Source organism: Hordeum vulgare, chromosome 3H (assembly GCF_904849725.1).
Source record: "Hordeum vulgare subsp. vulgare chromosome 3H, MorexV3_pseudomolecules_assembly, whole genome shotgun sequence".
Classification (NCBI taxonomy): Eukaryota; Viridiplantae; Streptophyta; class Magnoliopsida; order Poales; family Poaceae; genus Hordeum; species Hordeum vulgare.
Genome location: NC_058520.1, coordinates 136,932,894 through 137,077,072, shown reverse-complemented (window position 1 = coordinate 137,077,072; position 144,179 = coordinate 136,932,894). Strand labels below are relative to the sequence as shown.

At 45.0% G+C, this 144,179-nt stretch overlaps 2 protein-coding genes across 2 annotated transcripts; both read right to left on the bottom strand.

Moving 5' to 3' along the window:
• Positions 1 to 20,050: 20,050 nt before the first annotated feature.
• On the bottom strand, positions 20,051 to 21,070 carry LOC123439682 (protein SPEAR1-like). The gene is made up of 2 exons (XM_045116370.1): positions 20,725 to 21,070; positions 20,051 to 20,626 (listed from the first exon to the last, which is right to left on the bottom strand). The coding sequence occupies exons 1-2, from the start codon at positions 21,010 to 21,012 to the stop codon at positions 20,372 to 20,374; spliced, it is 543 nt and encodes a 180-aa protein (XP_044972305.1). The 5' UTR covers positions 21,013 to 21,070; the 3' UTR covers positions 20,051 to 20,371.
• A 10,553-nt stretch (positions 21,071 to 31,623) lies between these two features.
• Positions 31,624 to 79,898, bottom strand: LOC123441575 (the record flags this gene model as incomplete). Its single annotated transcript, XM_045117947.1, has 2 exons — positions 31,624 to 32,169; positions 79,140 to 79,898. Coding segments are annotated over 2 exons (1,305 nt in total), but the record flags the coding sequence as incomplete, so codon positions are not given.
• Positions 79,899 to 144,179: the final 64,281 nt, after the last annotated feature.

The window sequence follows — 144,179 nt, the reverse complement described above, 5'->3', positions numbered from 1 at the left end:
GCTGCCAGGGCCTCGCGGGGCAATAGTCCCGGTTCGTGCCAAAAACCGGGAATAAAGATCCAGCGACTTAGAGTGGCGTGCCGCGATGGTGGCAACCGTTCGTATCCCCATTTAGTCCCGGTTGGTGGCTCCACCCGGGACTAAACGTCTGACACGTGGTGTGCCGCGGTGGTGGCAACCGTTTGTATCCCCCTTTAGTCCCGGTTGGTGGCTCAACTCGGGACTAGAGGTCCGAACGGTTTCCCTCCCGCGTCGTTTCGAGTGATGAAAAGTACGAACCAAAGCAGAGTTGCCATTTCTCTGTTTCTTCTTCTCTCTCGCTCTCCTCTCTTCTTGCCCTCTCTTCTTCCCATGTCTTCTTCCCCTCTCTTCTTCCCTTCTCTTCTTCCACCATGTCAACCACTCGCTACAAACAGGTGCTCGCACATGGCACGACCGAACTCAATGTCGTGTACACGAACAACATTGCCATGGTGCTGGGTTTTCTTTCCTATTTCGAGGAACGGCTTCAAGAGGCGGAGGAGAATGAGAATTTCATGGGGCTTGATCTGGAGTACACGGCCAATCAACAAGGTGTTGCCGTCATCCAACTATGTTTCAAGAGACATGTCATGGTCTTCCAATGGGCGGGGTAACTTTTGAGGCTTTCTTTGATCCAAGGTTATGAAAATTGCATATAGTGATCTAGGTTCCATTGGATAGCAATATGCAGTTTCTATGTTCCATTGGATAGCAAATGCATATAGAGATCTAGGTTCCATTGGATAATAGTATATATGTGTCATAGTTAATTTATGCAGTTTCTATAATATATGCAGTTTCTATGTCCCATTGGATAGAAATGTCATAGTTGATTTAGGGTTTCTTGATCAATTCATATGATATGAAAATTGCATAGGATAGCAATATGTTCCATTTGAATCCTAAAGATCGATTTCTCTTTAGTTGTAGTGAAACAATTTTCCTTGTTGCAGGAGTATGTAAATTTTTTTCCATTTTAATTTGTTGTTGTTGCATTAGTGACAAGCATTGTCCAGAACACATGGACTTCCTTCGCAGCGGCATACATTTTGCTAGTGTTGATATAAGGAACGACAAGCTCAGGATGAGGCACAGCTTCGATATTGAGATACCAGCTGACTGCCACATTGATATCCAAGAAAAATTCAAGCTTGAACATGAGAGGACTTCGATGGCTCATATGGCAGTCGCCTTGATCGAAGAGGAGTACGCTGATATGAAGACCAAATTCCCAAGGTATTAACACAAAAAGTGGGACATGACCCCACGTGACGGTATCAACATTGAGTATGCAGCACAAGATGCATACGTTTCATACGAGTTGTACGACAAGATTCGAATCATGAACTATGGTCAGCGTCACCTGGCACCAGCACCAACACCACGAGTTTGGGGACTTTCTGATTTAGAAGAGTAGTGTTCACAATGGCGAACACTTGTATATATATCTGTGCTAGCTATTATTATGTACTGCTTGGACGAGTATTTTTATGTACCCTTTGGACCAATTTATGCCTAGTTTCTGTTTGTGTCATTAGTTTCCAAATTCGAATGGTTTAACCCTTTCTAACTTCATTTGCTACTTTTCATGGTATCATGCATTTCGACCACACATATAGCACGCTTCATTTGCTCGTACAAACTAATGACCCTGAAATTGAAATATTCTGTTAAAATATTTTGTTATGATCAATTAAAAATTATGTTAATAGCAAAAAGAATGAACTAAAAATAATCAATTAAAATATTCTGTTATGATCAACTAAAACAAAACTATAATATTCTTCAATAGCAAAAAGAATCAACAAAAAAGCTTTTATAAAACTCAAATAGCAAAAAGATTCAACTAAAAAGATTTTATAAACCTCTAGTATTTTTTACACTAAATTTATATAAAATTTATGCAAATAAAATTATCAAAGTATTTTTTGTTCAAAACATTAATAGGAAAAACAATTTTCAAAAAGTATTTTATGTTAGAAACTTTAATAGCAAACTAAAATAAAAAATATATGTTTTTGATTAAAACACCCATTTAAAATTACCTAAAAATTAAAAAAATAACCCTCTCAACTGTTTAGCACATGCTATGTGGGTGAAATAATGATACCATGCCAACTTTCAACCTTTTCACATTTCATTTGTAGTGCTTTTCAATTTCAGGGTCAATTAGCTCAAAGAATCAGTAAATGCATGAAAAATACCAAATGAAGTCAGAAAGGGTTGAAAATTAGTGATGTGGCTTTGAATAGTTCATTTTGAACACACAAAAAGTCTGGAGTTCAAATAAGTTGAAGAAATGAAATCCCTTTGTAGCAGATGAGTTTTCGTATGAAACCCTGATACTTCGAAAGAGATTGTCCGATTTATACACGAAGCGCATCCAGTTTTTGCCGTAACCCTCTCAACTTTTTAGCACATCCTATGTGGGTGAAATGATGATACCATGCCAACTTTCAACCTTTTCAGATTTCATTTGTAGTGCTTTTCCATTTCAGGGCCATTTAGCTCAAAGAATCAGTAAATGCATGAAAAATACCAAAGGAAGACAGAAAGGGTTGGAAATTGATGATGTGGCTTTGAATGGCTCATTTTGAACACACAAAAAGTGTGGAGTTCAAATAAGTTGAAGAAATGAAATCCCTTTGTAAGAGATGAGTTTTCGTATGAAACCGTGATACTTCAAAAGAGATTGTCCGATTTGTACACGAAGTGCATCCAGTTTTTGCCGTAATCCTCTCAATTGTTTAGCACATGCTATGTGGGTGAAATTATGATACCATGCTAACTTTCAACCTTTTCAGAGTTCATTTGTAGTGCTTTTCAATTTCAGGGTCATTTAGCTCAAAGAATAAGTAAATGCATAAAAAATACCAAACAAAGTCAGAAAGGGTTACAAATTAATGATGTGTCTTCAAATGGTGCATTTTGAACACACAAAAAGTCTGGAGTACAAATAAGTTGAAGAAATGAAATCCCTTTGTAACAGAAGAGTTTTCGTATGAAACCATGATACTTCGAAAGAGATTGTCCGATTTGTACATGAAGTGCATCCAGTTTTTGCCGCAACCCTCTCAACTTTTTAGCACATGCCATGTGGGTGAAATGATGATACCATGCCAACTTTCAACCTTTTAAGAGTTCATTTGCAGTGATTTTCAATTTTAGGGTCAGTTAGCTCACAGAATAAACTAATAGCAAAAAGAATGAAGTAAAAAAGAATCAACTAAAACAGAAAATGGTTTTGAATTATTTATTCAAATTGAAACACTTTTCATGTTGAAATGTTTTTCAAATTCAAAAATATGCAATAAATATTTCTTAATGCATATTTAATTGAAAATAGAAAAATGGTTATTAGTTTGTATAGTTGGAATAATTATTTTTGAAAACAGAAAATGGTTATGGATTAGTTATGCAAATTGACACACTTTTCGTGTTGGAAGGTTTTTGAAATTCAAAATAAATTACCTTTAAAAACCATTTTAAATTCATATGTAATGCACCTAATTAAATAAGAAAAAAATGACAGGAACAACACAACCTAACCTGAAAGATCATTTTTTCTAAACGGCTCATTAGCGCCGGTTCGGCCCAAGAACCGACGCTAATAGCCCACGGTTTGCGCCAGATCAAAAAGGGGCCCGAAAATGCAGGCCATTAGCCCCAGGTCTTCCCCCTAACCAGGACTAATGAGGAAATAGCCCCGGTTCTTCCCCCGAGTCGGGATTATAGCGATGTCTATAACCATTTTCGGCTCGCCTTCCTCCCCATTCACGCGCGCGAGGAGGAACATACCACGCCGTTAGGCTGCTTCGCTCCATGCACCGTCCTTCGCTCCTTACCGCGCCCCCGTTCCCGGCCTCCGGCGCCGGCCTCACCACGCGCCCCAACCTATGAGAGGAGCCCCGCAGCCGCCCGTTCCCACCGAGGAGCGCCCCACAGGAGGAGCCCCGGCCCGCCTGCGGCGCCGCCCATGGAGATCGAGGAGCCCCATCACCGTCGCCCGTTCCCGGCCCCGACGCCGCGTCGACATCCCCCGTTCCCGGCCGCCGACGCCGCACGCCGGCTAGTGTTGGAAATAGGCCCTAAGGCAATGATAAAATAGTTATTATTATATTTCCTGTTTCAAGATAATCATTTATTATCCATGCTATAATTGTATTGAATGAAAGCATAGATACATGTGTGGATATATAGAGAAAACAATGTCCCTAGCAAGCCTCTAGTTGGCTAGCCAGTTGATCAAGGAAGTTAAGGTTTTCTGACTATATACAAGTGTTGTCACGTGATAAATGGATCACATCATTAGGAAAAACCATGTGGTGGACAAGACCCAAATTATAAACGTAGCATGTGATCGTGTCATTTTGTTGCTACTGTTTCCTGCGTGTCAAGTATTCATTCCTATGACCATGAGATCATGTAACTCACTTACACGAGAGGAATACCTTGTATCTATCAAACGTCACAACGTTACTGGGTGACTATAAAGGTGCTCTACAGGTATCTTGAAAGGTATCCGTTGAGTTAGCATGGATCAAGACTGGGATTTGTCACTCCGTGTGATGGAGAGGTATCTCGGGGCACACTCAGTAATACAACATCACAAACAAGCCTTGCAAGCAATGTCACTCAAGTGTAAGTCACGGGATCTTGTATTATAGAACGATTAAAGAGACTTGCTGGTAACGAGATTGAAATATGTATACGGATAATGACATTCAAATCTCGGGCAAGTAACATACCGAAGGACAAAAGGAATGTTATACGGGATTATATGAATCCTTGGCACAGAGGTTCAACTGATAAGATCTTTGTACAATATGTAGGATCCAATATGGACATCCAGGTCCCGCTATTGGATATTGACCATGGAGTGTCTCGGGTCATGTTTGCATAGTTTTCGAACCCGCAGGGTCTGCACACTTAAGGTTCGATGTCGTTTTAGTATAGTTGAGTTATATGTGTTGGTGAACGAAGATTGTTCGGAGTCTCGGATGATATCACGGACGTCACGAGGGTTTTTGTAATGTTCCAGAAATGAGGATTGATATATAGGATGGTTTCATTTGTTCACCGAAAAGTTTTCGGGCATTGCCGGCAGTGTACCGGGAGTCACGAATGGGTTCCGGGTATTCACCGGGAGGGGTCCACCCACACGAGAGTGAGCCTAGTGACCCTAGGGTGGTGCACCAGCCCTTAGTGGGCTGGTGAGGCCATCCCAAGAGGTCTATGGCGCCACAAGGGAAAAATACCAAAGGAAAGAAAAAAAAGGAAAGAGGGAGGTGGGAAGGAAGGAGTGGACTCCTTCCCACAAACCGAATTGGGGTGGGAGTCCACCGCCTCCCATCGGCCGGTGCCTTGGGGCTCCCTTGAGCCCCAAGGCTAGTCCCCCCTCCTCCTATATATATTGGTGGTTTTAGGGCTTTTGAGACACAACTTTGCCACGCGCACCTCAAACCTATACCACGTAGTTCTTCCTCTAGATCAGATTTCTGCGGAGCTCGGGCGGAGCCCTGGAGGATTTGATCATCACCACCACCAGCGCGCTGTGACGTTGTCGGAGAACTCATCTACTTCTCCGTCTCTCTTGCCGGATCAAGAAGGCCGAGATCGTCATCGAGTTGTACGTGTGCTGAACGCGGATGTATCGTCCGTTCGACGCTAGATCGGAACGGATCGTGGGATGACAATGATTTGAATCATGAAGTTGTACCACTACATCAACCGCGTTTCTTAACGCTTCCCACTTAGCGATCTGCATGGGTATGTGGATCTAATCTCCTCTCGTAGATGAACATCACCATGATAGGTCTTCATGTGCGTAGGGAATTTTTTGGTTCCCATGCAACGTTCCCCAACAGTGGCATCATGAGCTAGGTTCATGAGTAGATGTTATCTCGAGTAGAACACAAAAGGTTTTGTGGGCGTTGATGTTTGATTTTCTGCCCACCTTAGTCTTTCCTCGATTCGGCGGTATTGTTGGATTGAAGCGGCCCGGACCGACATTACTCGTACGCTTACGAGAGACTGGTTTCATCAACCAACATGAACCCATTGCATAAAGATGACTGGTGGGTGCGTGTTTCTCCAACTTTAGTTGAATTGGATTTGACTGAGGCGGTCCTTGCGATCATACTAGATACCCATAGCAGCCCTGTAAAACATGCAACAACAAATTAGAGGACGTATAACTTGTTTTTGCAGGGTTTGCTTGTGATGCGATATGGCCAAAGACATGATGTGATATATTGGATGTATGAGGTGATCATGTTGTAATAGTTAATATCGACTTGCACGTCGATGCTACGGCAACCCGCAGGAGCCATAGGGTTGTATTTAAACTAATGTTTGTGTTTGCAGATGCGTTTACTATATTGCTAGGTTGTAGCTTTTGTAGTAATAGCATAGATAGCACGACAACCCCGATGGCGGCATGATGATGGAGATCATGGTGTGGTGTCAGTGACAAGAAGATCAAGCTAGTGCTTTGGTGATGGAGATCAAGAAGCACAAGATCATGGCCATATCATGTCACTTATGAATTACATGTGATGTTAATCCTTTTATGCCACTTATCTTGCTTAGAATGACGGTAGCATTATAAGGTGACCCCTCACTAAAATTTCAAGATGAAATTATGTTCTCCCCGACTGTGCACCGTTGCGACAGTTCGTCATTTCGAGACACCACGTTCACATACAATGGGTGCAACAGATTTGCACATGTGGAACACTCGGGTTAAACTTGGCGAGCCTAGCATGTGCAGACATGGCCTCGGAACACAAGAGACCAAAAGGTCAAGCATGAATCGTATAGTTGATATGATTAGCATAGAGATGTTTACCACTGAAACTTTACTCAACTCACGTGATGATCGGACTTGAGTTAGTGAATTTGGAGCATGCACCACTCAAATGACACGAGGGATGTATTTTTTGAGTGGGAGTTTATTAGTAATTTGATTAGTTAAACTCTAATTTTCTTGAACATAGTCTAAGTCCACTTTGCAATATTTTATGTTGTAGATCAATGGCCTAACGTAGTAGCAACCCTGAATTTCAATACGTTCCTAGAGAAAGCTAAGTTGAAAGATGATGGAAGCAACTTTGTAGACTGGGCACGTAATCTTAGGCTCATCCTACAAGCTGGGAAAAAGAATTATGTCCTTGATGCTGCGGTAGGAGATGAATTACCCGCTACATCTCACCAAGATGTTTTGAACGCTTGGCAATCACGTAAGGAGGACTACTCAGTAGTTCAATGTGCAGTCTTGTATGGCTTAGAACCGGGACTTCAACGTCTCTTTGAGCGTCATGGAGTATATGAGATGTTCGAGGAGTTGAAGTTTATCTTTCAGAAGAACGCCCGGATCGAGAGGTATGAGACCTCCGATAAATTCTATGCTTGCAAGATGGAGGAGAATTCGTCTGTCAGTGAACATGTGCTCAAATTATCTGGGTACTAAAACCGTCTAGCTGAGCTGGGGATTGAACTCCCGCAAGAGGCTATCACTGACAGAATTCTTCAATCACCGCCACCTAGCTACAAGACCTTTGTGTTTAACTATAACATGCATGGGATGCACAAGTCACCCGGCGAGTTATTCGTGATGCTGAAATCGCAGAGTCAGAACTCCGAAAAGAGCATCAAGTTTTGATGGTCAATAAGACCACTGGTTTCAAGAGAAACGCCAAAGGCAAGAAGGGTAACTCCAAGAAGAGCGGCAAACCTGTTGCCAATACGACGAAGAAACCCAAGGCTGGACCTAAGCTGGAAACAGAGTGTTATTATTGCAAGGGGATGGGTCACTGGAAGCGCAACTGCCCCAAGTATTTGGCTGATAAGAAGGCGGCCAAAGAAAAATCAGGTATATGTGATATACATGTTATTTATGTGTATGTAACCAACTCTCGTAGTAGTGCATGGGTATTTGATACCGGTTATGTTGCTCATATTTGCAACTCAAAGTAGGAACCGCGGAATAAACAAAGGTTGGCGAAGGATGAAGTGACGATGCGCGTGGGATATGGTTCCAAGGTTGATGCAATCGACGTCGGCACAGTCTCACTTCAGTTACCATCAGGATTAGTTATGAGCTTAAATAATTGTTATTTAGTGTCTGCGTTAAGCATGAACATTATATCTGGATCTTGTTTATTGCGAGACGGTTACTCGTTTAAGTCAGAGAATAATGCTTGTTCTATTTCTATGAGTAATATCTTTTATGGTCATGCACCCAATGTGAGGGGTTTGTTCATATTGAATCTTGATTGTGATGATACACATATACATAACATTGAGACCAAAAGATGTAGAGTTAACAATGATAGCGCCACCTTTTTGTGGCACTGACGCTTAGGTCATATTGGTGTAAAGCGCGTGAAGAAACTCCATTCCGATGGACTTTTGGAGTCACTTGATTTTGAATCACTTGACACGTGCGAACCATGCCTCATGGGCAAGATGACTAAGACTCCGTTCTCCGGTACAATGGAGCGTGCAAGTGACTTGTTGGAGATCATACATACCGATGTTTGCGGTCCGATGAGTGTGGAGGCGCACGGTGGATATCGTTATTTTCTCACCTTCACTGACGATTTGAGTAGGTATGGATATATCTACTTGATGAAGACAAGTCTGAAATGTTTGAGAAGTTCAAGCAATTTCAGAGTGAAGTTGAAAATCATCGTAACAAGAAGATCAAGTTCGTACGTTCTGATCGTGGGGGTGAATATCTAAGATTCGAGTTTGGTGCTCACTTAAGACAATGTGGAATAGTTTCACAGTTTACAGCGCCTGGAACACCATAGTGTAATGGTGTCTCCGAACGTCTTAACTGTACTTTGTTAGATATGGTGTGATCTATGATGTCTCTTACCGATTTGCCGTTATCGTTTTGGGGTTATGCGTTAGAGACAACTGCATTCACTTTAAATAGGGCACCATCAAAATCCGTTGAGACGACACCATACGAGCTGTGGTATAGCAATAGGACAAAGTTGTCATTTCTTAAAGTTTGGCGATGTGATGCTTATGTCAAAAAGCTTCAGCCTGAAAAGCTAGAACCCAAAGCGGAAAAGTGTGTCTTCAGATCCGAGGGCAAAATGTTTGTTGCTAAGAATGGAGCTTTTCATGACGAGTTTCTCTCGGAAGAATTGAGTGGGAGGAAGATAGAACTTGATGAGGTTGTAGAACCTCTACTCCCTCTAGATGGTGGCGCGGGACAGGGGGAAACTCTATCGAAGCGATGCCGGTTCAGGAGGAAGTTAATGATGATGATCATGAAACTTCGTATCAAGTTCCTATCGGACCGCGCAGGTCGACAAGATTACGTACTGCTCCTGAGTGGTACGGTAATCTCGTCTTATCTATCATGTTGTTAGACAACAATGAACATGTGAATTATGCAGAAGCAATGGTGGGCCCGGATTCAAACAAATGGCTGGAGGCCATGAAGTCCGAGATAGGATCTATGTATGAAAACAAAGTGTGGACTTTCGAAGTATTACCTGAAGGTCGCAAGGCTATTCAGAACAAATGGATCTTTAAGAAGAAGACTTACGCGGACGGTAATGTGACCGTTTATAAAGCTCGACTTGCGGCAAAGGGGTTTTCACAAGTTTAAGGAGTTGACTACGATGAGAAGTTCTCACCGGTAGCGATGCTTAAGTCCGTCTGAATCATGTTAGCAATAGCTGCATTTTTTGATTATGAAATCTGGCAGATGGATGTCAAAACGGCGTTCCTTAACGGTTTTCTTAAGGAAGAGTTGTATATGATGCAACCCGAAGGTTTTGTCGATCCAAAGAATGCTAACATAGTTTGCAAGCTCCAGCTATCCATTTAAGGACTGGTGCAAGCATCTCGGAGTTGGAATAAGCGCTTTGATGAAGTGATCAAAGCATTTAGGTTTATACAAGTTGTTGGAGAATCTTGTATTTACAAGAAAGTGAGTGGGAGCTCTGTGGCATTTCTAATATTATATGTGGATGATATATTGCTGATTGGAAACAATGTGGAGTTTTTGGAGAGCGTAAAAGATTACTTAAACAAGTGTTTCTCTATGAAGGACCTAGGAGAAGCTGCTTACATTCTAGGCATTAAGATCTATAGGGATAGATCGAGGCGCCTGATAGGACTTTCACAAAGCACATACCTTGATAAAGTTTTGAAGAAGTTCAAAATGGAACAGTCCAAGAAGGGGTTCTTGTCAGTATTACAAGGTATAAAGTTGAGTAAGACTCAGTGTCCAGTAACTGCGGAAGATAGAGAAAAGATGAGTACCGTCCCTTATGCTTCAGCCATAGGGTCTATCATGTATGCAATGTTGTGCACTAGACCGGACGTCAGCCCGGCCATAAGTATGGCAGGTAGGTTTCAAAGTAATCCAGGAGTGGATCACTGGACGGCGGTCAAGAATATTCTGAAGTATCTGAAAAGTTCTAAGGAAATGTTTCGCGTTTATGGAGGTGATGAAGAGCTCGTCGTAAAGTGTTACGTTGACGCAAGCTTTGACGCTGATCCGGATGACTCTAAGTCTCAAACCGGATACATATTTATTCTTAATGGGGGTGCGGTAAGCTGGTGCAGTTGCAAGCAAAGCGTCGTAGCAAATTCTACATGTGAAGAGGAGTACATGGCTGCCTCGGAAGCAGCTAAGGAGGGTGTCTGGATGAAGCAGTTCATGACGGATCTTGGAGTTGTGCCGAGCGCACTAAATCCAATAACTCGATTCTGTGACAACACTAGTGCCATTGCTTTCGCAAAGGAACCAAGGTTTCAGAAGAAGACCAGACACATCAAACAATGCTTCAACCTCATCCGAGACTACGTCGAAGGAGAGGACGTAAATATTTGCAAAGTGCACATGGATCTGAATGTAGCAGATCCGCCGACTAAACATCTTCCACGAGCGAAGCATGATCAACACCAAAACTGTATGTAAATCGCATAGCGATATGAGACTAGATTATTGACTCTAGTACAAGTGGGAGACTGTTGGAAATATGCCCTAGAGGCAATGATAAAATAGTTATTATTATATTTCCTGTTTCAAGCTAATCGTTTATTATCCATGCTATAATTGTATTGAATGAAAGCATAGATACATGTGTGGATATATAGACAAAACAATGTCCCTAGCAAGCCTCTAGTTGGCTAGCCATTTGATCAAGTATGGTTAAGGTTTTCTGACTATATGCAAGTGTTGTCACTTGATAACTCGATCACATCATTAGGAGAATCATGTGATGGACAAGACCCAAATTATAAACGTAGCATTTGATCGTGTCATTTTGTTGCTACTGTTTTCTGCGTGTCAAGTATTCATTGCTATGACCATGAGATCATGTAACTCACTGACACCGGAGGAATACTTTGTATGTATCAAACGTCACAACGTTACTGGGTGACTATAAAGGTGCTCTACAGGTATCTCCGAAGGTGTCCGTTGAGTTAGCATGGATCAAGACTGGGATATGTCACTCCATGTGACGGAGAGGTATCTCAGGGCCCACTCGGTACTACAACATCACAAACAAGCCTTGCAAGCAATGTGACTCAAGTGTAAGTCATGGGATCTTGTATTACAGAACGAGTAAATAGACTTGCCGGTAACGAGATTGAAATAGGTATATGGATACCGACGATCAAATCTTGGGAAAGTAACATACCGAAGGACAAAGGGAATGTTATACGGGATTATATGAATCCTTGGCACAGGTGTTCAACCGATAAGATCTTCGTAGAATATGTAGGATCCAATATGGACATCCAGGTCCCGCTATTGGATATTTACTGAGGAGTGTCTCAGGTCATGTCTGCATAGTTCTCAAACCCGCAGGGTCTGCACACTTAAGGTTCGATGTCATTTTTGTATAGTTGAGTTATATGTGTTGGTGGCCGAAGGTTGTTCAGAGTCCCGGATGAGATCACGGACGTCACGAGGGTTTCCGGAATGGTCCGGAAACGAGGATTGATATATAGGATGGTTTCATTTGGTCACTGGAAAGTTTTCGGGCATTGCCGGCAGTGTACGGGGAGTGACGAATGGGTTCTGGGTATTCACCGGGAGGGGCCCACTCACCCGAGAGTGAGCCCAGTGACCCTAGGGTGGTGCACCAGCCCTTAGTGGGCTAGTGAGGCCAACCCAAGAGGGCTATGGCGCCACAAGGGAAAAATACAAGAGGAAAGAAAAAAAAAGGAAAGAGGGAGGTGGGAAGGAAGGAGTCGACTCCTTCCTACAAACCGAATTGGGGTGGGAGTCCACCTCCTCCCATCGGCCAGCGCCCTTGGGGCTCCCTTGAGCCCCAAGGCTAGCCCCTCACCTCCTCCTATATATATTCGTGGTTTTAGGTCTTTTGAGACACAACTCTACCACGTGCAACTCAAACCTATACCACGTAGTTCTTCCTCTAGATCGGATTTCTACGGAGCTTGAGTGGAGCCCTACAGGAGTAGATCATCACCACCACTAGCGCGTCGTCATGCTGCTGGAGAACTCATCTAGTTCTCCATCTCTCTTGCTTGATCAAGAAGGCCGAGATTGTCATCGAGTTGTACGTGTGCTGAACGCGGAGGTGTTGTCCGTTCGGCGCTAGATCGAAGCGGATCGTGGGACGATGGTGATTTGAATCATGAAATTGTACCACTACATCAACCGCGTTTCTTAACGCTTCTTGCTTAGTGATCTACAAGGGTATGTGGATCTAATCTCCTCTCGTAAATGAACATCACCATGATAGGTCTTCGTGTGCGTAGGAAATTTTTTGTTTCCCATGCAACGTTCTCGAACAGCTAGTTCCCGGCCCCGCCGCCGCCGCCCGTTCCCGGCCACGCGCGGTGAGCCACCCCACCGCAAAGTTTTATGTTTTAGTTGTTTTAGTTGTTTAGTTAATTTAGTTTTCTATTTGTTAGTGTTAGTTTAGGTCAAAGTTTGTGTTAAATAGGTTATTGTTAGTTTAGGTTAAGTAGGTTATTAGTGCAAAAAAAGAAGATTTTGTTTAGGTTTTATTTGACATATAATTGATTTAGGTTTTAGAGTAGATTTTCTTTTCTGTTTTGTTGCAATTTTGTGCATGCAAGTATGTTAGTGTGATATATGGATTTGGGGTAGAAAAACCCAAGGAATCCAATGGTGGCATTAATTTTTATCACCCTTGGTAAATTTTCTTTTTTGGTAAGTTTGCTACTAGTATTTCTCTATTAATATTTTAGGACTATTTTATCAATATTAAATTGTTGTAAAAATTTAGAAAAGTTTAGAAAATAGTAGAAATTTAAATAGTCGTAAAAATTTAGAAAATAGTAGGAATTTAAATAGTTGTAGAATTGGTTCTCGGCGTCGACGTACGATGCCTGGCCCACACTTCATCGTCGACTTGGTGGCGACCACCTACTTGAGATGTGCTAGCATGTGCGGGACTGGGCTCCGTCGGGTTGGCACTGGGATGAGCTACCTTCTGGGATGCGCAACCTGGTGAGGAACAAGGCTCCCGTCGTCGACCAGAAGCTTCTTTGGTCACAGTCTCGTGGGACACTTTCGGTGCCGGGGGTGACGGCCCCAGAGGAGGAGGTACGTCGTCGTGTCAGGGAGGAGGACGATCACGTCCGTCGCTACATGGAGGCGTTGGATGCCAGGTTCTCCAATACCTGGCAGGTTCTTCACGGATCTCACCCAAGCTATGATCAGGTGATGGTTCCTGCTCTTTGGGTGTCCACCGTCCGCACCTCAGTACAGCGGCAGCTCTTTGTTGGTTGATCAGTTAGATATTATTCGAGAGAAGTATTGTATTGGAGAGATGTATTAGTGATGTATTCGAGATTATATGTTCGGTAATATTAAGTGGATTATCCAATGATGCATTAATTAAGTGGATTATTCGATGTATATTAATTTAGTTTTTTATGTTTTTTTAATTTACTTGTTAATTTAGTTTTTTATGTTTAATTAATTTGCACATACTATGGATCTAATACACGACACAGACGAATATCAGGAAGACGGGATGATTTTATTGTTGGCGATGTCACCAATCAGTTTCTGAATCAGTCCCGCGAGGGAGATGAGTCTCTCAACATAGGAGGTAGAAGCTCCGGTGAGGTAGACACCCACGCCTCGGGCGAGTGAGGACTCAACGGCTTTGATGAGGGAGAAGCTGATGCCTCCGGCGATGTGCATATATATATTAATAAATTAATCCTCTATTGTCGATATACATATATTAGCGCTCTTTCTTATTTTAGCCCTCCGGATCTAGCAAAACTTCAGTACGGACGAAACGAGGCCCAACGAAGAAAATGAATGACGGTGAGAGGTACATGATCGAAAGAGTCTCAAAAGGCAGGCAACCGATTGCTCCCACAGATGTAAAGAAGAAATTTGTGAAGGCATGCGAAGTTGTTGTTAGGGACCACATCCTTATCACCACTCGAGAATGGCTTAAGCCAAGGGCGGAAGGAGTCTCATATGTCGGCACAGTAGCCAAAGAAAACCTTTGGAGAAAGTCATGTTTCATTTCACCCTGTCGGCGCTAGAGGTGGATCTAGATGAGGAGGAAATGAAGAGGCGAAAATGGGCCCTAGAGAAAAAAGTCAAGGAGTGGACTCTTAAGAAGATGATCGATCTATTCAGGGGCTGGAAGAAAAGATTGCACCTTGAATTTATCTTGCAAGATAAGACTCCAGATTTCGATAACGGCTATGAGAAGATAAAAGACTACTGGACCGAATTTGTGGCGTACAAGAAATCGGAGGACGCCTTGAAAAAGTCTGCAAAAAATAAGATGAATGCACATATGAAGAAGTAACACCATATTATGGGGCATGCTGGCTACGCCGGTAACATGGCTAAGTGGGACGCACTTGAGGCACCATTTCTGGATAACAATGTCACTCCAGAGCCCTTAACATGGATCGAACGGTCAAGAAACTGGTTTTACGGGCATGGGGGCATGTTGGACGCAGAAGGGAAGGCAATATATAACCAAAGGCACAAAGATAATCCCCTACTACCCATCGAGAACATTAGATGTGCAGTAAAGGATGTTGAAGAGGGACGGTTCGTTCCCGATAGAGAGAACGACGAGCTCTCGCGCGTCCTTGGGAATGATGAACACGAAGGACGAGCATGAGGCTTACGAGGCTCCCCGCCGTGGATGCTTGTGTTTTCCGAGGAAAGGAAGAAATTTCCCAATAGAAGCCATCAGAGGAGAAAGGAAAAGGAGGCAGCTGAGAAAGCGGCTGCAGACCGGCTGCATAATGTACAAGAAGCAGTAAAGCGGCTGCAGCAGGATCAAATCAACAGACTTAGCAAGCAACAAGGTAGCGGCCAATCTCAGCTGCTCATGATAGAAGCTGCATTGAATCGGAAAAGCAGTGTCGCTTCGACGCAGCTCCAGGATGATGGTGATGATGATGCACTAACAACGGCTCCTCCTCGCCGCTACCCAGTGGATGATATCACAAAGAGCACACCTTGTGAGCTAAACATGAAAGTTGCTAACTTAAGGTTGACGGTGGCGGTTGGCATGGTCGTACCAATTGGACATAATCCAACTTGGCATTGCTCTCCGGTTCCAAAAGGGTACGATGTCGTCGCGGTGGATGAAGTGATGAAAGATTATGAGGAGCTGAAGCTGGACTACCCTGCAGGTGAAGATACGGATTTGACTAAACTTGGAGAAGTCAAGAAACAGACCGTTGTATGGCCAAAGGAGAACATCTTGCTTCCAAATTGGCTGCCAAGGCCACCGACTCCTCAGAGCAGCAATCCTTCTTCGCCTCCACCTCACCCGTCTCCAGCGCAACCATCGTCTTCGCCGCCTCACCAGTCTCCAACGCAATCGTCGTCTTCGCCGCCTCACCAGCCTCCAGCGCAGCCGTCTCCACCGCCCCGTCAGCCATCTCCACCTCCGCCTCAGCCGTCTCCACCGCCCCGTTAGCCATCTCCACCGCCGCATCAGCCATCTCCACCGCCCCGTCAGTCGCCTTCGTCCACTGAGGATCAGAGCCAAAGGCGAAAACGTACCACTGCTAATAGTGGCAACAGAAAGGGGTTCCGATCGCCGAAATGTAAGTCGTCGCCCCTCCCAAAGGTACCTCATCTGAATATGGAGATGAGACCTTGAGACTATAGTGAAGAGGAAAAAAATAAGAGGGCATACGCCTAGTATCAAAAGTGGAAGGCTAGCATGGCTAACAAGAAGAAGCCGAAATAGCTAGAGTTCTTGGTCACCACACAAGATCACGCTGCGTGCGTGCAAATGCTGAATACCCTAGCACAACCCTCGCCAACGTTGCCAGCAGACTATGAACGCTCTATTCTTAAGTCGGTTGAGGCAAAAAAGCAACGGTTGAAGAGTAGTAGGTCTAGCGGGAAGTCAGTTGCCCAGCTCGGACAGTAGAAAAAACAATCGTGCCCCCGCTCAAAGTGTATTCCGATACATAGGTGTGCTCGAGCGAAGCTGTGGTCGAGCGGAGGTATGATGAAACAGCTGATACCTATCCAGAGTTTGTTGCACTGTACGGAGAAGCGGCCAAGGCTCGTGGCATGTGTATTGATCGGTACTTAAACCATATACAGGATTTCGCTGACGTAACATACGTGTACCCGCACGGGTCTCCTCTCGTCAAACCTGAGTTAGTCAACAAGCTACCAACAAAAATGCAAAGATTGCATAACTGGTACATGCGAGCATCTGCTGAACAACAAAACTGCATCTATTGTGCATATAAAAACGAGCATTACAGGCATGGAAAAGGCGTGCTAATGATTGAATTCGACGAATTATTTCAGTTATACAAACAAGACGCCCTCGACAAATCTATCATCAGTGCCTATTGTTTGTAAGTATTATTCATTTATGTCATTAAGTCTTACTCAGTTCGTTCATTGCATGTATAATCTTACTCGTCACTATATTAATTTTACAGAATAAAGATTCTTGAATGCAAAAGAGGACGAATCTATAACATTGGATTCATTGACCCATATTTCATTCATGAAAAAAGTCTCGCACCGGATCCCAACGAGGCAGAGAATAACTTGATACAAGGGTTAAGGTTTTCCGCTATCAAAAAGGAAATACTATTTCCTTACAACTTCAAGTGAGTGTTACTGTCTTGTACACACATTCTATTTTCGCTTACTCGATGTTAAGTGTATAATTGACTCGTTATGCATGCGCAGCTTCCACTTTATTCTGTTAATCATTGTACCTGACGATGGACTAGTAGAAGTCATGGACTCGCTACGCAAACCCCTCGCTGATTGGGCGAACATGCAGGAATGCATTCGGAGGTAATTTCAATCATTATGGCACTATATCGGCAATTTTTCATTCATTTCCTGATAGCAAGTAATTAATATAGAACTCCTTTATTCATTTCCTTTTCTTGGCAGGGCCTAGAAACGGTTCACCACCAAGTGTCGGGGTTCTTGGAAGCCAGAGCTTACATCTAGACAAATGGATGTAAGTACTACTAGCTAGATCCGCACATCTCTTTATTCTAGTTTCAATACCATTATCATGCTTGATTATGTTTTTGATTAAACTCTATTCTCGTAAAGTGCTTGAGGCAAGAAAAGGGGAACAACTTATGTGGATACTATATTTGCGAGTTCATTCGCCAGACGACTCATGAGACGGGCAAAAACCGGGACTTAAAAAATTGAAGTACGATAAACAATACTCAGAACTTTATTTTATTACCATCAATTGTGTTTGGTTTCATTAATATATATTGACCCCTTCTTTAAATTAGATCGAACGGTTGCGGGACGGCCTTCTACCACAGGAACGCGTACTAGCAATTCAAGAGGAAATTGTCGGATTCTTAGATGCAGAGGTCCTAGATCTGAAGGGATAATACTATTGCCCGCCGGATGCAGTGAAATTTTAAGTGTAAAAGAGATGCATATGTGCATGTAACTCGTGTCTACATTTGATAATACGTTCGACAAAGCACGAGGATGAGATGGTGTAATATATTCGTGACGATGATGTGCAATATAGTTGTTCCTTTATTGTTGTGTATGTACCATCCAATTTAGTGCAAAACAAGAATTAAAAAGTGACCAAAACAAATAAATGAGAAAATAGCAAACAAAAAAGGGGCAGCAAAATAGCCCCCATCCAATTTAGTGCAAAACCCTAAACCCTAAAAAGTGCACAAAAAAGGCAGTGAAGCAATAGCCCCGCTTCGTAATAAGAACCGGGACGAATACCCCTCCCCCCTCGCTCCCAACCCCGCCACGTGGAGGAGCATTAGCCCCCTGTTCGTGGCCGAACCGGGGCTAGCATTAGTCCGTCTTTTCTAGTCCCGGTTCCTAAACCGGGGCTAATGGCCCAAATGAACCGGGTTTGAAGCCTTATTTTCTACTAGTGCCTATTACGTGTTATGATCCGCATCCCCCAAGGTGACAATAATTGAGATTCTTCCGGTGATTACCGTAGTACGAGGATTTCATGTATTCACCATGTGTTAATGCTTTGTTCCGGTTCTTTATTAAAAGGATGTCTCAATATCCCTTAGTTTCCATTAAGACCCGCTGCCACTTGAGGGTAGGACAAAAGATGTTATACAAGTTCTTACCGCAAGCATGCATGACTATATACAGAATACATGCCTACATTATAATGATTAATTGAAGCTAGTTCTATGTTGGTCTAGTGTGTAACTCTTACATGACTGAGGTCATCTAAATCATTATCCATCATAAATCCATATGCCTACGCTTTACATACAATGAATCTCGTTAAAGTTACTTTTGCTATTGCTACTGTCAAAACTGCTACTAAATTGTTGCCATCACTGCTACTGTTACTACTGTTACTCGCCGTGTTACTAAATCTTTGCTGTAGAGAGATATCCCAGGCGTGGTTGAATTGACAACTCAACTGCTAAGGCTGATTAATATTCTTTAGCTCTCATTGTGTCGAATCAATAAATCAGGGTGAAATACTAACTGCGGAGACTGTAGCAATCCTCTACACTTGTGGGTTATCAAGCTCCATTGACATCAAGATGGATTTGGCTCTCCAGATTAAAATATTAGCTTCGGTTTTTCGATGAGGGTGACGACGGCATCTATGTCATGACCTCCTTAGAGGCGTCAATTGGGAGTGGTTTTTGCAAGGGATCTCTTCACTATCGAGGTTACTCGATGTCGGGGTAGCGGCCTTAGATTTGTGAGCCAAGACGGCAGTCTCGGAAACCGGTGCGGTGACGACTTCATGCGGTAGGGTTGCAACTCTGCATGGCTTGGGTGGCGATCTTGAGCTGTGAGGGTGAATTGGTCAACGGCTCGGTCGACGCGTTCAAGTGTGGACAGTTCGACGATATGCTGGGGCAGCGGTCCCGGAAGTGGCGTGACGGCCGTGGTCTGCGGGCCCTCACTCGATGCAGCATGGGTTGCGGGTGGTTGGGTCGTGCGGCGTTGTAGCTCGTGGGCGAGCGGTGGTATGTCGGGGCAGCGGCCACGGAAGGTGGTGCCGATTGACCACGTAGGGTGCAACTGAGCGGTGGATGTCGGGGTGGCGGCTCCGAGAATTTGCAGCTTCGAGGGATTCAGCCTTGTGTCGTGTGGGCGACGAGATTGCCTTTGATGTTGATCGTTGGCATTTCAGGGACACGGTCCATGTGGATTGTATGTCGTTCATTTCTGCAAGAGGGTCCGTCTCATTTCATAATAGTCATGGATTATTCTTTCCTATACCGGTGAAATTTGTGTGTTCGACATGTTGTCGGCAAGAGTGTGCTTATAGCGGTATGTGTGCTTGAGTGTGTGGGAGTAGGCTTGATCCTTGATGTATCGGTTTTCATTTGGATTTTCACTAATTAATCGGGTAATTCTATTCTGCTTAATTAATAGACGAGGCAAAGTATTTGACCTCCTTTTTGGAAAAAAAAAAAAGAGGGAAAACAGTCTTGGAAGCGACGAAGTACAGGCACAGCACAGCCATACATGATGCTCAAATTCTCCTCCCTGAAATAAATCTGAAAGTACTGCGACACATGTACGTTTCCTCTACAAACTAGTAACCTTTTCAATTAATAAGGTGTTAAACAAGATTTACATGCATATATCGGTCGTGCATACCAGCATACGTTTATCAGTGATGATCCCACAGTTCCAGCACGAAAGTATCAGCCATTCCGGCCGTCAGCAAATTAAGCAGCAGCTAACTCTGGTAGCCCCAGTTCGATAGCTAATCGATCAATCTAATTCTAAGGCCCTCCTCTGATCCTCCCTCCCTCGCATGGCGCTTCGCCCATGCATGCACGGACACATGATTAATTAGTAGACACTTCGATCTATCGAGCTCAATGTGGCGCGCGTCACCTACAGCCTCAGCTCCAGATCTAGCTCTTCGGTGCTCCCTGCGCCGCTGCGTCCGCTGGACTCGTGGCTGGGGCGCATCCAGTAGTCATACTCATGAGGCGTATGCTGCCTCTGGCCCGACGACGACGAGTCATGGACGACGAAGAGCGGCGACGTCGCCGGCGGACGGCTGGAGCTGTTGGGCAGCAGGTTCTCCGCGTAGTACTGGCTGTACTGCACGTCGGCGATCCTCCGGTCCATCGCCTCAAAGCAGCCCTGAGAAACCACACGCGCGCACAAAGGTAAGCTTAAGCTACACATACGTACATATCATCTGATGTATCCAGCATTTCGATTTTCAAGTAGATACTTACAGCTAGATAGGGCTGGAAGGACGATGCGGCGCCGGCCGTCGGGACACCGGGCACGGCAGCGGCGTACGGCAGCTGCTGCTGCTGCGGCGGCGGGGGCAGGCCGGAGCGGTAGGCGGCGATCATCTGGTTCTGCATCCGGATCTTCTCCAGCTGCGCGACGCCGAGCCCGCGCTGCGGCTGCTTGGCGGCCTTCATCTCCGCCGCCTTCTTCCCGCCGCGCCTCCCCGCCCTGCCGCCGCCAGCTTCCAAGCACATCTCGCCGGCTCCGTCGACGCTGCTGCTCCCCATATAGTATCTTCACCGCGTGTTATGCAACAACACGTTTATATACACACCAGCTAGCGATGGCGACTCACCAACAGCGACAGCCAGCAGGGCGCGCATATATATACAAGTACATGAGGATTGAGGGCGCCATTGATTATTGGCGATCCATCGTCGGCGGGGCGCTAGCTGTAGGAGATCCTTGGAAAGATTCAGGCCGATCTGCCGCAGCAATTTTCTATGCCCGGCCTCCAGCTTCCAAGAACGATCGCGCTCGCCAAGTAGGACGTGACTTTCCCCCCTCGATCGCGCGATCGTGTCCATTAAAATACCGTGCGTGGATGTCTTTCCCTCGGCGGAAAATTTTAAATTGGATCCACCCGGCTCACATGTCAGTGGCTCCTTGGGACGATCTGGCGGGAGATGGCCGCTCGTGGAGCTCCTGGCCAACAGCAACAGGGGGCGTGGGCAATATGATAGTGCCCACGCGTTGGGTGAGGGTGTTTTAAAGGGGATCCACGCTTTGTCGCGAGCCCTGCAATTTGCGTCGGCATCACTGTCACAGCTAGACTCCCAGCATGCATATGGATGGATGGACGCATACATGATTCGATCCCGTCATGCGCCCGAGTACGCCTAGCCATCTTGGGCTGCTGCTAATCATTAACAAAATCGCCAACTCGTGTAGTTGACGTACTCCGTGACAGCGGAGGCTCCCGGGATATTGCATATACAAAACGGGAGGCAGCTGGAAAGGGGAGAAATCGTATCAGGATCCTAGCCTGATTTGCACGTAGATTACGCAAGGACTTAAGGATACGCGGATCAATATATATGTGCAGATGAGTAAGTACTCCTAGATCGATCGATCCGAGTTTAGTTGCCTCCGCCTCGTGAATCGTTCTCCGTCGTCATCGGGGTAATCGCAGCCTCGCAGGTTGTATTGCGTGCGATGCAAGTGTGATGTGATCCATCGATATCCGGGGGTGCTTAATGCGTTGAAATATGAGATCGGGAGGTGCTTAAGCCTAGATCAGTGCAGATTTGCGAGATCTCACCTGATCTGGCCCGGAGTTTCTTAACGGATTGTTGTGTCGTAGTATCGTGGGCTTGTGGTTGGTAACTACGCATGGGGATGTGATCTTCCTAGGACATGGGAGATGCGCGCGCGATTCACGCTAGTCTTTAGCGTGCTGTGCAAATTACTGACGTTAGGAGCTTTTGCATTGGATGTACTAGTATCTTGGAAGATCCAGTGATCAAACTCGCAGATCACATGCAACAATACGCGTGGATATATATATATATACATAATTATTATTATTTTAAAACCGAGGCAAAAGCTTTGCATCATCTCATTAATTAAGAAAAAGAAAATTACCCGATTGATTAAAAAAGCGGATGAAAACCGTTACAACACGTTCAAACAGGACACATAGGGCCACCTGGCAACCCATATAAAAACACACACACGTCGTCGAGGAAACAACATCGTCGAGGCTGCAACCCGGTGTCATCGCCATCACATCTACACAAGAGCGATTCCGACTCCACCATCGATGACCATCAAAATAGCCCTCACCGCAAGCAAATGCCGAGGCCCACGCCGACTACTGCCAAACAGTCAACCGCACGCGTCAACTACCAGGCAGTTCCGACTATGTCGACGAGCATTGTAGGAGAAAAGCACTGAGCCTGAGCCGAGCCAGCGCCACAACCAATCATCCGTCTTGCGTCATCGTCGCCGCAAGGCCCCGCCTCAGCCGCTCCTACTTCAGGAAGACAATGTGAGGCAAGGCAACCCCTCAAACACGCATGGATATATATGCATGTGCCTTCACTTGCTACCTTTTCATTCTTCTTGTTTCGCTCGGCTTATAGCCCCAGATAGCGATGTGGTTTCCTTGATAAAATACACATGGATATATATTGTGTGGACTGTCCTTCAAAAAATTCATATCTCGGAAATGAGCTTTAGAAATGGTCGGTGTGGGGAGGGGGGTGGCTTCCCGGCTCGAATTTTTCAACGGAATTGTGATGCGCTAAACGAGGAAGTAGTTCAGCCCTACTCCCTTCGTCCCGGTGTATAAGTCATTCGCGTAGTTCTAGGTCACCGATTTGAGGAATTAAATATGTGTTATATGTCATGAAAAATATATTACTAGATTTCTACACAGATGTAGTTTCTAAATATATATTTTTTGTCATATATAATACATACTTAGATAGTTAAATTGTTGACTTAGAACTACGCGAATGACTTGTACACCGGGATGAAGGTAGTACAGTTTTTTCAAGAATGTGTGATGCCAGAGCGAGTCGATGATACAATTATCGCCTTGATCCCTAAAGGTAATAATATGCGATGTTTGAAAGATTACCACCCAATCAGCCTCAGCAACGTTATTACAAGGTGGTCTGCAGTGCAAGATTAACTAACTACGTCTTCTGCTTGGTGAAATTATTTCTAAAAACTCAACGCGCCTTCATTCTAGGAAGGATGGTCATTTTCGGAAATGGTCTCTTTTTTGCATGAGAAACTTTCAGTCTATTCATCTTCAATCATGACGGTACAAAGAACACAAAAGGTAATAAAAACTACAATCAGATCCATGCATGGACCACCTAGCGACGACTACAAGCACTAGATTGAGCCGAATGAGCGTCATCGTCATTGCCCCTCTCTTGCTGGAGCCGGACAAACCTTGTTATAGTAGACAGTCGAAAAATCATCGTGCTAAGGTCCTATAAGACTATCGCACTAGAGCAGCAACTATCGCCGACAAAGAAAGTCGTAGATCAAAATGATAAAACATGTAAACACTCAAACTAAGATGAACCTAGACCGGGTCCAAATAAATCTACCGAAGACGAGCATCGACCGAATCCCGCAAGATCTGACGGAAACACACCTTCACACACCCTCCAACGATGCTAGACGCATCATCGGGGCAAGATAGGATGTGAGAGACATTATTTCTAGAGAGGGACAAAAGATGTTTTTTATTGACTCATAGTGTAGAGTACACATGTGGGGTCCCCATAAATAGGATACACACAAGCAATACAACATCAAAACACACACACACACAAACACACACTGTTGGAAATATGTCATAGAGGCAACAATAAGCTGGTTATTACTATATTTCCTTGTTCATGATAATTGTTTATTATGCATGTTATAATTGTACTCACTCTAAACTTAAATACATGTCTGGATATATAAAAACACCGTGTCCTTAATGAGCCTCTACTACACTAGCTTGTGGATAAAAAATGGTTAAGTTTTTCTAACCATAGACATGAGTTGTCTCTTGATAACGGGTTCACATCAATAGGAGAATGATGTGATGGACAAGACCCAACTGTAAGCATAACATTTGATTGTATCACATAGTTTATTACTACTTCTTTCTTCATGTCAAGTTTCTGCTCCTAACACCATCATATCATGCAACTACCTGACACCGAAGGAATGCCTTGTGTGTATCAAACGTCACTTCGTAACTTGGTGATCATAAAGGTATTGTAAAGGTATCTTCAGGAGAGTCTGTTGGGTTGGCATGGATCGAGACTGGGATTTGTCACCCCGTATGACGGAGAGGTATCTGTGGGCTCTCTCGGTAATACAACATCATAAGAAGCTTGCAAGCAATGCGACTAAGGAGTTAGTCACGGGATCTTGTATTACAGAACGAGTAAAGAGACTTGCTGATAATGAGATTGAACAAGGTATGAGATACCGATGATCGAATCTTGGGCAAGTAACATACGGGTGGTCAAAGGGAATAGCATACGGAATTGATTGAATCATTGACATCATGGTTCGACCAATAATGATCTTTATGGAATATGTAGGAACCAATATGGGCATCCAGGTCCCTCTATTTTTTACTGACTCGAGAGGTCTGTCGGTCATGTGTACATGATTCTCTAACCCGTAGGGTCCGCACGCTCAATGTTTGATGACGATATAGTATTATTGGGATATGTATGTTGATGACCGAATGTTGTTCATAGTCATGGATGAGATCCCGTACATGACGAGGAGCTCCATAATGGTCCGCAACAAAATATTCATATATGGGAAGTTGGTATTCGGGTTCCGAAATAGTTCTGGGTTTTACCGGTTTCGGTCGAGAATGTGAAAAGGGGTTCGAGGGGTCCACCTGCCCCAGAGGGCCTCATGGGCTGAGAGAGGGGCGCACCAACCCCTGGTGGGTTGGGCGCCACCCCTCCCAAGGCCCATGCGGCTAGGGTTTGGGGAAACCCTAGGGGTGGCCTCCACCCCTTGCCTTGGGGGCCAAGGCAACCACTAGGGGAGCTGCCCCAACCCCATGGGGGAACCCTAGGGTGGACGGCCACCTCCCCTTGCCCATATATATATGTGGGGAGAGGGAGGGCAACCGCACCCAAGACCTTGACGCAGCCTGCCCTCTCTCCCAACTATGTTTTCTCCGTCGTATGTGTTCCTAGTTGTGCCCGGCGAAGCCCTATCGAGATAGCACCACCATCGTCGCCGCCACGCCGTTGTGTTGCCGGAGATCCCACCCACTACTCCGCCATCGCTCACTGGATCTAGGAGGGGGAGATGTCATCGAGCTGCACGTGTGTTGAGCGCGGAGGTCTCATCCGGCACTTGATCGGGACAGATCGTGATTGGATCATGATGGGTATGACTACATCAACCTCGTTTTTAACGCTTCCTCTTAATGGTCTACAAGGGTACGTAGACATACTCTCCCTCTTGTAGCTATGTATCTACATGGACAGATCTTGCATGTGTGTACGTAAATAAATATGTTCCCATGCAACGTTCCCCAATAGTGGCATCATGAGCTAGGTCTATGCGTAGATAATATGCACGAGTAGAATACAAAGAAGTTGTGGGCATTGATGTACAAAGTTGTTACCTCATATGTATTATCTTGATTCGTCGTTACTGTGGGATGAAGTGTCTTGGACCAACCTTACTTGTCCTCGCTCAAGAGACCGGTTCCACCGTTTGACATGCAACTAGTTTTGAATAAAGGTGGTTGTCGGGTGTCTGTCTCTCCCACTTTACTTGAATCGGGCTTGACAAAAGGGGTCCTTGTAGAAGTTTAAATAGCAACTTGATTATCACCATTGTGGCTATGTGTAGGTAAGAACGGTTCTTGGTAGTTTCCCATAGAAGCCATGTAAAACTTGCAACAATAAAGTAGAGGATGTCTAACTTATTTTGCATGGTATGTTGTGATGTGATATGGCCAAGACGTGATATGACATATGTGATGTATGAGATGATCATGTTTTGTAGTAGTTATCATGACTTACGTCTCGATGAGTACGACAACAGGCAGGAGCCATAGAGTTGTCTTTAATTTATTTTATGCCATTTGCTTTACTTTATCGATATGAGTCAGCAGTAGTTGTAGAAGAAATAGTTGACGAGACAACCACATGATGACAAGATGATGGAGATCATGATGATGCAGATCATGGTGTCATGTGAGCGACGATGGAGATCATGCGAGTGCTTTGAAGATGCAGATGGAAAGCACAAGACGATGATGGCCATATCATGTCACTTATTTGATTTGCATGTGATGTTTATCTTTTATGCATATTGTTTTGCGTAGGACGGCGGTAGCATTATAACATGATCCATCACTTTATTTCAAGATAAAATCGTGTTCTAACCAAGTATGCATTGTTGTGAAAGTTTGTTGTTTGGAAGCGCCTCGTGATGATCGGGCGTGATAGACTCTTTGTTCAGATACATCGGGTGTAAGACAGTTTTGCACATGCACGATACTTGGGTTAAACTTGAATATCCTAGCATGTATAGACATGCCTCAGAACATAGGAGACCGAAAGGTCCAACATGAGTCATATAGTATATATGATTAACATGGATATGTTCACCATTGAAATCACCTCATCTCACATTATGATCGGACTTGGGTTGGTGGATTTGGATCGTGTTACACTCGGAAAACCTGAGGGGTGTTGATTTGAGTGGGAGTTATTAAGTAATATGATTAATTGAACTCATTTATCATGAATAATAGTCTAAGTTGTCTTTGCAAATTATGTTGTAGATCAATGGCTCGCGCAATAGCTCCGTGAATTTTAATGTGTTCCTAGCATGATGGAAGGTTTATGTCCTTGATGCACCAGTAGTGCGCCACACCCCCCAACCCCCCCCCCCCCCACGTGCGTCATTTGTGGACATTGTGAACATCTGGCACACACGCGCTGATGACTACTCTATAATTTAGTACGCCATGTTGTACGACTTAGAATCGGGGCTCCAAAGAAGTTTTGAGCACCATGTAGCATATAAGATGTTCCATGAGCTGAAACTGGTTTTCTAGGCTCATGCCCGGGTCGAGAGGTATGAATACTCCAAAAAGTCTTTAGCTCCAAGATGGAGGATAACAACTCTATCAGTGATCATGTGCTTAGAATATCTGGGGTACTATAACTGCTTAAACCAATTGGGAGTTAATATTTCGAATGAGGTAGTGGTTGACAGAGTTCTCCACTCACTGCCACCTAGCTACAAGAGCTTTGTGATGAACTATAACATGCAAGGGATGGAGAAGATGATCCCTAAATTCTTCGCGGTGCTTAAGGCTGCGGAAATGGAAATCAAGAAGGAGCATCAACTGTTGATATTGAATAAAACCACTAGTTTCAAGAGGGAAAACTTCAAGAAGAATGGCAAGACAGTCGCCGCTCATGTGAAGAAAACTAAGGCTAGACCCAAGCCTAAGACTGAGTGCTTCAACTGCAAGGGGGTTGTCTACTCGAAGAGGAACTACCCCAAGTACCTGGCTGATAAGAAGGCTGGCAACGTCAACAAAGGTATATTTAATATACATGTTCTTGATGTGTACCTAACTAGCTGTCATAGTAGTGCCTGGGTATTTGATACTGGTTCAGTTGCTAAAATTTTAACTCGGAACAGGAACTATGGAATAAATGGAGGCTGGCAAAGGACAAGGCGACGATGCATGTCGGAAATGGTTCCAAGGTTGATGTGATTGCCGTCGTCATGCTCGCTCTTTGATTACCATTGGGATTGGTTTGAAACCTAAATAATTGTTATTTGGCGCCTGCGTTGAGCATGAACATTATATCTCGATCTCGTTTATTGTGAGACGGTTATTCATTTAAATCAAATAATAATGGTTGTTCTATTTATACGAATAATGTATTTTATGGTCATGCACCCAATATGAATGGTTTATTCTTGTTGAATGTCGATCGTAGTGATAAACATGTTCATAACATTGATTCCAAAAGATGCAAAGTTAATGATGATAGTACCACTTACTTGTGGCACTGTTGCTTAGGTCATATTTGTGTAAAATGCGTGAAGAAACTCCATGCTGATTAACTTTTGGTTTCACTTGATTTGAGTTGCTTGATATCTGGTAACCATGCCTCACGGGCAAGATAATTAAATCCCTCTTTTCTGGCACAATGGAGCGGGCAAGTGACTTATTGAAAATAATACATACTAATGTATGCGGTCCAATGAGTGTTGAGACGCGCGATGGATATCGTTATTTTCTTACCTTCACTCATGACTTAAGTAGATATGGATATATTTACTTAATGAAACACTAGTCTCAAACTTTTGAAAAGTACAAACAATTTCACAGTGAAGTTGAAAATCATCATAACAAGAAGATAAAATTTCTGCGATCTCGTTGTGGTGGTGAATATCTGAGTTATGAGTTTGGCACACACTTAAGACAGTGTGGAATATTTCACAACTCACGCCACCTACAACATTATAGCATAATGGTGTGTCCGAATGTTGCAATCATACTCTATTGGATATGGTGTGATCTATGATGTCTCTTACCTATTTGCCATTATTTTTGGGGGTTATGCATTAGAGACAACTTCATTAACTTTAAATAGGGTAGCATCTAAGTCCGTTGGGACAATGTTGTATGAATTATGGTTTGCAAAGAAACTTAATTTGTCGTTTCTCAAAGTTTGGGGATGGGACACTTATGTCAGAGCCTTCAGCCTGATAAACTCGAACGCAAAGCGGAGATGTGACGCCCTCGACTTGATCGTACACTAATCATACATGCAAATGCGTATGACCAAGATCAAGCATTCATGGGAATATATCACAACACAACTCTAGACACAAATAAAAACATACAAGCTTCATATTACAAGCCAAGGGCCTTGAGGGCTAGAATACACAAGCTCGATAAACACATGAGTCAGCGGAAGCAACAAATATCTGAGTACACACATGAAACAAAGGATAATGCCTTAGAGAAGGCTATCACAAAAGATACAACGATGCAACGAGGCGAGGCCTCCTGCCTGGGAACCTCCTAAACTACTCCTGGTCGTCAGCAGCCTCCACGTAGTAGTAGGCACCGTCGGGGTAGCAGATGTCATCGGCGGTATACACCATCTCCTGGGCTCCATCATCTCGTCGCACCAATGTATCAAGGGGAAAAGGGGGAGAAAAGAAACGATGAGTACTAATTCAAAGTACTCGCAAGACTGACATTAGATCTATGCTAAGTATGCATTAGCATCAAAGGAAGGGGTTATATGTGGACTGACTGCAGCAATGCGAGAATAGAGAGAGAAGGCCTAGTCCAATCGAAGACTAGCATCTTCACGGGGTCTTGCATCAATAGAAGAGAGTAGAGCAAGAACACAATGATAGTCATATTGTTGCAGCAATTATAATATGAGGTCACGCCCAAAGATTCTTCCTCGACTGTGTACGAGGAAGCAATCCCGGAGCAAACATTCCACTTAAGTAACAGTTCAAGTTGTATCAGATCGGGGCACAACTCCAAATCGTCCTGTAACCGTGGACACGACTATTCGAATAGTTAAATTCATCCCTCTAGGGGTGCACCAAAGTACCCAACACGCTTGATAAACTCTGGCCGGACACACGTTCCTGGGTCGTGCCCGGCCTCGGAAAATCAACACGTCGCAGCCCTACCTAGGCTCAACAGAGAGGCCAGCCCGCCGGTCTAACTCCTAAGCATGCAGGGTTCATGGGCCCATCACCCATTGCGCTCCTTCACGTTGTGAGGGCGGCCGATGTCAGTCATGGCACCTCTTATACAAGAACGATGCTTATCCAGACCACTCCGGCGCGCGCCGCTCCATTGCTGACGTCTGAAGAGCTTCGGCTGATACCATGACGTCGAGTGCCCATAACTTCTCCCATGTGAAGGTTAGTGCGAGAAAGGTCTCCCGACCAACTCAGATCAAATACCCAAATCCATTAGCATTTTAATTAACTCATTGTCACATCCACGCGGGAATCCACCCATAACACACCATTCATCAAGTTCCCAGTAACAAGGTCAAGTAGCGGTGCGTCTGTAACATCAAAGGGATCCGAGGTATCACCCTCGATGGATTCCGATCGATGTAAACGTCAAGGTGGCCAGGGAGGAATCACCCTCGATGGACCAGGCTTGATTGGTTGTATGACAGAGTGGTTATCAGATGTGGTGAATTAGGAATCACCCTCCGAGAATCACCGCCAGTCAACTACACTACAACACTAACATCGGAATACGTAACGAGGTATCACCCTCGGTACTCGATAATAGCTCTGCAGCGTCGTAAAACTAAGGGGTTGTGAGTGCTGTGACGGGTTATGGCTCGTCGATCAGATGATCGGGACTTGATGAAAAAACAGGAGCAACTCGATTAAGGGTCAAAGGGGATGACTTCTCCACCTATACTAAACAATTTTAAGGTGCAATAGAATAAAGTAGAAGTTTATCAAAAATAGGCTATGCATCAGATATAAGGGCTAACTACAATAGTAGCAAAGTTCTAATGCAAGCATGAGATAGAATAGGCGATATACGAATGATCAAGGAGGGTTTGCTTGCCTTATTGTTGTGTGGCAAAGGGATGGAGAGAAGAGGGGGGAGAAACAATAAATATAAGCACAGATGCAACACGATGCATGACATGGCAATATCCAGGGCTAGGTATGGGCTAACGCAGTATTACCCATCATAGACGGTTCGGGAAAATATCTGACGACGTTTCCTCGGTCTATGGCTACTACCGGACACGGGAAACGGATGGAAAAGTTACATGTTCTCTATACTAGGGACGCGTGACAAATGAATGGACAACGTATCCGGGTTCGTCTCGTTTTCTCATCAACTTAAATTATTTTCATCCGGATTACATATTATTTTATATTAATTTTTTAAAGTTTTATTAATTAAATAAGAACTAACATATTTTTAAAATTCAACAATTATAAATGACATCAACATGATGTCAGTTTGACATCAACAGTCCACAGTCATGTTGACTGGTGAACTCTCACGAGTGGGTCCCATACGTCATAGATGCATTTTTAATTAGGGTTAATTAACATTAATCAGATTTAAATAGGCGGGGTTGGACCTACCTGTCACGCTCACATTAATCTTAACTCATTGTTAATATCATATAATTACTCTAATTAAATACTTTAATTAAATTAGATAAAATAATTACCTAATTATTTGCTTAATTAATTACGAGTGAATTAAGTCAACTAATTAATTAATTATCTAATTGAATATTTTATTTATTAATTGTTATTCTAAATTTTTTGTTTTACAAATATCATGAGTTTGGGCCCGTCCTCATACACATGTAAGGTGGGTTAGTGGGGTGGTGTTTAGCCCCACTAACCAAAACGGGACCGGCCAAAGACATGGCCAGCGGGGCTGGGGCCAGCCGAGGTAGGAATTTGCGAGGCAATGGTGGTGTGGAGGCCCAGCAACGACCGACGGTGGCGCGCACGGGGGTGCGGGTGAGGTGCGCGTGGCGGATGGCGTAGGCAGGGGTGAGAGGGGCGCCGAAGCACGCGCGACGGTCTGAGGGATGATGTGGACGTGACCGAACGGGGGGCACAACGAGCGTGGGCGTAGAGCGCAGGGGGCGGTTGCGAGGCAGCACGGCGTCGCCGAGCCGGTGAGGGGAAGAGAGGTGAGGGGGATGGGGTGGTTGCTCTCCCGCGTTGGTGAGAAGAGGGGCGGCGTGGTGAGGTGGTAGGCCGGTGGCGGGGTCCAGTAAGGTGAAGGCAAGGGCTGGCGTCTCACTGGAATGGCCCATGGCGGGGTCGAGGCGAGGCAGCCGCCATTGGGGGATGATACGTCTCCAACGTATCTATAATTTTTTATGGTTCCATGCTATTATCTTGTCAACTTTGGATGTTTTGTATGCATGAATATGCTATTTTATATCTTTTTTTGGACTAACCTATTAACTCAGTGCCAAGTGTTAGTTTCTGTTTTTCCATGTTTTTGACCTTTTCAGAGGAGAATATTAAGCGGAGTCCAAACGGAATAAAACCTACGGAATGATTTTTTCCATAACAGAAGATACGTCGGGGACTTGAGAACCAAGGAAAAGGACCTCGGGGGAGGTCACAAGCCCCCTAGCCGCGGCCTGGGGGGGCCACGACTAGCAGGCTTGTGGGCCCCCCATGGCTCCTTTGCCTTACCTCTTCCGCCTATAAATTCTCTAAAAATCCAAAACAAACAGAGAGAGCCACGAAAATACTTTTCCGCCGCCGCAAGCTTCTGTGTCCGCAAGCACCCATCTGGGGACCGTTCTGCTGCCGTGTCGGAGGGGGGATGCAGACACGGAGGACCTCTTCATCAACACCATTGCCTCTCCTATGATGCGTGAGTAGTTCACTACAGACCTTTGGGTCCATAGCTAGTAGATAGATGGCTTCTTCTCTCTCTTGGGTATTCAATACAAAGTTCTCCATCATCTTCATGGAGATCTATCCGATGTAATCTTCTCTTGTGCTGTGTTTGTCGAGATCCGATGAATTGTGGATTTATGATCAGATTATCTATGAATATTATTTGAGCCTCTTCTGACCTCTTATATGCATGATTTTGTATCCTTGTAATTCTTTTCGAGTTGTGGGTTTCGTTTGGCCAACTTGATCTATATTTCTTGCAATGGGAGAAGTGCTTGGTTTGGGGTTCATACCGTGCGGTGTCCTCACCTAGTGACAAAAGGGGTAGCGAGGCACGCATCGTGTTGTTTCCATCAAGGGTAAAAAGATGGTGTTTATATCATATTGCATGAATTTATCCCTCTACAACATGTCATCTTGCTTAAGGCGTTACTCTATTTGTTATGAACTCAATACACTAGATGCATGCTGGATAGCGGTCGATGTGTGGAGTAATAGTAGTAGATGCGGAAAGTATCGGTCTACTTATCTCGGATGTGATGCCTATATGTATGATCATTGCCTTAGATATCATCATGACTTTGTGTGATTCTATCAATTGCTCGACAGTAACTCATTCACCCACCGTAATACTTGCTATGATGAGAGAAGCCTCTGGTGAACACTATGGCCCCCAGGTCTACTTCACATCATATTTTCAGATCTACACTTTTACCTTGTTGCAATTTCCACCTTCAGATCTCACCTTGGAAATAATCATGAAGAGATTGACAACCCCTTTATAGCATTGGGTGCAAGTTTGTTTGTTTTTGCGCAGGTACATTGGTGCCTCATCTTGATACTCCTACTGGATTGATACCTTGGTTCTCAAACTGAGGGAAATACTTACCGCTACTATGCTGCATCACCCTTTCCTCTTCAAGGGAAAAACCAACGCAAGCTCAAGAGGTAGCAAGAAGAATTTCTGGCGCCGTTGCCGGGGAGGATCAAGTCAAGAATAGTCTCCCGTCGACGTGCCAATTTCTAGCGCTGTTGCCGGGGAGGATCAAGTCAAGATAGTCTCCCGTCAACGTGCCAATTTCTCGCGCCGTTGCCGGGGAGTATTCAAAGTGAATCATATCCAAGTAATTGTGGCAAACTCATCTCTTGCATTTCCTTTTTTGCCTTTTGCCTCTCGTTTTCCTCTCCCCCACTTCTGAAAAACAAAATTTACAAAAATATTTGCCTTTTTCGTTCGGCCCTTTTTTCACTTGCTTTCTATTCACTTGTGTGCTTGTCTGCTTGCTGAGTCACCATGACTGAAAACACCAAATTGTGTGACTTCTCGAATACTAATAATAATGATTTTATTAGTACTCCGATTGCTCCCACCACTAGTGCGGAATCATAGGAAATCAATGTTGCCTTGCTGAATCTTGTTATGAAAGAGCAATTTTCCGGCCTTCGTAGTGAAGATGTCGCATCCCATCTTAATACATTCATTGAGTTATGCGATATGCAAAAGAAGAAACATGTGGATAATGATGTGATTAAATTGAAGCTATTTCCGTTCTCATTATGAGATCGAGCAAAAACTTGGTTTTCATCTCTACCTAAAAATAGTATTGATTCTTGGAACAAGTGTAAAGATGCTTATATATCCAAATATTTTCCACCGGCTAAGATTATCTCTCTCCGTAATGATATCAAGAATTTTAAGCAACTAGATCATGAACATGTTGCACAATCTTGGGAGAGAATGACATTGATGATTAGAAATTGTCCCGCTCATGGCTTGAGTCTTTGGATGATTATACAAATCTTCTATCCTGGTTTGAATTTTGCTTCTAGAAATATCTTGGATTCCGCCTCCGGTGGAACTTTCATAGAAATCACACTAGGAGAAGCCACAAAACTCCTAGATAATATCATGTCAAACTATTCTCTATGGCACACTGAAAGGTCACCTACTAGTAAAAAGTGTATGTTATAGAAGAAATTAACTCTTTGAGTGCTAAGATGGACGAGTTAATGAAATTATTTGATAGTAAAGGTGCTCCTCTAGATCCAAATGATATGCCTTTGTCTTCCTTGATTGAGAATAGCAATGAAAGCTTGGATGTTAATTTTGTTGGTAGGAATAATTTTGGCAACAACAATGCTTATAGAGGTAACTTTATTCCTAGGCCTTTTCCTAGTAATACCTCTAATAATTTTGGCAATTCCTACAACAACGCTCATGGAAATTACAATAAATTACCCTATGATCTTGAGAGTAATATTAAAGAGTTTATCAACTCGCAAAAGATTTTCAATGCGTCCATAGAAGAAAAACTGCTCAAAATTGATGACTTGGCCAGGACCATTGATAGAATGTCTCTTGATATTGATGCTTTGAAATTGATATGTGCTCCTCCCAATATTAATATGGATGAAACTTTGAAATCTATGTGTGTTTCCATGAACAAGAGTAAAGAAAGAACCACCCAAATTCGTGCTAGAAATGAATGGCTTAAAAAGGCGTGTTCTCGTGATGAGAATCACGAAGATCTTAAAGTGCTTGGTGTGACTCCTATTGAATCCTTGTTTTCCAATGTCAATCCTAATGATGATGGGGCTGTATATGAATCCACTTTGGTTGAGAAACTCCCCAATGATTCGGACTCTATTTATCTTGATGATAAAAGCACTGAAAGTGGAGTAGAGGATATCAAAACTTTGAGTAGTAATGAAATTACTACTTTGGATTTCAAGGAATTCAATTATGATAGTTGCTCTTTGATTGAATGTATTTCCTTGATGCAATCCATGCTAAACTCTCCACATGCTTATAGCCAAAATAAGGCCTTTACCGATCATATCGTTGATGCTATGATGAAATCTCTTGAAGAGAAACTTGAGTTGGAGATATCTATTCCTATAAAACTTCATGATGAGTGGGAACCTACTATCAAAATAAAGATTAAAAACTATGAATGCAATGATTTGTGTGATTTGGGTGCTAGTGTTTTTTCTATTCCAAAGTCTTTATGTGATGTTCTAGGCTTCAATGAGATTGATGTGTGCTCTCTTAATTTGCATCTTGCGGATTCTGCTGTTAAGAGACCTATGGGAAGGATCAATGATGTTATTATTATTGCAAATAGGAACTATGTACCTGTAGATTTCATTGTGCTTGATATTGATTGCAATCTGACATGCCCCATCATTCTTGGTAGACCTTTCCTTAGGACTATTGGTGTTGTCATCGATATGAAGGAAGGGAATATTAGATTTCAATTTCCATTAAAGAAGGGCATGGAACAATTTCCTAGAAATAAAATATTGCATTATGAATCCATGATGAGGGCTACTTATGGTTTGAGCACCAAAGACGACGATACTTGATTTTATCGCCTTATGCCTAGCTAAGGGCATTAAACAATAGCGCTTGTTGGGAGGCAACCCAATGAATTTATCTTTGATTTTTGATTTATGTTTTGTTGTGTCCACACCATCATAATTCTGTTATGATTGTGATTTTTATGTTCTTTTTCTGTTTGTGCCAAGTAAAACCTTTATGATCCGTTTTGGTGATGGTTGTTTGATCATGTTGAAAAAGACAGAAACTTTGTGCTCACGAAATTATTTTTAATTCCTATCCAGAAAGAGATTTTGAGTTGATTCTTTTTTGCTTCTGGTTGATATGCAAATTTCCCTAATTTTCTTAATTCTTCAGAATTTTTGGGATACCAGAAGTATACGAAGTATACAGATTGCTACAGAATGGTCTGTTTTTGACAGATTCTGTTTTTGTTGTGTTGATTGCTTATTTTGATGAAACTATGGATAGTATCGGGGGGGGGGGGTACTAGCCATGGAAAAGTGAGAATACAGTAATATAACACCAATCTAAATAGAAATCAAGTTTGCTATAGTACCTAAAGAGTGGTGGTTTGTTTTCTTATGCTAATGTTATCACGAGTTTCTGTTTAAGTTTTGTGTTGTGAAGTTTTCAAGTTTTTGGTGATGTTCTCATGGACAATGGGATAAAGAGTGGAAAGAGCTTAAGCTTGTGGATGCCCAAGGCATCCCAAGCCAAATTCAAGGACACCAAAAAGCCTAAGCTTGGGGATGCCCCAGGAAGGCATCCCCTCTTTCGTCTTCAATCCATTAGTAACGTTACTTGGAGCTATATTTTTATTCACCACATGATATGTGTTTTGCTTGGAGCGTCGTGTATTATAGGAGTCTTTTCTTTTTGTTTTGTCACAATCGTCCTTGCTGCACACCTTTTTGAGAGAGGCATGCACTCATCGTGAATTTGCTAGAATACTCATTGAGCTTCACTCATATCTTTTGAGTTAGGCAATTTAGCTCGCATGTGCTTCACTTATATCTTTTGAGTTAGGTAAGTTTGCTCCAGTGCTTCACTTAGATATTTTTCGAGCACGGCGGTGTCATATTTTTTAGAAATAAAAACTCTCGATCGTCACTTATATATTTTTTAGAGTTCTCTCTCTAAGTAACTTGGTAATTGGCGTGTGCTATGAAAGTAGTCCTAAAGATGATAGACATCCAAAGAGGATATAATAAAAACTTCCATATTCTTGTGCATTGATTAGTAAGAGAAGTTTGATTCCTCACAATTAGTTTTGATATATGGATATGGTAATATTAGAGTTATGTTAGTAGGGTGTTGTGAATCTAGAAATACTTGTGTTGAAGTTAGTGATTCCCGTAGCATGCACGTATGGTGAACCGCTATGTTAGGAAGTGAGAGCATAATTGATTTATTGATTGTCATCCTTTGTGTGGCGGTCCGGATCGCGCGATGGTTAACAGCTACCAACCCTTCCCCTAGGAGTATGCGTTTAGCACCTTGTTTTGATTACTAATAAAACTTCTGCAATAAGTATATGAGTTATTCATGACTAATGTGAGTCCATGGTATAGATGCACTGTCACCTTCCACCATTGCTAGCTTCACTAGTGCCGCACAACTTTCGCCGGTGCACAAACCCACCATATACCTTCCTCAAAACAGCCACCATACCTACCTATTATGGCATTTTCATAGCCATTCTGAGATATATTGCCATGTAACTCCCACCGTTCCGTATCATGACATGTGCCGTCTCTTTCATATTGCCATTGCATGATCGTAAGATAGCTAGCGAGATGTTTCAACGTCATACGCTAAGCTTGATCGTTGCACATCCCGGTACACTGCCGGAAGCATTTCCTATAGATTCATCATTGTTCTAAGTATTGAGTTGTAAGTAAATAAAAGTGTGATGATCATCATTATTAGAGCATTGTCCCATGTGTGGAAATAAAAAAAGAGGCCAAAGATGCCCACCAAAAAAATATGAGAGAAAAAGAGAGAAGGCACAATGCTACAATCTTTTTCCACACTTGTGCTTCAAAATAGCACCATGTTCTTCATGATAGAGAGTCTCTTGTTTTGATACTTCCATATACTAGTGGGAATCTTCATTATATAACTTGGCTTGTATATTCCAATGATGGGCTTCCTCAAAATTGCCCTAGGTCTTCGTGAGCAAGCAAGTTGGGTGCACACCCACTAGTTTTCCTTTTGAGCTTTCACACACTTATAGCTCTTGTGTATCCGTTGCATGGCAATCCCTACTCATTCACATTGATATCTATTGATGGGCATCTCCATAGCCCATTAATATGCCAAGTCAATGTGACCATCTCCTCCTTTTTGCCTCACAACCTCCACCACACTCTATTCCACCTATAGTACTATATCCATGGCTCACGCTCATGTATTGCGTGAGAGTTGAAAAGGTTTGAGAAAGTAAGAGTGCGAAAACAATTACTTGGCCAATACCGGGGTTGTGCATGATTTAAATTCGTTGTGTGGGGATGATGGAGCATAGCCAGACTATATGATTTTGTAGGGATAACTTTCTTTGGCCTTGTTATTTCAAAAGTTCATGATTACTTTGCTAGTATGCTTGAAGTATTATTGTTTTCATGTAAATAGTAAACTATTGTATTGAATCTTACGGATCTGAACATTCATGCCACAAGAAAGAAGTTACAAAGGACAAATATGTTAGGTAGCATTCCACATCAAAAATTCAGTCTTTATCACTTCCCTACTCGAGGACGAGCAAGAGTTAAGCTTGGGGATGTTTGATACGTCTCCAACGTATCTATAATTTTTTATGGTTCCATGCTATTATCTTGTCAACTTTGGATGTTTTGTATGCATGAATATGCTATTTTATATCTTTTTTGGGACTAACCTATTAACTCAGTGCCAAGTGTTAGTTTCTATTTTTCTGTGTTTTTGACCTTTTTCAGAGGACAATATTAAACGGAGTTCAAACGGCATAAAACCTGCGGAATGATTTTTTCCATAATAGAAGATACGCACAGGACTTGAGAACCAAGGCAAAGGACCTCGGGGGAGGTCACAAGCCCCCTAGCCGCGGCCTGGGGGGCGCGCCTAGCAGGCTTGTGGGCCCCCGTGGCTCCTTTGCCCTACCTCTTCCGCCTATAAATTCTCTAAAAATCCAAAACCACCAGAGAGATCCACGAAAATACTTCTCCGCCGCCGCAATCTTCTATCTCCGCAATATCCCATCTGGGGACCGTTCTGGTGCCCTGCTAGAGGGGGGATTCGGACACGGAGGGCTTCTTCATCAACACCATTGCCTCTCCGATGATGCGTGAGTAGTTCACCACAGACCTTCGGGTCCATATCTAGTAGCTAGATGGCTTCTTCTCTCTCTTGGATCTTCAATACAAAGTTCTCCATGATCTTCATGGAGATCTATCCGATGTAATCTTCTTTTGCGGTGTGTTTGACGAGATCCGATAAATTGTGGATTTATGATTAGATTATCTATGAATATTATTTGAGTCTCTTCTGATCTCTTATATGCATGATTTCGTATCCTTGTAATTCTCTTCGAGTTGTAGGTTTCGTTTGGCCAACTTGATCTATATTTCTTGCAATGGGAGAAGTGCTTGGTTTTGGGTTCATACCGTGCGGTGTCCTCACCTAGTGACAGAAGGGGTAGCGGGGCACGGATCATGTTGTTGCCATCAAGGGTAAAAAGATGGGGTTTATATCATATTGCATGAATTTATCCCTCTACATCATGTCATCTTGCTTATGGCGTTACTCTGTTTGTTATGAACTCAATACACTAGATGCATGCTGGATAGCGGTCGATGTGTAGAGTAATAGTAGTAGATGCAGAAAGTATCGGTCTACTTGTCTCGGACGTGATGCCTATATGTATGATCATTGCCTTAGATATGATCATGACTTGGCGCAATTCTATCAATTGCTCGACAGTAATTCGTTCACCCACCGCAATACTTGCTATCATGAGACAAGCCTATAGTGAACACTATGGCCTTCGGGTCTACTTCACATCATATTTTCAGATCTACACTTTTACCTTGTTGCACTTTCCACCTTGAGATCTCACCTTTCAAATAATCGTGAAGGGATTGACAACCCCTTTATAGCGTTGGGTGCAAGTTTGTTTGTTTTTGCGCAGGTACATTGGTGCCTCATCTTGATACTCCTACTGGATTGATACCTTGGTTCTCAAACTGAGGGAAATACTTATCGCTAATGTGCTGCATCACCCTTTCCTCTTCAAGGGAAAAACCAACGCAAGCTCAAGAGGTAGTAGGGGCGTCACGGTGGTGGTCCGGTGGGAGCGCGGGGGCAGGGGCACGACACATTGGGGTGCCAACAATGATGCACATGGGCGCCGGTGGGGAGGGCCGGCGATGGAGGTTCAACGGTGGCGAGGAGCGCCGGCGTCGGCAGGGTGGCACCGGGTCGGCCCCGATCCGATCTGGATCAGAGTAGAGGGGAGGGGAAAGTGGTGGTGGGGTTGCGGGGAGTGGGGGGAGTGTCGGTGGAGTTGGGGGTTAGTATAGGAAGTCGGCTCGGTAGGTTGGGGGGTAGGTGGGCGTGTGGCCCAGCTGGTCACGACCCAAGGGGGGAGGGCCTTCTTCTTTAATTTTCAGTTTTCTTTAAGTTTTTCTTTTATTCTTACCTTTTAAAAGTTTCTGTTTATAATTAATTTGGCTTTAGATTATCCCTTTTGCAAAATATGCCGCATGGCCCAACTATTTACAAAACAATAATTTACAGTAACGTAAAAATATTGGAGCACCCTTGAATTTGTTTGGAATTTACCTAAACCAAAACATGAATTAATAATTATTTTGGCCCGTGCTAAAATATATTTGAGGCACTTAATAACATGTTAAAATGTTGGTTCTAATTTTATAAAAGCTTAGGAAATATTTGCAACCTAAGCATGATTTTTAAGTTGAAGTTTGCAAAACTTTTAAATCCATGTTTGAAACGGATTTGAATTGCATGGGAATTTGAATTAGAGTTTGATTCCAACGGTGATCATAATTGGATTAGCAAAATGGATTAGCCCAATCCTTGAGTTACTATAGCTTGATTACAATGATTACTGTAGCATGATCCGGGCATGTCATAGGAGAAGTGCGACTTCATAGGTGACCTAAGGAAAAACCTGGGCACATCTTCTATTGTAGCGACCCAACTCAAAACAGGTCAAGCCTCTGTGTATCAGTGACATCCCTGGATCAGAATGCTCGCACACATAGTACATCAGTGTATATATCAAAGTGCAATCACATGTAAATAACGTAAAACTAATATATACCTCATAAATATTAGCGGAAAGAGTCAAACGGGAGTGGAGTCCCATCAACAACAACGGCAGGTTGAGTGTACACTGTAATGCTAAATCTTAACTCTTAGTCATCGTAGAAGTATCTACAACATAAGATGTTGCAACTGTGTAGGTCAGTACATTGAATGTACCGGCAAGATCACAATAAGAAGAACAGATGATAAAGACTATTTTGTATGCAATAAGGCTTTGTGGCTCTATGTCTGAGTTTTTGCATAAAAGTTGGTTTTCTTTTTTCGTGTAATAAAGGAATATCAGGAATCCTCACTATGGAGTTTATCTAATCTGACATGCTTCCGCCAACCGATGTCTCATAGCCCAAAAATCATCATAAGTTACCCTCAATTAGTTATCAATCCGGTGTTGAGAATTCAGAGATAGATCAAAGTCCAGAGGCTCAAATTGTTCATAACGGGGATACGACTAATCGATTAGGTTTTGAACTCTGAAGAGTGCTGTGTACTTTACCCACAAGATGAATGAAACATGGTCTTCCAAACAGTTCCTTTGACCACTGTCCGGGCCCATCCATCCTGACGTGGTTCTACATCTCGTAGGACCGTCCTGACAGAGTCACAACTAAGTTAACCAAGCCAAATCCTATAATGACTTGTGGCTACATAGGTAAGCTTCTGTCCATGAAGTATTCATCCGTCTCTTTGAGTCTAGGTGAAGCTTTCTGCAAGATGTCATGGCACTTCTCCATGCATCCTGGGTCATCCACTGGCTTCTCCAAGGTTCCCATATAAACCATCCTTCGCCCAGTAGTGTGTATTGAAAACTTGTCTCGAGTCTTGAATTCTTGAGGTCTTGAAGATACAGGCCTTGAAGATGCTATCATGAAGTTGTCGTCATTGACATAGAGTCATCCATCTCACACCACTCCCGAACACTGATATCAACCCTGTCTACTATAGTGTAGCATCAGAATGAATAACGTCCCGGGGCTTGGTAAGAGGGTAGTGGGTTATCCTACCTCATGCATGCTACTCAATTACAAGATTCAATAACAGTACTGTAGGAATTATTAAAGAGGTGACAATACATGCAATTAAAAACATAGGTAATAAACCAATGGTCAAAGCGAACTTGCCTGGTAAGTTGATGAAGATAAATGTCGCTCTCAGAATAATAACTTGATATAACTATTCATCACTCCGAGAAAATGTGTATAATCAACCATAGCATTCACATAAGCAATCATACTAGAAATCATTCTAACAATAAATATAACAAACAACAATTAAAATTGATCCATGAGACCAATAATAAAAAACAAATAAGAATCCAAAAGAAACTTCAAAGAAAACTATGGAGTTGTCTACTACAACAACACAAAATAGTTGTTGTCCAAATTAAAATTAATAGAAAACATAGTAAAATAACAAAAAACAAAAATATAAACAAACTAAGATAACAGAAAGTATTTTTCATAAAATTTTGTTTGCAAAAAGGAACTAATTGAAAAACATTTGTTAACCTCTAATTATGATCAAAACAATGTTATCCTTGAATTAAATCAAAAACAATTTCAACTTTAATACAAATTGTTTCTGATATAAACTAAAGTTAACATAGAATAAAACTCATAAAATAATTTATAGAAAGTATTTTTCCAGTAGGAATTAATTTAGCTATGAAATCAATTTGAAGTTATTTATTAAACTAGAACTATTTCCATGCAATCAAACTTAAAACAAAAACAATGATATTTTTTTGAAAGGCTACTGTTTAGTGACAAAACTTTTAAAAAATTTGTCGTAAGTGACAAAATAAATAAATTAAAACTATATAAAACCAATATTTTAAAGGCTAAAACATGCATAACTAAAACAAAATTCTTTTTGGTATAAAACCCTGATTTAAATTATTATAAAATTTCTCAAGTTAAACCTACTGATAAATAAAGTCACAAGTGACGAGTAGCAAAAATGAATTAACTCAAAACCTATTTGTAAACACAAGTTATTCACAAAATAAGATTTGAATCAAATCCATTTGAATTCAAATTTAAACAATTCAAATATGGTCAAATTTGGTGTGTACAGAAACTAGATAAAATTGGCGACACAATGCAAAAACGTTTCACTCAAAAACAGTTAACAACATAAAATATATTAGCAATCTAAAAATAGAACTATCTGTGTTAAATAAAACTAAACACAAAAGAAGAAAAAATAAACTAACAAACAGTGAGGCTACGTGGCGCACTGTGATTGGACTAGGGGTGTGCGTGCTATAGCTAAACGAACGGACGACCACAAAATAGAAGAAAATGTTTCGCGGTAAAAAAATTCTAATCTGGACCGTGGGATCCAGATCCAATGGCTAAGAGGTGGGGGTGTGCTCACAGAGGTGGTAGTCACCGACGACGGTGGACTTCGGCGTGACAGAAGCAACGATGGTGACGCAGTGGCTTCCGGTGGTCCACAGCAATGGCGGAGGCAACCAGAGGAAGGAGACAAGGCTACGGCGTTGGTTGGTGGAGAGAGCGGGGCTCGGGGGTGCCGGGAGAGAGCGTCAGGAGCTCGAGGAGCTTTAGGTGGCAGGTGGAACTCCGGCGGCGTCACTGTGGGCGTTCTGGCGAGGTTTCTCGAGGGCTTTGGGGTGGAACGGACACGGCAAGGAACGGGGGTATTTATAGGGGCAGGGCAACGGAGATAAGGTAGGGAGAGGGAGATTGACGTGGATTCGTGGCTGGCATCGACGAAGGATGGGGGCGACCGGCGGGGTCCGGGAACGGGTAGTGGGACCGGGGCATCAGAGAGGGAGAGAGATAGCACGTAGGCTCGGGCGGCCGATCCGAATCGTCTTCGGATCTCGCAAGGGAGATTGGGCCAGATCCTTTCCTAGTGGGCCGCATAGTTCTTTCCTAACATCTGTGTAGTTTCCTTTTATAAAAACTTTTTTTCCTTTTTATTAAAAACAGGGAAGTAAACCAATAGAAAGGAAATGAAAAAACTCTGAATATAGGAGTATTATATATATCAAAATTATCAAAAAACGAACAGGAATATGTTTAACATTTTTCCACGGCCAAAATAAAAACTTCTTAAAAATTATTTTTTGAAAATGCCCAAAAATGATTTTGAATCCTATTTCAATTTTTTTCAAAATACCACTCTGATTTTATAAATTCAAATACCTCTTAGAAATACCCTTGACATGGAGGGTTATGTTCCTCCTCTTATTTTTCGAATTTGGGCAGGAGAACTTGAATTTATTTCATAAATAAAAATTAGAATAGAACCAATTATGAAATAAATTCCAAATAGGAAATTTGAGTAGTTTTCAAATCCTTTATTTGAAGAAGTCATATCATCTTCTCTCTATGAAAATTGATTTTGAATTCAAAATAAACTTTTGGGAAAGTCCTTTTATTCCCTCTCTTTAAAAGATTCAAAAAGTTTCAAATTTCACTTGACTTCAATCAATCAATCAAACATTCAAAACTATTTATTTAATTTAACATTCCAAAATTTGGGATATTACATCTATCTCAGATCCTAATGCAAGGTCTTTGTTGCCAAGAATGGTTCCTTTCTAGAGAAGGAGTTTCTCTCAAAAGAATTTGGTGGGAGGAAGGTAGAACTTGATGTGGTTATTGAACCGTCACTTCAATTAGAGAGTAGCATGACATAGAAAGATCTTTTTGTGATGCCTGCGCCAATTGAAGAGGAAGCTAATGATGATGATCATGAAGCTTCAAATTAAGTCACTACCAAACCTCATAGGTCGATAAGGACACGTGATGCCCCTGAGTGGTATGGTAACCCTGTCTTAGAGGTCATGTTTTTAGACAACGGTTAACCTACGAGCTATTAAGAAGCGATGGTGGGCCCGTATTTCGACAAGTGGCTAGAGGCCATGAAATCCAAGATAGGATCAATGTATGAAAACAAAGTATGGACTTTGTAAGAATTACTTGATGGTCTTAAGGCCATTCAGAACAAATGGACCTTTAAGAAAAAGACGGACGCGAACAGTAATGTCACCATCTATAAAGCACGACTTATCGCAAAAGGTTTCCGCAAGTTCAAGGAGTTGACTACTATGAGACTTTCTCACTCGTAGGGATGCTTACGTACGTCAATATTATGTTAGCAATAGATGCGTTTCTTAATTATTAAATTTCGCACGTGGATATCAAACGGTGTTCCTTAATGGTTTCCTTAAGGAAGAGTTGTATATGATGAACCGGAAGGTTTTTTCGATCGTGAAAATGTTGACAAAGTGTGCAAGCTCGAGCAATCCATTTATGGACTTGTGCAGCCATCTTGGAGTTGGAATCTTTGCTTTGATGAGGTTATCAAAGCATTTGGGTTCATACAAGTTTATTTACAAGCTTGTATTTACAAAAAAGTGAGTGGGAGCTCTATACCATTTCTAATATTATATGTGGATGACATATTGCTGATTGGAAACAATAAAGAACTTTTGGAACGAGTGAATATGTATTTGAACAAGAGTTTTTCAATGAAATACCTCAGAGAAGCTTCTTACATATTAGGCATCAAAATCTATAGAGATAGATCGAGACGCTTACTAGGAATTTCACAAAGCATGGACCTTGATAAGGTTTTGAAGAAATTCAAAATGGATAAGTCCAAGAAAGGATTCTTGCATGTCTGGCAAGGTGTGAAGTTGAGTAAGACTTAATGTGGAACAACACTAGAAGATAGAGAAAATATGAGATTCATCCCCTATGCCTCACCCAAAGGCTCTATTATGTATGCAATGTTGTACACAAGGCCGGATGTGAACCTTGCCATAAGCATGGGCGGAAGGTTTCAAAGTGATCGAGGGGTTGAAGACTCGACGGCGGTAAAAAATATCCTGAAGTACCTGAAGAGGACAAAGGAGATGTTCTGCATTTATGGAGGTGATCAAGAGCTTGTCGTAAAGTGTTGCACTTATGCTAGCTTTGACACTGATCCAGATGACTCTAAGTCTCAAACCGGTTACGTATTTATTCTTAATGGTGGATGAGTCAGCTGGTGTAGCTCGTAGCAAACCGTGGTAGCAGCATCTACATGTGAGGCCGAATATATAGCTTCTTCGGAAATAACACAGGAAGGAGTGTGGATGAAACAGTTCATGACGGATCTTGGAGTTATGCCCAGTGCACTAGGTTCGATGACTCTTTTTTGTGACAACACTGGTGCCATTTCTCTGGCCAAGTAGCCCTGGTTTCACAAGAAGACCAGGCATATAAGGCGTTGCTTCAAATCCATCCGTGATTACATCAAGGAGGAGGACATAGGCATTTGCAAAGCACATACGGATCTGAATGTTGCAGACTCGATGACTTAACCTCTCTCACGAGCAAAACATGATCAACACCAGAACTCTATGGGTGTTAGATTCATTACAATGTAAAGCTAGATTGTTGAATCTGGTGGAAGTGGAAGACTATTGGAAATATGCCCCAGAGGAAATATTAAAGTGGTTGTTATCATATTTCCTTGTTTGTGATAATCGTTATTATCGTTTATTATCCATGCTATAATTCTATTGACCATAAGATTAAATACATGTGTGGATATATAAACAACACCGTGTACCTACTAAGCCTCTACAATACTAGCTCGTTGATCAAAGATGGCTAAGGTTTCATAACCATAGACATGAGTTTTCATTTGATAACAAGATCACATCATTAGGAGAATGATATGATGGACATGGCCCAACTGTAAGCATAACATTTGATCATATCACTTAGTTTATTGCTACTTCTTTCTTCATGTCAAGTATCTTTTCCTAAGACCATGAGATCATGCAACTCCCTAACATTAGAGGAATGCCTTGTGTGTATCATACATGACTTCGTAATTGGGTGACCATAAAGGTACTCTACAGGTATTCCCGATGTGTTTGTTGGGTTTGCATGGATCAAGACCAGGCTTTGTTACTCCGTAGGATGGAGAGGTATCTCTCGGCCCTCTCAATAATACAACATCAGAAGAAGCTTGCAAGAAATGTGACTAAGGAGTTAGTCACTCTTAGAGCATATATCTCCATATGTGGTTTTGGTAATTGATGACAATTCCTATGGGCTAATGGTTGCCTTAAGTTATATTTATAGGATTTGTCCATAGGCACTTCTCGAAGTCCATCTGTTGGGTTCAAGGAGTTTATATGATGACCAAGATGGTATTCAAGGTATTATCCAAAGAATGGTCATATAGACACTAGGTTGATCAAGATCTCAGACAAAGAGTAAATCAAGATGATCAACACACAAAGCGTATAAGATGTACCGAGAGGGATCAAGTGATCCCATGGTATGGTAAGCATTGTCCATTACGTGTTTGTGTACTAACCCATGGTCTTTGTGAGAGTCCTATGTGGGGGTTAGGTGTGCTTCCATGGGCTTGCGTCAAAAGGAAGATCTCATACAACCCATGAAGGATGACGTCAAGTGGTGATTGTCATCAAGATTGTGGTGTGCAAGTTCAAGTGGATCAGCACGAATATATCATTGAAACTATTGTTAATGATCATGTGTTGATAAGGACAAGCTCATGTGCTAACAAGGACAAGATCAAGATAAGCATTCCTGAGCACTACATGCTTGATTCTTGTGGATGTTCACATGGTGTACAAATGAAGATGAATACATAAGCTAGGCTTTCCACATTGTGTATGGGAGAGCTGCTTGAAGACTTCATCATGTCTTGCTTTCAACTTGAGCCAAGAAGGAACAACAACATCAAGCTCAAGAGAAAGGGCTAACTCAAAGGTATCAGTTCCTTTGACGTTAGTGGTGCGGAGTGATGATCAGTGAATAAAAGTATACACTCAAGTATGGATCATCGGTACCCCTTTTATAATTCTTAAGTATTTAGGGATCCCGCACTATTAAGAGGGGATCACAGGTTTTGTGATGAACTTGCTCAAACTAGATATCCACTGTTCTGCTCTTACCACATCTCCACTGCTCTGTTGTTATCAGAAAACACGATCAGTGCCTTGGACATCCGGCCTCCTCCGGACATCCGAGGCCCGGACATCCGGCCTCCCACGGACGTCTGAGGCCCGGACATCCGGCCTCCTCCGGACGTCCGAGGCCCGGACGTCCGACCAGCTTCGGAAATCCGGAACTATGCACCAGAGAAACTTGAGCCATATAACTCGGACTTCCGGCTCCCTCCGGACGTCCGAGGGCCGGACCTCCGACCAGATTTGGAAATCTGGAGCTTTGCACCAGAGAAACTTGAGCCATATAACTCGGACTTCCGGCTCCCTCCGGACGTCCGAGGGCCGAACGTCCGACCAGCTTCGGAAATCCGGAGCTTTGCACCAGAGAAACTTGAGCCATATAACTCGGACTTCCGGCTCCCTCCAGACGTCCGAGGGCCCGACGTCCGTCCCCTTTCGGAAATCCGGAATCTTGCACCAGAGAAGTTTGAGTCGAATAACTCGGACTTCCGGCCTTCTCCGGACATCCGGTCCCTGTTCAACTCCATAGTGGTTCCAGATATATTTGCAGCCCTCGGACGTCCGACCCCTGTCGGACGTCCGACCCCTTGTGGATGCCCGGACATCCGTGAACTGTCGGATGTCCGACCCCTGTGTGACTTAAAGTGTCCCCAACGGCTGTTTTTCTGTCCCCACTATAAATACCCCCTCCCACTTCGTGAGAGGGTGCCCCAACACAACCTTATCCTCATAAGAACTCATTTCTACCTCACACACATTTGCTCACACCAAATCTTAGATCCCAAGAGCATTTGTGAGCCCCTTTGAGAGTTGTTCCAATCAAAAGATAGATCGTCTCCCTCTCCTTCTCTCAACCCAAGCTATTTGAGATTTGAGCAAGTTTTGAGCATTCCCCGTGATCTTGTTACTCTTGGAGGTTGGAGACTCCTAGGCGGTAGGAGTTCTTCGGAGAGGAATCAATCCGTGTGATTACCCCCCGGAAAAGTTTGTGAGGGTTTGGAAGCCACCTCAAAGGCTTACCACTAGTGGTTGAGAAACGCCTTCGTGGTGTTACCTCAAAGGGAGAATAGGGTGAGCCTTCGTGGCGTTGGTGTGACTTTGTGGTAACATCCACCTCTCTCATGGTGACTAGCTTCCCTCCAAGGAAGTGAACATCGGGATACATCTTCGTCTCAGTGACCTTGGTTATCCTTAACCCTAACTCCTTACTTGTGGTTTACTTGTGTTACTTGAGCATACATACGTTGCATATTGTTTGTGCTCATTATATTGTGTTGGCTATTTCTTGTACAAGATTAATCATTCAAGCATACCTTCTATATCCACACGTTCACACTTGCAGCTTTTGATATATCGTGTGCTAGTGTGATCTAGTATCTTGTGTCGTTCACCTACTTGTCGTGTGATATAGCTCAAGTAAGTTTGTGTAACTTACTTGTGCTTGTTAGTAACTATATTGTGTCCATCTTGGTAGATCGTGTTGTTGATACACGTTGCAGTGCCTAGTGCATTTAGGATTTGTGCTTGACAAGTATCCTCTTAGTTTATTTCCGCATTAGGTTTAAGCCAAATCCGAAGAAGTTTTTAAATAGCCTATTCACCCCCCCCCCTCTAGGCGTCATCGAGGTCTTTTCAATTGGTATCAGAGCTAGGTCTCTCTTTAATTAGGTTTCACGACCTAGAGAGTATCGATGTCGACTATTGGATTAGTGCACAATGGCACCTTTGACTTTGATGGCACAAATTATACCCTATGGAGAATCCGTATGCTTCATCACTTTCGGGCCATGGGCCCAAATACTTTACGAATTGTTCTTGTAGGGATTGCCGACAAAAACGATGATGCATCTTCATCTACTAATGAAATGTATCTTGACTGTGAGGCTTTTCTTGCCATTCATCGAACCATAAGTCCTGAAGTGTTTAAGTCTATCTCGACTTGCAAGTCATCTCATGAAGTTTGGACTAAACTTGAAGATATATATGGTGGGTCCAATCTTGATGAAGACGATAGTATGATGAAGGAGTTGGTGCATGAGCTCTTCACTCTTTTCGATCATAAAGAGTCCATCACTACTTCCATATCTGATTGCTTGCACACCTCAGCATCTGCAATCTCACAAGGTAATGACATGGTGAGTGAAGAAATATATGTTGATGAAAATGTCATAGCCTCTATGGACATGAGCATATCTAGCACCACACATAGTGTAAATTATTGTGCTGATAGGTCATGCATTTCACCTAAAGATCCCTCGACAAATGTCTGTGGTGATATGCCTGCTCTCCCGTGTCCTCTTGATCAAAATATCTTGTTTCTCCCTAGTTGTTCTATGACTAATAATTTAGGGGAATTCAAGAAATATGAAGTACTTTTGACTAATGAAGAATCTGATTCACCAAAAGAATCATCATCAACTCCTCCAGTTCACATGCGCCTCATGGCAAGAGGTAATAATGAGGTATCATCTTCCCTGTGCAATAACGATGATATTTGCGATGAGGATGATGATGATGACTTGACTGAAAATATCTATGTGATCAGTAAAATTCTTCATAAAGCTAAAAATAACGCTCTTCAAAGGCTCCAAGATGTTCTTGCTTACTTTGAAAATTGTAATGATTCACTTAATCATGAACAAGCTAAAAGTGAACAACTTGAACATGAACTTGAGAAGAGTCATCAAGCATGTAGAGACTTAAGATCTTCAAAAGGAGATATTGAAGTTACTCATGATAAACTTAAAAGGGATTTTGAGGTCCTTCTCCTTGAATGCAAGAATGTTGAGGGAGAGCTCGTCAAAACCTCTAAGATCTATGAGGAGCTTCAATCTACTCATGAGAAGTCTCTAATCGCTACTTACTCCTCTCATATTGTTGATGATACTTGTACATCTAACCCTATCTCTTTTGAAGTATCAACATTGAAGGAGAATGTTGAGCTACGTGCTCAACTTGATTTACTAACTAGCAATTATGGGAAGTTGGAAGAAAACCATGTAATGCTCACAAGCTCTCATGCCGATCTTCTAACATCCCATAATGTGCAAAAGTTAGCTCATGAGGCTATCATCACCAAGGTAACATCAAGTGAGCCTCATGTGGACAATGGCACTACTTCTAGTCAAAGTACTATATTTCCATGTGCTAGTCCTCGTAATTCGTCTACTCATAATGTTGCTACCTCGTGTGATGAATTACTTTCGTTACCTTGTTGCTCTAACGTTGAAGCTTACACTTCCTCTAGTACTTGCATTGATACTAACCGTGTAGAGGAAATCGAAGAGCTCAAGGCCCAAGTCACTTCTTTGAAGAAAGACTTGGAACAGTGTCATGAAGGGATGTCCACACTCAACAACGTCCTGTGTGAGCAAACATCTCCGAATAACAAAAATGATGTTGGAGTAAACTCAAACAAGAACAAGAGGGGCCTAGAACAAGTCAAGAATTCGGCCAAAATCATTTGCTTCAAGTGCAAAGTTAAAGGGCACCATGTTAGATCTTGCCCTCTGAAGACGAAGTCTCAAAGTCACAAGCAACAAGGGAAGCGGCCACAAACTCAATCACATATTCAGCTACAAGTTGAAGGAAGGCCTCTTCCCAATAAGACCCAAGCCAACACTCCCCGAGGTGAGAAATCAACTGGGACGAAAGCAAAGGGTAGATGTTGCTACTTATGTCGTGAGAAGGGTCACGTCGCTTCGTCTTGCACAAGAGGTAACTTATCCAACCCAATCACTATTGATGATATCTATTCCCTTGGGAAGGATAAGGTTGGCAATGTGTTTGTCAAGTTTGTTGGTACTCAAAATGGTGTCAAGAAAAGAACCATTTGGGTTGCCAAGCCTATTGTGATTAACCTCTTAGGACCCAACGTAGTTGGGGACCAACAAGCTCAAACTTGATCAATAGGTGACTATGGAGAACATAAGAGACTTGGATACATAATGAAGAATTAAGGGGTCTTCATCATTCATATTGTCGTGGGTATAAGTCTGACAGTAGATGTGTAGGGTACGAAAGGATGGGTAGAGCCTTAGCTACGACGAGGTTATATGAGTTCAGGCCCCTCTACGGTCGAGGTAAAAGCCCTATGTCTCAGTGCTCTTGGGAGCTTAGTGTCGAGTGGAATGTATGCCTTAAATGCTAATGATGGTGTATGAAAACGTATCACAGTTGCCCTCCAGGGAGGTTACGATGTACAGAGTGGAATCAAGTCAGTACGTTTAATTCGCTCCGAATGCTCGTCACCGACTGGATGATGGGGGAGTCGTCACCGACTGGATGATGGGGGAGTCCTTAGTTTAGTCGGAACTGTCTAAGGGCCTTGTCCTTTATGAAGGGTAGTCCATGGGTAGGACCTATAGGGCAGGCCTATGACCCTACCCTGGGACTATAACCCCATCATTAGTCCCCGAATGGATCGGGGTTGGAACGATGAAGTGATGCCTGGAGTACGGATCCGACTGGTATGGATGTGACTTTGGCGTTGTTTGCCTCGATCTTTCGATGTGACCGGTCAACTGACAGCGGCGGATTTTCTGGGATCCTCAAATTTCGGTTGCCGCGCGCTCAGCGGGGATGACGACATCGTCATCGAGTAGTTTCTGACGCCTCGATTACCGCGCTTTTATCTTCTCCACTAATATCGCAGCAGCCGGTCGGGGGATAAGATTTCGGGGCCACCTGTTAGTGACCTAGTCGGAAGCTTATTTAAGCCTCTCCGGCGGGGGTTTCTTGTTGCGCTGCCCTTGTTACTCGCACTCGCCTCTCTTCTCCCGTAGCTCCCTGCGCGCTCCAAGCCTCCTCCTTCCTCTCCTCCTCTGCGGATCCGCTGCCTTCACCATGACGAAGGGGCAGACGAGCATGCTCGAGTCGCTGAAGAAGAAGAAGAAGAAGGCAGCGGCCCCTGCTCAGCGGCGAAAGCGGGCACTACCGGCGTCTTGGATCCAGGGGGATTTCCTCCCCTCCACGGTGACGGCGGACGACTTGCTGGAGCTGGTGGAGCAGGGCATGATTGCCAACAAGTCATGGAGGCTGCCGGCGGAGGGCGAGACGGAGCCGGCGCCGCAGGAGGGAGAGCGCGTCTTGCTGCTCAGCCACGGGTACAGGAGCTTCTCCTTGCCTCCCCACCCCTTCTTCAGAGGTATTATTAATCACTTCGGGGCGCAGCTCCATCATTTTCCTCCAAACGCGATAGCCCATCTCGCCACATTCGTCACCCTTTGCGAGTGCTTTATTGGATGTCCCCCCATTGGGGGCTCTTTAAGTACATCTTCTCCGCTTGGTCCCAGACTGTCAAAAAGCTTAGCCAGTCGGACGATAAACCCCATCTCCTCCAACTCTGCGGGGGCTTAGGCTTCCACAAGAAAATGAAGAGTAGCTACCCGCCTCTCCAGTTGTACGAGTCAGTTAGGAACTGGCAGTCGACCTGGTTCTACTGCCAGGACATCGCTTGTCCGAATGCCGCGACTCGGTTGCCACCCTTTAGCCTAGACCGTCCAGCTCCTCCCAGGCAGCTTGCACTCTGAAAGGTGGAAAAGATCCAGATCCAACCTCTGGTCGACGCGCTGATAGCTGTCGTCCGCAAGGGAGTCACCGGCATAGATTTGCTGGAGACTTTTCTGGGTTGGCGCATCCAGACGCTGCAAGCCCGACACCACGCCATGTGGCACTACACGGGGCCCGAGGACTCCACTCGGACTCACCCAGAATGCGTGACCGGGGAGGTTGTGACAGCGTGGGTCCACGGCATCACAGGCGCCTGCGATAACCCCTGAGGACCCCGGCGGGTGAAGCCCTTCCGCGCCGACAATCCTCCTCCGAATGAGGTGAGCACATCTTGTCGAGTGCTTTCAATCTTCTTAGATTTATCGCCTTCCTTGTACCGCCGCCTGACGTCTGGTGTTGTCGACTGTGTTTTGTGCAGGAGTGGACCAACTGGTATTCCCCCGTCTCAAACGGGAATCCAGCTGAGGAAGAGGAGGGCAGCCAGGAGGGCAGCATGGACAACGCCGAGTACGTCTCCGACAGCGGGGAGACGGAGCAGGAGACTGAAGAGGAGGAGGGGGAGGTTAGTGAGCAGAGCTCGCCACCTCCACCATCATAGCCTCGAACTAAGCACCGTCACGAACCCGCAGCTCCGTCGGCTCCTCCAGCGGCCCCGAGTGCTCCGCCAGCCTCTCCCGTCGCTCCGAGTGCTCGGAGCGTGAAGAGGACTAGGGACGCTGCTGCCGAGCCCACGGACCAGCCGACCAAGGTGGCCAAACCTAGCGGGCCCAAGCCTCGGAAAGCTTTGCCTCGGATGAGGATCACCGTTCCAGTCGCCTCAGCGTAAGTGTCTTGTTCTCCCATCTTCTTTCAGTATTTGATTGAACTCATGCTTATCGGTCGAGTGGATTTTACTCGACAGAGCTGCTACCTCCGCCACCTCTGTGCCGCGCCAGGACGATGATCCCATGGATACGGATAACGCTGCCATATCCCAGCAAGGTACGTTGTGATGACTCCGAGAGTTTGCATTATTGTTTCTCGAGTGCTGTCTTTAATCTTGCCCTTTTTCTGTAATCTCATGTTGTTCAGTCGGGCTTCCTTCGAAGGGGATTCATCTGGAGGAGGACGACCAAAGGGGGTCAGGGCCAACTTTGGCGCCTGTCCTTGAGGTTGTTCCATCTGCTGTTGCTCCCACCATGGACGCGCCGCCGACCGAGACGATGCCGTCGACTGAGGCGATGCCCCTCGCGGCGGAACCGACTGGAGCGGGACTTGGGATGCCCAAGGAGTCTTCTGTCGTGCCAGGTCCGTCGACCGTCCAGTACGACGCCCGACACCTCCCGGAAGACCAAGTGGGATCCGCCAAGGAGGCCATGGTGCAGGTGGAGTTGATGGTGGGTGATGCCAAGGGAGCATATGACTCCATCGCGTCTTTGTACAAGCGAAGCTTGGAGCTCCGGGACAATATCCGAGTAAGCGCGCTAGTAAGAGTTTACTTTCCTCTTGTAACCCACTGGGGGTTTAAGTGATATGCTCGGATACAGTAGGATTATTTTGCAGTGGGTTCACTCCGAGTGAACCCAGTGGGTGTAGTCCCCGAGACTTTTGTCGAGTGCTTGCACCGGCAGTTGTCTTTATATGCATTTTCCGTGACCTGATCAGATCAGAGCTGATCTGCCCGAATGGTACCAGTGGGGGCACTCCGAGTGCACCCACTGGGTGTAGTCCCCGAGAGTAGTGTTACTCAGGTCGGGTAATAGTAGTCTCATAGGCTTGTCTGTTTGTCATGTAGCTCAATAGGGCCGGCTTGTTCGAGCTTCATGCCAGTGGGGTCACTCTTAGTGAACCTACTGGGTGTAGTCCCCGAGACCGATGTCGATTGCTTGCATCGGCAGGGGTCTGAAGAACCTTGAGCTTTGTTTGTTTTCCTTGTTGAATGTGTCTGATCTTCCCTTTGCGCTGATTTGGTAGAAGACTTACGAAATGGGATCCGCGTACAATGCTCTAAAGGCTGAAAAAATTCAGCTTGCCGCGAAATTGGAGGCGGCTGTGAATGACTTGGCTGGTGTGAAGGGTGCTCTTGCTGACCGAGAGAAGTCTTTGGAGGAGTCCCGGGAGACCAACAAGGCATTGGTGGCCGAAATTGAGAAAATGGGCAAGCAGAGAACGGAACTGATGGGTCGGATGAAGTTGATGAACAGTCGGTGCATTTCGCAGGAGAAGTACGTCAGCGACTCGGCAAGGAAGATGATTGCACTGCTCGGTGGTAAGCTTTTTGCCGAGTGCTTCTTGACTTTGTAGTTCATTCTGCGCTTACTTTCTGCTCGTCTTTTCTTTGCAGAATTTTGTCTGGACGCTGAGGCTGAAGCAGCTGACATTGAGCGGTCGGTTATTCCAAACGTTCCACTCGGCGACGAAGCCAATCGGGACTTGCTCCGAGCTCATATTCACCTTTGCAGAGTGGGACCTTTCATTGGCCGCCTGAGAGAAGTCATCGGCCGGATCAACAAGGAGTTGTGCCCCGAAGACGATTCCCGGCGGGAAATACAAGGGTTGATAACTCGGCTGGAGGACGTCCCGAACAGAGTGCATGCATGGAAGAAGTCTGCCGCTCGTTGTGGTGCGGACGTGGCGCTATCGCTGGTCCGAGTGCACTGCAGGGAAGCTTGCGAAGAAAAGTTGAAGGTGTTGCAGGTCGCCAACACCAGGAAGCTTCGATTCGATGATTTCATGGAGACCTTCCTCGAGACAGCCACTCGTATCGCGGACGGGATCGACCTTGACACCTTTGTGGAGCCTGCCAGTCCCGGTGCCAGTCCTGGTGAAGCTTGAAAAACTTTACATCGGTATGCCGAGTGGTATCTGTATCAAACTTTGGCCACTGCTGTTGGCCGTCACATTCATGGTTCGGTGTGGATAAGCTTGATCCACACCGAGCCGACTATCGTAGATCTAACGTTGAATTCGAATCGAATATTTTGCTTTTCTTTCGCCAAAAAAATTTGACACGATTTTGGCTCGTGGTTTTTGTTTGGCGTTTCTTGGTGAAGCCAGTGGCAAACATGCGAAGCATGTAGTTGTCAGTTGTCTTCACATCCACATGAGCCTCAATGAGGGTCTGCCAAGTCTCCGAGTGCGCACTCGGAGCGAGCTTTTACTTAGGTGACTCTTCGTCGCGGCTAAGTCTCCGAGTGCAACTTTTAGTGCACACTCGGAGCGAGTTGTTACTCATGTAGTTGTCAGTTGTCTTCACATACACATGATCCTCAATGAGAGTCTGCTAAGCCTCCGAGCGGATCTCTAGGATACACTCGAAGGAAGCTTTTTTACTTAGGCGATTCTGGATCTCAGCTAAGTCACCGAGTGCGACTTTTAGTGCACACTCGGAGCGAGTTGCTACTCATGTAGTTGTCAGTTGTCTTCACATCCACATGAGCCTCAATGAGGGTCTGCTAAGCCTCCGAGTGGATCTCTAGGATACACTCGAAGGAAGCTTTTTACTTAGGCGATTCTGGATCGCAGCTAAGTCCCCGAGTGCGTTTTTTAGTGCGCACTCGGAGCGAGTTTGTACTTAGGCGATTCTGGGTCGCAGCTAAGTCCCCAAGTGCGGCTTTTAGTGCATACTCGGAGCGAGTTTGTACTTAGGCGACTCTAGGTCGCGGCTAAGTCCCCGAGTGCGTTTTTTAGTGCGCACTTGGAGCGAATTTGTACTTAGGCGACTCTGGGTCGCAGCTAAGTCCCCGAGTGCGACTTTTAGTGCGCACTCGGAGAGAGTTTTTTACTTAGGCAACTCTGTGTCGCAGCTAAGTCCCCGAGTGCGTTTTTTAGTGCGCACTCGGAGCGAGTTTGTACTTAGACGATTCTGGGTCGCAACTAAGTTCTCGAGTGCGACTTTTAGTGCGCACTCGGAGCGAGTTTGTACTTAGGTTATTCTGGGTCGCAGCTAAGTCCCCGAGTGCGACTTTTAGTGCACACTCAGAGAGAGTTTTTTACTTAGGCGACTCTGGGTCGCAGCTAAGTCCCCGAGTGCATTTTTTAGTGCGCACTCGGAGCGAGTTTGTACTTAGGCGACTCTGGGTCGCAGCTAAGTCCCCGAGTGCGTTTTTTAGTGCGCACTCGGAGCGAGTTTGTACTTAGGCGACTCTGGGTCGCAGCTAAGTCCCCGAGTGGACTTTTAGTGCGCACTCGGAGAGAGTTTTTTACTTAGGCGACTCTGGGTCGCAGCTAAGTCCCCGAGTGCATGTTTAAGTGCACACTCGGAGCGAGTTTGTACTTAGGCGATTCTGGGTCGCAGCTAAGTTCTCGAGTGCGACTTTTAGTGCACACTTGGAGAGAGTTTTTTACTTAGGCGACTCTGGGTCGCAGCTAAGTCCCCGAGTGTGACTTTTAGTACGCACTCGGAATGAATTTTTTAGAGCGGAGTCTGCAAACGCGGAAGAACTTTGAACCTGCAAGAAATCAATCTGCTTTGTATTACTTCAATGATACTTGTTCTTTACATTTCCCCCGTCGGCGGTCACGTGTAGAAGTGCTTCAGGAGATCTCCGTTCCATGCTCGCGGCTCGTCCGTTTCCCTGTCGAGGTTGTAGAGTCGATATGCTCCGTTGTTCAGCACCTTAGAGATGATGAAGGGTCCTACCCAGGCGGGAGCCAACTTGTGAGGCCTCTGCTGGTCCACTCGGAGCACCAGGTCACCTGCTTGGAATGTGCGACTCCTCACATTTCGCGTGTGAAATCGCCGCAGATCTTGTTGATAAATTGTTGAGCAAGTCAGTGCCATGTCGCGCTCTTCTTCTAGTAGATCCACTCCATCTTGCCTGGCTTGCTCTGTTCGGCTTCGGAGAAGAGTTCGACTCATGGAGAGTTGTGAAGAAAGTCACTCGGAAGGACTGCCTCTGCTCCATAAACGAGGAAGAATGGGGATCGCCCTGTAGATCTATTTGGAGTTGTGCGGAGGCCCCACAGCACCGAAGGCACCTCGGTGACCCATGCGCCGGCGGCATGTCCAACTTCTCGCAGGAGTCGAGGCTTCAACCCTTGAAGAATAAGTCCATTCGCCCGCTCTTCTTGCCCGTTTGTTTGGGGATGCGGCACAGATGCAAAATCCACTCGGATACCTTGGCCTGTGCAAAAACCTTTGAATCTGTCCGAGTCAAAGTTTGTGCCATTGTCGGTGATTATGTTGTGCGGAACCCCAAATGTGGCGATGATGTCTCTGACAAATTTGATGGCAGTAAGGGCGTCAAGCTTCTTGATGGGCTTGGCTTCAATCCACTTGGTGAACTTGTCGACTACCACCAACAGATGAGTGAATCCCCCCTGGCCTATTCTGAATGGTCCGACTGTATCTTATCCCCACACCGCGAACGGCCAAACAAGAGGGATTGTCTTCAGCGCAGATGTTGGCTTGTGGGACTTGTTCGAATAGAACTGACAGCCTTCGCATCGGCCGACCATATCTTTTGCCATTTCATTCGCCTGCAACCAGAAGAAACCAGCTCTGAATGCTTTGGCGACGATTGCTCTTGAGGAGGCATGATGGCCGCAGGTTCCCGAGTGAAATTCTTCCAGGATTAACTGTCCCTCCTCAGGGGAGATGCATCGCTGAAGGACGCCTGAAACACTTTCCTTGTACAACTGGCCATCAATGACGGTGAAGGACTTCGACCTGCGGACGATCTGCCTCACTTGGACTTCGTCTTCTGGTAATTCTTGCCTCGGGATGTACGCAATGAACGGCACAGTCCAATCGGGGATGAGAGCAAGAATCTCCATGATCAAATCAACCACAGCGGGGACCTCGACTTCAATCGGATCTGTTGAGCTCTTCGGTTGTACTGGTTCCTCTGTGAAAGGATCTTCTTTTATTGAGGGAAGGTGTAGGTGCTCGAGGCAGACATCACTCGGGACCGGTCTCCGAGTGGATCCAAGTTTCGCCAATTCATCAGCTGCTTGGTTTTTTAGTCGCGGAACATGGTGAAGTTCCAGACATTCAAACTTCTTCTCGAGCTTCCTTACTGCGTTGCAGTATGTAGTCATGGTGGGGTTCCTTACATCCCACTCCTTCATCACTTGATTAACCACCAAATCTGAATCGCCATAGACCATTAGGCGACGGACGCCGAGTGTGATGGTCATGCGCAATCCATAAAGGAGAGCTTCGTACTCTGCCTCATTGTTGGAAGAATCGATATGTATCTGCAGCACATACTTAAGTTTATCACCTTTTGGCGATATGATCACTACGCCAGCGCCGGAGCCATTCAACATCTTGGACCCATCGAAGAACATGGTCCAATGAGCCGAGTAGATGTGAGTCGGTTGCTGTTGTTCTACCCATTCTGCTATGAAGTCAGCCAGAGCTTGAGACTTTATAGCCTTCTTGGCTTCGAACTTGATGTCGCAGTATAACATCTCCATTGCCCACTTCGCCACTCGGCCTGATGCGTCTCGATTGTGGAGGATTTCCGACAACGGAGCATCAGAAATAACGGACACCGAGTGGTCTTGGAAATAATGAGCCACCTTCTTCGCAGTCATGTAGATCCCATAAATAAGCTTTTGATAATGGGGATACCTCTGCTTCGAAGGAGTCAGGACTTCGGAGACATAATATACTCGCCGCTGAACCTTGTACGCTTTGCCTTCTTCTTCGCGTTCGACTGTGAGAACAGTGCTGACGACTTGATTTGTAGCCGCGATGTACAGAAGAAGGGCTTCTTTACTGAGCGGGGCAGTAAGAACCGGCTGGGTGGAAAGCAGGGCTTTGAAGTCGTCGAATGCAATTTGGGCTTCGTCTGTCCACTCGAAAGTATCTGATTTCTTCATGAGTCGGTACAGAGGTAACGCCTTCTCGCCGAGTCGAGCGATAAACTTGCTCAAAGCCGCTAGGCAACTTGTGAGCCTTTGAACATCATGTATTCTGACCGGCCGCTCCATTCGGATGATGGTCCCGATCTTTTCGGGGTTGGCATCAATTCCCCGTTCGGAAACGAAGAAATCGAGTAACTTTCCACTGGGAACACCGAATGAACACTTGGCAGGGTTGAGCTTGATATCGTACCTACGAAGATTGGCGAATGTTTCTGCCAAGTCAGCCAGCAGGTCGGAACCTTTGCGTGACTTGACTACAATATCATCCATATTCGCCGCCACATTTCGACCGATCTGGTCAAGGAGGCATTTTTGGATCATGCGCATAAAAGTTGCTCCTGCATTCTTCAAACCGAATGGCATAGTGATGTAGCAGAAGCACCCGAATGGGGTGATGAAGGCTGTTTTTAATTCATCGGGACCATACAGACGGATCTGATGATAGCCCGAGTAGGCATCAAGGAATGACAAACGCTCGCAACCCGCAGTCGAATCAACAATTTGATCAATGCGGGGGAGCGGGAAATGGTGTTTCGGGCAGACCTTATTGAGATGCTTGAAGTCGATGCACATTCGGAGAGACTTGTCCTTCTTGGGCACCATGACAACATTGGCGAGCCACTCGGAGTGGTGTACCTCGCGAATGAAGTTGGCTGCCAAAAGTTTAGCCACCTCCTCTCCGATTGCCTTCCTCTTGTGCGCAGCGGACCGACGCACGCGTTCTCGAACGGGCCGAGCAGCAGGATCCACATGCAGTCGGTGCTCAGCCAACTCCCTGGGTACACCTGGCATGTCAGCGGGCTTCCATGCGAAAATGTCCCAGTTCTCACGGAGGAATTGAATGAGCTCGGCTTCCTATTTTGGATCAAGGGTGGTGGAGATGTCCGTCGGGGCGGCAGTGTCGTACGTCAGGTGGATGCTGACTTTCTTCGTGTCTCCTGCCGACTGGAATGCGGACTCCGAAGCTGGCTTCTTCGAACGCATCAAGTCAGCGGGGTCGGCTGTCTTCTTGTACTCATCCAGCTCGAGGATAGCCATCTGCTGATCGGCAATCCTCGACCCCTGCTGCAGACACTCCTCGGCCTGCTGCCGATTTCCTGTGACAGTGATCACACCAATGGGACCCGGCATCTTCAGCTTCAGATACACGTAACATGGACGGGCCATGAAACGCGCATACGCCGGACGGCCCAGAATTGCATGGTACGCACTCTGGAAGTCCGCCACCTCGAATGTCAGCTTTTCCTTCCGAAAGTTCTTGTCAGAGCCGAAAACGACGTCCAACGCGATCTGGCCGAGTGACTTGGCCTTTCGTCCAGGGACGACTCCGTGGAACTGCATGCTGCTCTCGCTAAGTTTGGACATCGGAATGCCCATCCCCTTGAGAGTGTCGGCGTACATGATGTTCAAGCCGTTGCCGCCGTCCATGAGGTCTTTGCGCAGTCAGACTTCTTCCACCACCGGGTCGACAACCAGAGCCTGCCTCCCTGGGGTGGGCACGTGTGCTGGATGGTCCGACTGGTCAAAGGTGATCGCAGTCTGAGACCATTTGAGAAACGTGGGGTTGGTTGGGGTTGCCATGTTCACCTCTCTTTTCACCAGCTTCAGTCGACTCTTGCTTTCCACGTCAGCAAAAATCATCAGTGTTGCATGGACTTGGGGGAACGGATCCTCCTTGTCCTCATCATGCTGTTCATTGTCCTTTTCACTCGGCTGCCCTTCGTCGAACCCTTGGATCAGGAGACGACATTGCCGAGTGGTGTGCTTCGGGAATATGGCGTTGCCTTCTTCGTCCATCTTCGTGTGGATTGGACATGGCTGATACAGGATGGAGTTCCCGAACTGCTTCTTCTTGGGGGTGTACTGAGCTTTCCCCTTGCCCTTGAACATGGCATTGGTAACGGCTGCCGCCTCTGCCCGCGGAGTGGACGGAGCTTTCAGCTTCTGCTTCCAATTGTTGTTCCCATCTCCATCGGCGACTACCTTATGCTTGCCGCTACATATGCGGTCCTCTTCTTCGCCATTTGCATAGCATGCGGCTATCTCCATCATCTTGCTCATGGAGATGTCACCTGTCCGGCCGAACTTCAGGTACAGATCTCTGTACCGCACGCCTGCCTTGAAGGCACAGACTGATTGGTGCTCTGTGACGTTCTCCACCGTGTGGTAGAGGGTCGTCCAACGCTGGATGAAATCGCGCAGGGGCTCATTCTGCTTCTGGACACAGTGCTGGAGCTCCACGAGACCAGCAGGGCGTTTGCACGTGCCCTCGAAGGTCCTGATGAAGACTCGGGCCAGATCTGCCCAGTTGTAGATGCTTGAAGGGGCCAACTGGTTCAGCCACGCTCGTGCCGAGCCGTCGAGCATTAGGGGGAGATGTTTCATGGCGACCTGGTCATCTCCGCCTCCGATCTGGACCGCCACTCGGTAGTCGTCCAGCCACGTTTCTGGCTTGGATTCTCCTGTGAATTTGCTGATCCCCGTCGCCAATCGGAAGTTGGAAGGGATGTCAGCTGAACGGATGGCCCAACTGAAGCACTCGGGACCAGAGACGATGGTCCTGCTTCCACTCGGACGGTCTCTATCATGACCATCACGGTGGGCTCGACTCCTGTCGACCTTCCTCTAGGCGATGTACCCTCTTGCGTCGGGCCTTGGATCATACGCGTCACCGACTGAACGTCGATCATCGTGATGTCGGGGCCCGTAAGGCCCACCCCACGGAGGAGTGCGTGAACGGCGACGATCTTCAGGATTCATGGAACGGCTGCCCCCTCTGCGTCGCTGATGAGAGTCGGGGCTGAAAACCGACAGATGCATGTTCGCGTGAACAAAGCTATTGTGGATCCTGTTGTGCGACTGGGAGACCGCCGAATTCTTCTGCTGCGCCGTATGCAACATGGCGCGGATCTGCTCGATCCCTCTACCAGCCTCTGAGTCAGTCGATTGGGGGGAATCGGCTATCTTGGCAGCGGCAGCTCGGTTGAGGACGGGTGTGCGGAATACCTTGATGTTGCTCTGACGAGTGCGTCGACTGACAGAACGGTGATGTTGATGGCGAGCGCTGGATGATTCGCCAACCTCATGCTCGTTCCGGCCAGTTCGGCGGGGACTCTCATGGGAATCGGCCATGAGAACTTCGGCTGCAGGCCCGCGACCCAAGTACTCGGAAGGTAACTCAGTCGAAACTGAGTCCAAGCACTGGGACGGCGGCGCGACCACAACCGACTCGAGGACCGCAACTTGAGAGGACGCGTTCTATCGCGCCTGGGCATGTCGCACCCAACACTGGAGCCGTGGACGGCGGGACTGCTTGTTGCGGCGCGTGACAGGGGCGAAGATCGACACCGGGGCCGATTGCTGGAGAAGAAGAAGGCCGCAGGCACCGGCACGGAAGTGCGTAGCCCCACGACTGGGGAGCGCCTCAACGTCGAGAGGCGCATCCCGAAGCCATGCCGAATCGTCGACGATGAAAGAGAGTGCGCCAAAGAGGATATCATGACCCATGCACAAATCTCCGTCGGACGACATGATGAAAAGATGAAGTTGCAAACTCGCCGGAAGTCGCTTAGACGCCCGCCCACCGGTAGGCGCCAACTGCCGTGGGTATAAGTCTGACAGTAGATGTGTAGGGTATGAAAGGATGGGAAGAGCCTTAGTTACGACGAGGTTGTATGAGTTCAGGCCCCTCTACGGTGGAGGTAAAAGCCCTACGTCTCAGTGCTCTTGGGATCTTAGTGTCGAGTGGAATATAGGGTTACAGTAAAATCCAACCCCTGCACCAGTGGGGAAGGGCGGCTTATATAGAGTGCCCTGCCCTTCACAACGGCCCGGTGGACAGGGGTGGAATAGTGGCGAATAAATGCCTACGTTATAGGTAATGTATGCCTTAAATGCTAATAATGGTGTATGAAAACGTATGACTGTTGCCCTCCAGGGAGGTTACGATGTACAAAGTGGAATCAAGTCGGTACGTTTAATTCGCTCCGAATGCTCGTCACCGACTGGATGATGGGGGAGTCGTCACCAACTGGATGATGGGGGAGTCGTCATCGACTGGATGATGGGGGAGTCCTTAGTTCAGTCAGAACTGTCTAAGGGCCTTGTCCTTTATGAAGGGTAGTCCTTGGGTAGGACCTATAGGGCAGGCTTATGACCCTACCGTGGTACTATAACCCCATCACATATTATCTCAAGCCAAGTCAGTTGGATTATCGAGTTTCTATCTTATATCCAATGTGCCTCCTTAAGGTAACTTGTACTTAAACTGTTTACATTGTTAGGTGCTTGCCCCTTTGCATGTTGTGGTTTTGTACCTTGCATACGTTTGTATATGTTGTGTTTCCAACTTGCTTATCTTGAGTAATCGAGTATGTGTATGTTGGTTTGCATATCATGTACATGTGGGTCTTGTATTGAGCCTTTTGCATCTTGGTTGTATTTTTGTTGGCTCTTGTGAGAGACTAATGGATTATCCCATTGTGGGGGAGTGATGTGCTTTGCACACCTTACAATCCTATAAATGTGTATATATGGGGAATACCACTTAGTTTTTATATTTCAAGATTATCTAGTTTCTATGTGGTATGTCTTACTCATGAGAAATTCAAATTCTATATGGTCCATTAATTATATCTTGTTGGTTTCAATTTGTCACTTGTTAATATTGTTGGTTTATCACATTATGGGGGAGTAATATGCTATGTGCATATTACAAACCTAGAAAATGTGTACATTTGAGGTGTTGCCACTTAGTGTTGATATTGTAAATTATCTTGTTCCTAGGTGGCATGTTAGCTCTACAAGTGTCATTTGCTTGTGTTTTATGGGTAAAGATGATCTTGGATATATTTGCGATCTACCAATGAGTATCACTTCCAAAATACTTCTTGTCCTTGACAATTGGTATTCCCATCATGTGATAGGAATTGCTAATCGTCTTTACATTGGATTTTGTGTTTCGTTTGTCTTCCTTGCCTCTTATGGATCTATTTTAACATGTCTAGTGTTTTTATAGATATAGAGAACATGATGATCCCATCATGTGCATTTTGTATTTAAATGCAAATTCTATATAATGCATGTCCCTTGGGGGAGCTGTCCTATTTTCTTTAGAACACTCTCTTTATTCACCCATCATAAAATATTTTGATCCCCATCAAGTGTGTGTTGATGGGAGGCAAGTCTTGCACTTTATGATGCTTTGTGCCATCATGAAAAATTTTCGAGGGCTTGGTTTGTTGGAACCTAGCTCTCTTTTGGAAATTAGATACCTCGTATTTGTTTTCCTTCAATTGGTTTCTTGTTTCCTTTTATTTGGCATGTGTCAATGGATATCTCATTCCTTGAGGTATCTTTTAATTGATATCCTTCAAGTGATAGTTCCTTTTTTTGTTTAAAATCTTATTATCACTTGATACCTTGTCTTTTGGTGACTTATCAACTTTGTGTTGAGTTGATTCTTGAGAGTCTTGAGCATGCATATCTACTATATACAACTTCTTTTGCTTGCTCTCCTTCTTTGACCCAATATATAGGGGAAACTCCACCTTGTCATAAATTGGCTAAAGTGTGCATGAAATTCAAATTCATATCTATATGCATATATGTATGTGGAGTTTGTCCTATGTATTGCTGGTTTTCTAACTCTTTGGTCCCAATGAGTTTGCGCACCATTTTGTTTGTTTTTGCTGTTCCAGGAACAACTGGAGATGCATTGGATGCTCGGCTCACCTATAAGGAAGGGGTTGAGACCATGTGATTATTGGAGCCAAGTTAGGATGATCAAAGAACAACTATCTACTACATCAATCCAATGTTGTCTCGGTAACAAGTATCCACTTCATGCATTCTTTTCTTGCAAAGGCCGCAACCTGTCTTTTCTTTTCCAGGTTGCATCATGGCATGAATCTCTTGATTCGTTCTTGTAGTACTTGTTTGCTTTCTCAAAGCATCCGAACGATGATGTCTTACTACTAGTTGGGATGTCTTTGATGTTCGTATGTTGGAAGTTCATATTGTACAATAAGAAAATATTAGGCCATGTGCTATGCTTCCAAGCAAAAGATCTCATTGATATATTTATGACTTCCTTTTGGATATCTAGTTTGTTCCTTCTTGTAACCATTTCGTGTGTACATCCTTCTTTGTGGATATATATCATCATGATTGTCTTCTACTTAGAATCTTTTACACATGAGAGAAGTTACATCTCTAATTGATATCCTATTTTCTTTCACGTCCATCGTTGCATTTCCTTTTTCAGTTTTTGGTGGCTTCGTGAAAGGATTTGTTTTGAGTGCGTATCTTATTTCCCTACATCTTGATGCACTCTATGGCCGTGAAGATTATTTTTCCTCATGCTTGTCTTGATGAGGGTTTTTCCATTTCAATTAGTATCCCTCCTCTTGACAAGGTTCTTACTTCCTAGCTTCACAATGGGTTGTCACAAGCGTTGGTTCTTATTTTGTTTATTAGTAAGCTTGTGAACGCATTTTCTAGTATGTGTGTGTGGGAATGATATGTCTTGCACTTTGTATCTCATTTCATCAAGACTATGTTGATGAGTAATGCTCATCCTTATCTTAGTCTTCTCAAGTGCTTTGCCATGACTCACACACATTACTTTGGTTGAGCCTATTCTTAAGTTATTTCTTTTACATGTTGCTCAACCATTTGTTTTGTGCAATTGATATGCTTATTGTCTCATCTATCTTCTTGCACTCGTTGTGTGTTTTTACTCATTTTGGGGGAGCAACGATCCTATTTTGTGCACGTGTATCAAATACAAAAATCTCATATTAGTGCACAAATGATGGGGAGCTTCTCTAGTTTTTGATAAAACACTTTGTTGCCTTTATCATAATATTTTTTATTCATGTGGTTCGAAGGACCATATGATTGTTTGTTCCATCTGGAATCTTTTGATTGCTTGCCTCTATTTTTGTATGTCTTTGTGGCATACGATCCTTTTATTTGCAATCTTTGGGTCCTCAATATAGTTTGTTTTCCTCCAACTACTTATCATTGTACTTGTGTATTTCTCTGCAGTCATGTGCTGAGAAGTACACACTTTTTGGAGGACCACCTACTATATTGGCTTTCTAAACTTTTCGTCCATTTTGGCAATCGATGCCAATGGGGGAGAAGTTTAGAGAGTTTACTTTGGATATGTTTAGAGGGTTTTGCTTTTATTGCGTAAGCATTTACATCTTGCACGCATGCATTATTACCTTGTATATGTGCGCTTGGTTATGCTTATTTCCTTATATAAACTCTCTTGAAGTGGTTATCTTGAATTACCAAAATGGGGGAGATTGCTAGAGCATATATCTCCATATGTGGTTTTGGTAATTGATGACGATTCCTATGGGCTAATGGTTGCCTTAAGTTATATTTATAGGATTTGTCCATAGGCACTTCTTGATGTCCATCTGTTGGGTTCAAGGAGTTTATATGATGACCAAGATGGTATTCAAGGTATTATCCAAAGAATGGTCATAGAGACACTAGGTTGATCAAGATCTCAGACAAAGAGTAAATCAAGATGATCAACACACAAAGCGTATAAGATGTACCGAGAGGGATCAAGTGATCCCATGGTATGGTAAGCATTGTACATTACGTGTTTGTGTACTAACCCATGGTCTTTGTGAGAGTCCTATGTGGGGGTTAGGTGTGCTTCCATGGGCTTGCGTCAAAAGGAAGATCTCATACAACCCATGAAGGATGACGTCAAGTGGTGATCGTCATCAAGATTTTGGTGTGCAAGTTCAAGTGGATCAGCACGAATATATCATTGAAACTATTGTTAATGATCATGTGTTGATAAGGACAAGCTCATGTGCTAACAAGGACAAGATCAAGATAAGCATTCCTGAGCACTACATACTTGATTCTTGTGGATGTTCACATGGTGGACAAATGAAGATGAATACATAAGCTAGGCTTTCCACATTGTGTATGGGAGAGCTGCTTGAAGACTTCATCATGTCTTGCTTTCAACTTGAGCCAAGAAGGAACAACAACATCAAGCTCAAGTGAAAGGGCTAACTCAAAGGTATCAGTTCCTTTGACGTTAGTGGTGCGAAGTGATGATTAGCGAATAAAAGTATACACTCAAGTATGGATCATCGGTACCCCTTTTATAATTCTTGAGTCTTTAGGGATCCCGCACTATTAAGAGGGGATCATAGGTTTTTGTGATGAACTTGCTCAAACTAGATATCCACTGTTCTGCTCTTACCACATCTCCACTGCTCTGCTGTTATCAGAAAACACGACCAGTGCCTCGGACATCCGGCCTCCTCCGGATGTCCGAGGCCCGGACGTCCGACCAGCTTCGGAAATCCGGAACTATGCACCAGAGAAACTTGAGCCATATAACTCGGACTTCCGGCTCCCTCCGGACGTCCGAGGGCCGGACATCCGACCAGCTTCGGAAATCCGGAGCTTTGCACCAGAGAAACTTGAGCCATATAACTCGGACTTCCGGCTCCCTCCGGACGTCCGAGGGCCGAACGTCCGACCAGCTTCGGAAATCCGGAGCTTTGCACGAGAGAAACTTGAGCCATATAACTCGGACTTCCGGCTCCCTCCGGACGTCCGAGGGCCGGACGTACGTCCCCTTTCGGAAATCCGGAATCTTGCACCAGAGAAGTTTGAGTCGAATAACTCGGACTTCCGGCCTTCTCCGGACGTCCGGTCCCTGTTCAACTCCATAGTGGTTCCAGATATATTTGCAGCCCTCGGACGTCCGACCCCTGTCGGACGTCCGACCCCTTGTGGACACCCGGACATCCGTGAACTGCCGGATGTCCGACCCCTGTGTGACTTAAAGTGTCCCCAACGGCTGTTTTTCTCTCCCCACTATAAATACCCCCTCCCACTTCATGAGAGGGTGCCCCAACACAGCCTTATCCTCATAAGAACTCATTTCTACCTCACACACATTTGCTCACACCAAATCTTAGATCCCAAGAGCATTTGTGAGCCCCTTTGAGAGTTGTTCCAATCAAAAGATAGATCGTCTCCCTCTCCTTCTCTCAACCCACGCTATTTGAGATTTGAGCAAGTTTTGAGCATTCCCCGTGATCTTGTTACTCTTGGAGGTTGGAGACTCCTAGGCAGTAGGAGTTCTTCGGAGAGGAATCAATCCGTGTGATTACCCCCCGGAAAAGTTTGTGAGGGTTTGGAAGCCACCTCAAAGGCTTACCACTACTGGTTGAGAAACGCCTTCGTGGTGTTATCTCAAAGGGAGAATAGGGTGAGCCTTCGTGGCGTTGGTGTGCCTTCGTGGTAACATCCACCTATCTAATGGTGACTAGCTTCCCTCCAAGGAAGTGAACATCGGGATACATCTTCGTCTCAGAGACCTTGGTTATCCTTAACCCTAACTCCTTACTTGTGGTTTACTTGTGTTACTTGAGCATACATACATTGCATATTGTTTGTGCTCATTATATTGTGTTGGCTATTTCTTGTACAAGATTAATCATTCAAGCATACCTTCTATATCCGCACGTTCACACTTGCAGCTTTTGATATATCGTGTGCTAGTGTGATCTAGTATCTTGTGTCGTTCACCTACTTGTCGTGTGATATAGCTCAAGTAAGTTTGTGTAACTTACTTGTGCTTGTTAGTAACTATATTGTGTCCATCTTGGTAGATCGTGTTGTTGATACATGTTGCAGTGCCTAGTGCATTTAGGATTTGTGCTTGACAAGTATCCTCTTAGTTTATTTCCGCATTAGGTTTAAGCCAAATCCGAAGAAGTTTTTAAATAGCCTATTCACCCCCCCTCTAGGCGTCATCGAGGTCTTTTCAATTGGTATCAGAGCTAGGTCTCTCTTTAATTAGGTTTCACGACCTAGAGAGTATCGATGTCGACTATTGGATTAGTGCACAATGGCACCTTTGACTTTGATGGCACAAATTATACCCTATGGAGAATCCGTATGCTTCATCACTTTCGGGACATGGGCCCAAATACTTTACGAATTGTTCTTGTAGGGATTGTTGACAAAAACGATGATGCATCTTCATCTAGTAATGAAATGTATCTTGATTGTGAGGCTTTTCTTGCCATTCATCGAACCATAAGTCCTGAAGTGTTTAAGTCTATCTCGACTTGCAAGTCATCTCATGAAGTTTGGACTAAACTTGAAGATATATATGGTGGGTCCAATCTTGATGAAGACGGTATTATGATGAAGGAGTTGGTGCATGAGCTCTTCACTCTTTTCGATCATAAAGAGTCCATCACTACTTCCATATCTGATTGCTTGCACACCTCAGCATCTGCAATCTCACAAGGTAATGACATGGTGAGTGAAGAAATATATGTTGATGAAAATGTCATAGCCTCTATGGACATGAGCATATTTAGCACCACACATAGTGTAAATTATTGTGCTGATAGGTCATGCATTTCACCTAAAGATCCCTCGACAAATGTCTGTGGTGATATGCCTGCTCTCCCGTGTCCTCTTGATCAAAATATATTGTTTCTCCCTAGTTGTTCTATGACTAATCATTTAGGGGAATTCAAGAAATATGAAGTACTTTTGACTAATGAAGAATCTGATTCACCAAAAGAATCATCATCAACTCCTCCAGTTCACATGCGCCTCATGGCAAGAGGTAATAATGAGGTATCATCTTCCCTGTGCAATAACGATGATATTTGCGATGAGGATGATGATGATGACTTGATTGAAAATATCTATGTGATCAGTAAAATTCTTCATAAAGCTAAAAATAACGCTCTTCAAAGGTTCCAAGATGTTCTTGCTTACTTTGAAAATTGTAATGATTCACTTAATCATGAACAAGCTAAAAGTGAACAACTTGAACATGAACTTGAGAAGAGTCATCAAGCATGTAGAGACTTAAGATCTTCAAAAGGAGAGATTGAAGTTACTCATGATAAACTTAAAAGGGATTTTGAGGTCCTTCTCCTTGAATACAAGAATGTCGAGGGAGAGCTCGTCAAAACCTCTAAGATCTATGAGGAGCTTCAATCTACTCATGAGAAATCTCTAATCGCTACTTACTCCTCTCATATTATTGATGATACTTGTACATCTAACCCTATCTCTTTTTAAGTATCAACATTGAAGGAGAATGTTGAGCTACGTGCTCAACTTGATTTACTAACTAGCAATTATGGGAAGTTGGAAGAAAACCATGTAATGCTCACAAGCTCTCATGCCGATCTTCTAACATCCCATAATGTGCAAAAGTTAGCTCATGAGGCTATCATCACCAAGGTAACATCAAGTGAGCCTCATGTGGACAATGGCACTACTTCTAGTCAAAGTACTATATTTCCATGTGCTAGTCCTCGTAATTCGTCTACTCATAATGTTGCTACCTCGTGTGATGAATTACTTCCCTTACCTTGTTGCTCTAACGTTGAAGCTTACACTTCCTCTAGTACTTGCATTGATACTAACCGTGTAGAGGAAATCGAAGAGCTCAAGGCCCAAGTCACTTCTTTGAAGAAAGACTTGGAACAATGTCATGAAGGGATGTCCACACTCAACAACGTCCTGTGTGAGCAAACATCTCCGAATGACAAAAATGATGTTGGAGTAAACTCAAACAAGTTTTTAAATAGCCTCTTAGTTTTTAAATAGGATTTGTGCTTGACAAGTATCCTCTTAGTTTATTCCGCATTAGGTTTAAGCCAAATCCGAAGAAGTTTTTAAATAGCCTATTCACCCCCCTCTAGGCGTCATCGAAGTCTTTTCAGTCACGGGATCTTGTATTACGAAACAAGTGAAGAGACTTGCCAGTAAAAGGATTGAACTAGGTATGAGATATCAACGATTGAATCTCGGGAAAGTAACATGCCGATGGACAAACAAAACTGCATACGGGATTTATTGAATCGTTGACATCATGGTTCGACCCATAAAGAACTTCATGGAATATCTAGGAACGAATATGGGTATCTCTCGTGGGTATAAGCCTGAAAGTAGATGTGTAGGGTACGAAAGGATGGGCAGAGCCTTAGCTACGGCGAGGTTGTATGAGTTCAGGCCCCTCTGCGGTGGAGGTAATAGCCCTACGTCTCAGTGCTCTGGGACCTTGTTGTCGAGTGGAATATGGAATACAATGATTTGCTAACCCCCGCACCAGTGGGGGAGGGTGGCTTATATAGAGTGTGCTGCCCTCCACAACGGTTCGGTGCACAGGGGTGGAGTAGTGGCGAATAAATGCCTGCGTTAGAGGTAACATACGTCTTAAATGCTAATAAAGGCACAAGCAAACGTATGACCGTTTCCCTCCAGGGGGGTTACGATGCACAGAGTGGAATCCAGTCGGTTAGTTTGATAAACTCCGAATGCTAATCTCCGACTGGATGGTCGAGGATCTGTTACCGACTGGATGAAGGGAACTCCTCAGTTCAGTTGGAACTGACTAAGGGCCTTGTCCCTTATGAGGGGTAGTCCTTGGGTTGGATCTACAGGGCAGGCCTTTGACCCTACCCTAGGACTATGACCCCATCATTAGTCCCCGAATGGATTGGGGTTGGAACGACGAAGCGATGCTTGAAGTTTGGATCCGACTAAAACGGATGTGACTTTGGCGTTGCTTTCCTCGATCCATTTTATCTTTTCTGACCGACGATCCGAGTGGAAGTATTTGTGGAACAAACTGTCGGAAACCGAGTGCTTCCAGGGTATCTCCTGACGTGACGAGTCAAGTGACAGCGGCGGATTTTCCGGGATCCTCAAATTTCGGTTACCGCGGGCTCAGCGGGGATGACGACATCGCGCTCGAGTAGCGCCTGACGCCTCGATTCTCGCGCCTTCATCTTCTCCACTGATATCGCCGCGGTTGGTCGGGGGATAAGGTTTCGGGGCCACCTGCCAGTGACTTAGTCGGAACCTTACTTAAACCTCAGCGGCGAGGGTTTTCTCGTTACGCTCGCCGGATCTCTTGCCTTTGCTTGCTCCGCTCCTCTCGCCTCCTCCTGCGCACCCAAGCTTCCTCCTTTTCCTTCTCCTTCGCGGACCCGCAGCTTCCGCCATGACCAAGGGACAGACTAGCAAGCTGGAGGCGAAGAAGAAGAAGGGGAAGGCGGCGGCTCCTGCTCAGCGGCGGCAGCGAGCGTTGTCGGCGGGGTGGATCCAGGCGGACTTCCTCCCCTGCACGGTGACGGAGGAGGATCTGCTGCAGCTGGTGGAGCACGGGATGATCATGCACAAGTCGAGGAGGCTGCCGACGGAGAATGAGATCGAGTCGGCGCCCCGGGAGGGGGAGCGCGTCCTGCTGCTCAGCCACGTATATCGAGGTTTCTCTCTGCCCCCGCATCCTTTCTTCAAAGGCATAATGAACCACTTCGGGGCGCAGCTTCACCACTTTCCCCCGAATGCTATAGCTCATGTCTCTGCTTTCATAGTCCTGTGCGAGTGCTTCATCGGCTGTCCTCCCCATTGGGGTCTGTTCAAACATATTTTCTTTGCCAGATCCCAAACTATCAAACGACTTCACCAGTCGGATGATAAGACACACCTTCTCCAGCTCTGCGGAGGCTTAGGTTTCCAGAAGAAGAGTAGAAGTAGTTATCCTGCTCTTCAGCTGAGTGAATCGGTTAGGAACTGGCAGTCGACGTGGTTCTATTGCCAGGACGTTGCCTGCCCGAATGCCACGACAGGGTTGCCTCCTTTTAGCTTAGATTGACCCGCTCCGCCTAAGCAGCTTGCGCTCACGAAGGCGGAGAAGGTCGACATCCAGTCTCTGGTCGACGCACTTGTAGATGTCGTCAGAAGGGGAGTCACCGGCATAGATTTGCTGGAGATTTTCCTCGGTCGGCGCATACAACCACTGCAGGCTCGCGACCACGCCATGTGGCACTACACGGGGCCCGAAGATTCCACTCGGACCAACATCTTGGGCGTGACCGAGGAGAAGGTGGCGTCGTGGGTGCTCCAGATCACAGGCGCCTGTGAGAACCCTACAGGGTCTCGGCGAGTGAGGGCTTTCTGCGCGGACAATCCTCCTCCGAACCAGGTGAGTACCATTTGTCGAGTGCACGTATCTGTCTTAGTTTTATCGCTTTCTTGAATCTCTGCCTGGCGTCTGATGTCGCCGACTGTATTCTATGCAGAAGTGGACCAACTGGTTTTCTCCTGTCTCGAACAGGAACCTGGCCGAGGAGGAGGAGGAGGGCAGCCAGGAGGGCAGCGTGGAGAGCGCCGAGTATGTCTCCGACAATGGGGAAACGGAGGAAGAGTCTAGTGAGGAAGAGGAGGAAGACGAAGAACAGGACTCGCCGCCCCCGCTGCCAGAGCACCGAACCAAGCGCCGACATGAACCTGCAGTTCCCTCGGCCCCTCCAGCATCCTCGAGTGCTCCGCCCACTGCTCCCGTGGTCCCGAGTGCTCGGAGCACCAAGAGGACCAGGGATGTTGCTGCTGAGCCTGCGGGTCAGCCTTCCAAGGTGGTCAAACCGAGCAGATCTAAACCTCGGAAGGCTTTGCCGTGGATGAGGGTCACTGTTCCCGTCACCTCAACGTAAGTGCATTGTTCTTCTTCTGATATTCGATTGAACTCCTGTTTGATGGTCGAATGAATTTCACTCGACAGGGTTGCCACCTCTGCCACCTCTCCGGCGCGCCAGGAGGATGATCCCATGGACGCGGACAACGTCGTCTCGTCCCAGCCAGGTGCGTTGTAGCGATTCCGAGAGTTTTATATTATTGCATCGTGAATTCTGTCTTTGGTCTTGCCCCTTTCTTTTTCTGAGATCTCGCGCCGTTCGGTATGGCAGGGGCGATTTATGGGGATGAGGGTGACCAGGGGAGACCTGAGCAAGCTGCGGAGCCTGTCCTTGAGGCTGTTCCGCCAGTTACTGCTCTCGCCGCGGATGTGCCGCTGACTGATACGGCGCTGGTGGCTGCTGAACCGACTGGAGCGGGCCTTGGGATGCCCAAGGAGCTTCCAACGATGCCAGGCCCGTCAAATGTCGAGTTCAACGTCCAGCGCTTCCCGGAGGATCAGGTGGGAGCGGCCAAGGGGGCCATGGCGCAGGCGGAGCTGATGGCGGGAGAAGCCAAGAAAGCGTACGACTCCATTGCATCCCTGTACCAGCGAAGCTTGGAGCTGCGGGACGATATCCGAGTAAGTGGGCTAGTAAGTTTTTACTTTTCTCTTGTAACCCACTGGGTGTGCTCGGATACCGTATGATGTTTGCAATGGGTTCACTCTGAGTGGACCCAGCGGGTGTAGTCCTCGAGACTTCTGTCGAGTGCTTGCACCGGCAGTTGTCTTTATGCATATTGTCTTTGACTTGGTCAGATCCGTAAATAATATGGTCGACTGCTAACAGTTGGGGCACTCGGAGTGCACCTACTGTAAGAGTCCCCGAGAGTAATTTTACTCAGGTCGGGTAGTATTAGCCTTGTAGGCGTAGGTGTTGTCATGTATCTCAATAGGGCGGACCTGTTTGAGTTTCATGCCAGTGGGGTCACTCTCAGTGAACCCACTGGGTGTAGTCCCCGAGACCGCTGTCGACTGCTTGCGTCGGTAGGGGTCTGAATAACTTAGACTTTTTAGTGTTGGATTTTCTGATCGTCTCTTGGTGCTGGCTGGCAGAAAACTTGTGAGATGGGGACAGCATACGAGACTCTTAGGGCGGAAAAGGTTCAGTTTGCCGGTGAGCTGGATGCGGCACTGATTGCAATGGCTGGTATGAAGGACGTTCTGGCGGAACGAGAGAAGTCGTTGGAGCAGGCTCGTGAAGCGAACAAGGCTTTGACTGCTGAGGTGGAGAAAATGGGGAAAAACAAAGGTCTGCGCTGATGGGACAAATGGATGTGCTGAACAAACGGTGTATAGCGTAGGAGAAATACGTCAGTGACTTCGGCAGATGATAACGCATCTGGGTGGTAAGTCCTATTTTTCCGAGTGCTGTTAGTATGAGCATTTCACTCGGCGCTTATTGTTTGCCTGTCCTGTGTTTGCAGATTTTTGCAAGGCTGAAGCAGCTGACGTGGAGCGGTCGATGCGTGAGAACATTCCACTCGGGGAGGACGCCAATCGAGATCTGTTTCGAGCACACATTCGCCTGGGTAAAGTTGGTCCTTTCATCGGTCGACTGAGAGAAGTCGTCGGCCGGATCGATAAGGAACTTTGGCCTGAAGATGAGTCACTGCATGAAATGGAAGGCTTGATGACTCGGCTGGAGGAGGTTCCAAACCGAGTGCAGTCATGGAAGAAATCTGCGGCTCGTTGTGGTGCAGACGTTGCCTTGTCCATGGTCCGAGTGCATTGCAAGGAGATGTGCGAAGAGAAGCTGAAAGCGTTGAAGGTCGCCAACACGAAGAAACTTCGATTCGAAGACTTCATGGAAACCTTCCTTGAGAGTGCCACCCGCATCGCCGACGGGATCGATCTGGACACATTCGTGGAGCCCTCCAGTCATGGCGCTAATCCGGATGACGCTTAAGAAAACTTTATCCTCGGTATGCCGAGTGTTGATTTGTAAGGAACTTTGGCCACTGCTGTTGGCCGTCACATTCTTGGTTCGGTGCGGGTAAGCTTGATCCGCATCGAGTGAACTATCTTTAGGTGAACTTCGAATTTGAATCAAATCGTTTGCTCTTCTGTTGCAATTTTGGCTCGAGTTTTTGTTTGGCGTTTCTTGGTGAAGCCAATGGCAAACATGCGGAGCATGTAAGTGTCAGTTGCCTTGACATCTGCATGAGCCTCTATGAGGGTCTGCTACTCATGTAATTGTCAGTGGTCTTGACATCCACATGAGCCTCAATGAGGGTCTGCTACTCATGTAATTGCCAGTGGTCTTGACATCCACATGAGCCTCAATGAGGGTCTGCTACTCATGTAATTGTCAGTGGTCTTGACATCCACATGAGCCTCAATGAGTGTCTGCTGAGTCCCCGAGTGTATCTGTGGGATACAGTCGCAGGAAGCTTTGTACTTAGGCGATTCTTGATCGCAACTAAGTCCCCGAGTGCGATGTTTAGTGCACACACGGAGAAAGTTAGTACTTAGGCGATTCTTGATCGCAGCTAAGTCCCCGAGTGCGACGCTTAGTGCACACACGGAGAAAGTTAGTACTTAGGCGATTCTTGATCGCAGCTAAGTCCCCGAGTGCGACGTTTAGTGCACACACGGACAAGATTAGTACTTAGGAGATTCTTGATCGCAGCAAAGTCCCCGAGTGCTACGTTTAGTGCACACTCGGAGAAAGTTATTACTTAGGCGATTCTTGATCGCAGCTAAGTCCCCGAGTGCGACGTTTAGTGCACACTCGGAGGAAGTTAGTACTTAGGTGATTCTTGATCGCAGCTAAGTCCTCGAGTGCGACGTTTAGTGCGCACTCGTAGAAAGTTATTACTTAGGCGATTCTGGATCGTAGCTAAGTCCCCGAGTGCGACGTTTAGTGCACACTCGGAGGAAGTTAGTACTTAGGCGATTCTTGATCGCAGCTAAGTCCCCGAGTGCTACATTTAGTGCACACTCGAAGAAAGTTATTACTTAGGCGATTCTTCATCGCAGCTAAGTCCCCGAGTGCGACGTTTAGTGCACACTCGGAGGAAGTTAGTACTTAGGCGATTCTTGATCGTAGCTAAGTCCTCGAGTGCGACGTTTAGTGCACACTCTTAGAAAGTTATTACTTAGGCGATTCTGGATCGCAGCTAAGTCCCCGAGTGCGACGTTCAGTGCACACTCGGAGGAAGTTAGTACTTAGGCGATTCTTGATCGCAGCTAAGTCCCCGAGTGCGACGTTAAGTGCACACTCGGAGGAAGTTAGTACTTAGGCGATTCTTGATCGCAGCTAAGTCCCCGAGTGCGACGTTTAGTGGACACTCGTAGAAAGTTATTACTTAGGCGATTCTGGATCGCAGCTAAGTCCCCGAGTGCGACGTTTAGTGCACACTCGGAGGAAGTTAGTACTTAGGCGATTCTTGATCGCGGCTAAGTCCCCGAGTGCGACGTTTAGTGCACACTCGTAGAAAGTTATTACTTAGGCGATTCTGGATCGCAGCTAAGTCCCCGAGTGCGACGTTTAGTGCACACTCGGAGAAAGTTAGTACTTAGGCGATTCTTGATCGCAGCTAAGTCCCCGAGTGCGACGTTTAGTGCACACTCGGAGAAAGTTAGAACTTAGGTGATTCTGGATCGCAGCTAAGATTTTTTTTTTTGAGACCGGAGTCTGCGACCGCGGAAGAATTTTGAATCTACAAAAACTCAATCTGCTTTATATTATTTCACCAATACTTGTTCTTTACATTGCTTGAGTCGACGGTCACGTGTAGAAGCGCTTCAGGAGATTTCCGTTCCATGCTCGCGGCTCGTCTGTCTCCCTGTCGATGTTGTAGAGTCTGTATACTCCGTTGTTCAGCACCTTGGAGATGATGAAGGGTCCTTCCCAGGTAGGAGCCAACTTGTGAGGTCTTTGCTGATCCACTCGGAGCACCAGGTCTCCTGCTTGGAACGTGCGACTCCTGACGTGTCGTGCGTGAAAACGTCGTAGATCTTGTTGATAAATGGTTGAGCGAGTCAGTGCCATCTCGCGCTCCTCCTCTAGAAGGTCCACTCCGTCTTGCCTTGCTTGTTCTGCTTCAGCTTCGGAGAAGAGTTCGACTCGTGGAGCATTGTGAAGCAAGTCACTCGGAAGGACTGCTTCTGCTCCGTAAACGAGGAAGAACGGTGATCGCCCTGTAGATCTGTTCGGGGTTGTGCGCAGACCCCAAAGCACTGAAGGTAGCTCGGTGACCCATGCGCCAGCGGCATGTCCCACCTCTCGCAGGAGTCGGGGCTTCAAACCTTGCAGAATAAGTCCATTCGCCCGCTCTGCTTGTCCATTGGATTGAGGATACGCCACGGAAGCAAAATCCACTCGGATACCTTGGCTTGCACAGAAACCTTTGAATCTGTCCGAGTCAAAGTTTGTCCCGTTGTCCGTGATTATGCTGTGAGGTACACCGAATCTGGAGATGATGTCCCTGACAAACTTGATGGCTGTTAGGGCGTCGAGCTTCTTGATGGGCTTGGCTTCAATCCATTTTGTGAACTTGTCGACTGCCACCAACAGATGTGTGTATCCTCCTTGGCCTGTCCTGAATGGACCGACTGTATCTAATCCCCATACTGCAAACGGCCACACAAGAGGGATTGTCTTCAACGCAGATGTTGGCTTGTGGGACTTGTTGGAGTAGAACTGACAGCCCTCACATCGGTCGGCCATATCTTTAGCCATTTCGTTTGCGTGCAGCCAGAAGAAACCAGCTCTGAATGCTTTGGCGACGATTGCTCTCGAAGAGGCGTGTAACATCCCAAAATGATAAATTTTGGAATGTTAATATAATTATTTGATTGATTGTTTGGTTGTTTGCTGAGTGATTAAAACTTGTGTGAAATTTGAAACTTTTCGAAACTTTTGAATGAGAGGGAATAAAATGACTTTCCCCTTCTCCGGTGAATTCAAATTAATGCTTCTAAAAGCAACGAGAGAAGATGACATGACTTCTTCAATTATACAGAATTTGAACGAAGATATTTGCATTGAATTCTTTTACATTGCCATCGTTTTCTTCGTGCAAGAAATGCCGGGAAATTCTTTCGTCTTTTGTTTTGCATTTCCATCGCGCGAGGAAAGCCCGGAGAAAACTCTCTTGCACGCAAGAGAGAGAGCGGAAAAAAATGACACTCCAAAGTGCGGGCAATTTTTGAAATGTTGGAGCCAAGAAAACCCAAATTTCTTTTGCAAAAATAATTGCAAAAAGAAATAAAGCAAATTGGGAATTTCTGAAAAAACATTTTTTTCAAGTTTTTATTTTTGCTTTAAAAAAATGTTATTCGGGTAGAGATTCTTTTTCTGATTTTTTTGATATATAATACCATATATAGATATTTTGATTATTTCTTTTTTTAGCTTTTACAATTATGTTTCGGAAAAGGTTTAATAAAAGAAAGGTTTTTTTTTCTTAACAGCCGCCCCCGACCGTTTTTCTTAGCTGGGCCGAATCCCGATCCCCTGGATCCCAGATCCTTTTAATTTAGCCGGCTGCCACCCCTGCCTTACCTCCCCCTCTCTCTGCGGGTGGACCCACCCTGACCGAGGCTTCCCCCACGTCGGCACCTCTCCTTCCTCCCTCGTCTCTTTCCTTTTCTCTGCTCACGACCGAGCCTACTCCCCAGACCACGGGATTCACCCCGAGTTCTTCTCCCTCTCCTTCCATAGCTCCCCTCTCCGTGGCCTATATAAGTGCCCCACCTCCGCCACCCCGTTCCCACCCCCGCCGCCGCCTCCCATCTCCCCTCGCCGCCGCCCTAGCCCTGCACCACCCCACCGGAGCAGCAGCAGCAGCCCCGCTGCCCACCTTCGGCCACCCCGCAGGAGCGCCACCCGAGCCACCCCGCGCCACCTGAGGCACCCCGCCGCCGCCACCCCCGTCACCCCACAGCCCCCCCCCCCCCCCGGAGCTCTCCCTCGCCGCCCGAGCCACCTCGCCGGAGCAGCGAGGCGGCACCTCGTCTACCCCACAGGAGCAGTCCCCAGCACCCCCGGAGCCTCCTCTTCCCCCCGACGCCTCCCCGAGGAGGAGTACTACCCCGCCGCCGCCTCCCCGACGCCACTGCCGCCCCGGAGCCTCCCCTCCCTCGCCGGCCAGCCCCTCCCTCGCCGGAGTGCTGCCCAGCACGGTACTCCCTCCTTCTTCCTCTCTGTATTTTCTCTCTTCTGTTAGTAGCCGGTAGATCTTGTACTAGTGGCCTGGATTAAATCACTAGATACCCCTTCGGTCTAAATAAGAAAACCAGTGGGTTTTTTGTCACTTATGATTTAACCAGCAACTTTTCCTTAGCGTCGGCCGTTTGCCCGAAGCCATGCAACAAACACCACCGCAGCCAATAGCATCAGGACATGTGTACCCCTTTGTTAGTACTAGCTAGCTGCAGTTTTCTGTCAAAATTAGCAAAAACAACAACTTTCAATCTTGTTTTGGCCACAACTTTTTATCCCAAAGTCCAATGACATTGATTCTTTTTCCAGTAGCTCACAAATTTCCTGTAGTTGTTAAAAACATATAATTTGTCTATGTTTGAAATTTGTAAATATAAGTTAGAGCAGATTTAGTTTAAACCTTGTTTTGCCTATTCCAGGATTTTAAAAATAGCTTTTAGTTTGATTCCTTTTGGTACTAATCACTAGTGATTTTATGTATCAGCGGTAAAAATGTCAGGTTTGTTTGAGTATTTTAACACATTATTTCATGTGAAACAATTTCTGTTTCACCGCTTTTAGGATTTCGGCTAATTCATTTTCTACTTTTGTTTTAAAATATTTTCTTTACTATTTCAGAAACATTATTATTGTTTTGTTTATGTTAGTTAACAGTAGTTTTGCAACAAGTTTGTATTTTAGTTTTATTTGTTTTCATGAAATCAAATTCTAGCTTCGTAGTAACGTGCAATTGTTTTCACCGTTGTTTCAAATCCCGTTTGGGAATACTTTCAAAAGGTTTTGTGAAAACACTTTATTTTATCTTAGTTAAACTTATATCTTAGTTCCTTGTCATTATTTTCTGTTAGACAAAACTATTTAGTGTTTGGCGTAGTAAAGGACTCTCTAGTCTTGTTTCAAGTTTCTTTCGGAATTCTTATTCGCTCTCTCTTTTGTTTTGATTGTTAGAATGATTGCTAGTATGAGTGCTTATGTGAATGATATGTTTGCTATATAGATTTCATCGGAGAGTGACGAGTAGTCTATCAAGTTATTTTCTCGAGAAATTCTTCTTCGTCAACATCACAGGCAAGTCACTTTGATCATACTATCACCTATGTTTTTATGCATCATAGTTCTACCATCCTATGCCCAATTGCATGCTGCCTAGGTACTTGGAAACTTTAGCATAAGTTGTAGTATCATGTGGTAGGCACACAACAATCCCGATACTTGGCCCCGGGACGACAATGTTATATTTGCTATGCCTAAGTAGACGGTTACCAGTTGAGTGTATATCACGAGTGATGCGAGGTTGATATAATAATCAAGACCGGACTAAGACAAGATTTTCAAGACCTCGGACGCAATGCAACACTGGGTGAAGGACGGTTGATCGGCTCCCTGGAAAACCCAGTGGATGCCCGGGATGCTGGAGAGGCCATGTCATCCTGCGGAAAGCTTCACCCAGGCTCAAAGAGACGGACGGATATTTTCAAGACCAAAGGCTTACCTGCACAGCCACAAGTCATTATGGGCTCTGGCTTGGTTGGACAACGTGGCGACTCTGGACAGGCGGTGCTAGCAGATGTAGACGAATGGTAGGAATGGATGGGCACCGACAGGGATTCAGAGGGACCCGTTGAAAGGCCATGTTTTGATCATCCGGTCTTCAAACACCCTGAAGTGCGAGGACATACACGGAGGCGATCAAATCTTGTGGGGAACGTGTGCAAAACTCTGCAGAGTACTCAAACCTAATCGATTAGCCGTGTCCACGGTCATGGACGACTTGAACCAAAGGAACTGAAATTATCTGGATTTCTCAACGACATTGAATATATTTGATGAGGGTAGTTATTGACAACTCGGGTACGAGAACTGGTTGGCGGAACCATCTCGTTAACAACCAACAATGTAGTAACATTTTGCTTTTAGCCCTCTCTTGTTGTAGGAGAAAACTTGCTTTACGCTAAAACTTACACCACCACCTGCCATATATGCATATAGTATAGATGTTTACTTTTCACCCCTCTCCTGTGACTTGCCGGCATATTCAATATGCTGACCTACACGGCTACAACGTCTTATGTTGCAGATATTTTTTCTTCGACGAGTAAGAGTACGATTCAGGGTTACGGTCTACACTCAACTTGTCGTTGGTGTTTATTGGGACTCCACTCCCTTGACCGCTTCCACTGAGATATTAAGGTATATATCAGTTTTACGCTATTTTACATGTGATTGCACTTTGATATATACATTGATGTACTGTGTGTGCCAGCATACTGATCCAGGGCTGGCACAGAAACACAGAGGCTTGACTCGTCTTGAGTCGGGTCGCTACAGAAATGGTATCAGAGCCAGGTTGACTGTAGGACGTGACCCTAGAAACTGGAAATTTCTTAGGAAAGGATCTCTCAAAAATTTCTATTTTTCGAGAACACCTTTTACTTCTCATCTCTTCTGATTTCATCAAACGTTCTCTCTCACCTCAAATAGTTATACAATCCCCTTACCCCTTTGACCTCATGAAGAATCAATGGAGTTCTACTTCAAAGTAAAGAGAATTTCACCACGCATTTGAAGAATTGAAGCTACACCAACACAAGACTCCCAAGACCCGAAGAACTCAAAGACCCTGAAGTGTCCGAATAACTATATGACCATTAGAAGTCCAAACCCCTTTTATATACCCACGTTAGATACGATGAATTGTGAGCCGTCATTGGTGTGTGTTTTTCGACAGCCACAAATAAACCTATTCTCAAAAATATTGTTTGTATTGTGTGTATATCCCTCCCTCTCTTACCCGTCTCATCCCCAAAACCTCAACCCTACCAGATGGAGTATGAAGCTGGACTTGTAGTCTCTGGACCAATGACCCAACTGGAAGCTGAGATATGGATTCAGAACATGGAGAACAACTTCGGGAGAAACTTGATCTCAAGGAAATATGAAGTGGCACACACTCTTTAGTACTTTACCCAAAGTGCAGCTATCTGGTGGAAAATGCACCATGCCATACAAGGATTTAGTGGAGCAGAAAGTTGGGAAGAATTCAAGAAGACTCTGTTAAGATCCGTCTCATTCAGAAGTGCTACGATAATCCGAAGGAGAAGACTTGGGCATGCAAGATCTATGGAGAAATAGGACACACCCAGGAAGAACACAAGGATGGATGCACTCATTGTGATGAAAATCACCCAGCTGAGGAGTGCCCAACTAGTCAGGTGACTTGTTTCTTGTATGAAGGAACCACCCACTACCCAGCTCAGTGTCACATTTACCCCAAGGTGCAACAAGTTGTCAAGCAGCCGAAAGATGCAGTGAAGGAAACCCTCAAGAAGAAGATTCTAGAGGTACCGGTGATGATTGAAAATATTGAAGACCCTGATGGACAAGGTCTGACCAGATTTTTTCTCCAATGCATGCTAATCATGTGGAGAAGAAGGACATTATTCACAGGATTGCACGAAGAGAAGCCAAGAGTATCTGGGAAACTTCCCGATAGAAGAAGTGGAGTTTGATCCACTTGCAATAGAAGAACTGGCCAAAATAAAGGAGTCCAAAAAGAAGAAAAAGTACCCTCGGAAGAACCAAATCTCTGCACACATAGACCTGAGTCATGTCAGATGTTACAAGTGTATGAAATTTGGCCACCACAAATACATGTGCTCAGGAAGGAAGCCGGGAATCCAAGGAGCAAAAGCAGAAGCTAAGAAGCCTCGAGACTTGTCAGAAATCATTTGCTTTTGTTGCAAGGAAGCAGGACATTTTGCCAGCGATTGTCCACAAAGGAAGAAAGCTAGAATGGAGTAGTTAAGCTTTGACCATGGCAATAAGTGTAATCCGAAGCACTCTTGTTTTTCATAAGATCATGGAGTGAAATTTTGTAGCAGAAGTCCCTGAGATTGTAATAACATCATGAATTAATGGAATTTAATGTCTCATGATTGTCTATGTTGAAAGTGTATGCGTTGTTTCTCTACGAGCAAAGCTCTCTGAACATTTATGAGGATATGAGAAAATATGGTCTATGCAGGCATGAGTATAATTCATTTAAGTGTGGTAGTAATCGGTAAACCACATAGGATCCATTGAGTAGGAATGTACCATGATTACCAAGGAGACACATACATTCCTCTGAGTACCTATTTACTGACACCTGCAGATGACAACTCTCTACGAGTCATTCCTCAAGGGCCCAAAAACGATCATGACCCTGACCAGTGATCATGATTACCCGAAAATCCTGAAGGACATGATGAAGCACATTCGTCTTGAAGGAGATGCAGTCTACAAAGGCTACCCATTCATGGAAAGTGGAGTAGAACTTTGGTACGTGGAAGTACACCTCCACCATGTGAAAGGAGTTTGTCCAAAGACTATGGGGCAATACTTTTTCATTTCACGTGTACCACGAGCAACCTTCTTTGATGCTGTTCGTGAAGCTGCCATGGAAGCCATACGTCAGATCGGAGAAATACTTGAAGAAAGACTCCGTCATACCCAGGAATACCTGAGTGAAGTACGTGCGGAGATGATGGAGATGAAGCTAATGACCACCATGATGAAGCAAAGGATGGATGATTTCAAGGAGCACATCGGAAAGTTCCAGTGGAACTAAAGTACCTCCAAGAGAGGCAGATGAATAAAGTTGGCAGAAATGCTCGACCATACCGAACCATGTGGATGGCAGCATTTGTAATAAAGTACTTTTGAATTGGAGTTTTTGAGGATAAATTAAGGATGTAATAAAGGATTGATTATGAAATGAATATGATTTATGAAAGAAGCTATGATGGATCAGCAAACGTTTTCTTAGGAGCATACGAAAACCTGAGAGTTGTGAAGATACGATAGATGTTTCGTTCAGCTTGCAGAACCAATGGATTATCCGAACTTAGTTCGTGGACAAGAGAAATTCTGCAATGCTTGTGAGGATGCCCAAGTGTTAGAATGCGAGATTCGCTAAACCTTATACAGAGAAATGATTTGGGTGCGGAATGGATTGATCACCATGACGACTTACTCTTATCATTTATCTTGCTATTCGGAATGGTAAATCTGAGAGACTTACCCATATAGAGAGACGAAGTTCTTTGAAACTTTTGTTTAAGCCTTAGAGTGGTATAAGAAAAGCCCATGTACATGGCACTTGTTGTCACGCGTAAGAAATTTTATGGTGAGGATGAAGACAAGACCCCTCTCTCTGCAGGATAACCACAAATGGTAGACCACCATGAGAACCATCGATATGTTATTTAGAATTGACCACGAGACTGTCAGTTAAGAAGACCTAGTGACGGAAGAAGCTTATATCAACGGGAGAGCATCGCCAAAGGATTTAATATGAAGACTGTGCGATGTCAGTTGCCAAAACCCCAGAGGATCGTTAAAGCATTTTGAGGGACCAGTATCTCTCATTTTAAGTGTGGTAGCATCCCACTTTGCCGGAGATTGGATTGTTAGAAGACCCCCAAACCCTAACCTTTTCTTTCTAGCCTCTTCGAATCTCGAGGATGAGATTCATTTTAAGTGTGGTAGTTTGTAACATCCCAAAATTATAAATTTTGGAATGTTAATATAATTATTAGATTGATTGTTTGGTTGTTTGCTCAGTGATTAAAACTTGTGTGAAATTTGAAACTTTTTGAAACTTTTGAATGAGAGGGAATAAAATGACTTTCCCCTTCTCCGGTGATTTCAAATTAAAGCTTTTAAAAGCAACGAGAGAAGATGACATGCCTTATTCAATTATACAGAATTTGAACGGAGATATTTGCATTGAATTCTTTTGCATTGCCATTCGTTTTCTTCGTGCAAGAAATGCCGGGAAATTCTTTCGTCTTTTGTTTTGCATTTCCATCGCGCGAGGAAAGCCCGGAGAAAACTCTCTTGCACGCAAGAGAGAGAGCGGAGGAAAATGACACTCCAAAGTGCGGGCAAGTTTTGAAATGTTGGAGCCAAGAAAACCCAAAGTTATTTTGCAAAAATAATTGCAAAAATAAATAAAGCAAATTGGGAATTTCTGAAAAAACATTTTTTTCAAGTTTTTATTTTTGCTTTAAAAAATGTTATTCGGGTAGAGATTCTTTTTCTGATTTTTTTGATATATAATACCATATATAGATATTTTGATTTATTTCTTTTTTTTAGCTTTTACAATTCTGTTTCGGAAAAGGTTTAATAAAAGGAAGGTTTTTTTTTCTTAACAACTGCCCCCGAGTGTTTTTCTTAGCTGGGCCGAATCCCGATCCCCTGGATCCCAGATCCTTTTAATTTAGCCGGCCGCCACCCCTGCCTTACCTCCCCCTCTCTCTGCGGGTGGACCCACCCTGACCGAGGCTTCCCCCACGTCGGCACCTCTCCTTCCTCCCTCGTCTCTTTCCTTTTCTCTGCTCACGACCGAGCCTACTCCCCAGACCACGGGATTCACCCTGAGTTCTTCTCCCACTCCTTCCATAGCTCCCCTCTCCCTGGCCTATATAAGTGCCCCACCTCCGCCACCCCGTTCCCACCCCCGCCGCCGCCTCCCATCTCCCCTCGCCGCCGCCCTAGCCCTGCACCACCCCACCGGAGCAGCAGCAGGAGCCCCGCTGCCCACCTTCGGCCACCCCGCAGGAGCGCCACCCGAGCCACCCCGCGCCACCTGAGGCACCCCGCCGCCGCCACCCCCGTCACCCCACAGCCCCCCCCCCCCCCCGGAGCTCTCCCTCGCCGCCCGAGCCACCTCGCCGGAGCAGCGAGGCTGCACCTCGTCTACCACACACGAGCAGTCCCCAGCACCCCTGGAGCCTCCTCTTCCCCCCTGACGCCTCCCCGAGGAGGAGTACTACCCCGCCGGCGCCTCCCCGGCGCCACTGCCGCCACGGAGCCTCCCCTCCCTCGCCGGAGTGCTGCCCAGCACGGTACTCCCTCCTTCTTCCTCTCTGTATTTTCTCTCTTCTGTTAGTAGCTGTTAGATCTTGTACTAGTGGCCTGGATTAAATCACTAGATACCCCTTCGGTCTAAATAAGAAAACCAATGGGTTTTTTTGTCACTTATGATTTAACCAACAACTTTTCCTTAGCGTCGGCCGTTTGCCCGAAGCCATGCAACAAACACCACAGCAGCCAATAGCATCAGGACACGTGTACCCCTTTGTTAGTACTAGCTAGCTGCAGTTTTCTGTCAAAATTAGCAAAAACAACAACTTTCAATCTTGTTTTGGCCACAACTTTTTATCACAAAGTCCAATGACATTGATTCTTTTTACAGTAGCTCACAAATTTCCTGTAGTTTTTAAAAACATATAATTTGTCTATGTTTGAAATTTTGAAATATAAGTTAGAGCAGATTTAGTTTAAACCTTGTTTTTCCTATTCCAGGATTTTAAAAATAGCTTTTAATTTGATTCCTTTTGGTACTGATCACTAGTGATTTTATGTATCAGTGGTAAAAATGTCAGATTTGTTTGAGTACTTTAACACATTATTTCATGTGAAACAATTTCTGTTTCACCGCTTTTAGGATTTCGGCTAATTCATTTTCTACTTTTGTTTTAAAATATTTTCTTTACTATTTCAGAAACATTATTATTGTTTTGTTTATGTTAGTTAACAGTAGTTTTGCAACAAGTTTGTATTTTAGTTTTATTTGTTTTCATGAAATCAAATTCTAGCTCCGTAGTAACGTGCAATTGTTTTCACCGTTGTTCCAAATCCCGTTTGGGAATACTTTCAAAAGGTTTTGTGAAAAACACTTTATTTTATCTTAGTTAAACTTATATCTTAGTTCCTTGTCATTATTTTCTGTTAGACAAAACTATTTAGTGTTTGACATAGTAAAGGACTCTCTAGTCTTGTTTGAAGTTTCTTTCGGAATTCTTATTTGCTCTCTCTTTTGTTTTGATTGTTAGAATGATTGCTAGTATGAGTGCTTATGTGAATGATATGTTTGCTATATAGATTTCATCGGAGAGTGACGAGTAGTCTATCAAGTTGTTTTCTCGAGAAATTCTTCTTCGTCAACATCACAGGCAAGTCACTTTGATCATACTATCACCTATGTTTTTACGCATCATAGTTCTACCATCCTATGCCCAATTGCATGCTGCCTAGGTACTTGGAAACTTTAGCATAAGTTGTAGTATCATGTGGTAGGCACACAACAACCCCGATACTTGGCCCCGGGACGACAATGTTATATTTGCTATGCTTAAGTAGACGGGTTACCGGTTGAGTGTATATCACGAGTGATGCGAGGTTGATATAATAATCAAGACCGGACTAAGACAAGATTTTCAAGACCTCGGACGCAATGCAACACTGGGTGAAGGACGGTTGATCGGCTCCCTGGAAAACCCAGTGGATGCCCGGGATGCTGGAGAGGCCATGTCATCCTGCGGAAAGCTTCACCCAAGCTCAAAGAGACGGACGGATATTTTCAAGACCAAAGGCTTACCTGCACAGCCACAAGTCATTATGGGCTCTGGTTTGGTTGGACAATGTGGCCACTCTGGACAGGCGGTGCTAGCAGATGTAGACGAACGGTAGGAATGGATGGGCACCGAGAGGGATTCAGAGGGACCCGTTGAAAGACCATGTTTTGATCATCCGGTCTTCAAACACCTTGAAGTGCGAGGACATACACGGAGGCGATCAAATCTTGTGGGGAACGTGTGCAGAACTCTGCAGAGTACTCAAACCTAATCGATTAGCCGTGTCGACGGTCATGGACGACTTGAGCAAAAGGAACTGAAGTTATCTGGATTTCTCAAAACCATTAAATATATTTGATGAGGGTAATTATTGACAAATCGGGTACGAGAACTGGTTGGCGGAACCATCTCGTTAACAACCAACAATGTAGTAACATTTTGCTTTTAGCCCTCTCTTGTTGTAGGAGAAAACTTGCTTTACGCTAAAACTTACACCACCACCTGCCATATATGCATATAGTATAGATGTTTACTTTTCACCCCTCTCCTGTGACTTGCCGGCATATTCAATATGCTGACCTACACGGCTGCAACGTCTTATGTTGCAGATATTTTTCTTCGACGAGTAAGAGTACGATTCAGGGTTACGGTCTACACTCAACTTGCCATTGGTGTTTATTGGGACTCCACTCCCTTGACCGCTTTCGCTGAGATATTAAGGTATATATCAGTTTTACGCTATTTTACATGTGATTGCACTTTGATATATACATTGATGTACTGTGTGTGCCAGCATACTGATCCAGGGATGGCACAGAAACACAGAGGCTTGACTCGTCTTGAGTCGGGTCGCTACAAGGTGTGATGACCGCAGGTTCTCGAGTGAATTTCTTCCAGGATTAGCTGCCCCTCCTCTGGGGAGATGCATCGTTGAAGAACGCCTGAAACGATTCCCTTGTACAACTGGCCATCAACGACAGTGAACGACTTCGACTTGCGGACTATCTGCCTGGCCTGGACTTCGTCTTCTGGCAATTCCTGCCTCAGGATATATGCAATGATCGGCACAGTCCAATCGAGGATGACAGCAAGAATCTCCATGATCAGATCAACCACAGCAGGAACGTCGACTTCAGTCGGATCTGTCGAACTCTTTGGTTGTACTGGTTCCTCTGTGAAAGGATCTTCTTTGACTGAGGGAAGGTGGAGGTGCTCGAGGCAGACGCCACTCGGGACCGGTCTCCGAGTGGATCCGAGTTTTGCCAACTCATCAGCTGCTTGGTTCTTCAGTCGCGGAACATGGTGGAGTTCTAGACCTTCAAACTTCTTCTGGAGCTTCCTCACTGCATTGCAGTACGTGGTCATGGTGGGGTTCCTCACGTCCCACTCCTTCATCACTTGATTAACCACCAAATCTGAATCGCCATAGACCATCAGGCAACGGACGCCGAGTGCGATGGCCATACGCAGTCCATAAAGGAGAGCTTCATACTCTGCCTCATTGTTGGAGGAATCAAAGTGTATCTGCAGCACATACTTGAGTTTGTCGCCCTTTGGCGATACGATCACAACGCCAGCGCCGGAACCATTCAACATCTTGGACCCATCAAAGAACATTGTCCAATGAGCCGAGTAGATGTGGGTCGGTTGCTGTTGTTCTACCCATTGTGCTATGAAGTCAGCCAGGGCTTGAGACTTTATAGCTTTCTTGGCCTCGAACTTGATATCACAGTACAACATCTCCATTGCCCACTTCGCCACTCGGCCTGATGCGTCCCGATTGTGGAGGATTTCCGACAACGGGGCATCAAAAACAACAGACACCGAGTGGTCTTGGAAATAATGGGCTACTTTCTTCGCAGTCATGTAAATCCCATAGATGAGTTTTTGATAGTGGGGATACCTCTGCTTGGAAGGAGTTAGGACTTCGGAGACGTAATACACTGGCCGCTGAACTTTGTATGCTTTGCCTTCTTCTTCTCTTTCGAGTGTAAGAACAGTGCTGACGACTTGATTTGTAGCCGCGATATACAGAAGAAGGGGCTCTTTACTGAGCGGAGCAGTAAGAACCGGATGGGTGGAAAATAGGACTTTGAGGTCGTCGAATGCGACTTGGGCTTCATCTGTCCACTCAAAAGTATCTGATTTCTTCATGAGTCGGTACAGAGGAAGTGCTTTCTCGCCGAGTCGACTGATGAACCTGCTCAAAGCCGCTAGGCAACCTGTGAGCCGTTGAACATCGTGTATTCTGACCGGCCTCTCCATTCGGACGATGGTCCCGATCTTTTCGGGGTTGACATTGATCCCTCGTTCAGAAATGAAGAAACCGAGTAACTTTCCGCTGGGAACGCCGAATGAACATTTGGCGGGGTTGAGCTTGATATCGTACCTACGAAGGTTGGCGAATGTTTCTGCCAAGTCAGTCAGCAGGTTGGAACCTTTGCGTGACTTGACTACGATATCATCCATATACGGCTCCACATTCCGACCGATCTGGTCGAGGTGGCATTTTTGGATCATGCGCATAAAGGTAGCTCCTGCATTCTTCAAACCGAATGGCATAGTGATGTAGCAGAAGCACCCGAATGGGGTGATGAAGGTTGTTTCTAATTCATTGGGGCCATACAGACGAATCTGATGATAGCCCGAGTAGGCATCAAGAAATGACAAACGTTCGCAGCCCGCAGTCGAATCGACAATTTGATCGATGCGGGGGAGCGGAAAATGGTCTTTCGGGCAGACCTTATTGAGGTGCTTGAAGTCGATGCACATTCGGAGCGACTTGTCCTTCTTGGGAACCATGACAACATTGGCGAGCCACTCGGAGTGGTGAACCTCGCGAATGAAGTTGGCTGCCAAAAGCTTGGCTACCTCTTCTCCGATTGCCTTCCTCTTATGCGCGACGGACCGACGCAGGCGTTCTCGGACAGGCTGAGCGGTGGGATCCACATGCAGTCGGTGCTCAGCCAACTCCCTGGGTACACCTGGCATGTCAGAGGGTTTCCATGCGAATATGTCCCAGTTCTCACGGAGGAATTGGGTGAGCTCGGCTTCCTATTTAGGATCGAGGGTGGTGGAGATGTTCGTCGAGGCAGCAGTGTCGTCCGTCGGGTGGATGCTGACCTTCTCCGTCTCTCCCGCCGACTAGAATGCAGACTCCGAAGCTGGCTTCTTTGAAGCATCAAGTCAGCGGGGTCGATTGTTTTCTTTTACTCGTCAAGCTCGAGGACGGCCATCTGCTAGTTGGCGATTCTTGATCCCTGCTGCACACACTCTTCGGCCCGCTGTCGATTGCCCGTGATGGTGATCACACCTTTCGGGCCTGGCATTTTCAGCTTCAGGTATACGTAACACGGACGGGCCATGAAACGCGCATACGTTGGGCGGCCCAGAATTGCATGGTAAGCGCTCTGGAAGTCCACCACTTCGAACGTCAGCTTTTCCTTGCGGAAGTTCTTGTCGGAGCCAAAAACGACGTCCAACGCGATCTGGCCGAGTGACTTGGCCTTCCGTCCAGGGACGACTCCATGGAACTGCATGCTGCTCTCCCTGAGTTTGGACATCATAATGCACATCCCCTTGAGAGTGTCGGCGTACATGATGTTCAAGCCGTTGCCGCCGTCCATGAGGACTTTGCACAGTCGGACTCCTTCCACCACCGGGTCAACGGCCAGAGCCTGTATCCCTGGGGTGGGTACGTGTGGTGGATGATCCGATTGGTCAAAGGTGATCGCAGTCTGAGACCATTTGAGGAACTTCGGGTTGGTAGGGGTGGCCATGTTCACCAGCTTCAGTCAACTCTTTCTCTCAACGTCAGCAAAAATCATCAGTGTTGCATTGACTTGGGGGAACGGATCCTCCTTATCCTCCTCATCCTGTTCATTGTCCTTTTCACTCGGTTGCCCTTCGCCGAACCCCTGGATCAGAAGGCGACACTGTCGAGTGGTATGCTTCGGATATATGGGGTTGCCCTCTTCATCCATCTTCGTATGAACCGGACATGGCTGGTCCAGGATGGGATTATTGAACTGCTTCTTCTTGGGGGTAAACTGAACCTTCCCTTTGCCCTTGAACTTGGCATTGGTTACGGCAGCAGCTTCTGCCTACGGAGTGGACGGAACTTTTTGCTTCTGCTTCCGAGTGTTACTCCCATCTCCATCGCCGACTGTCTTGTGCTTGCCGCTTCGGATGCGGTCCTCTTCTTCGCCATTTGCATAGCGTGCTGCTATCTCCATCATCTTGCTCATGGAGATGTCACTTGTTCGGCCGAACTTTAGGTACAGATCCCTGTACCGCACACCTGCCTTGAAGGCGCAGACTGCTTGATGCTCTGTGACGTTCTCCACCGTGTGGTAGAGAGTTGCCCAACGCTGAATGAAATCACGCAGGGGCTCATTCTGCTTCTGGACGCAATGCTGGAGCTCCACGAGGCCCGTAGGGCGCTTGCACGTCCCTTCGAAGGTCCTGATGAACACTCGGGCCAGATCTTCCCAACTGTAGATGCTTGAGGGGGCCAACTGATTCAGCCACGCTCGCGCCGAGCCGTCGAGCATCAGAGGGAGGTGCTTCATGGCGACATGGTCGTCTCCTCCTCCGATCTGGACTGCTACTCGGTAATCATCCAGCCACGTTTCTGGCTTGGACTCTCCTGTAAACTTGCTGATTCCCGTCGCCAATCGGAAGTTGGGAGGGATGTCAGCCGAACAGATGGCTCGACTGAAACACTCGGGACCAGAAACGATGGTCCTGCTTCCACTCGGACGGTCAATATCGTAACCATCGCGGTGGGTTCGGCCCCTGTCGACCCTCCGCTGGGCGATACGCCCTCTCGCATCGGGCCTTGGGTCGTAAGTGTCACCGACTGAACGCCGATCATCATGATGTCGGGGCCCGTAAGACCCACCCCGCGGAGGGGTGCGTGAACGGCGACGATCTTCGGGATTTATGGAACGGCTGCCTCCCCTATGTCGCTGATGAGAACCAGGCTTGTGAACTGACCGATGCGTATTCGCGTGAACAGAACTATTGTAGATCCTGTTATGCGACTGGGAGACAGCCGAATTTTGCTGATGCGCCGTGTGCAACAGGGCACGGATTTGCTCGATCCCCTTGCTAGCTTCTGAATCAGTCGGCTGAATGGAATCGGCTATCTTGGCAGCCGCAGCCAAGTTGAGGAGAGGTGTGCGGAACAACTCCACGTTGCTCCGTCGAGTGTACCGACTGGCAGAACGGCGAGGCGGACGACGCGCGCCGGACGTTTCGCCGATCTCGTGCTCGTTCCGGCCAGCTTGACGGGGATCTTCATGGGAGTTGGCCATGTGTACTTCTGCTGCAGGCCCGCAGCCCGCGTACTCGGAAGGAAACTCAGTCAGAACCGAGTCCGAGCGCTGGGACGGCGGGGCAACCACAACTGACTCTAGAACCGCCACTTGTGAAGACGCGTTCTAGCACGCGTGGGCGTGTTGCACCCAACGCTGGAACCGCGGATGGTGGGGCCGCTTGTTGCGGCACGTGACGGCGGTGTAGGTCAACACCGGAGCCGACAGTTGGAGAAGAAGAATGCCGCGGGCGCCGGCACGGAAGTGCGTAGCCCCGCGGCGGGGAAGTGCCTCGACGTCAAGAGGAGCGTCCCGAAGCCATGCCGAATCATCGATTATGAAGGAGAGAGCGCCAAAGAAGATCTCGTGACCCATGCTCGAATCTCCACCAGACGACATGACGAAATGATGTAGTCGCAAACTCGCCGGAAGTCGCTTAGACGCCTGCCCCACGGTGGGCGCCAACTGTCGTGCGTATAAGCCTGACAGTAGATGTGTAGGGTACGAAAGGATGGGCAGAGCCTTAGCTACGGCGAGGTTGTATGAGTTCAGGCCCCTCTATAGTGGAGGTAATAGCCCTACGTCTCAGTGCTCTGGGAGCTTGTTGTCGAGTGGAATATGGAATACAATGATTTGCTAACCCCCGCACCAGTGGGGGAGGGTGGCTTATATAGAGTGCGCTGCCCTCCACAACGGTTCAGTGCACACGGGTGGAGTAGTGGCAAATAAATGCCTGCGTTACAGGTAACATACGTCTTAAATGCTAATAAAGGCACAAGGAAACGTATGACCGTTTCCCTCCAGGGGGTTACGATGCACAGAGTGGAATCCAGTCGGTTAGTTTGATAAACTCTGAATGCTAATCTCTGACTGGATGGTCGAGGATCTGTTACCGACTGGATGAAGGGAACTCCTTAGTTCAGTCAGAACTGACTAAGGGCCTTGTCCCTTATGAGGGGTAGTCCTTGGGTTGGATCTACAGGGCAGGCCTATGACCCTACCCTAGGACTATGACCCCATCAGTATCCATGTTCTGTGATTGGTTATTAACCAGAGAGGTGTCTCGGTCATGTCTACATGATTCTTGAACCAGTAGGCTTCACATGCTTAACGTTCGATGACAATATAGTATTATTGGGATATGTATGTTGGTGAGGAATGTTGCTCGGAGTCCCAGATGAGATCCAAGACGTGACGAGATGCTCCCAAATGGTCCGTAGGAAGAGATTCATCGATGGGAAGTTGATCTTCGGTTTTTGAAATAGTTTCAGGTTTTACCGGTTTTGGTAGGGAATGCCGGAAGGTGTTCCGGGGGTCCACGGGCCCCATGGGCCTCATGGGCTGAGAGAGAGGGTGCACCGGCCCCTAGTGGGCTGGGCGCCACCCCCTCCGAAGGCACATGCGGATAAGGTTCGGGGAAACCCTAGGGGTGGCTGCACCCCTTGCCTTGGGGGCCAAGGCAGCCCCTAGCACTACTAGGGAAAACCTACGAGCAACTCTGGGGTTTTAGCTAGAGTAGCACTGGTAAACATTCTACTGCTTCTACGCTACACCTAATTGTAACGACCAAACCTCGAAGGATTTCAGTCTCTGTGCTTACTGTGCTAGTTCCTGCATCGATTCGCTAGCATGTACAGTATAGATGAATACGAGAATAACAAGTGTAGCATTTATTACAACATATGATCCAGAATTTATAAAGTATGACAATCAGCATAGCACTTAGCTAGCTTTATTCAATCAAACAGCGGAAAAGTAGCAGAAAATTAACGATGAATCCCATTACAACCCACTGGCGATGCTGAGTGAAGACTCGCGACCTTAACGGTACCTTACTCCTTGTCTGAATATCCTGCAACATGAGACGCTGTAGCTGTATAGGTCAATACATTGAATTTATAGGCAAGTTACAGAGGGAGAAAAATAAAGGATACCTACACGTACATGCATAGTATAACAAAGGAAGGCTTGATGGTTATCTTGCAGAAAGATAATTTTATCCTCATAACTACATAATAGACAAGTTCTAATTTGTTAGCTACAATTAAATTTTATATGGTTGGATGGGCATCTCCAACTCCAACCTAGTACCATTATTAAGTTTCCCACCAAATTTTATTAAGTGTCACATCTATCAAGATCATCCAACAACTATAATGGCCTAACTCCTCAAAGTTGTCCATAACCGGGGACATGACTAATCATGATTAGTTTTAATACTCTATGGAGTTTAGTACGCTTTACCCACTCGACCCAACCCGCAGATTGAGACGAAGTATTTTAGAACCAGTCACCTAGTCCCACACGAGGCCCAACCCAATTATCATAACTACATCTGCTGGCACATCCGGGTAAGGTTTCCACAACCGATCAACTAAGCCAAAGCCCATATAGCTAGTGGTCGCAAATGGAAGCCACTAGTCACTAAACCCATCTGATCTCTTTGAACCTGGGCGGCATTCCACTTACATTCACAGGGTCGAAACCAAGATGTTATTGAAACGACCCAGCAATACCGCATCCGCCCAGAGGTAAATTATATACTTAATTACTACACAATTTATTTTATAATAATCCTCATATAGTCTTAATGAATACAAGAACCAGCCCCGTCTACATAGCATACCAAAGCTACAAATACCACGATCTTCATTGACGAGGGGGTAACTCAAAATCATACCAATATAATAATACTCCTATACATGCATAAATTCATAGTGTGATATATACTACATGCATAGAAAAAAAATAGGTAAGGATGATCAACATGTAACTTGCCTTGATTCTGGTTCAAATGGTCACACTCCTGACAATAGTTTGCCTCGCACTCCGGGCAATCTACACGTTTCAAACAATCACAACAATAAATCTCAAATAACACCAAAGAAAACCAACAACAGAAAATCATTTTTGAAATCAAAACAACAATAGCATAAGAGGAGGTACAAATCATCTACATGCTCATACAATCACAACGCAAAAATAAAAAATTAATTTGGACGAACAATTTGAGTGTTATGGCCTCCAGAAAGTTCAAACTAAATTTGATCAAATTCAAATTTATACATTGCAAACCCGCAAACTTTTGGTTCTATCATATTCCATACGATTACTAAACGTGCGTGACCCGGCACGACCCGCCGAGGCACGTTTAGTAATCGTGTCGTGTCGTGCCAGCCCGTGGGCTGCGCCTCCAGGCCCACGCACGGCCCGGTAACTAAACGGGCCGGCCTGTTGTCTCGATTAGCACGCTGGGCTGCACAATTTCAGCCTCATGGGTTTGTTTTTAGGCCTATTGAGCCATATATTATGTATATATATATATATATATATATATTAAAAAAAATAAAAATATGTAAAAAAATAAATGGGTCGTGCGGTGCCGGCCCGCGTGCCCAGCCTCCAGGCCCAGGCACGACCCGAGGCGTGCCGCGTGCCTGGCACGGCCCGTTTAAATCGTGTCGGGCCGGGCCCGTGCCGTCTTGGCGGGCTGGCGGGCCGGCCTATTTAGCCCGACCGTTTGGCCAGGTATGTCATATTCTACTAGTCATTGTGAGTTAACAAGAAAAAGAATTATTTAATTTTGGCATATCTTTACCTAATAATAAAGAGGCTATCGCTTCCGTCGGAAAATCCATCGAGGTGATTTTACAAAAAAACCCTTACTGTTTATGACATTAAACTTGTAATATATATTAAATATTTTTTTAAATACTCATATCTTTTAAACCGTAACTCCAAATTTAACATATTATACATGGAATTTGATTAGAAAAATATGTAGAATTTAAATATGATATTATTTTATCTGTTAAACGTTTAATAAAAATACTATCTAGGGCGCAATCTTAATAAATAAGTCATTAATCGTCTTTCTTTCATACCGGTACTCATCCGTGTTGCGGATGAACACGTAAACAAAATCAGGATTAGAGATGAAACCGACTGTCACTTGAGTGATTCTTTGTACGTATTAAATCTACATGCAAGCCGTGTTAAAATAGAAGACCTGTAAAATTTTGAACTGCATTTTTGTAGGATAAGACCATCTTTATTTGTATCGTAATTATAAATTTTCAAATTATAGACATTTTTTATAAATTAAGAGCGTGTGCCGTGTGGTATTTCTTTCTTCCCTTGCAATGCATGGGCCCTTTTGCTAGTATAAATTAAAAGATATAGCTGAAAGAAAAATAGGTAAAAATCTGCCCAAAGTACACTCTGTTTTGAGCTGGAGCTGTGGCTGCGACCACGTGGCACCACAAGATTGGCCGGTGGGTCTCTTTCGCACGCTCACCGTGAACAAAGGAAAAATAGCGGCGGCGGACTCTGGCGTTGGTGGCACCGTGGCAGCACCTCTCCGGTGGCTCTCCGACGAAGGCGAGGTGGGGGTTGGATGCAGGGTTAGTCGGTGCTGGGGATGGTGGCAAAAATAGCGAAGGGGGGCTTCCTCTGTGGCTGGCGACGATGATACGAACTCCGGCGAGGATCCGCGTGCTTCAGCGGTGTCGGGTGGTCTCTCCGATGCTCTGCGGTTCACCCAAAGTGTAAAAACCGACGCGCAGTGAAGGGGGGTCGAGGGGAGCAAGCGATGCAGCTGGAGGTGCTCCTACGGCGGCGAAATCGTCCGACGACGGTGGCGGTCTGCGGAGCTTCTCCGCGAGATCCAACTCGTCCTAGACGTGGCTGGCGGCGACAGAAGGCAAACAGGAGAGGGGGGTTGGGTTCCTCAAGGCATTTCCCTCGCGAGAGGTGTCCAGGGCATGCACAAGGCCGACTAGGGCACCGGATCGGTGCGAGTCTAGCCTCGGGTGTGCGTGCAGCGCGATGCGCGTTCGTCCCGCTCGAGGTGGAAGAAAGGGTGCGGGGTCCACCCGTCAGCTCCTGAAGGCGAAGGAGGGCAGGAGCTACTCATGTGGCGTACCGCTTCGGTAGTAGCTGCGCCGTGGGCCGGCCTCACAGCGGCTATGCTCTGCCGCGCGCGGGCGAAACCCCTCGTGGGCCACTGTGCAGACCGTCTACACAATGCGTTGCGATTTTTTTTAAACTGCTAAAATAATCTGGCTAAAACAAATACGAGGATTTTTTTTTAGAAAATACTAATGGCACACAGTAAAATATATGCAACTAATATATTCTACAGAAAAACTAGTTCCAAGCCTAATGAAATTTTCAAAATAAATTTTATGCAATAGGTCACACAACGAGTACTGAAAAACTCAACTAAAAATAATTTGGAGTTTATAAAATTTGTAGAACTACATCAGGTGACTCCAAATAATATTTTGGACATTATGAACTTTTTATTTGACAGGGGAGAAGTCATGTTATCTTCACTCCAATAAATTGCCATGAGTTGCATAATGAATAGAATTTCCAGAAAAACAAATAATGCAGAGGAAAAATATGAGATGCAATATGAATAATCTATTAACATCCTAATTTAAGAAAATTGGGATGTTACACTAATTATTAGTAGTAGCGTGATTTTGGACTAGTGCTACTCGTAAAATCTCATGTGAGTAGCGTCCTCCTACGAACGCTATTGCTAACTATGTGTGGCGCGTGTAGGTGAGCAGCGCTAATACTTGACCATATACAACTTATATACAATATCAACATGCATATTCATTGAAGCAGATGTGTTACAAAATGTCTAATCATCGGCATCGATGAACAAAAGTAAGTGTGTCATCTCATATCATCATCATCACTCATGCATGGTTGAACACATGTCTTGAAATATAGCGATACAAATTATTAGAAGTCTTGAATACATGCAACTATCCATGGTCACACTCATGTTTCATGATCTAGGTAACCAATGATATGATCGCATACAAGAGAAGGGCGATGCCAATGAGCAAAAGCAGGATTATGTAGTAGTTCTTGAAGCGGTGGTGCTGATTCCTTTCTCACGCTAGCTTCCACCTCAAGTAACTAGCTTCCGCCTTGCTTATGCTATGAAACCCTTTCTGGTTGCCGCCCTGGAAGTGATACACTTGGTCCTGACACTCTCGCCACTGTTCGTACATTCCCAGAACCCTCCCTATATACACGGCATATCACCTCCTCGCCATTGATGATCTATATACCTGTTAGAGATGCATATATAATCAAGTGAATTCAACGATAATATGCAATATAATATACGAAGTCGGCATGCAGAGAGAAAGAGTTAGCAAATAGAAGTAACATAAACACACTTAATGAAATTCATCGTACCCAAACTAACAAGCTGGAGCGTCGTAGCATTTACATCTAATAGTTACGTTGTACAGAGAAATTCAAAGTTTTGTTTGTATAGTAAGTAACAACTAAACACACACGGTGTCATCGTTTAAGTAGTGCACTTGTCCCATCCGTCCATATCCTGGATTCACCGAAGCTTAGTGAAAGGCATGCTTTCCTGACTATTTAGGCTATGCGGGTTCGGACGTCAACCTGCGGTATTGGGATGCCATACATCATCCCTTTTATTTTTGATTTTCATGATGGTCGATGCAATTTCTTGTTGGATTCGGTAGAATTCATTTCGTAGTTGATGATCCGATATATTTCCTAAGGATTCGGCCCACTCTAGATATGGGCATCGGATGAAGATGTCACGCGAAGTGATTGTTGATCCCTTCTGTATTCCAGCATTAGATGGATGACATAGAATCCATCCTTATTACTTGTTGTCGGTCCCTGGAAACACACCATTCCCCTATATGTCTTCTTGAATTGGATGCTGGCACCCTGCATGCTGAAGCCCGGGAGAGCTCTGTATAGAACATACTATATGTGTGTGTAATCTTTCTTCTGTATGGTCATGGACGGGTCTAAATACATAACGTGGCAAGAACGTGGGTAAAGAATGATAAGAATGGCGCCTTGAACTCTATGCAGAATAAATACACGATCAAGATAGCCTCCATGCATGAAAAGTAATGATTGAAATGCACGAAAGGATGTATTTGCTATAGTAGCTATCAGCGGATGATTTACCCGGGATGATATGGTATGAGAATCGCTTCCTTGTCCTTATTGTTGAACATGAATTCTTTGATGTACTCTGTCGCATATCTACGGTTGGCTTCGTTGATTGACAAGAAGCCCTCATGCGTGTAGTACGGGTCCGTGACCGCAAGACCACTCATTTTCTCTCTCTTGGCGATGTAGTTCATATGTAATGCATAAAGCGATACGAACGTCAGATCGAGCCGCCTCATTTGAAACATCTCAAAGATGTAGTCAAATTGCAGGGAGAAGGGGTTTGTAGGGCAGTCGTGGACGTACTCCTTGCCATGACATGACACATGGACCTATAAAGTGGGTATCCTTGATCATTCGAGGCGAGAAGTCTAGTGTCCACTTACAACACATGGTCATGCAGTCTCCAGAGATCCCCTGTTATGGTACCTAGAGCATCCTCCGATAACATTAGCTCTCCCACAACATGGATAAATGGCGCACATTTTCATCAATACATTGTCTGCAACCCGGGTTTGCAGAGACGGCTGACTCCTAGAAGCCAGTTTGGCAGCTTTGACAACAACCAGGACTTTCTTTGCCACTCTCTTCCTCTACTTCTTCTTGATGGGCTCATGTGCTGGTGGGTCTGTCTGGCCACTGCCCCCACTGTCGTCAGACTCATCATTGCACGACCTTGGCCTAGTTAAGCTTGGTTTGAGGCAACATATGTAGGAGTGTCCAATAACCCACAAGTGTAGGGAGTCGTTTGTAGCCTTTTTGAATAAGTAAGAGTATCAAACCCAACGAGGAGCTAAAGGTAGAACTGATATTCTCTCAAATTCTATCAACCACCGATACAACTCTATGCACGCTAACGCTTACTTTGTCGGGGAACGTTGCATGGGAAACAAAAAAAATCCTACGCACACGAAGACCTATCATGGTGATGATCATCTACGAGAGGGAAATCGGATCTACATACGCTTGTAGATCACTAAGCGAGAAGCGTTAAGAAACGAGGTTGATGTAGTGGAACGTCTTCGCGATCCAAATCGCCGCCGTCCCACAATCCGTCCCGATCTAGAACCGAACGGACGACACCTCCGCATTCAGCACACGTACAGCTCGATGACGATCTCCTTCTTCTTGATCCAGCAAGAGAGACGAAGAGCTAGCTGAATTCTCCAGTAGCACGACGGCGTGGTGGTGATGGTGGTGGAGCTACTCCGATAGGGCTTCGCTATGCCATACTGATCTAGCTACGATATGTCATGAAGTAGTGGAAGGAGAGAGGTTTGCACAAAGGCTTGAGGTCCAAAAACCCTAAAACACTCCACTATATATAGGAGGAACAGAGGGATGGTGGCCTTGCCTCCTACTCCAAGTAGGAGGGGTCGGCCGAGCCAAGGAGGAAGGAATCCTCCTCAAATTCGGTTTGGAGGTGGAGTCCTTTCCTTCTTTCCCACCTCCTCTCTTTTTTTCTTTGTTTTTTTCCTTATTGTTGTCTTGGACGAAATAACCCTATTGGGATGGCCTCACCAGCCCACTAAGGGCTGGTGCGCCACCCATGGGCCTATTAGGTTCTCTCCCGGGTGGGTGGCCCCTCCCGGTAAAACCCCAGAACCCATTCGTCACTCCCGGTACTTTACCGGTAATGCCCGAAATCTTTCCGGAGGGCAAATGCCACAATCCTATATATCAATCTTCGTTTCCGGACCATTTCAGACACACTCGTGACGTCTGGGATCTCATTCGGGACTCCGAACAACATTCAGTTACCAACATCAATAATTCAACTATACCGAAAACGTCACCGAACCTTAAGTGTGCAGACCCTGTGGGTTCGAGAACTATGTAGACATGACCAAGACACTCTGTGGCCCATATACAATAGGGGGACCTGGACGTCCATATTGGATCCTACATATTCTATGAAGATCTTATCGGTTGAACCTATATGCCAAGGATTCACACAATCACGTATATCATTCCCTTTGTCCTTCGGTATGTTACTTGCCCGAGATTCGATCATCGGTATCTCCATACCTATTTCAATCTCGTTACCGACAAGTCTCTTTACTCGTTCCATAATACAAGACCCCGTGACTAACTCTTTAGTCACATTGCTTGCAAGGCTTGTTTTTGATGTTGTATTACCAAGTGGGCCCCGAGATACATCTCTCTTACACGGTGTCACAAATCCCAGTCTTGATCCATGCTAAGTCAACGGACACCTTCGGAGATGCCTGTAGAGTACCTTTATAGTCGCCCAGTAATGTTGCAATGTTTAATACAAACAAGGCATTCCTCCGGTGTCAGTGAGTTACATTATCTCATGGTCATAGGAATGAATACTTGACATGTAGAAAATAGTAGCAACAAAATGACACGATCATATGCTATATTTATAGTTTGGGTCTTGTCCATTACATCATTCTCCTAATGATGTGATCCCGTCGTGAAGTGACAACACTTGTCTAGGGCTATGAAACTTTAACCATCCTTGATCAACAATCTAGTTAACTAGAGACTCACTAGGGACATGATATATCCTCACATGCATTTATGTTTCCATTAAATACAATTATAGCATGGATAATAAACGATTATCTTGAAACAGGAAATATAATAATAACTATTTTATTGTTGCCTCTAGGGCATATTTCCAATAGTCTCCCACTTGCACTAGAGTCAATAATCTAGCCTCACATCTTCATGTGATTTACAATGTAATGAATCTAACACCCATACAGTTTTGGTGTTGTTCATGCTTTGCTCGTGGAAGAGGTTTAGTCAGCGGATCTGCAACATTCAGATCCGTGTGCACTTTGCAAATATTTATGTCTTCCTCCTTGATGTAATCGCGGATGGCGTTGAAGCGTCGCTTTATGTGTCTGGTCCTCTTGTGAAACCTTGGTTCCTTGGCTAGAGAAATGGCACCAATGTTGTCAGAGAACAAATTGATTGGATCCAGTGCACTTGGCACTACTCCAAGATCTGGCATGAACTGCTTCATCCAGACACCCTCCTTAGCTGCCTCTGAGGCACCTATGTACTCCGCTTCGCATGTAGAATCAGCAACGACGCTTTTCTTGGAACTGAACCAGCTTACCGCACCCCCATTAAGAATAAATACGTATCCGATTTGCGACTTAGAGTCATCCCGATCAGTGTCAAAGCTTGCATCAACGTAACCCTTTACAACGAGATCTTTGTCACCTCCATAAACGAGAAACATTTCATTAGTCCTTTTGAGGTACTTCAGAATATTCTTGACCACCGCCGAGTGTTCCACTCTTGGATCACTTTGAAACCCGCCTACCATACTTATGGCCAGACTGACATCCGGTCTTGTGCACATCATTGCATACATGATAGACCCTATGGCTGAAGCGTAGGGGACGAAACTCATCTTTTCTCTATCTTCTGCAGTTACTAGACATTGAGTCTTACTCAACTTTATACCTTGCAACACAGGCAAGAACCCCTTCGTGGATTTTTCCATTTTGAACTTCTTCAAAACTTTATAAAGGTATATGCTTTGTGAAAGAGCTATTAGGTGTCTCGACCTATCTCTATAGATCTTTATGCCTAATATGTAAGCAGCTTCTCCTAGGTATTTCACTGAAAAACTTTTATTCAAGTAATCCTTTACGCTTTCCAAAAACTCCACATTGTTTCCAATCAGCAATATGTCATCCACATATAATATTGGAAACACTATAGAACCCCCACTCACTTTCTTGTAAATACAAGCTTCTCCAAAAACTTGTATAAACCCAAACGCCTTGATCACCTCATCAAAGCGCTGATTCCAGCTCCGAGATACTTGCACCAGTCCATAAATGGATCGCTCGAGCTTGCACACCTTGTCAACATTCTTTGGATCGATAAAACCTGCGGGTTGCATCATATACAACTCTTCCTTAAGAAACCCGTTAAGGAACGCCGTTTTGACATCCATCTGCCAGATTTCATAATCGAAAAATGCACCTATTTCTAACATGATTCTGACGGACTTAAGCATCGCTACAGGTGAGAATGTCTCATCGTAGTCAACTCCTTGAACTTGTGAAAAACCCTTCGCCACAAGCCGAGCTTTATAAACGGTCGCATTACCGTCCGCGTCCGTCTTCTTCTTAAAGATCCATTTGTTCTAAATAGCCTTGCGACCTTCAGGTAATACTTCCAAAGTTCATACTTTGTTTTCATACATAGATCCTATCTCGGATTTCATGGCTTCTAACCATATGTTGGAATCTGGGCCCACTATCGCTTCTCCATAATTCACAGGCTCATTGTTGTCCAACAACATGATAGATAAGACAGGATTCCTGTACCACTCAGGAGCAGTACGTGCTCTTGTCGACCTGCGAGGTATGACAGTAACTTGAGCTGAAGCTTCATGATCATCATCATTAGCTTCCTCTTCAACTGTTGTTGCCTTGAAAGAAATTTCTTTCTGCCCTGCGCCGCCATCTTGTTGAAGCAGAGGCTCCGCAACCTCATCAAGTTCTATCTTCCTCCCACTCAATTCTTTCGAGAGAAACTCTTTCTCAAGAAAAGCTTCGTTATTAGCGACAAACACTTTTCCCTTGGATCTGAGATAGAAGGTATACCCAACTGTCTCTTTTGGGTAACCTATGAAGACACACTTTTCCGCTTTGGGCTCCAGCTTTTCAGGCTGAAGCTTTTTGACATAAGCATCACATCCCCAAACTTTAAGAAATGATAACTTTGGCTTCTTGCCATACCATAGCTCACATGGTGTCGTCTCAACAGATTTTAATGGTGCCCTATTTAAAGTGAATGCAACTGTCTCTAATGCATAGCCCCAAAACGATAATGGCAAATCGGTAAGAGACATCATAGATCGCACCATATCTAACAAAGTACGATTACGACGTTCGGACACACCATTACGATGTGGTGTTCCAGGCGGTGTCAACTGTGAAACAATTCCACATTGTCTTAAGTCAGCACCAAACTCGTAACTCATATATTCTCCTCCTCGATCAGATCGTAGGAATTTGATCTTCTTGCTACGATGATTTTCAACTTCACTTTGAAATTGTTTAAACTTTTCTAACGTTTCAGACTTGTGCTTCATCAAGTAGATATAGCCATACATACTCAAATTGTCAGTGAAGGTGAGAAAATAACGATACCCGCCGCACGCCTCTATGCTCATTGGTCCGCACTCATCAGTATGTATGATCTCCAATAAGTCACTTGCACGCTCCATTGTTCCAGACAACGGAGTCTTATTCATCTTGCCCATGAGGCATGGTTCGCATGTGTCAAGTGATTCAAAATCAAGTGATTCCGAAAGTCCACCATCATGGAGTTTCTTCATGCGTTGAACACCAATATGACCTAAGCGGCGGTGCCACAAGAAAGTGACGCTATCATTGTTAACTCTACATCTTTTGGTCTCAATGTTAGGGATATGAGTGTCATCACAACCGAGATTCAATATGAACAAACCCCTCACATTGGGTGCATGACAATAAAAGATATTACTCATATAAATAGAACAACCATTATTCTCTGACTTAAATGAGTAACCGTCTCGCAATAAAAAAGATCCAGATATAATGTTCATGCTCAACGCAGGCACTAAATAACAACTATTTAAGTTCATAACTAATCCCGATGGTAATTGAAGTGAGACCGTGCCGACAACGATCGCATCAACCTTGGAACCATTTCCCATGCGCATCATCACTTCATCCTTCGCCGGCCTTCGTTTATTCCACAGTTCCTGTTTCGAGTTGAAAATATGAGCAACAGAACCAGTATCAAATATCCAGTTACTACTACAAGGGTTGGTGAGGTACACATCAATAACATGTATATCATATATACCTTGTTTGGTGTTGGCCGCCTTCTTATCAGCCAAATACTTGGGGCAGTTGTGCTTCCCGTGTCCAGTCCCCTTCCAATAATAGCACTCAGTTTCCGGCTTAGGCCCAGCCTTGGGTTTCTTCGTCAAAGGGGCAACAGCTTTGCCACTCTTCTTGGAGTTACCTTTCTTGCCTTTACCATTTTTCTTGAAACTACTCGTCTTATTGACCATCAACACTTTATGTTCTTTCTGGATTTCTGACTCAACGACTTTCAGCATCGCAAATAACTCGCCGGGTGACTTATTCATCCATTGCATGTTATAGTTCAACACGAAGCTCTTGTAGCTAGGTGGCAGTGATTGAAGAATTCTGTCAGTGATAGCTTCTTGCGAGAGAGCGATCCCCAGCTCAGCTAGACGCTTTGAGTACCCAGACATTTTGAGCACATGTTCACTGAGAGACGAATTCTCCTCCATTTTGCAAGCATAGAATTTATCGTAGGTCTCATACCTCTCGATCCGGGCATTCTTCTCAAAGATAAACTTTAACTCCTGGAACATCTCATATGCTCCATGACATTCAAAACGTCTTTGAAGTCCCGGTTCTAAGCCATACAAAAATGCACATTAAACTAGTGAGTAGTCATCCTTACGTGCTTGCCAAGCGTTCAAAATGTCTTGGTCAGCCGTAGCGGGTGGTTCATCTCCTAGCGCGGCATCAAGTACATAATTCTTTTGCCCAGCTTGGAGGATAAGCCTTATATTTCGAGCCGAGTCTACAAAATTGCTACCATCATCTTTCACCTTAGCTTTCTCTAGGAACGTATTGAAATTCAAGGTTGCAGCTGCGTGAGCCATTGATCTAGAACATAAAATTCTACAAAGATTACTTAGACTATGTTCAAGACAATTGAGTTTAGCTAATCATATTACTAATAAACTCCCACTCAAATAGTCATCCCTCTAGTCATTCGAGTGTCACATGATCCAAATTCACTAACTCATGTCCGATCATCACGTGAGTTGAGTATAGTTTCAGTGGTGAACATCTCAGTTGATCATATCAACTATATGATTCATGCTCGACCTGTTGGTCTGTTGTGTTCTGAGGCCATGTCTGTACATGCTAGGATCATCAAGTTTAACCCGAGTGTTCCGCATGTGCAACTGTTTTGAACCCGTTGTATGTGAACGCTAAGTCTATCACACCCGATCATCACGTGGTGTCTTGAAACGATGAACTATCGCAACGGTGCACAGTCAGGGAGAACACAATTTTATCTTGAAATTTTAGTGAGGGATCACCTTATAATGCTACCGTCGTTCTAAGCAAAATAAGGTGCATAAAACGATTAACATCACATGCAAATCATAAGTGACATGATATGGCCATGATCTTGTGCTTCTTGATCTTCATCACCAAAGCACCGACATGATCTTCATTTTCACCGACGCCACACCATGATCTCCATCATCATGATCTCCATCACTGTGACGCCATCGAGGTTGTCGTGCTACCTATGCTATTACTACTAAAGCTACTACCTAGCAATATAGTAAACACATCTACAAGCACAAACGTTAGTTTAAAGACAACCCTATGGCTCCTGCTGGTTGCCATAGCATCGACGTCCAAGTCGATATTTAACTATTACAACATGATCATATCATACATCCAATATATCACATCATGTCTTTGGCCATATCACATCACATGCATACCCTGCAAAAACAAGTTAGACGTCCAATAATTTGTTGTTGCATGTTTTACGTGGCTGCTATGGGTATCTAGTATGATCACATCTTACTTACGCAAAGCCACAACGATGATATGCAAATTGCTATTTAACCTTCTCCAAGGACCGCCTTGGTAAAATCCGATTCAACTAAAGTTGAAGAAACAGACACCCGCCAGTCATCTTTATGCAACAAGTTGCATGTCAGTCGATGAAACCGGTCTCTCGTAAGAGTACGCGTAAGGTTGGTCCGCGCCGCTTCAATCCAACAATACCGCCATATCAAGAAAAGACTAAGGAGGGCAGCACATTGAACATCAATGCCCACAAACTCTTTTGTGTTCTACTCGAGAGTTCATCTACGCATGAACCTAGCTCATGATGCCACTGTCGGGGAACATTGCATGGTAAACAAAAAAATTCCTACGCACACGAAGACCTATCATGGTGATGATCATCTACGAGAGGGAGATCGGATCTACATACCCTTGTAGATTGCTAAGCGGGAAGCGTTAAGAAACATTGTTGATGTAGTGGAACGTCTTCGCGATCCAAATGGCCGTCATCCCATGATCCGTCCTGATCTAGTACCGAACGGACGACACCTCCGCGTTCAGCACACGTACAACTCGATGACGATCTCCGCCTTCTTGATCTAGCAAGAGAGAAGAAGAGGTAGCTGAATTCTCCGGCAGCACGACGACGTGGCGGTGATGGTGGTGGAGCTACTCCGGCAGGGCTTCGCCGTGCCGTACCGATCTAGCTACGGTATGTCACGTAGTAGTGGAAGGAGAGAGGTTTGCACAAAGGCTTGAGGTCCAAAACCCCCAAAACCCTCCACTATATATAGGAGAAACAAAGGGGTGGTGGCCTTGCCTCCTACTCCAAGTAAGAGGAGCCAGCCGTGCCAAGGAGGAAGGAATCCTCCTCGAATTCGGTTTGGAGGAGGAGTCCTTCCCTTCTTTCCCACCTCCTCCTTTTTTCCTTTTCTTTAATTTTTGTCTTGGTCGAAATAGCCCTATTAGGCTGGCCTCACCAGCCCACTAAGGGCTGGTGCGCCACCCATGGGGCTATTAGTTTCACTCCCGGGTGGATGGCCCCTCCTGGTAAAACCCTGGAACCCATTCGTCACTCCCGGTACTATACCGGTAATGCGTGAAAACTTTCTGGAGGCCAAATGCAACAATCCTATATATCAGTCTTCGTTTTCGGACCATTCTGGAGACGCTCGTGACATCCGGGATCTCATCCGGGACTCCTAACAACATTCTCTTACCAACATCAATAATTCAACTATACCGAAAACGTCACCGAACCTTAAGTGTGTAGACCCTACAGGTTCAAGAATTATGTAGACATGACCGAGAGACTCTCTGGCCAATATCCAATAGCAGGACCTGGACGTCCATATTGGATCCTACATATTCTACGAAGATCTTATCGGTTGAACCTCTATGTCAAGGATTCACACAATCCCGTATGTCATTCCCTTTGTCCTTCGGTATGTTACTTGCCCGAAATTCGATCGTCGGTATCTCCATACCTATTTCAATCTCGTTACCGGCAAGTCTCTTTACTCGTTTCGTAATACAAGACCCTGTGACTAACTCTTTAGTCACATTGCTTTCAAGGCTTGTTTGTGATGGTGTATTACCACGTGGGCCCCGAGATACCTCTTTGTTACACGGAGTGACATATCCCGGTCTTGATCCATGCTAACTCAACAGACACTTTCGGAGATGCCTGTAGAGTACTGCTACTGCGACAACAGACCTTCCCTGGCAACGGCGCCAGGAATCCTTCTGTCACGGGCTGCACCTATAGGGACTTCCTTGGAAAATATGCAAAAGATTTCCCCGCGGCCTTGCAGCCTTGCATTGGTGTTCCCTTGAAGAGGAAAGGGTGATGTAGCACAACGGCGGTAAGTATTTCCCTCAGTTTTGAGAACCAAGGTATCGATCCAGTGGGAGGCTCGCGTCAAGTTACAAGTACCTGCACAAACACAAAGAGCTTGCACCCAATGCTATGAAGGGGTTGTCAATCCCTTATAGATTGTTTGCAAAGTGAGAACTGAAAGCAAAAAGTAAACAAAGCAAAGTAAAAGTGGAGACGATAGTTGTGAATAGACCCGGGGGTCATAGTGTTTACTAGTGGCTTCTCTCATGAAAGCAAGTAGACGGTGGGTGAACGAATTACTGTCGAGCAATTGATAGAACCGCGCAAAGTCATAACGTTATCTATGGCAATGATTATATCTATAGGCATCACGTCCAAAATAAGTAGACCGATACTTTCTGCATCTACTAATATTACTCCACACGTCGACCGCTATCCAGCAAGCATCTAGTGTATTAAGTTCATAAGAACAGAGTAACGCCTTAAGAAATATGACATGATGTAGATGGACAATCTCATATCTATGATAAAAGCCCATCTTGTTACCCTTGATGGCAACAACACTATGCGTGCCTTGCTGCCCTTCTGTCACTGGGAAAGGTCACCGCACGGTATGAACCCAAAACCAAGCACTTCTCCCATTGCAAGAATCATAGATCTAGTTGGCCAAACAAAACCCAAGACTCGGAGAGACTTACAAGGATATCAAATCATGCATATAAGAAATCAGCAAAGACTCAAATATAATTCATAGATAATCTGATCATAAATCCACAATTCATCGGATCTCGATAAACACACCGCCAAAGAGGATTACATCGGATAGATCTCCATGAAGATCATGGAGAACTTTGTATTGAAGATCCAAGAGAGAGAAGAAGCCATCTAACTACTAACTACGAACCCGTAGGTCTGAAGTGGACTACTCACAAGTCATAGGAGAGGCGATGATGTTGATGTAGAAGCCCTCCAACTCCAAAGTCCCCTCTGGCAGGGCACCGGGAAGGGTCTCCAGATGAGATCTCGCGAAAACGGAAGCTTGCGGTGGCGGAAAAGTACTTTCGTGGATGCCCTGATTTTTTCTGGGATCTTAGGGAATATATAGGCGAAAGAGCTAGGGCAGGGGAGCTCCAGGGGGGCCACAAGCCTGGTAGCCGCCGGCCCCCCTCGTGGCGGCTACAGGGCTTGTGGGCCCCCTGTGGCTCTCCTGCCTTGGCCCTCATGTCCCCCGATCTTCTTCTGTTCTGGAAAAATTTATTTCGGGGATTTTATTCCGTTTGGACTCCGTTCCAAAATCAGATCTGAAAAGAGTCAAAAACACAGAAAAAACAGGAACTGGCGCTTGGCACTGAATTAATAAGTTAGTCCCAAAAAATATATAAAAGGTATATAAAACATCCAAAGTTGACAAGATAACAGCATGAAACCATCAAAAATTATAGATACGTTTGAGACGTATCAAGCATCCCCAAGCTTAACTCTTGCTCGTCCTCAAGTAGGGAAGTGATAAAGAATGAATTTTTGATGCTTTCATGCTACCTAGCATAGATGCCCTTTGTAACTCCTCTTATGTGACGTGAATGTTCAGATCCATTAGATTCAAAACAATAGTTTGCTATTGACGTGGAGACAATAATACTTCAAGCAAACTAGCAAGGTAATCATGAACTTTCAAAATAACAAGGACAAAAGAAAGTTATCCCTACAAAAGCATATAGTCTGGCTATGCTCTATCATCCTTGCACAACGAATTTAAATCATGCACAACCCTGGTATTGGCCAAGTAATTGTTTTCACACTTTTACTTTCTCAAACCTTTTCAACTCTCACGCAATACATGAGCTTGAGCCATGGTTTTAGCGCTATAAGTGGAATGGAGTGTGGTGGAGGTTGCAAGACAAACAAGGATAAGATGGTCACATTAACTAGGCATATCAATGAGCTATGGAGATGCTCATCAATAGATATCAATGTGAATGAGTAGGATTGCCATACAAATGATGCACTAGAGCTAAGAGTATGTGAAAGCTCTTAAAGAAAACTAGTGGGTGTGCATCCAACTTACTTGCTCATGAAGACCTAAGGCAAATTTGAGGAGGCCTGTCATTGGAATATACAAGCCATGTTATATAATGAAAAATTTGCCACTAGCTATATGGTGGTGACAAAACGAGAGACTCTCAATCATGAAGATCATGGTGCTTAATAAGCACAACTGTGGAAGGATAGTAGGATTGTCCCTTCTCTCTTTTTCTCTCATATTTTATTTGGTGGAATCTTTGGCCTCTTTTTTTGGTGGGCATCTTTGGCCTCTTTTATTTCCTCACATGGTACAATGCTCCATCAATGATGATCATCACACTTACAACTCAAAACTTAGAGCAATGATGACTCTATATGGAACGCCTTCGGTAGTGTACCGTGACAATGATCTAGCATGGCATAGACATCAATGATAGCTATCTTATGATCATGCAATGGCAATGTAGAAGTGGTGGCACATGTCATGGTGGTAGTTGCATGGCAATATATCTCGGAATAGCTTTGAAAAAGCCATAGTAGGTAGGTATGGTGGGTGTTTTGAGGGGGGCTAATGGTGGGTTTTGTGCATCGGTGAAAGTTGCACGACACTAAAGAAGATAGTGATGGTGGAAGGTGAAAGTGCATCTAAACCATGGACTCAACATTAGTCATGAAGAACTCATATACTTGTTGCGAAAGCTTTAGTAGTAATCGAAAGAAAGCACTCAACGCATACTCCTAGGGGAAGGGTTGGTAGGTATAAACCATCTTGCGATCCTGACCGCCACGCAAAGGATGACAATCAATAGACAAATCATGCTCAGACTTCATCACATAGCGGTTCACCATACGTGCATGCTATGGGAATCACTAACTTCAACACAAGTATTTCCATATCCACAACACCTTACTAACATAACTTCAATATTACCACAACCACAACTCAAAACTAATTGAGATGAATCAAACTTCTCTAACTATTCAATGCACATGAAGGTGGAAGTTTTCATATCCCTTTGGATAATTACCCCTTTTGAGACTACCTTCATAGAATAGATCAACTACCAAGCCACGCGCTTCCGTGATCTAAAAGATATAAGTGAAGCACATAGAGCAAAATCAACTAGCTCAAAAGATATAAGTGAAGCACATGTGAGCTGAATTGTCTAACCAAAGGATATAAGTGAAGCTCGACAAAATCACGGTGAGTGCATGTCTCTCTCTCTAGGTGTGCATCAAGGAAGATTGTGACACAACAAAATAAAAGACTCCTATGATACAAGAAGCTCCAAGAAAAACAAATAACTTGTGGCGAATAAAAATATAGCCCCAAGTAACGTTACCGATGGATTGAAGAGGAAAGAGGGGATGCCTTCCCGTGGCATCCCCAAGCTTAGGCTTTTACGGCATCCTTGAATCAACTTGGGGTGCCTTGGGCATCCCCAAGTTTGAGCTCTTGCCACTCTTTATCTCTTTGTCCATAAGAACTTCACCCAAAACTTGAAAACTTCACAACACGAAACTTAAACAGAAACTCGTGATATCATTAGTATAAGAAAGCAAACCATCACTTCCTTAGGTACTATAGAAAACTTAGATTCTACTTATGTTGATGTTGGGTTACTGTGTTTTCAATCTTCCATGGCTAATACCCCCCGGTACTATCCATAGTTTCATCAAAATAAGCAACGAACTCAACAAAAATATAATCTGTTAACAGCAGACCAATCTGTAGCAATCTGTATACTTCGTATACTTCTGGTACTTCAAAAATTGTGAAACATTACGACAGTCTAAAGAATTTGCGTAGAAATCAGCAGCAAAATGAATCAACTCAAAAGATCTTACAGAAAAAAAATGAAAAAAAATTGTGAGCAGAAAGTTTCTGTCTTTTCGAGCATGACCAAACGATCATCCCAAAGACTAATCATAACGGTTTTTCTTGGCACAAACGCAAAAAGAAACACAAAAAACACAATCATAACAGAATTATGAAAGTGTGGAAAACACAAAACAGAAAGAAAAAGGATAGATTCGTTGGGTTGCCTCCCAACAAGCGCTATTGTTTAACGCCCTTAGCTAGGCAAAAGGTGATGGAATCACATATAGTCATCTTTGGTGCTCAAACCATAAGTAGCATGATCACTTACCATCTTAAGGTCTTCATCTTTATTGGATGACTCACCACTAGCTTTAGGAACAAAAACAGACTTAACGGTCTTTTTGAGAGTGAGATTTGGAGTATTTTGCACAGCGGCAAAAGCGGAACCCAAGTTGGTTATGACATCTTCTAGTTTGCCAATTCTAGAGGAATAATTAACTATAGGTTCCTTCTCCCTTAAATTTTTCAAAACCATTCCCACTTTGGATCTGTACTGAGTAATTTGATTGTGGATCTTTCTATCCAAACCCTCAATAAGTTCAGTTGTAGCAATTTTGTTTTCAATAGCGTCAAGCCTTTGCATCACGTGTTCCAAGGTCAAGGTAGTTCCATTAACCATGAGCGGGGGTGAGCCTACCAAATTCATGATAGCTCCATAGGAGTCAACAATATGGCTCCCCAAAAAATTCCCGCCTACGATGGTATCAAGAATATACCTATTCCAAGGAGAGGTTCCAACATAAAAACTGCGAAGAAGAACGCTAGTGGATTGCTTATGAGTAGATCTACTTTGAGCATTGCAAATCCTGTACCAAGCGTCCTTTAAATTTTCTTCCTCATTCTGCTTGAAATTGAGAACTTCGTTCTCACGGGTATCGTTTGGAGTGGTGGGTCTAGCCATTGATGGACTATCCCACACACAAACGAGCAGGAAGAAAGCGAGTGAAACGGGCAAAAGAGAACGGCAAAAGGCAAAAGAAAACGGCAAAGGAGAAAGGCAAATGAAAACGGCAAAGGAGAAAGGCAAATGAAAACGGAAAATGTGAAGTGGGGGAGAGGAAAATGAGAGGCAACTGGCAAAAAAGGTAAATGCAAGAGATGAGTTTGTGATACCTACTTGGATAGATCTTGACTTGATCTCTCCTCCCCGCACCATAAATAGATGTGTTGATGGGAGATTATTCTTGTCTTGATCTCCTCGGCAAGCAATCCTGCTCCTCGGCAACGACGCCAGAAATCCTTCTGCTACTCTGACAACAGACCTTCCCTGGCAACAGCGCCAGGAATCCTTCTGTCACGGGCTACGCCTATAGGGACTTCCTTGGAAAATATGCAAAGGATTTCCCCGCGGCCTTGGAGCCTTGCGTTGGTGTTCCCTTGAAGAGGAAAGGGTGATGTAGCATAGCGGTGGTAAGTATTTCCCTCAGTTTTGAGAACCAAGGTATCGATCCTGTGGGAGGCTCGCGTCAAATCACAAGTACCTGCACAAACACAAAGATCTTGCACCCAACGCTATGAAGGGGTTGTCAATCCCTTATATATTGTTTGCAAAGTGAGAACTGAAAGCAAAAAGTAAACAAAGGAAAGTAAAAGTGAAAGTGGAGACGATAGTTGTGAATAGACCCGGGGGCCGTAGTGTTCACTAGTGGCTTCTCTCATGAAAGCAAGTAGACGGTGGGTAACGAATTACTGTCGAGCAATTGATAGAACCGCGCAAAGTCATAACGTTATCTATGGCAATGATTATATCTATATGCATCACGTCTAAAACAAGTAGACCAATACTTTCTGCATCTACTACTATTACTCCACACGTCGACCGCTATCCAGCATGCATCTAGTGTATTAAGTTCATAAGAACAGAGTAACGCCTTAAGAAAAATGACATTATGTAGATGGACAATCTCATATCTATGATAAAAGCCCATCTTGCTACCCTTGATGGCAACAACATGATGCGTGCCTTGCTGCCCCTTCTGTCACTGGGAAAGGTCACCGCACGGTATGAACCCAAAACCAAGCACTTCTCCCATTGCAAGAATCATAGATCTAGTTGGCCAAAGAAAACCCAAGACTCGGAGAGACTTACAAGGATATCAAATCATGCATATAAGAAATCAACAAAGACTCAAGTATAATTCATAGATAATCTGATCATTAATCCACAATTCATCGGATTTCGACAAAGACACCGCCAAAGAGGATTACATCGGATAGATCTCCATGAAGATCATGGAGAACTTTGTACTAAAGATCCAAGAGAGAGAAGAAGCCATCTAGCTACTAACTACGGACCCATAGGTCTGAAGTGGACTACTCACGAGTCATTGGAGAGGCGATGATGTTGATGTAGAAGCCCTCCAACTCCAAAGTCCCCTCCGATAGGGCACCGGGAAGGGTCTCCAGATGAGATCTCGCGGAAACGGAAGCTTGCGGCGGCGGAAAATTATTTTCGTGGATGCCCTGATTTTTTTGGGATTTTAGGGAATATATAGGCGAAAGAGCTAGGGCATGGGAGCTCCAGGGGGGCCACAAGCCTGGTAGCCGCCGGCTCCTTGGTGGCGGCTACAGGTCTTGTGGGCCCCCTGTGGCTCTCCTGCCTTGGCCCTCAAGTCCCCCGATCTTCTTCTGTTCTGGAAAAATTTATTCTGGGGATTTTTTCCGTTTGGAATCCGTTCCAAAATCAGATCTGAAAAGAGTCAAAAACACAGAAAAAACAGGAACTCGCACTTGGCACTGAACTAATAAGTTAGTACCAAAAAAGATATAAAAGGTATATAAAACATCCAAAGTTGACAAGATAACAACATGAAACCATCAAAAATTATAGATACGTTTGAGACGTATCAAGTACCTTTATAGTCACCCAGTAACGCTGTGATGTTTGATACACACAAGGCATTCCTCCGGTGTTAGTGAGTTACATGATCTCATGGTCATAGGAATGAATACTTGACATGCACAAAACAATAACAACAAAATGACACGATCATATGCTACATTTATATTTTGGGTCTTGTCCATCACATCATTCTCCTAATGATGTGATCCCGTCATCAAGTGACAACACTTGTCTATGGCTAGGAAACCTTAACCATCCTTGATCAACAGGCTAGTCAACTAGAGACTCACTAGGTACATTATTTTGTCTATATATCCACACATGCATTTATGTTTCCGTTCAATACAGTTATAGCATGGATAATAAACGATTATCTTGAAACAAGAAATATAATAATAACTATTTTATTATTGCCACTAGGTCATATTTCCAACATACTTTACCTAGAACAAGTATGAGACTACTTGCGAGAAGGAAACAAGAAGTATTTAGTAGGTGGAAAAGATAGTTTTGTAAGGTAATAAAGAACAAGTAATTAAAAGTTAGGGGTTGTTTAGATGAAGATTAATTAAGTTATTTGTTTAGTAGAAAGCTTTTTGTAACGTAAGAGAAAGATTGCCCATAGGTAATTGAATATAACACGATAGATCCTTATCATGTGTAATGAGGGATAGGTATACGTTAACGCACTTTCCATACATGGATCATATGCACTTATTATTGGAACTCTAGCAAGCATCCACAACTACTAAAGATCATTTAGGTGAAACCCAACCATAGAACTAAACCTCATGTCCCTTTTACTCCCATACGTAAACAACGCCCTTACTCAGGTGTAAGCTTCTTTCACTCTAGCCACCCACTATAAGTGAATCATAAATATATTGCAACACCCTCCAGCTGGAATCTGTGAAATTTTCATGGCACAAAAGGCACCTTAGGACAACACCATATTAACATACAACATATATCAATCACACCATACCATAGTTAACCCATAGGACAAAAAGACATCTACTCAAACATCATAGGATAGCCACACATCATCGGATAATAATATACAACATTATGCACCATGTTTAAGTGGAGATTAAAGCGGGGAAAACAGGTTTTACACCGCTGCATAGAGGAGGAGAGAGTTGGTGGTGACGACGGCGAAGTTGTTGGTGTAGATTGCCGTCATGATGGTTGCCCTACAGCGCTCTGGTGCCACCGAGAGAGAGGGGGGAGAGCCCTGATGACCCACAATGTCACATCCCTAAACCTTAAGCTAGATAGCATTGTGCTCATGTCTTCTTTGCATTTGCATCTAAGAAGTTTCAACAAAAACAACAAAGTGGCAAAGGAAAAACTCTAAACCCTAGCCACCATTTCAATTAAAGGAAAATTCAACTAGTTCAAAAATCAATGAACCCAAAATGGCCTCAAGAAATGTTGAAACTTTTTGATAAATCATGAAAGTAAATGAGCATTGGAGAAAACTATTTTCTTGACACTTTAAGCATTTTAAATAAATGCAAAAGCCACTGGTTTCAAATTTAAAAATTTGAAATCAGAAACTATAATTTTCCAAAAATGTTGAAAGTCTTGGAAATGAGTGGGGATATCATAACAAATATTTCAGGAGGTCAAAATTAGTTTTTACTTTTTGTTTTGGAGCTGAAATAATTAGCAAAGCAATAAATAGCAAAAGAGAAAAACAAAAACAGAAGAAAAAGGAAAAGTCTTCCTGACGCCCACGCCAGGCCCAACCCATCTCGCCGCTCGTCCCCTTCCCCGCGCCAGTAGGCAGCAGGAGGTGGCCGCCGCCTCCTCCGGCGCGGCCACGCACCTGCGTGCCTGCCTGGCCGCCGGTTCGCGCTGGCGACGGCGGGGATAAGCTCCCCAGAGCCTCCCCTATCCATTCCCCGCCTCGGTTCTTCCCCTCCGCCCGGATCTCCTTCCCCTCCCTGCTGCCGCCATTAGAGCCGAGCTCGAGCTCGAGCTGGCCGTGCCCCTGGCCATAGGAACCCCTCCGCGAGCACGCCATTAGCTCCGCCTCGTCGCCTTGGTCATTCCTGCAGAAGCCGAAGTCCCCTCGAGCCCTGCAACGCCCGCAACGCCGTCGTCTTCTTCCTCCGGCCGCCGGACCTCTCCCGTCGATTCGTCGCCCCCAGGCCTTCCCCGAGCCGTCCGAGCTCTTCTCTGCACTCCCTGTGAGCATGCGGTGGTTTTCCCTAAGCTTTCCCCGTCGATCCCCTCCTCTAGCCCTAGTTCCACGGGAGCCCACGAGCACCGCCGCTGCCGCTCGTCGCCGGTAGCCCTCCGATGTCCAACTCATCCTCCCGTGAGCACCAGAAGCTCCAGGACGACGCGTAGATGCCGTAGCAGCTAAGATCTAAGCGTGGAACCCTCTGATTCAAGCCCTCCGACGACGCCCGAGCTTCGGCCGCCGCTCCGGCTCGTCGCCGACGCCTCTTCCGGCGACCCTAGCCTCCCCAGTTGGTCCTGCCAGATCGGCCGCTTCGCGAGCTTGCTGTAGCTGCCATCCGCGTGCGATTTGGTGCTGTGCAGCGCCATCTAGGTCGCCTCCGGCGAGCCCTCCCCCGCGGGTTTGGTCGCCGGCGACCACCCTCCGGTGGCCGTCGACGTGGCCGGCCATTAGGGCCTAATCGCCCTCCTCTGAGTCGCTGACAGAGGGCCCCACGCCTGGTCAAACCCCAATTAGGGGCTGGTCAGCGCGTGATTAGCCCAGAGAGGCTGACCAGCGGGGCCCCCCTGTCAGGTTTGACCTGCACAGGTCGGCTGACCTGCTGACGTCAGCCTGATGCAATAAATGGAATTTCCAGTATAAAAATAATTCAGGAAATTGCTAAAAATTGCAAAAATCATAGAAATTAATGTGTAACTCCAATGAAAATAATTTGTATATGAAAAAGTATCAGAAAAATTCAAGGATTCTGATTATGCTATTTTCAGCTATGTTTGAAAAAAGTTACAGAACCCTAAATTGTGAAATAAGGAATAATTCAATTCTTTTAATCACTTTATAAATGGAATTTGCAAAAATATCCAAATTTCATTATAAATGCAATGATCACACACTGCCCTAGGGGTAAATCAGTACCATAGCATGGCATTCCATGCATGTTAACATTAGGTTGATCTGAGCATCAGGTCGAATCAATTAAACCGGTATCCGGGAATACCCGTTTGAATTGCTATTCGAAGGTGATTCAAATCAACGCTAAACCTAAAACATCTTGATTATAATAACCTATCATTTGCATTCTCATGCCATGCTCATGCATCATTTTGATTGCATATGATTGTTATTGAATGTTGCCGTTCATTTCGGTAGGCTCCGCACCCCCGGATTCCACCGAATATCCGCCCGACGGATATCGTTCCTCCTCTGAGCAACAAGGCAAGCACCCCTTTTGATCATCCCGATAACACCTATGTTCTTGCTCCTGCACCTATTTAATGCATTAGGATCAAATGCTTCAACTGCTTTTGCCACGATTAGTTGGACCCACTTCCTTTGCATGACTTAACCTTGTCACAGTAAATAGCCGAACCTTGCAACCTAGCATACCTGGTAGCTGCTTGAGCTATATTGTGCCTTATCCTGCTATGCATGCTATGCTTAGAGTTGTGTATGGTCTGTCATCTGGGAGATGAACAGAAATGTGGAATGTGTTCGGTAAGCAAAGGTCGTGTGTTGAACTTGATTTGGTAAAGGTACCAGTGAAAGGCTGTGTAGGAGTACATGGCGGGTTGTTTCATTGGAACCGTCCTTAGGAACTGAGTTCCGTGTATGTAATCCAAGACTAGATACTACCACATGCTGGGCCCTGAAATATGACCCCTCTCGGCCTATTAATCGCGTAGTACTCGGTCCAGGAGTTGCAAGTAAATTCTGGTGTTTATAGTAATGCTGGAGGCCGTGCATGGTGCTGACCTGAGAGGTGGACCGTGATGCGGTAGGCAGTGGCACGGTGTACCAAGTGGCACCCGGATGGTGGGCTTGGGAACCCTACGCACATCGTTTGAGGCCGTGGCGGAAACCTCGGCCGGACTTCCGTACGGGTTACTCTCAGATAGGCGATAAACCTGGACTAGGTACTAGTGTGATTAACGGTCGTGGCCGACTCCCTCGCTGGGCTTCCGCTTGAAGGTTGCCGAGGTGCATGACGTGCACATGGCGATAAGTGGCGGGAGCGTGTGTGACGAAGTACACCCCTGCAGGGTTATGATCTATTCGAATAGCCGCGTCCGCGGATATGGACTACTTGGAGACATATGTTGTTCATAGATAATTTCAATGGCTACTCATAAAATTGTCAAGATAAGCGTGAGTGTCGTGGACGGCATTTCCGTATGAAGACGGAATGATTCCACGATAGTGTATTGTTGTGGTGTTAGTGGACTCGTGTGCGATAAATCAAGTTGTCAAAACTACTTTCAAAGTGCAAGTTGTCTAGCCACGAGTCAAATGCTGGCTTTCCGCTTGAAACCCCACAATACCTTCTTGATACCTTGCATGAGTAGTTAGTCATCCTAAAGTCTTGCTGAGTACCTTCGTACTCATGTTTGCTTAATCATGTTGCAGAGGTTGCTAATGACCCTAATGGAGGGTTCTTCGTAGACATCGACGACGACGAGTAGCTGGTGTCCCAGCTACGACCTGGCCCTACGTCGGCTCTGTAGTATAGTCAGGCCATGTGCCTTCTAGTTGCTCTGTCTGTACCCAGACAGCTTATAACTCTTCCGCTGGCTTGTAATTGTATGACTGCTATTATGGGTCGAGAGACCCTTAATGTGTAATATTATGTGTGTGGCTCTTCCGAGCCTCTTAAATAAAGCTTGTATGGTTATGGTTATGTTGTGATGCCATCGATGTATCTATACATATCGGTATGCCATGCGTACGTGTGTCTTACTTGATATGTATGGGGTTCGAATACCTAGTCGTGAACTTTAGTAGCACTGCTTACAAGGAAATGCCCCTTTGTGATCCAACGAGCCTTGGTAGTTCGCTACTGCTCCGGACGCATTGGTTGACCGGCATGTGTCCTTCTTAGCTGCTGTGTCTGTCCCCTTTGGGGAAATGTCACGCGACGTAATGGAGTCCTTGTAGCTTGCTACGACTCGTCTACGTTCGTTGATGACCGACACCTGCTTTGTTGGGTCATGTATGCCTGTCCTTGTGCGGAACTGCCACTTTGGTTTATGACTAGACATGTCGATCCGGGTTCTTTGACATTGGAATGCTAGCGACACGATCGCATACGTGAGTCAAAAGACGCAAATGGTCCCGGCTAAGGTAAGGCTGCAGCCGTGGAGTTAACCGTGCGTGAGACCACAAAGGGATGCGATGTGTTACAAGCTGGATTCCTATGGCTTAGGATCGGGGTCCCGACAGCGTTGGTATCAGAGCCTGACTGACTGTAGGATTACTAAGCCAAACTGGTCGAAGTTGAGTCTAGAATTGCTTTAGTTATATATAAGGGAATTGTTTGTGGAAGGGAACGTAACACTCTTATTCTCTTCTCAAGGTATTCTATTCTGGTCATCCTCGTCTTTTCTGCGGGAATTAAGGACTAGGTTACTCATCTTCTCCTAGGCTCGGATTTTGATCGGTAGATTATAGGACTGCGGGTCGAGAGATATTGGGTTTCTTTTATTCCTAGGAAGCAGGAAGTAAGTTTGATGATCAGAGAGTTGAACTTGATAGTTGAGTGGTGACGCTATTTCATTTTTGGGTTGTCTCAAAAATTTGTTTTTGAGCATTTACAGCCGTTATGCTGCCCAATTTTTCATTCGGAGCTCTAATGCTTTTGCATTACTCTCTATTTACAGATGCCTGGTCGTCCCTCTCGTCAGGTGGTACGTCTGACCAGGTGCATTGATGTACCGGGTCATACGGCCATGCTGGTCAGGATGATGTCGGTGTGCGGTTACCGCTGGTACCCCGAGTACACAGTGGAGGAACAGTACCGAGACTTCAACCAGAGCCAGTACATCTGCACTGTTAGGGTATTTCCAGACTACCCTGGAGCGGAGAAGCCAATCTATTGGTCCTATGGGTTGGGAGTCACTGTTGACATGGCAGTACAAGATGCTGCCTATTCAATGCTGACTATTATGAGAGCGAGACATGCACTGCTGCAGAATTCAGAGTTCTGCTATGTTCCGGCCTCTCAGTCTGGTGAAGAGGGATACCTCAGTGGAGTCTATTTTGATTCATCTATGGAGGATCCAGTTCTGCAGACCACTGTTGAGATGCTAGAGAACAGAGACAGGGATGCTCGTGCTCTCCGCATGGAGCTTTACGCTACCCGTGCCCATCTGTGGACAGCTTTGACGCAGCTGGCACCGGTAGTCCAGACAGGGTAAGGAGAGATGGGGATGCTGAACCCTGTTAGGACCCATCTTCCGGCCCACGTTGACTGGCCAGCTATAGGAGGAGTCACACCTCTTCGGGGACCCCTCTTACCACCAGTCAGGGGACCAAGGCCACATCCGTGTCCCTATGGATCCCAGGGATCTCAGGCTAGAGTGTTTCCTGATCCGCAGGTTGAGCTTCCAGGTCATGGAGGTAATCTCTATGAGATGTTCTATGCGGATGCCTGAACTGCGAGCGGAAGGATAGTTTGGTAGTAGCCGTACGTTCACAGTCCTGTGTGACTTGTGGAGTATGGTAGTAATGTGAAACGAATTTCGGAGGCCTAGATAAATAATGTATAGGAAGCTTGTAAGCCTCTGATGAGTAGTTCCACCATTTCAGTAGTTTGCTCTTCGAGTAAGTTTGTACTGAACTATGTAAGGGTGTGTATGAACCATGGTGTATATATAGCAGTTGCTTGTTACCATGTTGTTCGGATATTCATTTCCGCATTCCGTGTGTTCAGTACATTCTTAATCCATAGCTAGTAATGATATGATATTGGTCTAAGCTATGAGTTTGTTTGTCAGGATGGTGTTCACCAGGTTGAACCGTGCCCCAGCTCATGAGCAAGGTGAGGGTAGTCAAGCGTCGCAGGAAGACCTGCCTCACCCACCCTCTCTCGTAGAAGTGATGCTTGAGGCAGAAAGAAACAAAAGGGAGACCAACCGACTGCTAGAGCGTATTGAGCAGAATACGGCTCGATAGCCTAGGAATGATGCAGTATCCCTCAATGACTTTGTGAAGCTGAATCCACCAAAGTTTCATCATTCCGTCGATCCCCTCGACGCTGTTGACTGGCTATGCAGCATTTCACGCAAGATTCGCTCTGCGAATGTGTCTGAGGCCGACAAGGTGACCTTTGCGGCGTATTTCCTGGAGGGACCCGCCAATCTGTGGTGGGAGAATTTTGAAGCTATGCGTCCCGCTGAACCAGTGGCTACATGGGCAGACTTCAGCGCAGCTTTCCGTCTGCACCATATTCCAGAGGGCCTGATGGACAGAAAGAGAGAGGAGTTCTGTGCCTTCACTCAGGGCAAGTTGTCTGTGGATGCCTATAGCCGCGAGTTCGGTAACCTCGCCCGCTATGCAACAGAGGAGGTGTCTACTGACGCCAAGAAGCAAGCAAGATTCCGTAAGGGTCTGAGCCCTGAGCTCCGTCGTGATCTGCGCCTCCATGAGTGTGCAAGCTTTCAAGCCCTAGTCAACAAGGCGATCAGTGCCGAGACTGGTCATACTGACTTCGAAGCCACAAGGAAGCACTCCCGTGACTTTGGCTCGTCTTCTGGTTCCGCGTTTCCAAAACGCAGGCTGTGGGTTCCAAACAGTTCTCTACCGCCAAGATACACTCCGAGGCCATCCTATGTGGCGCCTCAGACGAATCAGGCCAACCCTCCAGCAAAAGCTTATGGTGGTCCAGCTGGCTATGCTGCACCACGTGCCAACCAGGTGATATGCTACAAGTGTGGAGAACCAGGGCATTATTCTCGTGAGTGTCCTCAGAATGTGGGTGCCAAGCAACCCGGAAAGTCTGTCGGGCAGGCCAAGTCGGGCAAAGCGTTTTATGTGAAGCCAACTCCTGCACGTGGCCGTGTGAACTATGTGTCAGCAGAAGAAGCTGCAGAAGATCCCGACGTCATGCTGGGTACGCTTCTTGTTAATCATCACCCAGCGTCCGTTCTCTTTGACACTGGGTCTTCTCATTCCTTCATTTCAGAAAGTTATGCACAGTTGCATAACATGTCATTTTGTGATATGCCAATCCCATTGGTTGTCCAAACCCCTGGTAGTAAATGGCAAACCTCTAGGATAACCTATGGCAATGAAATTCTAGTAGACAGGCTAGTTTTTCTAGCCTCATTGATAGCATTGAAATCTTCGGATATTAATATCATCTTGGGCATGGACTGGATGTCAGCTCACTATGCCAAGATTGATACTCACTCTAGAAATGTCCAGCTTACCCATCCCTCAGGTGAGATAGTAAATGTCTCTACTCGAGTTGCCAAATGCCAACTCTATTCCCTAAATGCCAACCCTCTTCCGGAACTTGAAGACATTCCGGTAGTCCGTGACTTCCCGGATGTTTTTCCAGAGGAACTGCCAGGAATTCCACCTGACAGAGATGTAGAGTTTGTGATAGATCTTGTTCCGGGAACTGTCCCAATAGCCAGAAGACCTTATAAGATGGCACCCCTGGAGCTAGCCGAACTTAAGAAGCAATTAGATGAGGCCTTGAGTAAAGGTTTCATTCGTCCTAGCTCTTCTCCTTGGGCTTGTCCCGTCCTCTTCGTCAAGAAGAAAGACGGAACGGATCGGATGGTTGTAGATTACCGACCAGTTAATCTGGTCACCATAAAGAACAAGTATCCGCTCCCCAGGATCAACGATCTGTACGATCAGCTCGCTGGATCCTCAGTCTTCTCCAAAATGGATTTGAGGTTGGGATACCATCAAATCAAAATTAAGAACGGGGACATTCCAAAAACGGCCTTTGTTACTCGTTATGGCCAATATGAGTACACCGTTATGTCCTTCGATTTAACCAATGCCCCAGCCACCTTCTCTCGACTGATGAATTCAATCTTTATGGAGTATTTGGATAAATTCGTCGTAGTATACCTCGATGATATTCTCATCTACTCCAAGAATGAACAAGAACATGCCGAGCATCTAAGGCTGGTATTGATGAAACTTCGAGAGCATCGCCTTTATGCCAAATTTCCAAAATGTGAATTCTGGTTACCAGAAGTGACCTATCTAGGCCACGTAATCTCTGGTAAGGGTATTGCTGTCAATCCCGAGAGAGTTCAAGCTGTCCTTGATTGGACTCAACCTGAATCGGTTAAGCAAGTTAGGAGTTTTCTTGGTCTAGCGAGCTATTGTCGCCGCTTCGTCGAGAATTTCTCCAAGGTTGCAAAGCCTCTGACTGAACTCCTCAAGAAAGATAAAAAGTTCGAGTGGACACCATAGTGTGAGCATAGTTTTCAGGAACTGAAAAGACGCCTGACCTCCGCACCTGTGTTGCTACCACCAGATTTTTCTAAGGACTTTGTTATCTATTGCGACGCCTCGCGACAAGGATTAGGTTGCATTCTCATGCAAGATCGTCATGTGATCGCATACGCATCTCGACAGTTGCGTCCACATGAGGATAATTATCCCACACATGACCTTGAGCTTGCAGCTGTGGTCCATGCACTAAAAACCTGGCGACATTACCTTCTGGGTAATCGTTGCGAAATATTCACTGATCACCAAAGTCTGAAATATATCTTCACCCAGCCGGATTTGAATCTCAGGCAAAGACGGTGGGTTGAGTTGATCTCGGATTACGACTTAGGGATAACTTACACCCCGGGGAAGGCCAATGTTATGGCCGATGCACTAAGTCGTAAATCTTATTGTAACAATTTGATGCTACAACAAGGTCAACCACTTCTCCATGAGGACTTTTGGAAGTTGAATGTTCATATTGTTCCTCAAGGATTCCTTTCTACCCTGGTGGCGAAGCCTACTCTTAAGGATCAAATTGTAGCTGGCCAAAAGCGTGACAAGGGTATATCACGGATCAAGGAGAATATTTTTAGCGGAAACGCTAAAGAATTTTCCATGAATGATCAAGGTGTGGTGTTCTTTCAGAATCGTTTAGTGGTTCCTAAGAACCCACATCTAAGGCAGTTAATCCTTAAGGAGGCTCATGATTCCCCTCTCACCATTCATCCCGGTAGTACTAAGATGTATCAGGACCTACGCCAGAGGTTCTGGTGGACTAGGATGAAGAGAGAAATTGCTGAGTTCGTTGCTAACTGCGACGTTTGTCGTCGAGTTAAGGCAGAACATCAAAGGCCTGCTGGCACCCTTCAACCTTTAGCTATTCCTGAATGGAAATGAGATAAAGTTAGCATGGATTTCATTACCGGATTTCCCAAGACCAAGAAAGGAAACAATGCTATCTTTGTGGTCATTGACCGTCTTTCCAAAGTGGCTCATTTTCTTCCTATTCGTGAGAGTATAACAGCTAGCCAGCTAGCAGAGTTATATTTCTCTCGAATTGTGTCTCTTCATGGTGTTCCCCTGGAAATTAACTCGGACCGTGGAAGTATCTTTACTTCTCGCTTCTGGGAAAGTTTTCAGAATGCCATGGGGACTCACCTATCTTTTAGCACTGCTTTCCATCCCCAGTCAAGTGGTCAAGTAGAAAGAGTGAACCAAATCCTAGAAGATATGCTCCGAGCTTGTGTTATTTCGTTCGGTATGAATTGGGAGAAGTGCCTTCCATTCGCCAAATTCGCTTATAACAATAGTTATCAATCAAGCTTGGGCAAAGCCCCTTTTGAAGTTCTCTATGGACGAAGATGTCGAACACCTCTTAATTGGTCAGAAACCGGAGAGAGGCAACTCTTTGGCTCGGACATGATCCAGGATGCAGAAGAGCAGGTTCGCATTATTCGTGAAAAGTTGAAAACAGCCCAGTCTCGTCAAAAGAGCCAATATGATCGTCATCATAAGGCTGTGACCTTTGAAGTTGACGAGAAGGCTTATCTTCGGGTTACACCTTTGAAGGGTACCCATCGTTTCGGTATCAAGGGCAAGTTGGCTCCTCGTTACATTGGACCTTTTCGCATTCTTGCCAAACGAGGAGAAGTTGCCTACCAGTTGGAACTTCCTCCGCATCTTTCCAAAGTTCATGATGTTTTCCACGTCTCGCAACTCACGCGTTGCTTTTCGGATCCTATCCGTGAAGTGGACCACGAAACGCTTGATCTCCAAGATAACCTTTCTTACCGAGAATACCCCGTGCGTATTCTTGATCAAGCTGAGCGTACCACTCGACGTCGAAACCTCAAGTTTCTTAAAGTTCAATGGTCAAATCATTCTGAAAAGGAGGCAACTTGGGAAAGAGAGGATCGTCTCCAACTTGAATATCCTGCGTTATTCCCGACGACTTCTAAATCTCGGGACGAGATTCTTTTGAGTGGGGGTGAGTTGTCACATCCCTAAACCTTAAGCTAGATAGCATTGTGCTCATGTCTTCTTTGCATTTGCATCTAAGAAGTTTCAACATAAACAACAAAGTGGCAAAGGAAAAACTCTAAACCCTAGCCACCATTTCAATTAAAGGAAAATTCAACTAGTTCAAAAATCAATGAACCCAAAATGGCCTCAAGAAATGTTGAAACTTTCTGATAAATCATGAAAGTAAATGAGCATTGGAGAAAACTATTTTCTTGACACTTTTAGCATTTTAAATAAATGCAAAAGCCACTGGTTTCAAATTTAAAAATTTGAAATCAGAAACTATAATTTTCCAAAAATGTTGAAAGTCTTGGAAATGAGTGGGGATATCATAACAAATATTTCAGGAGGTCAAAATTAGTTTTTACTTTTTTGTTTCGGAGCTGAAATAATTAGCAAAGCAATAAATAGCAAAACAGAAAAACAAACACAGAAGAAAAAGGAAAAGTCTTACCTCACGCCCACGCCAGGCCCAGTCCATCTCGCCGCTCGTCCCCTTCCCCGCGCCAGTAGGCAGCAGGAGGTGGCCGCCGCCTCCTCCGGCGCGGCCACGCACCTGCGTGCCTGCCTGGCCGCCGGTTCGCGCTGGCGACGGCGGGGATAAGTTCCCCAGAGCCTCCCCTATCCATTCCCCTCCTCGATTCTTCCCCTCCGCCCGGATCTCCTTCCCCTCCCTGCTGCCGCCATTAGAGCCGAGCTCGAGCTCGAGCTGGCCGTGCCCCTGGCCATAGGAACCCCTCCGCGAGCACGCCATTAGCTCCGCCTCGTCGCCTTGGTCATTCCTACAGAAGCCGAAGTCCCCTCGAGCCCTGCAACGCCCGCAACGCCGTCGTCTTCTTCCTCCGGCCGCCGGACCTCTCCCGTCGATTCGTCGCCCCCAGGCCTTCCCCGAGCCGTCCGAGCTCTTCTCTGCACTCCCTGTGAGCATGCGGTGGTTTTCCCTAAGCTTTCCCCGTCGATCCCCTCCTCTAGCCCTAGTTCCATGGGAGCCCGACGAGCACCGCCGCTGCCGCTCGTCGCCGGTAGCCCTCCGATGTCCAACTCGTCCTCCCGTGAGCACCAGAAGCTCCAGGACGACGCGTAGATGCCGTAGCAGCTAAGATCTAAGCGTGGAACCCTCTTATTCAAGCCCTCCGACGACGCCCGAGCTTCGGCCGCCGCTCCGGCTCGTCGCCGACGCCTCTTCTGGCGACCCTAGCCTCCCCAGTTGGTCCTGCCAGATCGGCCGCTTCGCGAGCTTGCTGTAGCTGCCATCCGCGTGCAATTTGGTGCTGTGCAGCGCCATCTAGGTCGCCTCCGTCGAGCCCTCCGCCGCGGGTTTGGTCGCCGGCGACCACCCTCCGGTGGCCGTCGACGTGGCCGACCATTAGGGCCTAATCGCCCTCCTCTGAGTCGCTGACAGAGGGCCCCACGCGTGGTCAAACCCCAATTAGGGGCTGGTCAGCGCGGGATTAGCCCAGAGAGGCTGACCAGCGGGGCCCCCCTGTCAGGTTTGACCTGCACAGGTCGGCTGACCTGCTGACGTCAGCCTGATGCAATAAATGGAATTTCCAGTATAAAAATAATTCAGGAAATTGCTAAAAATTGCAAAAATCATAGAAATTAATCTGTAATTCCAATGAAAATAATTTATATATGAAAAAGTATCAGAAAAATTCAAGGATTCTGATTATGCTATTTTCAGCTATGTTTGAGAAAAGTTACAGAACCCTAAATTGTGAAATAAGGAATAATTCAATTCTTCTAATCACTTTATAAATGGAATTTGCAAAAATATCCAAATTTCATTATAAATGCAATGATCACACACTGCCCTAGGGGTAAATCAGTACCATAGCATGGCATTCCATGCATGTTAACATTAGGTTGATCTGAGCATCAGGTCGAATCAATTAAACCGGTATCCGGGAATACCCGTTTGAATTGCTATTCGAAGGTGATTCAAATCAACGCTAAACCTAAAACATCTTGATTATAATAACCTATCATTTGCATTCTCATGCCATGCTCATGCATCATTTTGATTGCATATGATTGTTATTGAATGTTGCCGTTCATTTCGGTAGGCTCCGCACCCCCGGATTCCACCGAATATCCGCCCGACGGATATCGTTCGTCCTCTGAGCAACAAGGCAAGCACCCCTTTTGATCATCCCGATAACACCTATGTTCTTGCTCCTGCACCTATTTAATGCATTAGGATCAAATGCTTCAACTGCTTTTGCCACGATTAGTTGGACCCACTTCCTTTGCATGACTTAACCTTGTCACAGTAAATAGCCGAACCTTGCAACCTAGCATACCTGGTAGCTGCTTGAGCTATATTGTGCCTTATCCTGCTATGCATGCTATGCTTAGAGTTGTGTATGGTCTGTCATCTGGGAGATGAACAGAAATGTGGAATGTGTTCGGTAAGCAAAGGTCGTGTGTTGAACTTGATTTGGTAAAGGTACCGGTGAAAGGCTGTGTAGGAGTACATGGCGGGTTGTTTCATTGGAACCGTCCTTAGGAACTGAGTTCCGTGTATGTAATCCAAGACTAGATACTACCACATGCTGGGCCCTGAAATATGACCCCGCTCGGCCTATTAATCGCGTAGTACTCGGTCCAGGAGTTGCAAGTAGTTTCTGGTGTTTATAGTAATGCTGGAGGCCGTGCATGGTGCTGACCTGAGAGGTGGACCGTGATGCGGTAGGCAGTGGCACGGTGTACCAAGTGGCACCCGGATGGTGGGCTTGGGAACCCTGCGCACATGGTTTGAGGCCGTGGCGGAAACCTCGGCCGGACTTCCGTACGGGTTACTCTCAGATAGGCGATAAACCTGGACTAGGTACTAGTGTGATTAACGGTCGGGGCCGACTCCCTCGCTGGGCTTCCGCTTCAAGGTTGCCGAGGTGCATGACGTGCACATGGCGATAAGTGGCGGGAGCGTGTGTGACGAAGTACACCCCTGCAGGGTTATGATCTATTCGAATAGCCGCGTCCGCGGATATGGACTACTTGGAGACATATGTTGTTCATAGATAATTTCAATGGCTACTCATAAAATTGTCAAGATAAGCGTGAGTGTCGTGGACATCATTTCCGTATGAAGACGGAATGATTCCACGATAGTGTATTGTTGTGGTGTTAGTGGACTCGTGTGCGAGAAATCAAGTTGTCAAAATTATTTAAAAATGCAAGTTGTCTAGCCACGAGTCAAATGCTGGCTTTCCGCATGAAACCCCAGAATACCTTCTTGATACCTTGCATGAGTAGTTAGTCATCCTAAAGTCTTGCTGAGTACCTTCGTACTCATGTTTGCTTAATCATGTTGCAGAGGTTGCTAATGACCCTAATGGAGGGTTCTTCGTAGACATCGACGACGACGAGTAGCTGGTGTCCCAGCTACGACCTGGCCCTACGTCGGCTCTGTAGTATAGTCAGGCCATGTGCCTTCTAGTTGCTCTGTCTGTACCCAGACAACTTATAACTCTTCCGCTGGCTTGTAATTGTATGACTGCTATTATGGGTCGAGAGACCCTTAATGTGTAATATTATGTGTGTGGCTCTTCCGAGCCTCTTAAATAAAGCTTGTATGGTTATGGTTATGTTGTGATGCCATCGATGTATCTATACATATCGGTATGCCATGCGTACGTGTGTCTTACTTGATATGTATGGGGTTCGAATACCTAGTCGTGAACTTTAGTAGCACTCCTTACAAGGAAATGCCCCTTTGTGATCCAACGAGCCTTGGTAGTTCGCTACTGCTCCGGACGCATTGGTTGACCGGCATGTGTCCTTCTTAGCTGCTGTGTCTGTCCCCTTTGGGGAAATGTCACGCGACGTAATGGAGTCCTTGTAGCTTGCTACGACTCGTCTACGTTCGTTGATGACCGACACCTGCTTTGTTGGGTCATGTATGCCTGTCCTTGTGCGGAACTGCCACTTTGGTTTATGACTAGACATGTCGATCCGGGTTCTTTGACATTGGAATGCTAGCGACACGATCGCATACGTGAGTCAAAAGACGCAAACGGTCCCGGCTAAGGTAAGGCTGCAGCCGTGGAGTTAACCGTGCGTGAGACCACAAAGAGATGCGATGTGTTACAAGCTGGATTCCTATGGCTTAGGATCGGGGTCCCGACACACAAGTACATGGGATCAATCGTAGTCCTTTCGATAAGTAAGAGTGTCGAAACCAACGAGGAGCAGAAGGATCTGACAAGTGGTTTTCAGCAAGGTAAAATCTGCAAGCACTGAAATTATCGGTAACAAGTAATTGTGTGGTGAGATGATTCGTAGCAAGAAACAAGTAACAAAAGTAGCAACGGTGCAGCAAAGTGGCCCAATCACTTTTGTAGCAAGGGACAAGCCTGGACAAAGTCTTATAGGAGGAAAAACGCTCCCGAGGACACACATGAATTTATGTCATGCTAGTTTTCATCGTGTTCATATGATTCACGTTCGTTACTTTGATAGTTTGATATGTGGGTGGACCGGCGCTTGGGTACTGCCTTTACTTGGACAAGCATACCACTTATGATTAACCCCTCTCGCAAGCATCCACAACTACGAAAGAAGAATTAAGACAAAGTCTAACCATAGCATTAAACTAATGGATCCAAATCAGCCCCTTACGAAGCAACACATAAACTAGGGTTTAAGCTTCTCTCACTCTAGCAACCCATCATCTACTTACTACTTCCCAATGCCTTCCTCTTGTCCCAAATAATGGTGAAGTGTTATGTAGTCAACATTCACATAACACCACTAGAGGAAAAACAACATACAACACATCAAAATATCGAACGAATACCAAATTCACATGACTACTATTAGCATGACTTATCCCATGTCCCAGGAACAAAAGTAACTACTCACAAAGCATAATCATATTCATGACCAGAGAGGTAATGAGTAGCATCAAGGATCTGAACATAAACTCTTCCACCAAGTAATCCAACTAGCATCAACTACAAAGAGTAATTAACACTACTAGCAACCTTACAAGTACCAATCGGAGTCGCGAGATGGAGATTGGTTACAAGTGATGAACTAGGGTTTGGAGATGAGATGGTGCTGATGAAGATGTTGATGGTGACGAGTCACCTCCGATGAGAGGAGTGTTGGTGATGACGATGGCGACGATTTCCCCCTCCGGGAGGGAAGTTTCCCCGGCAGGATCGTCCTGCCAGAGCTCTAGATTGTTTCTGCTCAAGTTTCGCCTCGTAGCGGCAGCGAATCCACGAAAAACCTCCTCCTTGATTTTTTCCGGACGAAACCCTTCATATAGCAGAAGAGGGGGGTGGCAGTGGGCCAGCAGGTTGCCCACAAGCCCCCTCGGCGCGACCAAGGGGGTGGCCGCGCCTAGCAGGCTTGTGGCCACCTGCTGGCGCCCCTCTAGCGCTTCTTCGGCCTAGTATTTTTTATAAATCCAGAAAAAATCATCATTGTTTTTTACGACGTTTGGAGTTGCGCAGAAGAGGTATCTCAAACTTGCTCCAATTTCAGGCCAGAATTCCAGTTGTCGGCATTCTCCCTCTTCATGTAAACCTTGCAAAATAAGAGAGAAAAGGCATAAGTATTGTACCCGAAGTGAAATAACAGCCCAAGAAGCGATAAATATCAACATGAAAGCATGATGCAAAATGGACGTATCAACTCCGCCAAGCTTAGACCTCGCTTGTCCTCAAGCGAAAGCCGAGCTCAATAAATATGTCCACATGTTTAGGAAGAGAGGTGTCGACAAAACAAGATACGAACATGCAGGCATCATGACCATGATTAGAACATCAATACCAACATATAATCTCTCATGCTAAAGTGATAATTCCTTCACAAAGTAAAGCTTGGATCACAAACCTTACCGAGAAGTAACAACCGATAGCCTGTAGTCATTGAAGCACTTGCAATTTATCACAACATCAAAAGAGTGAAATAAGAGCCACATACTCAATCATCTTTTCATTCTCTACCATTGCTACAACTCATGTGGTACTCAAGAGATCAAAGTTTCAGCTGGACACGGAGAAAGATAGGGGCTTATAGTTTTGCCTCCCAACTGCTTACCTCAAGGGTAATGTCAACAATAATAATTCATGAATGCTTACCTCCAAGTTGACATATGAATATAGATCTTTCCCAAGCATATGACGTTAGCCAAGATAAAGGCGAAACAAGGAATTCGTGAAGATCACCATGACTCTTTCAAGGGCAAAATGTAAAGGAACAAGATAGGCCCTTCGCAGAGGGAAGCAGAGGTTGTCATGTGCTTTTGAGGTTTGGATGCGTGTCCTCTTAGTGCGGAGGAACGTCACTTTATATTGCCTCCTGTCATAAAGAACTTTATTATGCAGTCTGTCGCTTTTATGTCTTCCTCATCACAGGTTCGTATAAAGCTTATTTTCCACACACTAATAGATCATACATATTAGGGAGCAATTTTTATTGCTTGCACCGATGACAACTTAATTGAGGGATCTTATTCAATCCCTAGGTAGGTATGGTGGACACTCATGGAAAAACTGGGTTGAAGGTTTACGGATGCACAAGTAGTATCTCTACTTGGTGCGGGAGTTTTGGCTAATATGAGGTGGAAGCAATCGTCACATGCTAAGGGATATCTAATCATATAACATTGTTCGGAACCACGCAAACACAATTCATTATGTTGTCTTCCTTGTCCAACATCTACTTCTAAGCATGTAATATTTTAGTGAGTGTTCACAATCATAGATGGTGTCAAAGATGATGTATTTATATGTGAACCTCTCCTTCTTTATCACTTCCTATTAATTTCAATAATGACCAAGGTCTACGTTTGTCTACCCTCAACAAGTTTCAATCATCATCCCTTTTATATGTGAAGCCATCACTTCCCATAAGATCATTACATGATCTTTCATGCTTTTGTTCTTTTCTCACTCTTCTGATCATGGCAAGAGGCAAAGCCCTTCAACTAAGACACTCTTTATTATATGGCTCACGAGCTCGAATACATCGGGGGTGACACAAAGCAAAACTCAAGACTAAAACACTAAGACTTTTAGTCTACTAGAGAAAGAGGAAACTGAAAAGGAACAGACTAAAACAAAGGTAAAGGCAAAAGATGTGATGGTGATACAATACCGGGGCAACTCCCCCAAGCTTGGCAAAAGCCAAGGGGATTGCCCATACCCATGCTTAGTTGTCTTCCTTTGGTGGTGATGGTGGTGGAGTAGTTGAAGAGGTGTTGAGCTTGTTTAATTTCCACTTGAGCATAAAATTCCGCTCCCTTAGATCATCATTTTCCTCTTCAAGCTTCAACACCCTTTGGCATAATTCCTGCTTACTCTCCTGCAAGAAACCGGAAGGGATAAACAGAGTCTTAGGCTTCTTCCTTGAGTCAGGGAGGCTCGACTTCTTGAACTACACATGCGTGTGTCCAGGTTGAGGTAGAGGAGCCTCCTCTTCATCGGAACTTGTTTGTTCCTTCCCCTTGGGATCATAATCTTCTTCCTCATCAGTGGTCCATCCATAAGGATCCAAGTCGACATAGACTTTGGGGTCAGCCAGGTAATCTACCACATAGCTTTCCCCCTCTGAATCTTGAGAAGACATCTTGCCCTAAATCTACGGCAGAAAACAGGCTCGAAACGAAAAACAGAGGAAATCTGCATGATACAGGGGTCAGACCTCACGGGAGAATATATATTGATTTTTTCCAAACCAGAAGGAGTACTCCACACGAAAACGGAGTCCGGGAGGCACACGAGGTGGCCACAAGCCCCCCAGGCATGTCCAGGGGGTGGGCTCGCACCTGACAGGCTTGTCCCCTCCTCGCGTGCTTTCCGGACTACTCCCAATTTTTATATTTTTTCAAATATTCCAAAACAAAGAAAATTTCCTACTGGAAAAATTTTGGAGTCTGTTTTCTTACCGAATCACATACCTTTTCGTTTTCAGAGTCTGAAACAGGCTGATAAATGTCCCTTAGGTATTCTTCCGGAGTTATGGTATTGATGATATTGCTTTCAACATTTATGGATATAATGCTTGATTCTCTGCCCATTTACAACTCTCAGACAATTACCTTCCGTGTTGTTGATCGTGATAGCACCGGAACGATATACTTCCTCAACAACATAGGGACCTTCACATTTAGAGAGAAGCTTGCCTGCAAAGAATCTTAAACGAGAATTATATAGCAAGACATAATCACCTACATTGAACTCACGCTTCTGTATCCTCTTATCATGCCACCTCTTAACCTTCTCTTTGAACAACTTGGCATTCTCATATGCCTGAGTTCTCCATTCATCAAGCGAGCTAATGTCAAATAACCTCTTCTCATCGGCAAGTTTGAAATCAAAGTTGAGCTCTTTGATTGCGCAATAAGCTTTATGCTCTAACTCAAGAGGTAAATGACATGCTTTACCGTACACCATTTTGTACGGAGACATGCCAATGGGATTCTTATAGGCAGTTCTATAAGCCCACAGTGCATCATTGAGCTTCTTAGACCAATTCTTTCTAGACCTGTTGACAGTATTTTGCAGAATTAGTTTAATCTCTCTATTTCTTAGCTCTACTTGACCACTTGACTAAGGGTGATAGGGAGACACAATTTTATGGTTGACATCGTACTTAGCAAGCGTTTTATGGAAAGCACCATGAATGAAATGTGAACCACCGTCGGTCATTAGATATCTAGGGACTCCAAATCTAGGGAAGATAACTTCTTTAAGCGTCCTAATAGATGTGTTGTGATTAGCACTACTAGTGGGGATAGCTTCTACCCACTTAGTGACATAATCAATAGCAACTAAGATGTGAGTATACCCGTTGGGTTTTGGAAAAGGTCCCATATAATCAAAGCCCCAAACATCAAATGGTTCAATGACAAGTGAATAGTTCATAGGCATTTCCTGACGTTTACCGATATTACCTACTCTTTGACATTCGTCACAAGACAATACAAACTTACGGGCATCCTTGAAGAGAGTGGGCCAATAGAAACCTGATTGCAATACCTTGTGTGCAGTTCTATCTCCCACATGGTGTCCTCCGTAGGCCTCGGAGTGACACTTCTGTAGGATCTATCCATGTTCAGGTACACGACATCTAATAAAACCATCTACTCCTTCCTTATAAAGGTGAGGATCATCCCAGAAGTAATGTCTCAAGTCAAAGAAGAATTTCTTCTTTTGCTGGTAAGTGAAACTAGGTGGTATATATTTGGCAACAATATAGTTTGCATAATCAGCATACGACGGTGCACTATGTGAAGTATTGATGACATTCAATTGCTCGTCGGGAAGGCTATCATGAATAGGTTGTGGGTCATCAAGAACGTTCTCCAACCTAGACAAGTTATCTCCTACGGGGTTATCATCACCCTTTCTGTCGACAACGTGCAAATCAAATTCTTGTAGCAAGTGAGCCCATCTGATAAGTCTAGGTTTAGCATCCTTCTTCTCCATGAGGTACTTAATAGCAGCATGATCACTGTGAATAGTGACTTTGGAATCAACTATATAAGACCTTAACTTTTCACATGCAAACACGACTGCTAAAAATTCCTTCTCCGTAGTAGCATAGTTTCTTTGAGCACTATCTAGAGTTTTACTAGCATAGTGAATAACATTCAACTTCTTATCAACTCTTTGCCCTAGAGCAACACCAACAACATAATCACTAGCATCAAACATGATTTCAAAAGGTAAGTTCCAATCAGGTGGTTGAACAATAGGTGAAGTTATCAAAGCCCTCTTAAGTATTTCGAAGGTTTCCTCACAATCATCGTCAAAGACAAAAGGAATATCCTTTTTGCAAGATATTGGTAAGAGGCCTAGAAATCTTAGAGAAGTCTTTGATGAACCTTCTATAGAAACTAGCATGACAAAGGAAACTTCTTATACCTTTGATATCTCTGGGGTATGGCATTTTCTTGATTGCATCAACCTTAGCCTTATCGACTTCAATAACTCTTTCAGAATTTTCATGTCCTAAGACGATGCCTTCATTAACCATAAAGTGGCACTTATCCCAGTTCAAGACAAGATTTGTGTCTTTACATCTCTGCAAGACTCGATCAAGGTTGCTGAGGCAATCATCAAAGGAAGACCCGTAAACGGAGAAGTCATCCATGAAAACCTCAACAATCTTTTCACAGAAGTCAGAGAATATAGCCATCATACATCTTTGAAAGGTGGCAGGTGCATTACACAAGCCAAAAGGCATACGTCTATAAGCAAAGGTACCAAAAGGGCAGGTGAAAGTGGTTTTCTCCTGATCAGATTGTGCAACTGGTATTTGGGAGAAACCAGAATAACCATCTAGAAAGCAGAAGTGTGTGTGTTTAGACAGTCTTCCTAGCATTTGGTCGATAAAAGGCAAAGGATAATGATCTTTCCTAGTGGCTTTATTTAATTTCCTAAATCGATCACCATCCTATAGCCAGTAATAATCCTTTGTGGGATCAATTCATCCTTATCATTAGGGATAACGGTAATGCCTCCCTTCTTAGGGACGCAATGCACCCGACTCACCCAATCGCTATGAGAAACATGATAGATAATCCCCGCTTCCAGGAGCTTTAGTATTTCTTTTCTCACTACTTCTTTCATCTTAGGATTTAATCTTCGTTGATGATCATCAACTGGTTTGGAATCAGGATCAGTTTTAATCTTGTGTTGGCATAGAGTGGGACTAATGCCCTTAAGATCATCAAGAGTATATCCAATAGCAGCACGGTGCTTCCTGAGAGTTTTTAGTAGCTTCTTTTCTTCATGCTCTGAGAGGCTAGCACTAATTATAACAGGATATATCTCTTTTTCTTCAAGATAAGCATACTTAAGAGTATCAGGCAACTGTTTAAGCTCGAACATAGGATCACCCTTTGGAGGGGGTGGATCCCCAAGTAGTTCATCAGGCAAGTTATTCTTAAGGATAGGATATTGTTCTAAGACAACTCTCTCTATATCATCCCTTTCATCCATATGCATATCATTTTCATGCTCAAGCAAGTATTGATCTAAGGGATCAGAAGGAGGCACGACAATAGAAGCTAAGGCAATAGTTTCATCCTTACTAGGCGGCTCTTTTTCATGAGGTTGTCTACCAAACTTGGAGAAATGGAACTCATGTGACACACTTCAAAGCCAACAGTGACAGTTTGCTTCTCACAGTCAATATGAGCATTGACGGTATTGAGAAAAGGTCTGCCAAATATGATGGGACAAAAGCTATCTTGTGCGGTAGCAAGAACGAGGAAATCAGCAGGATACTTCGTTTTACCACACAAGACTTCAACATCCCTAACAATTCCCATAGGGCAGATAGTATCTCTATTGGCAAGCTGAATAGTGACATCAATAGGCTCTATCTCAATAGGTGCAATCTCATCTTTGATTTCATCATATAAGGATTCAGGTATTGCACTAACACTAGAACCCACGTCACATAAGCCATGATAACAATGATCTCCTATCTTAATAGAAACAACAGGCATGCCAACAACATGCCCATGTTTGTCTCTAGCGTGAGGTTTAGCAATTCTAGGAGCATCTTCATAGAAGTGAATATTATGTCCCTCAACATCGTCGGACAGAAGATATTTGATAATAGCAATGCTAGGTTCAACTCTAATTTGCTCAGGGGGTGTAGGTGTTCTAATGTAGCCTCTATGTATCACAGTTGAAGCTTTAGAATGATCCTTTATCCTAACAGGGAAAGGTGGTTTCTCAATGTAAGCACTGGGAACAACATGATCATTATAGGCAATGACTCTCTCTTCAACTGGATTGGGTTTAATTACATTGACTTCTATAGGAGGATGATATTTAAAACACTTCTCTTTCGGGAGATCAATATGAGCAGAAAATGATTCACACAATGAAGCTACTATCTCAGAGTCAAGTCCATACTTAGCGCTAAAGTCACAAAAAGTATTTGTTTCAACAAAGGATTTAACGCAATCAAACTTGAAATTCATACCTGACTCCTTACCTTCTTCCAGCTCCCAATCTTCAAAGTTGCATTTAATTCTCACCAATAAATTCCATTTGAAGTCAATATCTCTCTTCACAAAAGAACCGGTACAAGAAGTGTCAAGCATGGTGCGATCATCATGAGAAAGCCGAGCATCGAAGTTCTGAATGATAATTTCTCTTGAGAGCTCATGATTGGGGCATGAATATAGCATTGATTTAAGCCTCCCCCAAGCTTGAGCGATGCTTTCTCTGTCATGAGGCCAAAAATTATAAATATAATTCCGATCACGATGTACTAAATGCATAGGATAAAACTTTTGATGAAATTTGAATTTCAACCGATTGTAGTTCCATGATCCAGTATCATCACATAGCCTATACTATGTCAATGCCTTATCCTTCAAAGATAAAGGAAAAACATTCTTCTTGACCTCATCCTCGGGCAAACCTGCAAGCTTAAATAAACCACAAACTTCATCCACATAGATTAGATGCAAGTCTGGATGTGATGTTCCATCTCCTGTAAAAGGATTAGCCAGCAGTTTCTCAAGCATGCCCGAAGGAAATTCAAAGCAAATATTTTCAGTAGGTGCAGCAGGTTGAGGAGAAACTCTTTGTGCTTCCGTTCGACGTGAAGATACCCCGAACAAGCCCCTCAAAGGATTAGTTTCCATAGTGACAAGTGACAATAAATTTCAGCACACTATATAAATGTTTCCTTACCAAGTTCCACGTACCAAAGGCGCTTCACTCCCCGACAACGGCGCCAGAAAAGAGTCTTGATGACCCACAAGTATAGGGGATAAATCATAGTCCTTTCGATAAGTAAGAGTGTCGAACCCAACCAGGAGCAGAAGGATCTGACAAGTGGTTTTCAGCAAGGTAAAATCTGCAAGCACTGAAATTATCGGTAACAAGTGATTGTGTGGTGAGATGATTCGTAGCAAGCAACAAATAAAAAAAGTAGCAACGGTGCAGAAAAGTGGCCCAATCCCTTTTATAGCAAGGGACAAGCCTGGACAAAGTCTTATAGGAGGAAAAACGCTCCCGAGGACACACAGGAATTTCTGTCATGCTAGTTTTCATCGTGTTCATATGATTCACGTTCGTTACTTTGATAGTTTGATATGTGGGTGGACTGGCGCTTGGGTACTACCCTTACTTGGACAAGCATCCCACTTATGATTAATCCCTCTCGCAAGCATCCACAACTACGAAAGAAGAATTAAGACAAAGTCTAACCATAGCATTAAACTAGTGGATCCAAATCAGCCCCTTACGAAGCAACGCATAAACTAGGGTTTAAGCTTCTGTCACTCTAGCAACCCATCATCTACTTACTACTTCCCAATGCCTTCCTCTAGGCCCAAATAATGGTGAAGTGTTATGTAGTCGACGTTCACATAACACCACTAGAGGAAAAACAACATAGAACACATCAAAATATCGAACGAATACCAAATTCACATGACTACTATTAGCATGACTTATCCCATGTCCTCAGGAACAAAAGTAACTACTCACAAAACATAATCATATTCATGACTAAGAGGTAATGAGTAGCATCAAGGATCTGAACATAAACTCTTCCACAAAGTAATCCAACTAGCATCAACTACAAAGAGTAATTAACACTACTAGCAACCTTACAAGTACCAATCGGAGTCGTGACACGGAGATTGGTTACAAGTGATGAACTAGGGTTTGGAGATGAGATGGTGCTGGTGAAGATTTTGATGGTGACGAGTCCCTTTCGATGAGAGGAGTGTTGGTGATGACGATGGCGACGATTTCCCCCTCTGGGAGGGAAGTTTCCCCGGCAGGATCGTCCTGCTCGAGCTTTAGATTGGTTCTGCTTAAGTTCCGCCTCATGGCGGCGGCGAATCCACAAAAAACCCCCGCCTTGATTTTTTTCCGGATGAAACCCTTCATATAACAGAAGAGGGGAGGTTAGTGGGCCAGCAGGCTGCCCACAAGCCCCCTAGGCGTGGCCAGGGGGTGGCCGCGCCTAGCAGGCTTGTGGCCACCTGCTGGCGCCCGTGTGGCACTTCTTCGGCCCAATATTTTTTATAAATCCAGAAAAAATCATCGTTGATTTTTACGGCGTTTGGAGTTGCGCAGAATAGGTATCTCAAACTCGCTCCAATTTGAGGCCAGAATTCCAGCTGCCTGCATTCTCCCTCTTCATGTAAACCTTGCAAAATAAGAGAGAAAAGGCATAAGTATTGTACAGTGAAGTGAAATAACAGTCCAAGAAGCGATAAATATCAACATGAAAGCATGATGCAAAATGGACATATCAAGCCCCCATCCTTCTTCTTCTTGCTTGATTTCCCCCTAGATTGGAGGAGAGTTTCCCCTATGGTCCATGTCCGCCATGGCTCCCAGAGGGCAGGAGCCCCTCTGAGATTGCATCTCTCTCTC

Coding starts and splice junctions, on each gene's coding strand:
- LOC123439682 (XM_045116370.1), bottom strand. CDS start 21,012: ATGGGGAGCAGCAGCGTCGACGGAGCCGGCGAGATGTGCTTGGAAGCT. Junction 20,627..20,724: donor CCTTCCAGCCCTATCTAGCT/GTAAGTATCTAC, acceptor GTGGTTTCTCAG/GGCTGCTTTGAGGCGATGGA.